The sequence below is a fragment of the Abramis brama genome, assembly GCF_963993115.1.
Source record: "Abramis brama genome assembly, chromosome: 16".
NCBI classification, from domain to species: domain Eukaryota; kingdom Metazoa; phylum Chordata; class Actinopteri; order Cypriniformes; family Leuciscidae; genus Abramis; species Abramis brama.
In genome coordinates this window covers 32663177-32807355 of record NC_139978.1, presented here as the reverse complement: position 1 = coordinate 32807355, position 144179 = coordinate 32663177, and the positions used below count along the sequence as shown (strand labels likewise).

Here is a 144179-nt window from a genome sequence, read left to right as displayed (position 1 = left end):
TGGACAAAAGGCCTGGGCTGTGTTTCCAAAAAAGCATTGTAAGCCCAAATTGATTGTAGAGACCATTGGTGGCTATTGTTCTACGATCAACTTAGGCTTACAACACTTTTGGGAAATGCAGTCCTAGTGTCAAGAAGGGCAGCAAAGAAGCCACTTCTCTCCAAGAAAAACACCAAGGGCTGACTAAAATTCTGCAGAAGACTGGTGCAAAGTTATTTTTTATATAGGCCTATATATATGAAGAGTTCAGATGCAAAAGCCTCTAAGTGCCATCTGAAAATTTCTTCTAGAATGATAATTTTTATCAACCTCGTATATTTAAGTTCAGTAATTTCACTTAAATGACAATTAATAGGTAATTTTCATTGCCATTTAAGTGAAATTACTGAACTTAAATATACAAGCTTGATAAAAATGATCATTCTAGAAGAAATTTTCAGATGGCACTTAGAGGCTTTTGCGTCTGAACTCTTCATTCATATATATATATATATATATATGCTGCTTTGCTTTCTTTATTCCGTTGTATGTAATTTGTAAATTTTTGCTATGTAAGTTATATTTTTGATACCTTGGCATTTATTAAAAAAAGAAAAGAAATTGAAGAGTACTTAGGCATGCGCGAACGCACGGGACACCGTCTAAGCACATACATGCTTACTTTAAGCGAAGACACGTTTTAAGTGCAGGCATATTCTCTGAGCGAGCCCAGGGAAAATTCTTACAAGAGCAACGTGTATTTGAGAGCGCGTGCCCAGTTCTGATAGCAGATAGATTCGCGCTCGCGCATTTATATTCCGCGCGCGAGCAGAGAGATTCGCGCTCGCGCATTATATTAATGTACTTTCGCGCTACAATAATGCGCTCTCGACATTTGACAGGAAAATAACGCCATATCAATTGATTTTGATTAATATGCGCGAGGGAGAGGGAGCAAGACAGCGCTTTGCCGGGGCTTTCTCTCTGCTCGTTCTTTACATGCGGGAAAAAAGAGATCCCGGCCGGTCTTGGAGCCCGAAACAGGAAAAGTGTAACATCTTAAATCAAAATGTTATAACCTATTTGGTCAGAAACTTCATCCAACGTCATTCATTTGATGAATGCTCAAGTCCGATTTTATATCCTCGAGTCCGAGTCCAAGCACGAGTCATTAGTCCGCGAGTCCGATGCTGCGTCCCAATTCGCCTACTTATACTACGCCCTAAAAGTATGTACTCTTTTTGTGAAGAAAAAGTACATACTTTTGAGTGTGTAGCAAAAGAGTAGGCAAGCTCTGGGACATACTACTTCGTTATCTTTAACGGACAGATCTGTCGCGTGCGTCCTGTCACCGTAAACTGCTGTCAATCATCTTGTCACAGTTAAAATCCTCCATTCAATCTAATTTAATTTCTTATCATTTCAGAGAGAAATGTAGTTGCACGTTGATCTGCCAGTCGTGGGTCTTTCATGCGGAGACTCCTCATGTGCTTGCAATTTGAATATAATGATGCATTTATAAGTTAATGGCTAAACGTATCTTTACAAAAGTTCACAATGCCGCTGCAGATGCTGTAATCAGAGTGAGGTGTGTTACGACCGCTAGGGGTCGGCCGTAACAGGAAAAGGAATGAGTCTCACTACCAGAGAGATACCAACAATAAATATGTTTATTTCCAAAAGGGCTTAGCGTCAGGGGCAGACAAGGCCAAAATAACAAACAAAAACAATATTTTGTTTAACTACAATTCCTAAAACAAAAGAAAACAAAATACAATTTAAACTTGCCTACCTCCCTAAACCAAAAACAATGTGAAAAGAGATACAAAATAAAATGGCGTCAACCCCCCTACCGCCCTTAATTTGGCACAAAAATATTTACAGGAGATTAATGTACAAGTCCGTAGCAAACAATGCAAAACAGAATCCAAAATCGTAGTCAAACAGGCGTGGGTCAGTTAACAAGGATAAACAGAGGTTCAGAGGCGAAAGCAGGGCTCAGGCAGCTCTTTCATTCACAGAGCGGACATTGACAGTTTAAAAGAAGGCATCAAGCCAAATTTCATAACTTTTCCGCAAGCGGTTCCCGCAAGCCATAGACTTCGAGAGCGGAACAATTACAATAGATGTCTACGCACCTTCTGTGCTTGGCCCCTAATAATACTAAACTGGTATACATCTGGAACAGAAGACTTGTGTACAGATTTGTGCATTAGGTACTGTATATATATATATATATATATATATATATATATATATATATATATATATATATATAGTATATACAGTGGCATAATGGTACAGGCTCATTTTTTTAATGTCAGATTTGCTGTTAATAATTTTGGTTATTAAAGTAAGAGCTGAGTTTTTCATCTGAACATGTTGCCTGTGTTTACTCATATTTTGCTACAGATCATCGTGAGGAAGGAATATCTTTATTCTACATCTGCTATTCCTCCTGCATTGCTGTTGGTCTCGTCATCATGACTGTGGCAGTGATCGTGACCACCATCAGGAGCAAAAAAGGTGTGCGTTTACCAGTTGCTCACAGTCAGATCAAATTCTATAAATAAAAATATTGAAAATGCATACACAAAGTGCTGAGAGCATATCTAAATGCTTTGTTATGCATTCAATTAATTTCATTATATCCTTACAAGAAACTCAAAGACTAACATGCAGCCATTGCTTTTCTGAGCTGAAGATGCAAGTCAATGAACAGAGTTTCTCTTCTGATGACTATAATGGCATCACGCTTTAAGCCTAAAGTCAGAGAGCTGTGTTCCCTGCATACGTTTCTATATTAAAATCTCACACCAGTTGTTTGTGTGAGGTGCATTTTGACATGCAATGCTATTGAAGACAAATCTGGAATTAAATGATATGAGGTTTGTTTTGGGGTGTCCTGACTGTGTTTCTGATGAGTTTGTGTTCAGGATTAGATTCTTCAGCTTTAGTAGTTTTCCAGCACACACAGACTAACCCAGCGAACTCTTTCTACACGTTTGTTAACACAGACTCCGTCAACCCCACCACAACTGTTACAGACAACGACTACATGGATGCATAAATAATCACAAGACTTTCTGAAGAGAGAACAAGACCTGAAAAGGAGAAACAAACTTCTACTGAAAAAATATAAATGAAAAATATATGAATTTAAGTAACCTTTTGTATTTTTATTTTATTTCAAATATATATATATATATATATATATATATATATATATATATATATATATATATATGCATTTATAATATATTATATACATTTTTTAAATACAATTTTAGAAAAAAAAATGATTTGTTGAGATTTTCTTTTATATTTTACGTGATACAATTTTAGAACTGTGTATTCCAGCAATTTATTTTCTCATTAGGTTGAATTGCTTATGCTGTAAAATTCCTTATTTGTATGTTTAGATAAAAATGTCTGCTAAATGAATAAATATAAAAATAAATTCTACACTTACTGCTGTAGCTTTAATTTCCATCTACATCAGAGGGCAGCAGCTGTATGTTATATTACACATGATATTATTACATTAAGATCATAACAATTACTTAAATGTGAATTGTAGATGTTAATTACAATTAATCATACATGCACTAATACATACATACAAAAAAAACAAGGTGGCAATGTTTTTAGGAAACTGATATGCAAATAGTCTATAATATACAGTCTGGTGAAAAAGAAAGTGCACCTTCTTTGAATTCTATGGCTTTACGTATGAAGACATAATAAAAATCATCTGATCTTTAGCAGGTCTTAAAATTAGGTAAATACAACCTCAGATGAACAACAACGCATGAAATGCTACATTGTGTCATCATTATTTATTTAAAAAAATAAAGCCAAAATGGAGAAGCCATGTTTGACAAACTAGTACACCCTTACTGCTTCCATAGGAATTATGAGAGGAAGTAGCATTCAGGGGCTGCTAATCAAATCCCCTTAATTAATTGATCGTCAGCAAGTGTGAACACCTCTATAAAAGCAGAAAATTTGGCAGTTTGCTGGTCTGGAGCATTCAGGTGTGTGTTAACGGAAGACATCAGCAATGATCTTAGAGAAGCAATTGTTGCTGCCATCAATCTGGTAAGGTTATAAGGCCATTTCCAAACAATCTGAAGTCCATCATTCTACAGTAAGGAAGATATACATATTATTAAATATTCATATTTGTCATATTAACCATAATTATCATACATGTCCTAGTTAGATCCAGTAGGGGGAAGCTGTGAGTAGCTGTGGCTATATGTTTTCTAGATAATATCAGAATATTCTAAAGGAGAATGCCAAAATGTCAGTCTGTGAAAATAAGTTCAAAAGAAAAAGTACAGTTAAAGAAATCCTTCAGAAATACAGAAAAATCTTGGGTATTTTTTTTTTTTAGCCTGACCACATTATACAGCCCAAAGCACACCAATCCCAAACTATATCTGCATGTGTACATTAAAAAATATAGGCTGTAAGAAGATTTGTTGGTATAAAATCTGTGGTGTTGCAACGTTAATGCAATGCCATTGGAAACAATGATAATGGCCACTTCCTGAGCTCAGCTTTTGTGCAATATGCTGTTTTACTTTATCAAAGTGTGAATCTATTTTCTAACAATAAAAGTAACAGTCATTTCTACAGTTCACGGACTAACTCTGTAAATATAGCTGTTAAAACTTTTAAAATATTTTTGTGACAAGAGAAAAACAAATCATGCATGTATATCTCTGTTCTTTCATGACAGTTTCCAACAATGACTTCATGGATTTCTAAATCATTTTGTTGATTCCTGAAGAGGAAAAAACATACATGGGAAAAGAGGGTCATCTGACAATTCACAAGTCATTCAGTAAAATATTGAATATGCTTCTTATCTATTAGTGTTCATTTTAAATGAGACAGCGTCCCTCACACTGTTTGGAGTAATTATGACTTTATCCGGTAGAGGGTAGTATTTAGTTCATTTTAATTCTATTGAGTGTTTAATTATACTGTATTCAGGAAGGTTTTTTATTTTTATTATTCTTACAATGATGGTTTCTAATACATAATTGTTTAACATTAAAAAAGGAGCACCTACTTAATTTATTTGAAAGCGAGAGCTGTGGTTATTAAAGTGCCCCTATTATGCTATTTTAAAGTTTCCTAATGTTGTTTTGGAGTCTCCTACAACAGGTTTACATGCATCAAAGGTGAAAAAAAAGGTTTAATTTTCTCATAATATACATTTGCACATCACCACATTTTCAAAGACTCTCAAACGACTCGTCAGGTGAATCAATCTCTAAATCCCTCCTTTCCGCGAGCTACTCTGCTCTGATTGGCCAGACAACTCAGTCTGTTGTGATTGGTCTACCGTGTACTGCACATGTCGAAAACAAAAACGCCCATTGCCATAACAACGTCAGTTCTGCGTGTCCTGAGGCTTCCTACACTGTAAACTAAACACAGTGACGAACAATGATGTCGATTTTACCATATCAATCCGAGCGCGAGTCCGATGATGAAACACTGGAAGAACTAGTTATTGAACCCGAGCCTCCATCTCAAGGAGAACTCGAGCAGGACGTTTCAGTGATTCACTCTTCAGTCTGAGGTTCATTGAGATGTTGCAACTGTAATTCCTCACCATCAGCATTAACAAGTGCATGTCCATCAACAAACTGTTTATTTTACTTGTACTTATTTTATTTAGTGAGTATTTTTCTAATTTATAAAGAAAACGGATGCGTATCATTATATTGGACCCGTGCATTCAGTGTTAAAGTGACAGCAGCCTGATATTCTTGGTGCTGTCTGTGTCATTAATGTTAATCAAACAACAAAATACAGGAAATCCCTTTTGTAACTTTAACAAAGATTAATTATATTTCATTTATACAGTGAAGAATGCAGTGCTATTTTACATTTGATTATTCAATTTTTGTATCTGAATACTGTTAGTCTTGCCTGAAAAACATAAAGCACTGTTTATTTCATTTGTATCTTTGTTCTATTGTATTTATCTATGGTTGTAATTTGTTTATTATTTCCTACGCAGATTCACTCCCTTACAAAATCACCCCAATCATTCTACAATGATTAATTCTTTACAAATAGAGCTATTCAAGTCATCTGGTGAAGTTGTTTTTGATATTGTAATATATATTGCAGAAAAACAAAATATCGCAATGTCATTTATTTCCAATATCGTGCAGACCTAGTTGCAAGAGCAGCACAAAGAATTTCAATATATTTCCCAAGTCCTTCCTGTTACGTAGAAGCACAACATATAAAATGTTTAGGTTCAGAAGACTCTATGCCTTTTTCTCTCCTTGCATTCTTCTTAATCCTTGGGCCCTTCTTTCTCTATACTCTTCACAAACTTCACCTGTTAGATACAGTACTATGGATATTATTACTTAGATTTATTTTTTGCTATTTTAATTTTCATATTTACTTGATTCATTAATTTGTCATTGTAATTTTACATTTTACATTTTTTTATTTGATCTCTGACATCATTTGGTCATCTGCCTGGACCATACTACATCAAGAATGAACCTGCTTTATGTCCTTTTATTGCTCTTTTGGTCAGCTTTCAGTAAGTAGATCACATTTCTTTGCCTCAGATTTTGTCTATCTACTATAAGGATATGAGTCCATAGAACTGTTGCTAAGTTTGAGATTTTTTACTTAAAATACCATACAATGGCAGATGCATCCTTTAATGACTTTCATCTATACATTTTTCTGTCAGTATTCATTTGAAAAATATTTTAAAGTGCAAAAATAGAAGTCAATATATATATATATTTTTTTTTTACAATGCCATCTAATACATGTGACCCTGATTACCTTTCAATGACAGCTGCATCGTCTAATGACTTTAATCTACATATTCAGTGTTCTTTTTTTAGCGCTATTTAAAACGAACTTTGAAATATCAGTTGCTCTATAACAGTGTTGAAACTTTAAAAAAAAAAAATGTATATTAAAAACTGAAAATAAATTAAATTAAAGCTGAAATAAAATAAAATATAAATATTAGATGAAAAATTTGTAAAGGAGAATTAGAAATGTCTTTGCAACTAACTGAAATAAATTGATGTTGAAGTACTAAAATTACTAACTGGAAAAAAAACTAATACTGAAAAAAACATGCAATTTCTAAAAAGTTATACTACGATTAAAATGAAAAACAAAGCATTTCAAAATATTAATAGCATAATACTACAGTGCTCTATAATACAGCAATGTCAGTTATTTTTAAGGTAAAAATAGATTAAATTGTCAGTGATATAAGCTGAACTAATGCTCATGGAGCACCTTATTTTATAATCATAAAACTATCTGAGCTGTATTTTGTGTCTCTTTGTATATTCAGGGGCAGCACTAATTCCCTACTGGTATAGTAACGCTTGTAATTGAGCACATTTAGGGATGAAAATTGGAGGTGGGGTCTGGAGAGTGAATTTGAAGGAGTGATGATGGCATTCCGATTCAAACTGTAAATTAATTTACAGACAATCTAAACAGTTATCTATCAGTACATACATGAAACTTTGTCAACTCAAAATATATGTTAATGTAAACACTGTCTAATAATGATGTCTATCCAGAGATATTTAGCTACAGTTGATGAGGACATACTGTATATTGAGTGAAAACATGATCATACCTCCCATAGATGCACACAGATCCACAAATGCACAGGGGAATCCAGAAATAGCTTATGTGCAATAGATTCATACATGCACCGGAAGAATGCACACACTGTTTTCTATGCTTACAATCCACAAATACACAAAGGCCATGATGTATGTGTAATTTAATGAACAAATAAATGCTAAAACATTTGTATTGAGATTGTATTGATATATAGCAATCAGCCTTAAAGGGTCAGTTCACCCAAAAATGAAAATTCTGTCAGCAATTACACACCCTCATGTTTTTCCAACCCCGTAAGACTTTCGTTCATCTTCAAAACACAAATTTTGATATTTTTGATGAAATCTGAGAGCTGTCTCACTCCTTCATAGGCTGCTAGGTAATCGATATCTATAATCGATATAAAAGTTAGTAAAGACATCGTTAAAATAGTCCAAGTGACTACAGTGTCTCAACCTTAAGTTTAACAAGCGACGAGAATACTTTGTGCGCAAAAACAAACAAAAATAACGACTTTATTCAACTATTCATTTTCTTCTGTGTGGGTCTCTGAGTGAGTTCACGTAGTGTAACAGCACAGCGCTTCTGGGTTGTATGTCAGAACGTAGACGTCACACGCATCACACACATGACCAGCGTCAGCCAATAGTGAGCCTACGTTCTGATGTACAACCCAGAAGCGTACAACTTGAACTTTTTTAACAATGTCTTTACTAACTTTTCTGGGATGGCAGATCGATTACCTAGCAGCCTATGAAGGAGTGAGCCAGCTCTCAGATTTCACTAGAAATATCTTAATTTGTGTTCTGAAGATGAACGAAAGTCTTACGGGGTTGGAACAACATGAGGATGAGTAATTACTGACAGAATTTTCATTTTTGGGTGAACTAACCCTTTAAATCGCAAGAGGTTTAAGAAAGTATTTTGCACCACAGACAAGTTCCAATTTTTTCCATGAAGCAGCGTCTACTCAGGAAACCACTTGTGTTACATTTAAATAAGTAGCCTAGACATTTTTCTCAACTTGAACTCGTAATGGCATGTGCTGCCTATTACAGTGTCTGATATAATGTTTCATATATCCAGACAGTACCAGCTCCTTCCTTATCTACAACGAGGACCACAACAAATGTGTGTATGCCGCGAGTGCTACTGTAGTGCTGACTGCACCATGCGACGCATCTTTCACAGCTCAGCATTTCCAATGGATTTCCTCTTCACGAATCATCAGCCTCGCTTTTAGTCTCTGCTTGGCGGCCGAGAAGATCGAAGACAGGTCCAAAGTTATCCTTCTGCCCTGCAATGAATCTAACCCCGGACAAACCTGGGAATGTAAAGATGAGAACTTGCTTGTATTGAAGGGACATCCACTGTACTTGAACTATGAAGATTGTGATGAGCCAAATATGATGCTGTTTACTGGAACAGGTGTTTGGAGTCGCTGGCTGATTTATGGGACTGACAAAGATTTGTGTTCTTGTGGATATCAAGGTATGACAACCAAACATCCACCTAACAGCCATTAAAACCTTTATAATAATGGCTGCAAAATGTAAAATTAATTTCCAATATGCCTATTATGAATTTCCCTGTTTCATTTCTTTATGTTCTGCAGAGATGGCTAGTAATCCAAATGGGAAGCCATGCTATTTCCCTTTTAAGTTTAATGGAGATGTGTACGCTGAGTGCACTGTGGATGGCAGGAGTGATGGTCTGCTGTGGTGCTCCACAGAAAATGATTTCAAAAAGGGACAGTGGGGCTTCTGCCACCCAATAAGTAAGACAACACAACTATTCACTACAGAAACATCTCTATTTATTACTTGCACCATAGGCACTTTCTATAGCAGTGGTTCTCAACCAACCTTAACCTCAAGATGACATAAAATTATTTCAAATAAGATAAAACAAGCGTTCATAATATGTATTTTAATAAAGTTAGCTGAATCAAAGTGGTGGATATTTTGTGGTGCTGTAAGGCTGTTTTGAATAATGCCTTAATTGTTTTGACAGTATTGAAATTAGTTTAGAGAAATGTGTTGCATTTGGGGAAAACTTTGTTCTACATAGCATGGAGTAAATAGGCATAATGGACTTTAAATAAGTGACATAATTAAGGGCCAAGCACTGAAGGTGTAAAGCACCTATTGTTTCCATTAGTGTTATTTTCCTCCATCAGATCCTGTCTATGGTATGGCAAACACTGCATGTGCGAGTTTAGTCATTAGAAAGTTTATCTCTATGGAATTTACTTGCACAAAAAAACACAATTGCGATTTCGGATGCAGCCTGTCTGTCTGTTCTACGCGTTGTTGTTTTTTCATCAAACCATATTATAGATGCGCCATCAGATTTGATATTAACTGTGGTGCAAATGCATGGCGAACCGTGGCTGGAAAACAGTCCAGGTTTGCTTTTTTACAGAGAACCGTTTATATATAACTTATATAATAGAATAACTCAATTCGGTACTCGCACTATGTGAACACACACTCTGACATGTGTTTGAATGGACAAAACCACAGAAAATTAAAATGATGTCAAAATGGTCATTTTGGCGAGTGCTTACGAGAATACATAATGTTGACAGGCTAAAAATAATGGCTAAAATTGGAAGAAAGAAAAAAACTGTTTAATATTCACATCAGTAGCCCCATAACCACTTTAGGATATATTATTTCTGAATCACCTGACTATCATTTCTGCAATTTCATTGGTTTAGATTGGGAAAACTGAATGTAGCAGTAGCAGTGATGATACTTGCCTTTAAATCATAGTACTTAGTAAAAAGATACCATTAAACACATATTTAAAATCAATAGCCTTTATGCTGTTTTTAACGTTAATTCATGTTGGTGTGCTTTATTTCAGATGCCCCAGTGCCCAACATCACAGTGTTTGGGCAGATGCAGGACAGAGAGCACGTGATAGTGATGTGTTCATTCGGCAGGAGGTTCACTAAGAGCTCTTTCCAGCTGTCAGTGGCGGGTGAACACAACTACACACTGAAGAACCCACTGTGTTATTCAAATGAAAAGTGTGTGTTTGAAGTGAACGTGAGTCCACCTGTTTCCTTCACCTGTGTGCATGAGATTAATTCTGCGGTGAACCGTCAGAGTGAGACTTACACAGATCATCATGAGGAAAGAGTATCTTTATTCTACATCTGCTATTCCTCCTCCATTGCTATTGTTCTCGTCATCATGACTGTGGCAGTGATCGTGACCACCATCAGGAGCAAATAAAGGTGGCGTGTTAACCAGTTAGTCACCATCAGATCAAAATCTATAAATGAAAATAATGAAAATGCATTCACAATGTACTGAGAGCATCTCTAAAATGCTTTGTTATGCAATTAATTTCATTTCCTTATTTCCTTAAAAGAAGCTCAAAGTCTAACATGCAGCCGTGGTTTTCTGAGCTGAAGATGCAAGTTTCTCTTCCTCAATCTTATTTCTGATTACAGTAATGGCATTACATATGCCTACAGATCCCAATATAGTTCCCTGCATGAGTTTCTATGTTCAAATCTCACACAGTTGGTGTGAGATTCATTTTGACATGCAATACTATTAAGGTGTTGTGACTGTGTTTCTGATGAGTTTGTGTTCAGGATTAGATTCTTCAGCTTCAGTGGTTTTCCAGCACACACAGACTAACCCAGTGAACTCTTTCTACACGTTTGTTAACACAGACTCCATCATCAACACCACCACAACTGTTACAGACGACGACTACATGAATAATTAAATAATCACAAGAATTTCTAAAGAGAGAAGAGCAGGCCTGAAGAGGAAAAACTAACTTTTACTGTAAAAGTATAAGTGAAAAATATGTGAATCATTCAATTAACCTTTCACATGTATATGTATATGTAAATGTATATGTAACCAGGGGTTCCCCAATTCTAGTCCTCACTCCTCTCCACAGTTTGTATGTCTCTCTTATCAAACACACCTGAATCAGATCATCAGATCATTAGAAGAGAACTCCATCATTTGCTATATCCGGCAAAGTAAACCATCAGATTGAAGGGTGATTCTCACAAAACTGTTTTTTACAAGGTAAATTTAGGTGTCTTTCCAAAAAAGGACACTTGGAGACTCCAAAAGGACACCAAATAGCCAAATTATATTAGTCTATATAATTTATAAATTTATGCACACCAAAATCACCCATGAAAGAAACATTACAGAATTATTTTTTCCAGAATGTGCAGTGTATATTTGTGCAGTCCAACAGCAAAGAACTTATTTACATTTTAGACAAGTCAAGTTGTGATACAGAACAGGAGGCGCATTACAGAAAGATCCTAAGTTTAGAATAAAGCAATAAGCCAGTGAAACCGTGATTTTACTGTGAATTTAGAACAGCTAAGGGGCGTTGTTAGGCATGCTTTTATAAAACGGTTAATCCATAAAAATATTAATTTTAATATTAATTTTATTTTTAAAAAACACCAGCAACAAAAAATATAAAGTTATAATACATTTACTCCTCCGCCAAGCAATGTAGTTCCAAAGAGATTGCCAAGCAACAAAGAATCACAAACGGCAGTTGTGCAGTAATACTAATGTAATGCAGTCACAGGTGTATGTTGAGTAATTTACAAGGGCTTTGAACGCCTCAACCATTCAGAATCTACCCCCCTCGTTGAAGTCAGTTCCTGATTGCCTAATCCTAACCCCACCCCTAATCCTAACCCCTCCCCCACAACTAATCCTAAACCTACCAGTGCTATGGGGGTAATAATTTGGCGGGGATCGAAATTCGGCACAACACCGGAACTATCCATTTTATAATCCTATATTATCTGTTTGGTAACCATGGAAATTTCAGTTTGGACCTCATTTAGGACAAAAGCTATAACAAAATTACATTTCTTAAGTGCATAATCTTATCTTAACTACAGATAGGAAAATGGTATTACAGAAGCATCCAAACTCCACAAAAAAAATCCTAAAAACTGTCTTAACAGTAGGACAACTCCAATGGTGTCCTAACTTCAAAATTATTTGAAAGCCAACTATAAAAATCACATAATAGTCCTGTCTGAGAATGACTTTTTAATGATACAAGATGAAGAACAGCGATGTTTGATAGTGGAAAGACTTTGTGAATTATCCAGCTAGATTTCTACTAGCTGTGACTTAATACTGCCATAGGAGACTCATTTGAATCCTCTCCTATGCTTCACTATATAGTTCTAGATAATATGAGAATATTCTAAAGAAGAATATTAAGATGTCAATCTGGAAATACAGAAAAGAAATTCTTGCAGAAATAGTTTCTAGTGTGAAGACATTAGACAGTTACACCAAGGTCAAACCATAGGCTATGTGTACAGAACAAATGACACGTGTTGAAGTGTTGCAAAGTTAATCAATGCAGTGCCACTGGAAACAATGATAATGGCCACTTCCTGAGCTCACAATGTGTGCAATAGGCCGTTTTACTTCTTCAAAATGTAATTATTTGTGTTAGTGGTTTCTTTCCTTTTACATTTTGATACAAGAATATTTGGTATATATGTAACTGTACTAATTAATTTCTTAATGATAACTTTTGCTACATTATAACATAGGCCTTGTTTCTGAAAATCTACTTTTTTGGAAATAAAGTGAAGTAAAACCCCAAACCCAGCTACTGCACAACATCCTTTGAAGCACAATAAAGTTCCTTCTTTTGCTGTTTAGCTGCTCAGCCTTACGTAAAACATGAGCATTTTGTAAATGCATTATAGAGAATAGCCTAAGTAAATAAATAATGTATACTTTCATTTGAATGAATTTCCAATGTTTCTTTTATCCAGAGAAATGTGCTATTTTGTATAAACCCTATTATGGTTTAACAGCAAATTCTGCCTGTGAGTATTAAATCATTTGATTCTTATTGATATTTAGATCTGTCACACACCTCAACGGCACTACACTTCCCAGCATTCCCAATGATTCCCAGCTGAATCAGCCATCACCTGATCACCTGCACATCATCATCACTGTGTATTAAGTTCCTCCTTGTGTTCACTTCTTTATCTGGTATTGATTGTGTTTAACACACTGTCTCGCATTGTTGGCTCTTTTGTTAGTACTTGTTTAATAAACCTTGGATTTATCTTTGTCTTCTGTGGATATCAGTGTTACAAGATCATTGTGAGATACAATTTAGGGATGGGCAAATGAAGCCTCATGAAGCACTGAGGCTTCCCCCTGAATGTTTCGGGTAATATATATTTTTTAATTGTACTATGTTCAGACTTTATTTAAAAAGCACATTGATTTAGATTTTTCTTTCACACAAAGGTGTGAAGGCCTCAAACTAAAATATCTTAGAAGTTGAGAAATGCAGACTTGATGGTGTCATATTTATACACTTTAGATTAGGGTCCAATTCTCATTATAAACTAACTATTGTAAGCCTGTCTATAGGTCCAATGGCAGTTTCCCATTACTATCTTTCCTTTCAATTCAACTCTTTACTTTACTCTTTACCAGTTCAGATTAGGAAACTATGGTCCTCACGCTGAGGACCCAACTATGGTCCTCAGGTCCTCACGCTGGCCGTTTATAACACGGGTCTCAAAATCAAAAACTCGCCAGTTTCGGGTCACTAAACAGAGGTAATTGACTAATACCTTAGACGGTAGAATTCACGCTTGGTTCCTATACACCCTTGGTTCCTATACACCCTTGGTTCCTATACATTTGAATTAAAGTAACGTTTTATTCAGACAGAGGTCATGGCCACTACTTCAGATATAAGCCGACCAATGTACTTATCTGATAGTAGCTTTGGCTTGGTCATGCCATGGTTTCCCACGTACACTTGACAAGTAACATTACATTAAACAGAGGTAAGACTCACCCTATTTAGGTTGGTAATCATAATTGTATATATATATATATATATATATATATATATACACTGCTCAAAAAAATTAAAGGAACACTTTGAAAACACATCAGATCTCAATGGGGAAAAATATCATGCTGGATATCTATACTAATATGGACTGGGTAATGTGTTATGAACGAAAGGATGCCACATCGTTTGATGGAAATGAAAATAATCAACCTACAGAGGATTGAATTCAAAGACACCCCGGAAATCTAAGTGAAAAAATGATGCAGCAGGCTTGTCAATTTTGCTGAAATTTCATTGCAGCAACTCAAAATGGTTCTCAGTAGTTTGTATGGCTCCCACGTGCTTGTATGCATGCCTGACAACGTCGGCACATGCTCCTACTGAGACGGCGGATGGTGTCCTGGGGTATTTCCTCCCAGATCTGGACCAGCGCATCACTGAGCTCCTGGACAGTCTGAGGTGCAACCAGGTGATGTCAGATGGACCGAAACACAATGTCCCAGAGGTGTTCTATTGGATGTAGGTCAGGTGAGCGTGGTGGCCCTTCAATGGTATCATTCCTTCATCCTCCAGGAACTGCTTGCATGCTCTCACCGCATGAGGCCGGGCATTGTTGTGCACCAGGAGGAACCCAGGACCCACTGCACCAGCATAGGGTCTGACAATGGATCCAAGGATTTCATTCCAATACCTAATGGCAGTCAGGGTGCCATTGTCTAGCCTGCAGAGGTCTGTGCGTCCCTCCATGGATATGCCTCCCCAGACCCTCACTGACCCACCACCAAACGGGTCATGCTGAACGATGTTACAGGCAGCATAACATTCTCCACGGCTTCTCCAGACCCTTTCCTGTCTGTCACGTGCTCAGGGTGAACCTGCTCTCATTTGTGAAAACCACAGGGCACCAGTGGCAGACCTGCCAATTCTGGTGTTCAATGGGAAATGCCAATCAAGCTCCCTGGTGCTGGGCAGTGAGCACAGGGCCCACTAGAAGACGTCGGGCCCTCAGGCCACCTTCATGAAGTCTGTTTCTGATTGTTTGGTCAGAGACATTCACACCAGTGGCCTGCTGGAGGTCATTTTGTAGGGTTCTGGCAGTGCTCATCATGTTCCTCCTCGCACAAAGGAGCAGATACCGGTCCTGCTAATGGGTTAAGGACCTTCTACGGCCCTGTCCAGCTCTCCTAGAGTAGCTGTCTGTCTTCCTGGAATCTCCTCCATGCTCTTGAGACTGTGCTGGGAGACACAGCAAACCTTCTGGCAATGGCACGTATTGATGAGCCATCCTGAAGGAGCTGGACTGCCTGCGCAACCTCTGTAGGGTCCAGGTATCGCCTCATGCTACCAGTAGTGACACTGACCCTAGCCAAATGCAAAACTGGTGAAAAACAGTCTGAAAAGATGAGTAGGGAAAAAATGTCAGTGGCCTCCACCTGTAAAACCATTCCTGTTTTGGGGGTTGTCTCACTGTTGCCCATCTAGTGCACCTGCTGTTAATTTCATTAACACTAAAGCAGTTGAAACTGATTACCAACCCCCTCTGTTACTTAACTGACCAGATCAATATCCCAGGAGTTTAACTGACTTGATGCTATTCTCTGATTAAAAAGTGTTCCCTTTATTTTTTTGAGCAGTGTATATATATACATATATACATACACACATTGAACAGCTGAATTTATAAACATGAAATACAAATTATACTGCATATTTTACACAGTGTATTTTATACTGTATAAAATATGCAGTTGCAGTATACATTTTATTTCATGTTTATAAATTCAGATGTTCAAAGTACTGTGTTTGTTTTATTGAAGATCAAACCTCCTACACTCTTAAAAATAAATGTTTTAAAGGGGGGTTTTCACAGCGATGCCATAGATAGAAGAAGTACAGTTCCCTTTCGAGAGTACTCTCGTGTTGCGTAAGCCTTAGCTTACGCTACGGGAAAACCCCTTTTCTCGAGAAGATTGAAGCCAAAAATTATTCTTTAATTTTTCTTTAATTTAATACGCACTTGCTGCAGCAAGCAGACCTAAGCGAGACGGCTCGCACGCTTATTGGCTGCTCTGCGGCAACTGCTGCAACCTATGGAGAGGCAGCTGTGACATGCGAACCAATGAGCTTTGCGCCCTCCGCACGTCACAGCCCGCCAAAATGGGCGTGGCTCATGGCTATATTAAGCCGTGGCACCCGATGTTGCCCCGAGGTTGATTTCATCTCCTTCAGCGAATGATCCTCTTCGCTGACTCTGGAAGAAGCCTCGCGCCGTCGAACAGCACTTCAGCGGGACAAGCTACTGCACTGCAGGACTGAGGAAGCCGGCTTAGCACACTCTCCCTACGCCGCCTTCAGCCGCCGTCTCCCACTGCGCCATCTGGCGCGCATATATCCTTTGAAAGCTTCCATGTGTGTCGCCGTTGCGTTCACACACGTTCTAAAAGAGCAAATTAACGGGCGTTGTTTCAAATGCCCCGCCTCACCTGCGGCTCGTGCCGAGCCCCCCTCACGGCTGGAGACTGCCACATCCTATGCGTTTCCTGCCTGGGGAAGGACCACGCTGACCTCACGCTCTCTAAAGGCGGCTGCCCGGAGTGTGATGAGATGGCTTTATCAACCCTGCAGGCTCGAGTAGCTGTTTTCGGCGAGGACACCACATTTCCGCCTCTCTCTCATGGGCAGCGCCGTAAGAAGCGCCGCTCTCAGAGAGCACCGGAGACTCCAACACGCGAGCTCACGCCGGTGGGATCCCCACGTGCCTCGCTCACTGACTCGCCCTCACCTGTCTTCTTCACTGATGGTCAGTGCCCGGGTGTTTCCGCTATCGCTCCCATCACTTTCGGTGGACCAGACGGTGACGATGCTAACGTGGACAGCTGTTTTCTCGCCGCCTCGGGAAGCGAGGAATGGTCGGGCTCCGTTCTGGACCCCGCCCCCTCAACCCAGGCTAGTACCAGCGGGGTGAGAGCCAGTGTGGACGCGGAGCTTATCCACCTGCTGACGAAGGCCGTGGAAGACCTCGGCCTCGAGTGGTCTCCACCCAACGAACCAGCACGCAACAGGCTCGATGAATGGTTTCTGCAGGGGCGCCGCCAGGCCCCTCAGCAAAGGCCCGCCCCATTTCTTTCGGAACTCCATGAAGAGCTAACAAAATCATGGAAGGCACCGTTTTCCGCCAGGCTGAAAACTTCAGTCTCCTCGACGCTCTCCATTGTTGACGGGTTGTTGCGGGTAGATCCCCTTCCACGCTCAAAGTATACGTGTCGGCCATAGCAGCGTTTCTAGTGCCTGTGTCTGGTCAGTCACTGGGGAAAAACGACCTAGTCGTCCGTTTCCTCAGAGGGGCTAGGAGGTTAAACGCTCCTCGACCTCCTTCGGTTCCCATCTGGGACCTTTCCACGGTCCTAGAGGCCATGAAGGGTGACCCATTTGAACCAAAGCAGTCTGTAGATTTGAAATATCTCTCACTCAAAACCGTCTTCCTGATGGCTCTCGCCTCAGTCAAGCGTGTGGGTGACCTGCATGCGCTCTCCGTGAGCGCTACCTGTCTTGAGTTTGGGCCTAATGATTCTAAAGTCATCCTCAAACCAAAACACGGGTATGTTCCTAAGGTACTTGCCACTCCGTTCAGAGCGCAAGTTATTTCTCTGTCTGCTCTCCCGATTACTGATACCGAGAGAGACACAAATTTTCTCTGTCCTGTCAGGGCTCTGAGGATTTATATGGAGCGTTCTGCTGCTTTCAGACAATCAGACCAGCTCTTTGTATCCTTTGGTGGCCGCACTAAAGGTCTGGCCACCACAAAACAGAGCCTTTCAAGTTGGATAGTCGATGCTATTTCTTTAGCTTATGCGTCCAAGGCGTCAGAGCTCACTCCACTAGAGGCATGGCCTCGTCCTGGGCTTGGTCCAGTGGGATTTCACTTCAGGATATTTGTACGGCGACAGGCTGGGCCTCTCCGTCTACATTTATCAGGTTCTATAACCTGGAAGTTCCCGCTTTACAGGCTAGACTGTTATTGGATTAGCAATGCCACTTACAGTTACCTTGCCTGACTTAGGTCTGCATTAACTGTACTATAATGTGTTAAGCATTCATTCATTATATGAGGTACTATAAGGGTTCGACCCCGTTCCCCCCCTCACATGCTTCCATTAGGCCCACCGTTACGTTCGGCCGGAATATTCTGACTTGCTCATCTTATGAGCCCGGGGCATATGCCCCGGGACGTTGGCTGAGAAAGTTGTGAGCACGCACTGCGTTTTACACGGGGTTCCCGTAGTGTAAGCTAAGGCTTACGCAACACGAGAGTACTCTCGAAAGGGAACGTCTCGGTTACTAACGTAACCTCGCTTCCCTGAGATGAGGGAATGAGTGTTGCGTAACCTTGCCGTGCTTTGATCTGGTATCGCTTCAGTCAATGAAACCAAAGGGCAACCTCGGGTGCCACGGCTTAATATAGCCATGAGCCACGCCCATTTTGGCGGGCTGTGGCGTGCGGAGGGTGCAAAGCGCCCTCATTGGTTCGCACGTCACAGCTGCCTCTCCATAGGTTGCAGCAGTTGCCGCAGAGCAGCCAATAAGCGCGCGAGCCGTCTCGCTTAGTTTCTGCTTGCTGCAGCAAGTGCGTTTTAAATTAAAGAAAAATTAAAGGATCATTTTTGGCTTCAATCTTCTCGAGAAAAGGGGTTTTCCCGTAGCGTAAGCTAAGGCTTACGCAACACTCGTTCCTTCATCTCAGGGAACCGAGGTTACGTTAGTAACCGAGGCATTTTCTACCATCTTGCTGAAAACGTTTCTTTATTCGGCAGACATGCAGCCTGAACCACTGTACCCTTACACAGTTCAGACTAACTGCTAACACACACAAAATACTGAAGTGATGAGAAAATCTAATCATACATGTATATCTATGTTCTTTCATGACAGTTACTTTCCAACAATGACTACGTGGATATTATTTAGACTATGTATAAATAACATGGCGATTTCTGAAGAGGTGGAAAAATGATCAAATGACAATTGATTTGTAATTCAAGAAAGTTATTTATGTTTCTTTTTGAATGATGTTCATTAATATGGTTATTATAATAAATAATCAGGTAACACTTTACAATAAGGTTTCATTAGTTAACATTAGATAACTACTTTAGTTAATATTAACTAACAATGAACAATACTAATACATTATTAAAATCAAAAGTTGTATTTGTTACCATGTTAACATGCACTGTGAACTAACATGAACAAACAATGAATGACTGTATTTCTATTAACTAACATTAACAAAGTTTAACCAATACTGTAATAAATGAATTGCTTATAGTTCGTGGTAGTTAATACATTAACTAATGTTAGCAAATGAGACCTTATTGTAAAGTGTTACCAATAATTGTATTAATATCCTTGCCACCGCATTTTGAGTAATTATGATCTCAGGGGACAGTGTTTAGCACTGATCTATAATAGCGAGTTTTTATATATTTATATTTATATAGATCAGGGGTGTTTAGTTAATTTGAATTAACTGTGTGGTGAATTGTAAAATTATTCAATTATTATTTTTTATTTTACAATGATGTTATCATATATACATAATTAACATTCAATCTTCTTCATCTTAAAAAAAAAAACGTCATATACACTGGGAAAAAAACGGGAACCCATTTTTACTCAGAAATGTATCAATTTAATAAATAGAAAGAAATAGCAAGTTTCTCCATCTCGGGAAAGCCCAGCTAATGTTTATTCTGGTCTTATTCCTCTTTTTGTTGAAAGCCTTTTCTGCAGAAGAGCAGAATATATGCAGGTTTCTTCTCATCATGTAAGCGCATGTTAACACTTTTAAAAAAAAACAGAGAAAAAATAGAAAAAAAAAGAAAATATTTAGAGATGACTGTATAATTTACCAAATATAATGTTGATAATAATGTTGTCTGAACCGCAAAATATGGTCTGAAAAATCTAGAGAGGTTTGAAAATTTGAGTCTGAAAAGGTATGAAATGGAAAATGTATAGGAACCCTGAAGATAGGGTACAGAGCAAATAGTTGTTTGCCACCCTTAACAGCAATAATTTGAGGGAATCGTTTTATATATGACTTCATCATCGTATCAGTCTCTCGCATCGTCGTGGAGGAATTTTGGCCCGCTCCTCTACAACGTTGCTTCAGTTCATTGAGATTTGCAGGCATTTGTTTATCTCTCTTAAGGTCCCAACACAACATTTCAGTCAGGTTGAAGACTGGACTTTGAGTGGGTCAGTACAACCTTACAGCTTGTTTCAAAGCAGTTTAACAGTGATTATAGAAAAATAATGCAACAAAGTTTGTTTCTGCTGTACAGCAGCTCTAGCAGAAATAGTGTCATTGTCCAGCTTAATTAATTTCAGTGTTGATTAATTTCCTTTGTAAAAATCATTAGTTATTAATTTAGTTCATTGATCTAGTCAGCAGCTCTGGAGAAAACAGTGATGTCATCGCCCAGCTCAGTTCAGTTCTTATACAATGTTGTCAATGCAGGCAGATCAATAATATTTTTGAATATTAAGTGTCCCCAACTAAGCAAGCCAAAAGCCAAAGGCGACGGTGGCAAGGAATCAAAACTCAGGTGACCAAATAGAGAAAAAAACCTTGGGAGAAACCAGGCTCAGTCTGAGGCCGGTTCTCCTCTGGCCAACGAACGAACAAGTGTATGATTATGATTCAGGCAGCTTAACAGGTCAGAAGTCAGATTGGATCGGAACATTCAGAATATTTATCTAGTTCCATCTGGTTGTAGATTGGAGTCATTACGCCGATATGGAGACAGGTTTGTTGAGGATCAGTGCCGATGGCTGTCGTGTTGTCTCAATCATCTCATTTAACGACATTTGTAATTCCCTGTGATTGGAACAATTGATAAATTCACCAATTCCCCTAACTGGAAAGGATATGAGCAAATCATATTTGATCGATGTTATTTTAACTAATATACCCCATGTTTTCTCTGCAATTTTTTGTAATGATATTAGCGACCATTGTGCAATATCCTGTGTGAGAAATTCTAAGATGCTTAAGAGTTCACCCAGATTTATATTTAAACAATTATTATTATTTTTTAATTTTGTTTCAATTATACCTGATGTCGTTGATACTTTTGACTATTTTAAATCTATTTTCCTGGAAATCTGTGATAAACATGCACCTTTACGTAGATTTCGGGTGAGTGGAAGAAAAAATACTTGGTTCAATGAATCCGTTTCTAACCTTATTAAGAAAAGAAATGTGGCTTGGTCCAAATCAAAGAAAACAAATAGTAATGAGGACTGGTCCCACTATAGATTATTAAGGAATAAGTGTACAAAATCGATAAAAAGGTCTAACAGTCAGTATTATCTTAATCTGATTAACTTTAACATGAATGATCCTTATAAATTTAGGAAATTAACGAAATCACTTGTAGGGTCAAATAAATGTACTAATCTTCCAAATGCTTTAAAAGTGAACCAAAGATTAATTACAGACAAGGTTAATATTGATGAAGGGTGTGGATTTTGGAATAAACTGCTGCTTCAATGTGTAATGAGTGATTATAATCAAGCAGTGATTCAGTGCTCGCTTATTTAGTCCGGCTTCCAGAAATGAAATAGGGACTTGTTTTGTGTTTGAGAAAGGTCTTCAACGTGTTAAAACATATAGGGGTCACTGAAGCCAATAGTTTAAGGGAGCATTTCTTTGTTAAAGCCTTACTTTCCAGTTAGACTAAAGTGTTGCTCTCCTTGAGAGAAAGAACGCGTTATCTTGATGTTTTGAGAGTACTGTTCTGTTTATAGTTAGAGCCTGGCCAAATCCAACCTTGGAAAAGCTGTGCGTCAGTGTGTGCGTTTGTCTTCTTGGTTACAGGTTAAGGAACCACTGGCATTATTGGAGATTGACTGAGTGATTGTTCTGGACATGATGGCGCCCAGCAACCCAAATCTGAGACCTGGAAGGTCACAACGTGCCTAACTTCAGGGTACGAGTGTCATGTATATGTGTGGAAAATTACTATGTTTATCTATTTCTTAGCCAATAAGAAACTGCAACCTGAAGCAAGGACGTAGCTTAGACCTTGGTGTAGGGTATAACTGCTGTGATCTTTGTAACTGTAAGCGGGGCAGCCTACGAACTCCTGTGTGAGTCTTGAAGCTGACTTCTGCTGATGAAACTGCAAACTATCTTCAGTAAAACTTTTCTTCAATTTATTATAATTCTGACTCCGGGTCTTCTTTCGAACATCTGGTCCTTGAGTCCTATACTGTTACCCCCTAACACTCCAAATTACATTTTGGGATTTTATGCTTACGTTGGAAGAACTATTGGAAGATGGCACCAGACCATCATATGGGACTAAATTAAAAGTACCTATATTTGAAGTTTTGCCGCAAAGCCTGCCTCAGGCTTCCTTTTGAGACTGTCTCTGGTTCACTGCAGTTTTAAGAAGAAAATACTCAGCAATGGTGTTGATTTATGAATTTACACATGGTCTGTCTTGAAAACACCACATAGACATATAAACAACATTAAAAACTTGATTTTCACTGAAGGGGGTCATTAAAACACACTGCTGGTGGTTCCCATATAAACACAGAGTGGTGTTAATTTAACAATGAAGATTTTGCTGTGTATAAAGTTAATGTTCGTCATAATAGCCACTTCTGCTTTTCACTCCTACTCTATTTTTCTTGGTAACACTTAATAGACTTCCTCTGTATTAAAACCCAGTCTCTGCCCCGCATGTGTCTCAGAAAGCTGTAGCTCTCTAATCTATGACAGTATGAACCTGCTTTATATCCTTTTATTGGTCCTTTGGTCAGCGTTCAGTAAGTGGATCACATTTCTCTGCCTCAGATTTTGTCTATCAACTATGTGTAAGGATAGGAGTCAATATAATTTTTTGCTGTGTTTTTGTACAGATGCGTCTGATGCATGGGACCCAGATTACCATACAACAACAGGTGCATTAACTTTAATCTATACACTTTTCAGTTATTTTTTTTATTCTACAAGGATAGCATCAATATAATTTTGCTGTATGTTTGTACAGCTTCTCCTGATGCATGGCATACTACTACTACTTCAGTGACAGATGCGTCATCCGATCTAATCACAGCTCCTCCTGATGCACGTCATACTACTACTACTTCAGTGACAGGTGCGTCATCCGATCTAATCACAGCTCCTCCTGATGCACGTCATACTACTACTACTTCAGTGACAGATGCGTCATCCGATCTAATCACAGCTCCTCCTGATGCACGTCATACTACTACTACTTCAGTGACAGATGCGTCATCCGATCTAATCACTTTAATTTGTCAGTCTTCATTTTCAAAATACTTTAAAGGATATGAGTCAATATAATTTGTGTTTTTGTACCCATTCACCGGTCAATGGTACAACAGTTTACCCTTCAATGGCATTGTCTACTGACTTTAATCCATACAATATACTGTCAGTGTTCTTTTTTAAGAAAAATATTTTAAAGTGCAATTTAAAACTTGAGACGAACCATGACTGAAATATTTGCCTGCACTCTTAAAAAAAGGTACCAAAGCTGTTACTGGGGCGGTATCTTTTAGGAACTAACACGCACCCTTTAGGAACAAATGTATACTTTTTGAAAAAGGACTGCCCCAGTGACAGCTTTTGTACCTTTTTCTGGGTGGCAATGGCATACACTAAGCTGAGCTCATAATGTTCATGAAGCACCTTTTTTTTAATCATAAGATTATCTGAGCTGTAAAAAAAAAATATTTCAGGGCAGCAATAATACCTATATGCAATTTTGGAGGGAACATATGGAGAGAATTAAAAATAATAAACTATAAATATAAGAATAATAATTTATTACGTTTGCATTTTTACAAGTATACAGAGTTTATGATAGTTAACAAGTGTTTAATTGTTACTTATTGAATACTGTTTCCAATTCCAAGTCTCTATTTGGTTTAATCTCAACAGCCGTTTATGAGCACTATTCATGTTTAGCACACCTTTAAAGGGGTTGTGTACTGAATTATGTTTTTATTTTATAAATTATTTTAACAAATTACATAAATGTTAGTAAGATTTTTACAATAAAAATATATTATTATTAATATAGTCATAATTTAAAAATAAAAGCTTATTTTCTACTCTGATTTTAGCCCTTAGGTTCAGGGTGTACTCACACTAGGCGATCTGAACCGTGCCCGAGCGCGTTTGACCCCCAAAGTCTGATTCGTTTGACTAGTGTGATCGCTCCGTACCGTACCCGGGCGCGGTTAGAAGGTGGAAGCTTGGAAGAGGTGGGCCAGAGCACGGTTCAGTTGGGTTCGGGCGCGGTACGCATGTAGTGTGATCGCTAACCGTGCCGGAGCACGGAACAGAAACTACTTTTGTGTGCAGCAGCTGTGTGCTCCTGTCATCATTACAACAGCAACATCTTCTATTACTATTTGGATAGTACACTTTTCAATTGATTCGAGTATATTTAGGTTTTTAACAGGTCTGGTTCTCACTTTCTTGATGAACAGGAATTCTAGTTTGCAAAGTAAGGCGGCGCTCACATATCGCGCATAAAAACGCGTCGAAAACGCTAGGCGCGCCGCGTTCTCCTTTTTCCAAAGCGCTCGAGGTGGTTGCGCTTCGGAGGCGTCTGTCGTTGCTAAGCTTGGTTCTTGTCACGTGACCTGCGGTGCGCTTGCGGCATTCTGAAAAGTTGAGATGTTTTTATCTCGATGCGGCGCGGACGCGCTTGGAAAAAACGAGCGCGCCGCACCGCGACCGCGTCGCTTCCATTATGAGCGCGCATACCGCGCGGCTACATTTGAAATAACGAACTTGCGTGCGCAAAAGACGCGATATGTGAGCAGGCCCTAAAGCTGCAAATTCCTCCATTAAAGTCAGCTGCCTCTGTAATAATCTTCTGATATGTGCAGCACAATCAAGTGAAAATCGCTGTGTGGCATAAATAATAAATCTATTAGGCAGTCTATTAGCGAAAGCACCACTGAGAGTTCTAGAGACCAAATCATATTATAGGTTTTGCAATGGTTGTAGCCTTAGTTGGTAGCTCCCATTGGTCATTTAGGATGAGCATTGAGTAGAACCTTCCCGTTTTTGGGCAAGGTCCACCGCTCCCTGTAATGGGCTTGTTCTGACTTCAGGATCATTCCGCTATAGGCAATAACATCAAGTGGTATGGCTCTCTGTGAACCTCCTTGGTGGAACTATCTTTTGGAGTGTTGTTAGGCCTCCTCTCGCTCTAGAGAGTAATCCTGCGGCCCCCGCTCCCCTTTTGCGAGCCTCCTTGGTAAGCAGTTCTTGGTGTAGATTGTAGCTAGGTCTCCTCTCACTTCAGAGAGTCGTCTTGCTGAGCTTGAAGAAGCCTCCATTCTTAGAGCTCAATTGGGGTGGTTTTGCTGGGTTGTTCCCAACATAACCTGAGAACCACCCTGGAACTACCCTTAGAGAGGCGTTGTTAGGTTTCCTCTCGATTTAGAGAGTCATCATGCTGAGACCTTCGCTCCCCAGAGCTCCACATTAGATAACCGGTACAAATTGTGTGGTTCTCTCTGAGCCTCCTTGGTGAGGTGGTCTTTGAGTCTTTTAAGCGTAGAGTGTAGCTATCCTTCCTCTGGCTATAAAGGGTCGTTATGCTGAAGCCTCTGCTCTGAGAACTCTGTGGAGACAGTGGACTGGGTTGTATGCTCTTATCTGAGCCTCCCTGATTAACTGTCTTCAAGGTGGCATTGCTAGGTCTCCTCTCGCTTTAGAGAGTCATCCTGCTGAGGCCTCCCCCCCAGAGCTCCGCCTGGATAGCAGTATCGAGTTGTCAGTCTCCTTTGAGGCTCTTTGGTAAGCAGTCCTTCGCGTAGAATGCAATTACGCCTTCTCTCGCTTCAGAGAGTCATCTTGCTGAGGTCTCTGCTCTTTGAGCTCCCCTAAGTGTTACTAGGTTTCCCCTAGGCTCCCCTAAGTGTTACTAGGAGACCTCCACTCGTCAGAGGTGTGTATTTAAATCCTTGGCAATATTCCCTTTTAGATATTCTTTGAATACCAGGCCCTGAGCTAAGCTATATGTAGCCAGGGTTTCTGGCCTTAGGGAATGGAGTCATGACGACGGCTGGTGAGTACTGCTAGGACGGGGAATTGTGAATCCGGATCAGGCCCGTTGAAGCCACTGACTTATGTCAGCCATTCGGCACTCATTCCTTCAGAATGGCGGAATGGGAATTTGTTTGTTCCCATTCGAAACGGAACATGCTGGGTTACGAATGTAACCATGGTTCCCTGAGAAGGTAAACGAGACACTGCGTCCCGTTGCCATGCTTCAGGCATGCCTGCCCACGTCTCACTCAGACAAGAAATGCATAACGTGTACTACAGGTGCCCTATTTATACTCTACTCACACCAGTAGTGACATCATAGGCTGTTGCTGGCCAATGTAATTGTAGTGTTTTGACACGTGCTTTAGACACTGGACATGCCAGAAGCATTCCCCATTAGCGTCCTAGACGCAGTGTCTCGTTCCCCTTCTCAGGGAACCCTGGTTACATTCATAACCTGTTTTTATAGCACAGTGACCTCTTTATATGTCAAAAGATCAAGGAAAATTCATCAAGGAAAGTTTTCATGACACTTAAGCTAAACTTCTAAAAAATATATATTTTTTATTTTTGCATCTTTATATCTATATATTATTTTTGCACTTTAAAGTATACTACTATGTTCCTATGTAGGCTATTCATTTTTGTACTTGAAATATACCTTTAAGTACAGTAGATTTGAAGTAAATTCCTATGCATACTACCAGTGGACTGCACAAAAATTCACATACCTGTGACTACATAACATATCTGTTTTCTTTATAAATAAATATTTTCATTTTTCAAACAATGTAAGTTTATAAGACAGTATATAAAACTATGTGAAAAACGTAATAGGCTACTCAATCAAAAGAGAAAACACAACTACAAGCCAAGTTTACTTAGAAAACTTAATTATACTTTGAAAACAGTTTGTAGCCCTGCAAGGAACGAAAACAAAACTGAGAAAGGAATGAAATTTTAACAGGAACATAAACAAAAATAAAATCAAGTTTAATCGTTCTGAACAGAAACAACTTTTTTGACCGGGCAATAATGTTAATTTATCGTTCTATTTAATATTTTAATTTAATATTATATAAATATATAAAAGAGTCTAGTTTTTTTTTAGTTTATTAAGTTTACAAAGTATGTAATGTGTTGCCTTTTACATTGTCTGATATAATTTTCCATACATTCAGAAACCAGCTCCTTCCTTATCTACAACGAGGACCACAACAAATGTCTGTCAGTTGTGAGTGCTAATGTAGAGGCTGCACCATGTGATGCATCATCTAAGGCACAGCATTTCCGATGGATTTCCTCTTCACGAATCATCAGCCTCTCTTATAGTCTCTGCTTGGGGGCCGAGAAGATCGAAAACTGGGCCAAAATTATCCTTCTGCCCTGCAAAGAATCTAACCCCAGACAAACCTGGGAATGTAAAGATGAGAACTTGTTTGGATTGAAGGGACATCCACTGCACCTGAACCATGGACATGATGATAAGAAAAATATGATGCTGTTTAATGGAACAGGTGTTTGGAGTCGCTGGCTGATTTATGAGACCGAAGAAAATTTGTGTTCTCGTGGATATCAAGGTACAACCAAAAGTCCACCTAACAGATATATGGACAACCATTATAATGATAAAATGTAACATTCATATTTAATGTCTATTGTGAATTTCCCTGTGTGATGTTAGCATTTGTTAAACTAGGTGACAGATTTCAGTGTCCTTATTGTCATTTTAGTTGTTTAGATCAAATTCTTAAACCATTCTAAATTAAAATTAAACCTTTAATTTCATTTATTTATGTTCCGCAGAGATATCTAGTATAGGTGGTAATTCATTTGGGAAACCATGCCATTTCCCTTTTAAGTTTGGTAACAAGTGGTACGCTGATTGCACTGCGGATGGCAGAGAAGATGGTCTGCTGTGGTGTTCCACAGAAAAAAATTTCAACATCGCTGAAAAGTGGGGCTTCTGCCCCCCAAAAAGTAAGACAACACACCTATATTCACTAAAGAAACATTGCCATTTTAATGACTACACTGTGAAAAATGTTATGTGCTATTTACTTAAAAATATCATGTGTAATTTTTTTTATTCTACATGGATAGCATCAATATAATTTTTCTGTATGTTTGTACAGCTTCTCCTGATGCATGGCATACTACTACTACTTCAGTGACAGGTGCGTCATCCGATCTAATCACTTTAATCTTACTTTAATCTTAGTCTTCATTTTCAAAATACTTTAAAGGATATGGGTCAATATAATTTGTGTTTTTGTACCCATTCACCGGTCAATGGTACAACAGTTTACCCTTCAATGGCATCGACTACTGACTTTAATCTATACCATTTACTGTCAGGGTTCTTTTTTAAGAATTTTTTTTTAAAGTGCATTTAAAAATTGAGACGAACCATGACTGAAATATTTGCCTGCATTCTCAAAAAAAGGTAATAAAGCTGACACTGGGGCAGTATCTTTTAGGATCTAATATGTACGGAGCCCCTAAAGGGACGTGGTGGTGGAAAAAATTTAGGATGGGATAATTATTTATTTTTTTCAAATCTTTTGCGTTCCCTCGTAAAACTTTTGTGTTCCCCCAACAAAAAAGATATGTGCGTTCCCATGCACAATTTTTGTGTTCCCTCACAAAGTTATTTGCACTCCCACGCAAAACCTGTTGTGACCTCGGACAGACACTTCTGGCAGTGTTTCAGAGCTCCGTACGTTAATGGAGTGTTTCATAGTGTTTGAACTTGGACTCAAATATAAAGAAATGCAGTCAGTGCTTAACTCAAGGAGTTCGGTGAAGTTGGCAATATTCACATAGGCTATTCGAACTTCCCTATTCTTGAGCTAAACGTTGTTAAAACACAAACGACACCTTTACAATCACAGTAACCTAGACAACGAGCTACAACCCAATTCTCCTCAAAACAAGCTTTTATAATATAGGCTAAATGGATCTCTATGAGCAGGTGGATGAGAGACAATTTCGAAGGGACCGTCTGCAAAGTGCAATATAGTTAAAAAAAAAGTTGGAATTGTTATTTTAGCCTTGTACTCTCTCACAGGTTTAGGAAACTGTCCTCCGTAAAACATTTTTTTTGGTTGTACTGTTCTGGAATATTGTTGCTTTTGCATAGAAACACAGCGTCTTACGGCATGGCGATGACAGCACTACTACAACAACTGAAGCCACACCTTCTTTCTTTGCATATACAAATATTTCCACATAGTGACGTATGTGTCACATGTCTGTGTATGTTTGGACTTTCGGTTTGTGTTTTGATTTGTTCCTGTTTTCCTTTGTTCTTTTCCCGCTACTCCTTCGTTTCCATGGTCACGGTCATTATCAGTTCAGTTGTATCACCTGTTTAGTCATCATCATCATCATCATATGCATCACCTGTTTTCTGTTAATCAGTGTAATCAGTGTTTGTATTTAAGTTCTGTCTGTTCTTTCAGTCTTTGTCTGATTGCTGTTATATTCAGTGTGTTGCTACCTGTCCTTCTGTCCGCAACCACCTGTGACAGAACCACCTTTGTGGTGAACTTTGTTTGTCGAGCCATCACTAGCCCCCTCAACAATGAAACCCTCAAGCTGCTTTTCTGGATTGGGGCCAATTTCCGCCAAGCCATCGACCTCCCAAACATCGATGGACTGAAATGGAGGGAAGCCATCAGCAGGTGTTTGGTAAGCGTCGCGTCTCGATCCAGAGAACAACCACCATCACCGGCAGCTGCCAAGACCACCCTTTCAGAGTCTCGTCCTGCCGAGACCACCCTTATAGAGCTTCTTCACGTCATGCCTGTCAAGCCCTCGGCAAAGATGGCCGCCACCTGAGCCTTCAGCCAGGATGTCTGCTGCCACGTCAAGACCTGTTCCTGTCCCTAGACCTGTTCCTGCCCCAAGAACTGTTCATGTTCCTAGACCTGTGTCTGTCCCAGATGTCAGTCTTCATCTGATCTCCGTTATATTTAGTGTTGCTACCTGTTCTGCTGTCCTGTGTTTAAAGGTGCTATAAGCGATGCCGGGAGACGTAACTTCTTGTTGACATTCGAATTGTTGTCAAACAAAACGGAGGCTACAGTGTAGCTAGACCCTCCCTCCTCCTCATCCCGTCTCCTCCCTCCTCCCCTCCCTTCCGGCATAAAGGAAAGCCAAAGTAGTCACTACAAACAAAGTTAAGTTTTACTGATACTTCATTCAATGTGTAATGTCACCAAGTTAGATAAATGATTTTATATATTGCAGAACAGAATGCAGAAAAAGAGAAACATTATCTTAAAATTGTTTCGCAACCTGAGGTTATAACTATAGCTCCCATACAAGGACGCAATAATAGCAAGATAACGTTAGCTTCGCGTTTCCCAGTGAGCATAAACAACGGCGGCGTTATAAACAAATTTAGTCAAAGTTGTCAATAGCTTATAAATGAACATTTAAATTCATAACAAACAGTGGATGAAAACATCATTCACACAAATTGTCACCCTACTGTGAATTTGCTTGATCATTTACAATAGAGATTGATCGCTAGCTGATAGAAACATATATGTTGTATTCACCAGTATTTTGTATTCAAAGTTAACGCTGACTGCATAGTTCTAGCTAATTACATCCTTGTGTTGGTTTGGCGAACATGAACGTCAGTTTAGAAAGAAAAATGGATTTACCTGTTCTGCAAAAACAAAGCAACTGAATGTCGGTGTAGTATGATGGACCATATGCAAATGATGGACCATATGCAATCAGGACAATGTTGGGATGGACTGTGAATGGCCCACTCTCTGGAGACAGTGAGAACAAAATGGATGGTGCTCCGCCAGAAGTCACTGTCAACAGAATTTCAGTTGTGAATTTGGAAGACATATGGCAACAGCAGTTTAAAATGGACTTCCCAGAATGTAGCCAAGATGAACAAACTGGCTATTCAAAAGAAGATCAAAAATTCATGGAAATGGTGATCCATTCTGCCAAACTTTTTGATGGCATTATGAGATTTACCTCTGAGAAAGAGAGTTCAAATGCCAAACAATCGAAGAATTGTGGAACAACGTGCTTTGCATCTAAAGAGGAAACTTCAAAAAGATTCAGGTTTTTTTGCTGACTATAAAGCCTTCATGAAGGATATGGTCTCCAAAGGTTATGCAGAGCAAGTACCAGCAGATGATATGACACGTAGTGATGGAAAGATCTGGTACATTCCACATCATGGTGTCTACCATCCTACAAAGAAAAAAATCTGTGCGGTACTCTTGCAAGGACCAGACCTTACCAGTTCACTCATTGGAGTGATAACAAGATTTAGGAAAGAACCAGTGGTGATCATGGCAGATGTAGAATCAATGTTCCATCAAGTAAGAGTACCAGCTGATGATGTTGATTTGTTAAGGTTTCTTTGGTGGACCAATGGGGACTGCCAGTAGTTTTCTCTGAGAACCTGGCCTCTTAGAATCTAACAAAAATCTACTGAATCCTTTCTGGTATTCTCAAATTTAGTGGTTAATTGACTCAAGTTGCATTTTATTTAAATTGCGTCTCAATATTGGGGACAATATTTCCACTATCCGCTGAGCTTGTGCTGTAGCCCAAGTTGATGGGCTTTTGGGCCTACGAGGACCTTGACAAACAGATCTGTCACCATCAACATTTGCAACTTTCATCAACTTCTGGTACATCCAGGTAAGACACATTATGCCTCCTAAAAATGTTAAAACATCTCCTTGTGAGGAGGATGCAGTTGTCACAATGAGTGTACTCTCCCGGTTGATGGAGCAGCAGAGAGGGATCTATAAAGATATGTTATTGCAGCAGCAAGATAACTTCAAATGTTTCATTCAGCTGATCATGGATGGAACTAACAAAAGATTGGATGGTGTTATCAGAGATGTACAGGAGCTGAAGACCAGCTTGGAATTTACCCAAACAAAGTTTGAAGAGGAGAAGATGGGATGCACTGAGATTGAGGCAAAGATAAGGGCATTTGAGACAAACATCACTACTTCCAAGCAGGAATTGGATGCAATGGTTAAAAGCTTTGCGCGTGCCCAGAGACTTGGTCAGTTTCAGGAGAGGGGAAGGCCAAGGAAAATTGTTGTCAAACTTCTTCGCATTAAAGATAGAGAGCTGATTCTTTCTTCTGCCAAGAAATTAAAGGGCACTAGGATCTACATTAATGAAGATTTCTCTGAAGCTGTGCAACTGAGGAGGAAAGAGTTGTGGCCGAAGGTGAAAGCTGCCAGAGAGAGAGGTGATAAAGTGAGTTTGAAGTATGATAAACTGATCATCACCCCAAGGGCTGGACAAAGTCAGTTATTGGCCTAATGAGCTTTAAAGCTCAATTTTATATATGTTTGTGTACATGCATGTGTGTCTGTGTGCAGGACTTGTACTGTATGTATGTAGCCTACTTGATGATGATAAAATAACTTAGGGTACAAGATATTCAACTAGATTATAATATAGGACTTATTTACCTTCAACTAAGATGACCAGTATAAATAAACTACCTAAAGGTTTAATCCTTGCACATATTAATATATGTAGTCTAAGGAACAAAATTCAAGACCTGTCTTTATTTTTGCAATTAAACAAAATAGACATACTTATGATTTCTGAAACTCATCTGGATCACTTCATAGACAATTCAGATGTTGATATAGGGGGGTTTTAAATTTATAGAAATGATCGAAACAGGTTTGGAGGTGGTGTGGCCATTTATATACGGGATCATTTCCCTGTTAAACTGAGACATGACTTAATGGTTGATGATGTTGAAGTGTTATGGTTACAGGTACAACTTCCACATTTAAAACCGATTATTCTTGGTTGTTGTTATAGGCCACCTAGTGCCAGGATAGAGTATGTAAATGGTTTATGTAATATGCTAGACAAGGCGACTGAGGAAAACAGAGAGCTATACTGGCTGGGTGATCTAAATATTGATTGGCTGTCTGATATTTGTCCTCTGAAGAATAAGCTTAAAACTATGACAGACACCTGTGGTTTATCTCAATTAATGGATCAACCAACAAGAATTTCTAGTAACAATACAGGATCTTTAACATCAAAATGTATTGATCATATTTACACTAATAATCCTGATATGTGCTCAACACCCGTTTCTGTAACAGTTGGCTTTAGTGATCACAACTGTATTGCTGTCTCCAGGAGAACTAAGCTACCTAGAGCCTGTCCTAAAATCATTATGAAAAGATCTTATAGGGTATTTAATGAGGAGAGTTTTCTAAATGAATTGGATAATATTAAATGGAATTTGATAAGTGACATTGATGATGTGGATGCATCCCTTAATTTATTTATGGATTGTTTTATGAGAGTTGTTAACAATCATGCCCCATTAAAGAAATTTACAGTTAAAGCCAAAAGTGCTCCTTGGGTTGATACTGAGTTAAGGAGCTTAATGGCTCAAAGGGAAGAGGCTAAAAAGGTTGCGGTTCTTTCTGACTCTCTTGAGGACAGAAAATTTTATTGCATTTTAAGGAATCAGGTGACCAAGGTGAACAGAGTGAAAAAGAAAAAATATTTTCAGAAGAGAATTGACGATAGTGGTACAGATAGTAAGAGAATGTGGAATGTTTGAAGTTTATTTGACTAAGCCAATACAGATTGCAAATTATTTTAATGATTATTTTGTTTATAAGGTTTCTAACTTTAGAGAGACAATGAAATACACTGTTGATTCCAACTCAAATGAGCTAATTGAAAGGTGTATTATGAAAGATAAACTGTGTAGTTTTGAATTTCATCAGGTTAATGTTGTGCAGGTGGAAATGTTGCTGAGATCTTTGACTGTTGGTGGGTCTGCTGGTACAGACAACTTGGATAGTCGGCTGTTGAAGTTATCAGCTGGACATATTTCTAAACCAATCTGTCACATTTTTAACAGATGTCTGATTAGTGGTGTGTGTCCAAAACTTTGGAAGGAGGGTAAGATAATTCCTTTACCCAAAGACACAAAATCAACTTTCTGTGGTCCAAATAGTAGGCCTATTAGCATTTTGCCTATTCTAAGTAAATTATTGGAAAAGATTGTATTTGAGCAAGTGCAAGATTACTTTTCTAACAATGATTTGACTACGATGTTTCAGCATGCTTATAGGTATGGTCATTCCACCTGCACTGCAATGACACAAATGTCGGATAGCTGGCTAACATCAATTGATAACTCAATGCTAGTGGGTACACTACTACTAGACTTCAGTGCTGCCTTCGATGTGATCGACCGACCATGAAATTTTGATTTCCAAACTTATTAGTTATGGTTTTACTTCCTCAGCAATCAAGTGGTTTAAGAGCTATTTGTCGGAGAGGTCGCAAAGAGTTTATTTTAATGGTGCATTATCTTGTAGCAAGTCCCTGGATTGTGGTGTTCCTCAAGGAAGTTGCCTCGGACCTTTGTTATTTTCAATTTTTACAAATGGTATGCCGTATATACTCAGTAAGGCTACATTGACTATGTTTGCTGATGATACTACTCTTTATTATGCAGCCCTTACATGTTCAGAGCTTAATCAGGTTCTGTCTTGTGAGATTACCAAATTGTATAACTGGATCAAAACAAATAAACTTGTTCTAAATATTTCAAAAACTATGAGTATAATATTTGGTTCTAAGTATAGATTATCTGATAATCCTAAAATGAATATACAAGTAAATGGTCAAAATGTACAGCAAGTAAAAAAGGTGAAGCTTCTTGGACTTTGGCTTGATTCCACATTGTCATGGTCTGATCACATTAACAAAGTTGCTGCTAAAATGGGTAGAGCTGTTGCAGAAATGCGTAAATGTGCACAGTTTCTAAATTCACAGCTGTTTAGTCGTGTTGTTTGTACATTGGTTTTGTGTCCTTTAGATTACTGTTCTGTTGTATGATTTGCTGCATCAAGCAGTCATTTAAAAAAATTACAAGTGGCTCAAAACAAGGCTGCAAGGCTGGTTCTTGGTTGTTCTTCGAGAACGAGTGTTGCAGAGATGCATGAACGTCTTGCTTGGCTGATGGTCAAGCATAGACTATCTGTTAATATGTTAGTATACTTTCATAGAATTATTAACACTCGGACTCCTAAATTTCTTTATGATAATATAATTTACTATTCAGATATGCATTCACATTACACAAGAGGGGCGAATAGTCGACAGATTTCTTTACCCCTACCTAAATCTGACTCTATGAAGAGGACCATGTTTTATAGGTCAATTGTGTTTTGGAACAATCTTCCAGTTGGGGTGCGTGAAATCAAGGGAAAAACTGGTTTTAAAAAAAGACTAAGACTGTATTTGTTTTCAACATCATAATATCGTCTGGATTGGTTGAGCGAGGTTGTATAATGTGCTATGTTGTTTTTCATTATTTTATTATTATTTTAATCAGTACTTTTTGTATTGTTATTTTTTCTTGTTCTCTTATGTGTATTTATATATGATATATTTGGGAGTAATTGTGATTGTAATTATTGGGTTTTGTATGTATTGTTTGGACCCCAGGAAGACTAGCTGTCGTCTTGGCGTCAGCTAATGGGGATCCTTTTAAATAAACAAATAAACAAATAAACAAATAAACTTAAGTCTAGATCCAGTTGACTTTAGGATGCGGGTACACCTCTTTGGAGCAACATCGTCTCCTAGCTGCACAAACTTTGCACTTAGGAAATGTGCACAAGATCATAAAGAGCAGTTCAACTGGGAAACAGTGGATAAAATCTTACATTCCTTTTATGTTGATGATTGTTTGGTTTCAGTCACTTCAGTTTAACAAGCGATAACCTTATACCAGGAGCTTGTATCCATGTGTGCCAAAGGTGGATTTAGGCTCACAAAAGGGATGAGCAACAGACGTCAAGTGTTAGACGTAATACCGGAGGATCAAAGAGTAAAGACAGTGAAAGACTTGAGCATGGATTGGGATTCTCCATCAGTTGGGAGTGCAGTGGTGCATTCAGTCTGATGTATTCAAGTTCAAGATTGTAATCAAAGACAGACCCCTGACCAGAAGAGGAATCCTATCCATGATATGTTCCATCTACGATCCATTGGGAATTGTGAGTCCTGTAGTGTTGTCTGCAAAACAAATCTTGCAAGATATCTGCAAAGGAGATTCAGGATGGGATGATGTCTTGCCTGAATTGGTTGTTAAAAAATGGACCACATGGCTGCAAGAACTTCACCATCTGGAAAGTTTTGTTCTTGCCAGATGTTTAAAACCTCCCAATTTTGGTGACATCACAAATGCACAGTTGCATCATTTTTCTGATGCGAGCCAGGATGGATATGGAACTGTGACGTACTTGCTTTTACACATGCATTCTCAAGTACATTGTGCTTTTATCATGGGAAAATCAAGAGTAGCACCAATTAAGTCTGTTACCATACCTTGTATGGAGCTCATTGCTGCTACCATGGCAAGCCGAATGGATGTGTTATGGAAGAAAGAACTGCATCTGAAGCTTCAAGATTCCATCTTTTGGATGGACAGTGCTTCTGTTCTCAAATACATCAAGAATGAGACCTCACGATTTCGAATATTTGTAGCCAATAGAGTGACAGAAATCCTCAAGGCCTCTCAAGCTTCACAGTGGAGATACTGTATGTAGACACAGCAAGCAATCCAGCTGATGTTGCTTCCAGAGGATCAACTGTCAGCGGGTTTCTTAAGAACATGACATGGACATCAGGTCCTGCCTTTCTTCTTCTTCATGAAAGTAGGTGGCCTACTAATCTCACTGAACTGGAGAAGCTTGAAGTGGATGACCCTGAGATCAAGAAAAGCATTGAGGTTAACTCCGTACAGCTCAAAGAAGAGGATGATGTGCTTTCACGTTTAATCCATCATTTTTCTTCTTGGTTCCGTTTAAAGAAAGCATTTGCTTGGATTTTGAGATTTAAGAATCTGCTCTTGTCTTTTAGTCAGAAGAGGAAACAACTGATACTAGCTTTTGCTCATTCTGATTTAAATGAACAACAAAGAATCTCTGTGGAAAGAGAAATGTTGATTTTCAAAGGTCAAATTGAACAATCTCACCTCTCAACAGAAGAACTTGAGACTGCTGAATTGGAGATTATTAGACTCTCACAAGAAAATATGTTTCCTGATGAGCTTGCTAGTCTAAAAAGAGGTGAAAGCGTAAAGCCAAGTAGCCACATTCATGGACTTTGCCCTGTTCTTGAAGATGTTTTGAGGGTTGGTGGACGATTGAGTAGGGCATCAATGCCTGAAGAATCCAAACATCAAGTCATTTTGGCCAAGAATTCTCACATCTCGGATATTCTCCTAAGACACATACACCAGGAGGTAGGACATGCTGGTCGTAATTATATGTTGTCCAAATTACGACAGAAGTATTGGATTACTGGTGTAAGTACAGCAATAAGAAGAGTCTTGTCCAAATGCATCATCTGTCGAAGACTGAATTAACTTCCAGGATGCCAAAAAATGTTAGATTTGTCATCAGAAAGAGTCACTCTGAATGAACCTCCATTTACCCGTGTTGGGGTAGATTATTTTGGACCTTTTGAGGTAAAGAGCAGAAGAAGCGTTGTGAAAAGGTATGGAGTAATTTTCACCTGTTTGGCCATACATATTGAAGTGGCATCCCCGTTGGACACGGATTCTTTCATAAATGCACTGAGACGTTTCACTGCAAGACGTGGACAAGCCAAGGAACTTCGATCTGATAATGGAAAGAACTTTGTTGGAGCAGAACATGAGCTAAGAGTTGCCATAAAGGAATGGAATCAGTGTAAAATCAGTGATGTACTTCTTCAGAAAGGAATTAAATGGACGTTTAACCCCCCAATTGGATCACATTATGGAGGGGCTTGGGAGAGGTTAATTAGGTCTGTGTGGAAAGTTCTGAATTCTACCTTAAAGGTGCAGAATCTAGATGTATAAGGTCTACACACCGTTCTTTGCGAAGTGGAAGCTATTGTTAATGGTCGTCCAATTACATACCTTAGCATCCACAGACTCCAGTGGCTTGGAAGCATTAACACCAAACCACCTGTTGCTTTTAAGGACTTCACCATCTTTACCACCAGGAGAATTCAAAAAGGATGATGTTTATGCTCGTAGACGGTGGAAACAAGTCCAGTATATGTCAAATTTGTTCTGGAAGAGATGGGTTCAGGAGTACTTACCGCAGCTTCAAGAACGTCAGAAATGGTCCAGAATCAAACACAACTTTAAATCAGGAGACATAGTGCTTATAGTGGATAACACAGCACCTCGAAACTCTTGGCTTATGGGACGCATAATTCAGACTTTTCCAGACAGAAGAGCGTTTGTGCGCCATGTGCAAATTAAGACTAAAAGCAGCTGTCTGGACAGGCCGATAACCAAGGTCTGTCTTCTACAAGAAGCAGATGTATAACTTCACTTGTTACCTGACATTTTTGGGGGTTTTTTGGACTTTGACATTTGCCTATGAGCTTGACAAAGATAAACTGGAAAGAATACTTTGAATATGAGTATGAGCACTTTTTTGGCTTGACTTTTTTCCAAGATTTTTCCAAACATTTTTTGAAGAAGAAATGGACATTTATATGATAAATGTTAATGCATTGTTAAAATTGAAAATTTCATGTCTCTAATAAAAATGTAATCATTATTTGATAATGATTAGGGGCTGGAATGTAGTAGACATGAAAGAGGTAATGTTTTTGATTGTCACGTGATCATGGTGGGGGGGTCACAGGATTTTGTAGGAATGTGAATATTAGTCACCTGTTCACTGATTGAGATGGGTGGAGGGGGTGAGCAGGGACGATGTATTCTTTGTTGACCACTAAACTTTGTAACATCAAGAGACATCGGTCTGTGCAATAAAAAAGTTTATTCTTCAACAATGTTTTACTTTATGCATCACAAGTGCATAAAGTCCCTGTCTTAGTCTCTCAGCGGTTTGATCATTGTATTGAGTAGCCGCTATAGTCGGATTGGAAGCCCTTCTGCCGGCGGAGTTCTCACCACCTTTCGAAGGTTTTTCCGATGTAAATTCGGTACTTCGCGCGTTCCTTAATATCCTCGTCCCTTATCCTTGTCCCTCTTCTTTGCAATTTGTTCATCGGAACGTCGTCTCTTTGGTTGTGTGTCAACCATAATTCATGCTTCTTCATGCTTCCCTCTTCATGCTTCTCTCTCCTCCACACCCCCTTCATGTGTACGCGCACTAAACCCCCAAACCCCACCCTCAAATACTTCTTGCCAGTTATTGGCTGGAACACTGTTTGTTGTGTTTCATGGTGTGGGTGAGCCCAGTTTGTTTTTGTTGCCGTTTGTGGAGCCTGTGGTGTCCAGAGAGACCGCGTTTTTTTTACAGTGTGTTCAGGGGACAGGCAGCTAGCGGATAGTGAGGGGATGTTTGCTGTATGTGACAAAAAATGTTTTGGCCTAAAAAGCGCATGACATCCCTTAGAGCACCTTTAATTATATTAAACCTTTGTTTTGGAAAATGCATCCTCGTCTCCGTCTGCCTTCCTGCAACCACCCGTGACCGTATGTGAGGGAGAATTCGATCAAAGCGTTTTAGCTCTGGATCTGCCTTCTCTTTTAGATAGAAAGTACATTTTTATGGGAGACTTTGAGCTTTGTAACTTTGCAAATCTTATACATGCACAAACAGCTAAAATGAAATTCAAAATATGTGACTAGCGATATACTCAGGGGTGCACATAACTGGTGAGCATGCGTGGTAAAAATAAACAATGCACAGCAGAAAATGTGGAGGGAAGTGCTTTGAGTACTAACTTTTTTGGGGACAGGAACACGTTTACTTGCTGAAGTAGAATTTTTCTCCATCTCTGGTAAGATAGCTATGGAAGCTTGTTTCCGCCACAGAATGAAACATTTTAAAAGATAATTGCGACTTTTTATCTCACAATTTCGAGTTTACATCTCGCAATTCTGACTTTATTTCTCAGAATTGCGAGATATAAAGTCAGAATTGCATGAAATAAAGTCGCAATTACATGTTATAAAGTCAGAATTGCGAGATATAAAGTAAAAATTGCGTGAAATAAAGTCGCAATTGCATCTTATTGCGTCAATGAATGTGCTTATTCATTGGCTGATGGTGCAAAAGCCAAGTTCATAAAAGGCTGCATCGCACCACCCTTATAGGCACTTGGGGCTATACATTTTTAATTTAAAAGTACTTTTTGGCATGATTGTGTTTATACTATACTATACACTAAACAATTAATGACAAGAAAATTAAATATAAAATATAACAACACATAATAAAAAAAATCTCACAAGAATTTCTTACTTCAGTGCACGATCAATCTCGGCCTGTTGTTCCCATTGTGTTGTGACACACCATCTAATTTTTTTAGCTTATTAAGTTTACACAGTATGTAATGTGCTGCCTTTTACATTGTCTGATATCATTTTCCATACATTCAGAAACCAGCTCCTTCCTTATCTACAACGAGAACCAAAACAAATGTGTGACAGTCGTGAGTGCTAATGTAGAGGCTGCACCATGTGATGAATCATCTAAGGCACAGCATTTCCGATGGATTTCCTCTTCACGAATCATCAGCCTCTCTTATAGTCTCTGCTTGGGGGCCGAGAAGATCGAAAACTGGACCAAAATTATCCTTCAGCCCTGCAATGAATCTAACCCCAGACAAGCCTGGGAATGTAAAGATGAGAACTTGTTTGGATTGAAGGGACATCCACTGCACCTGAACCATGGACATGATGATAAGAAAAATATGGTGCTGTTTAATGGAACAGGTGTTTGGAGTCACTGGCTGATTTATGGGACCGAAGAAAATTTGTGTTCTCGTGGATATCAAGGTACAACCAAAAGTCCACCTAACAGATATTTGGACAACCATTAAGCCCTTTATAATGATAAAATGTAACATTCATATTTAATGTCTATTGTGAATTTACCTGTGTGATGTTAGCATTTGTTAAACTAGGTGACAGATTTCAGTGTCCTTATTGTCATTTTAGTTGTTTAGATCAAATTCTTAAACCATTCTAAATTAAACTTAAACCCTTAATTTATTTTATTTATGTTTTGCAGAGATATCTAGTACAGGTGGTAATTCTTGTGGGAAACCATGCCATTTCCCTTTTAAGTTTGGTGACAAGTGGTACGCTGATTGCACTGCGGATGGCAGGAAAGATGGTCTGCTGTGGTGTTCCACAGAAAAAGATTACAACGTCGCTGGAAAGTGGGGCCTCTGCCCCCCAAAAAGTAAGACAACGCAGCTATATTCACTAAAGAAACATTGCCATTTTAATGACTACACTGTGAAAAATGTTATGTGCTATTTACTTAAAAATATCATGTGTAATACTTTTAATATGATTTTTTGGAGTAGTTTTTAGAAACAAACTTGTTAATGCGCTGGTATTAGCAAAGCTTACTTGACTACATTTAGCAAAAACATAGAATATGCTATATTAGTTTATTAGTTATATAATAAAAGGGCAGACTCTCCTACATTACTACCACATTCTAAATGTAACAACAACAACAACAAAAAACACTCCAGCCACCAGAACAAACATTTTGTTCTGGTGGCTGGCAGGAAGTCTGGCCCAGTGCAACCAGCCCAGTATAGCGACAGCTCACTTCTGATGAGCGGAAGAGGCGTTTAAAAAAGCTGGCAGGTGGCAGCACACTTGACAAATCAGCGGTGATCTGAAGCTCAAAAGGAAAACATTGAAAAGCATAGGCTACACAAATATAATTAAACAATGAAAAAGAAAGATAATAACACAACTATTTATATATATATACACTGCTCAAAAAAATTAAAGGAACACTTTGAAAACACATCAGATCTCAATGGGGAAAAATATCATGCTGGATATCTATACTAATATGGACTGGGTAATGTGTTATGAATGAAAGGATGCCACATCGTTTGATGGAAATGAAAATAATCAACCTACAGAGGATTGAATTCAAAGACACGGCACGGCGCGCGCGCGCACGGCAGAGAGAGGGAGCGAGAGACCTTGCGTGTCTGAAGGACCCAACCAATAAATTGTCAGTGCGGGCGGGCTTTTATCTATACTCCCGATCCAAATTAATAATTTCCAGAACGCCGCAGCTAGAGTGGTCTTTAACGAGCCGAAAAGGGCACACGTCACTCCTCTCCTCACAAAATTGCACTGGTTGCCAGTGTAATGTATTGTGTTGCCACTAGAGCGTGCTGTTACGTTGTCTGCGCCAGTGCTTTTTGTATACATATCAGCATTAGCTGCTCTTCCGTTCTGTTCAGTAAAATCAGCTATCGTGCAGTTTCACTCGCTGTCTTTATTGTCTCCAGTATCTTACATGGTGTCAGAAGTGTAACATGGCTTCCGCACAATTTGAGCACCCAAAGATTGACTGGGAGGCTGCAGATTTATACCAGGAATTCGACCGTTTTCGGAGCCATGTCACGTTTGTTTTTGATGGACCACTATCCGAACTAACTGCAAAGCAGCAAGCCGGCTGGCTGGGTACGTGGATAGGCGGTATTTATACCAGATTTATACCAGGAATTCGACCGTTTTCGGAGCCATGTCACGTTTGTTTTTGATGGACCACTATCCGAACTAACTGCAAAGCAGCAAGCCGGCTGGCTGGGTACGTGGATCAGCTATCGTGCAGTTTCACTCGCTGTCTTTATTGTCTCCAGTATCTTACATGGTGTCAGAAGTGTAACATGGCTTCCGCACAATTTGAGCACCCAAAGATTGACTGGGAGGCTGCAGATTTATACCAGGAATTCGACCGTTTTCGGAGCCATGTCACGTTTGTTTTTGATGGACCACTATCCGAACTAACTGCAAAGCAGCAAGCCGGCTGGCTGGGTACGTGGATAGGCGGTCAAGGCAGAGAAATTTACAAAACGCTCAACTGGGCTGAAGGTGAGAAAGAGGATCCCAAAAAGGTGTTAGACAAATTTGAGAAATATATCAGACCAAGGAAGAATAAGAGGATAGCTCGCCATCGTTTTAAACAGAGGAAACAAGACGTAAGTGAGAGTTTCGACCATTTCGTTAAAGATTTACGCCTACTGTTAATGGATTGCGCATATGCAGACCCTGACGACATGTTGATTGACGCAATTATCGCGGGTGTGTGTGAAAAACGAGTGCAAGAGAGACTATTAGACAAAGGAGAGGAATTGACACTAGCCAAGGCTATTGAAATCCCTCAGCAATATGAGATGTCTCAGAAACAATTGAAAATAGTCAGAGATGATGTCACATGCTCTCAAGTGTCCACTGTTGCAGAACGTGTTCAACCTAAACCTTCTGGCCAAAGCAGAAAAACACGCTATCCAGATCGCAAGTTCACTCAGTCAAAACCATCAGCTCTCTGTGCTAGCTGCGGTAAACATCCCGATCACAAATGGAACGAGGGCAAATGCCCAGCCAAGGGCTCAACGTGCTCTTACTGCCACAAGCCCAACCACTGGATGGCAGTGTGCCGTAAACGTGCTGTTCACACACTGAATGTTGAAGCGCTGGAGGAGTCTGATGATGAAATACTGAACATTAGCCTAACAGACGTTGTCCATCCAGCAGCTGCATTAACTGTGGACAAATGGTCCGTGCATTTGATGATACTTTCACAGAGAGTCCAGTTCAAGATAGATACTGGTGCCAAGTGTAACACTTTGACTCTTGACAGCTACCAGCAACTTGTGCACACGGGTGAATTAAAGCGTTCTAACAAGCTGTTGCGCTCCTACTCTAATCATAAGCTCAAACCAGTCGCTGCTGTAGATTTATCAGTGCACTATAAACAGTGTGTCACTGATGCAGAGTTTGAAATTGTGGATATTGCACAGGAAAGTGTGCTCAGTGGGGCCACGGCTGAAGCTTTGGGTTTGATAGCAAGGCTGAACTCTGTACAAAATGTTGCTGAAGCTGAGGCGGACTCGCCATTGGAGGGCATTCTCGAACAAGACATTGTTCCTCAAGGCCTTCGTGACTTTCCTGAGCTAATACGGACCACAGGGACTCTGCCAGGGAAGTACACAATCAAAATAGAGCCCAATGCTAAAGGTGTTGTCCACCCTGTGCGCAGACAGCCAGCTGCACTCAAGGGACAGATTGTCAAAAAACTGCATGAAATGGAGGAAAATGGCTATATAAAAAAGGTCGAGCAGCCCACTGAGTGGGTCAGTTCAATGGTGGCGGTCTCTCGGGGAGACAAGTTAAGAATTTGCATAGACCCCAGCGATTTAAATAAGGTAATTAAAAGAGAACATTACCCCATGCGCACCGTTGAAGAAGTTGTGTCATCTATGCCTGGAGCACGTATATTCTCAGTCCTCGATGCCAAGTCGGGTTTCCTCCAGATCGAGTTAGATGAGGAATCATCATTCCTAACAACCTTCAACACACCCATTGGTAGGTTTAGGTGGTTGAGGCTACCGTTTGGAATTAAATGTGCTCCTGAGATCTATCAGAGGATCATGGATGGCATGCTAGAGGGCATTATGGGAGCAGTAGCCATTATGGACGACATCTTGATTGCGGCCCCTACTGTGAAGATGCACGATGAAATCCTATGCAAAGTCATCGAGAGAGCAACAAGCTACAACCTGAAGCTTAATTTCAATAAGTGTCGCATTCGCCAGAGCCAAGTCCCATATATTGGCCATTTACTCACTGCAGAAGGTCTGAAGCCTGACCCAGCCAAGGTCCAAGCAGTTAGGGGCATGCCAGAACCTGTTGACAAGGAAGGGGTTCGCCGATTTTTGGGGTTTGTGACTTATTTGTCAAAATTCATACCAAATCTCAGCGAAGAAGATGCACCGCTGCGTCAGCTCCTGAAAAGTAATGTGGAGTTTGCGTGGCAACCTGCTCAGAAAAGAGCTTTTGCAAGGCTCAAAGAACTGTGTTCACACCCCCCCGTACTGAAGTACTTTGACCCATCAGAGCCAGTTGAAATTTTCTGTGATGCAAGCAGCAGTGGATTAGGTGCTGTGCTTTTGCAGGACAATCACCCTGTTGCGTTCTCTTCCAGGTCTCTGACCGACGCCGAGACCCGCTATGCACAAATAGAAAAGGAAATGCTTTCTATCGTCCATGCATGCACAAAATTTCATCACTACATCTTTGGAAAGTCAGTCACTGTGTATAATGACCACAAACCATTGGAGGACATTTTTAAGAAATCACTGCTTGCCACCCCCATGCGCATACAGAGGATGCGCCTGCGCATCCAATGGTATGATTTGACTGTCAGGTACAGGAAAGGAAAAGATATGGAGCTGCCCGACACACTTTCCAGGGCGCAACTGTCACACAGTACTCCAGAATTGGAACATTTGGAGTGTGTATCCATGCTGAACTATGTGGCTATAAGTGAAGAGAAGTATGCTGAGCTACAGGAATGCACAAAAAAAGAGCTGAGCACTTTACAACACATCATCCAGCAAGGTTGGCCAGAGCACAGGAGAGACGCCCCAACTACTGTTCAGCCATATTGGGACTCAAAAAGCCAACTGACCGTATGTGATGGAGTGGTGTACAAAGGGCTGCGTATAGTAATACCACCCACCATGAGACAGCACATGTTAAAACTCATACACCAGTCTCATTTAGGGATTGTGAAAAGCAAGCAGAGAGCGCGGGAAGTGCTCTACTGGCCGGGCATGAGCGCAGAGATAGAGGAGGTGGTGAAGAATTGCAGCAAATGTGCAGAGTTCCAAAACAAACTACCAAGATTGCCTCTAAAGCCAACTGAAACCCCAGAACTGCCATTTGAGCTAGTGGCCTCAGACATCTTTGAATTTGATGGCAAACATTTCATTCTTCTCGTGGATTATTTTTCAAAATACATTGAAGTGGACGAGCTTAAAGATCAGAGAAGTCGTACTGCCATTGAAATGTTGAAATCACAGTTCAGTCGTCATGGGATTCCTACTGTCCTACGAACAGACAATGGGCCCCAGTATGTGTCAGAGGAATTCAGAGATTTTTGTGAGAGCTATGGCATATCACATCTCACATCATCACCTCACACACCTCACTCAAATGGAGAGGCCGAGCGTGCAGTACAAACGGTGAAAAGGCTTTGGAACAAAGCACCAGACAGACATTTGGCATTGTTGGACTACAGAACAACCCCCCTAGAGACAGTAGAGTTGTCCCCAGCGCAGCTGCTCATGGGCAGAAGACCCAGAAACAAACTCCCTGCAGCTCAACAACTGCTTATCCCAAAGGCCTACAACTCTTTGAAAATCAGACACCTGCTCAATAGGTCCAAAGCTTCCCAGAAGTACTACTATGACAAAGGCAGGACGATGCACACTCGCCCTGCGCTGGTGCCAGGCGAAGAAGTCAGAATGCAGCCCTACCCCGGCCATGCCAAATGGTCTCCAGCTGTTGTCATCCAGCGTTACAGCAGCACACCCAGGTCTTACATCGTCAACTCTGGTGGTGTGGAGTTCCGCCGGAACTGTCAGCACCTTCGCAAAAGCACTGCAAGAGCGAATCAGTCCCGTCACCTCATGCAAAATGAGCCTTGGGAGGAGTTGCCTGATGCTCTTCCAGGACAAGAGGAACTGATTCCTCCCCTAGTGGGGACTTCAGCATCACCTGCTAAGGAACCCCTGAATGTGGATAAACCTCAGCCCTGTCTGCCCTACATCACTAAGCATGGCAGAGTGGTTAAGCCCCCTGAAAGACTGAATTTGTAGCCCATTAGTCCATGAGTGAAATAATCCAGTAGGCCTAACTGTTTTGTTGATAGCATTCAATTGTTGGTAATTAACAAGTTGCTCCTGAATAGTTAAAGAAGTATGTCAAGTGTGGTACCTTTGTTTAATGTCATTTATTTTACAATTTAAATTGGCTTAGAAACTTTCAGTTATTTAGTCTGCTATCTATCCATGGTGTCTCCCCAACTAAGCTGAAGAAGGGGAGATGTAATGTATTGTGTTGCCACTAGAGCGTGCTGTTACGTTGTCTGCGCCAGTGCTTTTTGTATACATATCAGCATTAGCTGCTCTTCCGTTCTGTTCAGTAAAATCAGCTATCGTGCAGTTTCACTCGCTGTCTTTATTGTCTCCAGTATCTTACAGCCAGTTGCCGCTCGCATCAAATTCAAGTCACTGACGTTTGCCTACAGAACAACCACTGGTTCTGCTCCCTTTTACTTTAACTCTTTACTTCAGACTTATGTGCCTTCCAGGAACTTGCGCTCTGCAAGTGAACGGCGTCTTGTGGTGCCATCTCAAAGAGGCACAAAATCTCTCTCTCGGACCTTTACCATGACTGTTCCCTGCTGGTGGAATGATTAGCCGAACTCAACCAGAGCAGCTGAGTCCATAGCCACTTTTAAGAAACGGCTGAAGACACTTCTTTTTCGACAGCACTTGATCCAGTAATACTAACACTTTCTCTCTACTACTACTAAAAAAAAAAAAAAAAAAAAAATTGCGTTGAATTAAACTGAGAAGGGTCATAGCACTTGCATTTTGTTGTCCTACTGCTAGTTTAACTGCTTCTATTGTTCTCATTTGTAAGTCGCTTTGGATAAAAGCGTCTGCTAAATGAATAAATGTAAATGTAAAATGTAAATGTAAAATTCTCCTGCAACCCGCACACACACGAGCACCTTTCCGCCTGCACTCGGCCATAGGGATGGGCGATACCACATGTTTTCGATGCGATACCGATACTTTCAAGGCCAGTATCGCCGATACCAATACGATACCTCTAAACTGAACTTTTACATTTAAATTTTTTTTAAATTATTGAATTACTCAGAGTAAAATGGCTAATGATACCCACTTAACATTATATTTAAAAGGCATTTTAACATACAATACACCTTAATTGGAACTTATTTAGAACTTTGGAACTTTTAACATTCAATTTAAAATGATTTAATTGCATAAACTATGTAAGCTACAATTTCAATTTGTTTATTGTGAAATAACTCAAACATATGACGTTTTTCTGTGTTCTGTTAAGCACTGTTCTGTGCGTTTCCCAAAAGCATTAATGGTTTCTTATGATACTTTTGGGAAACGCAGCCCTGTCTGAATGCATTGTCGGCAGTGTGTGAATGCTCTCTGTGATTGATTGGTTCTGACTTGCAGCTTTTGCATGTGTTCAGATGAGCAGGAAAATAGTTCTACTACACAATTATTCACTAACATAGGTTATTCATTCAATTCAATGCAAATTGTACACATTCAATTTCTTGTCAAATAAACAAAATCACTGGTAAAAAAACACTGTAATATTGATATTTTTATTTGAGTATCGATACATTTGATACTCGATGTGAGTATCGGTATATCGATGGGCTACTTCATATCGATATGCCCATCCCTACTCGGCCATTAAATCTAGTCCCACGCTGCACTGTTGCGTTGGGTCCCGCGGTCAGTGTTGGGGGTAACGAGTTACAAAGTAACGGATTACAGTAACGATATTACTTTTTTGGGTAATGAAATAAAGTAACGCATTACACTAAAAATATCGGTAACTACACTACTTTACTAGACTATAGGAACGCGCTTTCCTGCGTTACCCAAGCCGTGTTTGCCTGCGTGTAAGCTTTGATCTGTTTGTGGTGCGTGCATGTCTGTCTGTGTGTGTGTGTCTTGCACTGTTGTCATAGAGATCGATTTGAGTGACGTAGCTGCTGGTGCGAAGGGGAGCGGGAAATGGAGATGGAGACAGGGGGTTTCGGCCAAAATTACTTTCAGTTTATTGCTCGAAAGGACAAAAATATTCACGTGAAATGCACTCTATGCCCAGGCAGCAAGTACTGGCCATCGGGACTACCGGGAGATTCCCAGTGGGCTGACGTGCCTTTTGGGCCGACATCTCATACTTTTTTTTCTTTTTCTTTTTCTTTTTCTGTTTTTTTTTTTTTGTCTTAACGGACCATAAAACTCGTACATCGGCGGCCCATTCGTTTTGCTTAATTGGCGGCGCTGGGTTAAAAGTGCGTGCCGGTGTAATGCATTAGTTAAAAAAGTCTTTTTTCCTGATAGCTGACCGGCCCATGAAACACCTTGGCCCATTGGATTTCTTGATTGACACTGGGCTGGTCCAATCACATCTTTAAACACCTCCCCCTTTGGGCTTTAAACGAGCGTGCAGTGTGTCAGTGTGTATCTGTCAAAATAGTCTGAGAGATGGAGAAGAAACGCAAGGAATGTGCAGAGAAATAGCGTGAAAAATAGACACAGGCCCTTCAAGCAGACGCTGTAAAATGTGTCAAAAATGTTTTCTGCAGCAGCAGGACCTTCATCAGCTCCTGTGGCTGATGATGAGGATAGTGAGGAGGATCAGGACAGAGATGAGAAAGTGTAGAGCCTGCGGTAAGCAGAACTAACAGTTACTTTCAAAACACTTAGGCTATATGTCATGAGTGTAGGAACCCATTACCCAGTAACGCATTATTTCCACATCTGCATAGTTGACGATTACCGTAATTTACTATAAATTTAATGAGACGCGTTTGTAAACCATGTTTTCTGTCAAAATAAAAGATAATGTGCTTATATCTCTTTCAAGTATAGAAATTAGTACAAAACTAATTATGAAAGTTTCCTTTATTTTTCAGTGCATTTGTTTTACAATATATGTCTATTAGTGTGCTATTATTATTATGGCCAAAATGCCAGGGCTGAATTTTTTTTTTTTGTCCCAGTCCAGCCCTGATTATGTGTCTACCACCGCGGACATTTGTCCTTTATCCAGTTGTTTGTGGATTTTACAGTGAGGCATATTTCTTTGTGCAGACATGGATATTGTTCTTTCATATGGTTTTACATGCCATTTTGTATAGGCTACATTTATAAACGCTATGCGGACAGGCTTAGTGATGATAGGGCTATGATGTTTGTCCGTATCTACAGGGTAAATTAAGAAATGGGAAAGTAAAGTAATAAGTAGTGAAGTTACTTTTCAAATGCAGTAACTAGTAAAGTAATCTCATTACAATTTACAGAAGTAACTAGTAACTAGTAACTAATTACTTTTTTTGAGTAACTACCCCAACACTGCCCGCGGTATTCCTGCGGGAGTACAGGTCTCTAGTTTTTGCGAAGTGGCTTTATGCGTGGGCCATTTATATCGAACGATGGGTGAGTGCGAAACCTCTGGGAATGAGTAAAATTATGCCCAATACTCGCAACCCAGTGCCGAAATTTAGAACCTAACACCAACACTATTCAACTGGAGTGAATGAGACGAGTGAATGAGAAGATATTATATATAATGATATATATATATATATATATATATATATATATATATATATATATATATATATATATATATAATGATATATATATATATATATATATATATATATATATATACAGTGAGGAAAATAAGTATTTGAACACCCTGCTATTTTGCAAGTTCTCCCACTTAGAAATCATGGAGGGGTCTGAAATTGTCATCGTAGGTGCATGTCCACTGTGAGAGACATAATCTAAAAAAAAAATCCAAAAAAACATAATGTATGATTTTTTAACTATTTATTTGTATGATACAGCTGCAAATAAGTATTTGAACACCTGAGAAAATCAATGTTAATATTTGGTACAGTAGCCTTTGTTTGCAATTACAGAGGTCAAACGTTTCCTGTAGTTTTTCACCAGGTTTGCACACACTGCAGGAGGGATTTTGGCCCACTCCTCCACACAGATCTTCTCCAGATCAGTCAGGTTTCTGGGCTGTCGCTGAGAAACACGGAGTTTGAGCTCCCTCCAAAGATTCTCTATTGGGTTTAGGTCTGGAGACTGGCTAGGCCACGCCAGAACCTTGATATGCTTCTTACAGAGCCACTCCTTGGTTATCCTGGCTGTGTGCTTCGGGTCATTGTCATGTTGGAAGACCCAGCCTCGACCCATCTTCAATGCTCTAACTGAGGGAAGGAGGTTGTTCCCCAAAATCTCGCAATACATGGCCCCGGTCATCCTCTCCTTAATACAGTGCAGTCACCCTGTCCCATGTGCAGAAAAACACCCCCAAAGCATGATGCTATCACCCCCATGCTTCACAGTAGGGATGGTGTTCTTGGGATGGTACTCATCATTCTTCTTCCTCCAAACACGTTTAGTGGAATTATGACTAAAAAGTTCTATTTTGGTCTCATCTGACCACATGACTTTCTCCCAAGACTTCTCTGGATCATCCAAATGGTCATTGGCAAACTTAAGACGGGCCTTGACATGTGCTGGTTTAAGCAGGGGAACCTTCCGTGCCATGCATGATTTCAAACCATGACGTCTTAGTGTATTACCAACAGTAACCTTGGAAACGGTGGTCCCAGCTCTTTTCAGGTCATTGACCAGCTCCTCCCGTGTAGTTCTGTGTTGATTTCTCACTTTTCTTAGGATCATTGAGACCCCACGAGGTGAGATCTTGCATGGAGCCCCAGTCCGAGGGAGATTGACAGTCATGTTTAGCTTCTTCCATTTTCTAATGATTGCTCCAACAGTGGACCTTTTTTCACCAAGCTGCTTGGCAATTTCCCCGTAGCCCTTTCCAGCCTTGTGGAGGTGTACAATTTTGTCTCTAGTGTCTTTGGACAGCTCTTTGGTCTTGGCCATGTTAGTAGTGGGATTCTTACTGATTGTATGGGGTGGACAGGTGTCTTTATGCAGCTAACGACCTCAAACAGGTGCATCTAATTTAGGATAATAAATGGAGTGGAGGTGGACATTTTAAAGGCAGACTAACAGGTCTTTGAGGGTCAGAATTCTAGCTGATAGACAGGTGTTCAAATACTTATTTGCAGCTGTATCATACAAATAAATAGTTATAAAAATCATATATTGTGATTTCTGGATTTTTTTTTTTTAGATTATGTCTCTCACAGTGGACATGCACCTACGATGACAATTTCAGACCCCTCCATGATTTCCAAGTGGGAGAACTTGCAAAATAGCAGGGTGTTCAAATACTTATTTTCCTCACTGTATATATATATATATATATATATATATATATATATAATATTTTTAGTTTCATCTCTCAGTTTGATGAACAAAAAATTCATAAGCATGATGTGTGTTTTATTTCAGATGCCCCAGTGCCCAGCATCGCAGTGTATGGGCACATGCAGGACAGAGAGCAAGTGATAGTGATGTGTTCATTTGGCTGGAGGTTCACTAAGAGCTCTTTCCAGCTGTCAGTGGCGGGTGAACACAACTACACACTGAAGAACCCACTGTGTTATTCAGATGAAGAGTGTGTGTTTGATGTGAAAGTGAGTCCACCTGTTTCCTTCACCTGTGTGCATGAGATTAATTCTGCGGTGAACCATCAGAGTGAGACGTACACCTACAGCCCATCTGGTAAAACATACTATAACATTAATGTATTCTAATTCCAATGCTCTGTTTTGCTGACATGTTGAATTTTGATCTCAATGTCAATGTAATCGAAACACTTTAAAATATATATTTTTTGTCCTGTTGAGTATAATGTGGTTTCCCTGTAATCATTTAATGGCAGTAATACAGTGGTGTACAAGTACTGGCTCATTATTTCATGTTCTGTAATGTATTAATATTATTAAATTTATTTATTAATTTAAGGTTCATGTTTCGTTAATTGTAAAAAGTAAATAAAAATTGCTGTGTTTCTCTGTTTTACTGAAGCTCAAGCCACCAACATGAACACAACATATAACCAGACACAGAGTAAGTAAGCAGATTTGTTGTTTGATGCTTCTTGATTTTGATTACTGATTTATTTATTTAAATGAATGAAGGTATGGATCATTTCTTTCTTATTAGTTATCGTTTAGATAAGCAGTTACATTTTTCTAATGGTTTAGTGGTTATAAATACAGCTTTTCAAAATTGTAAAAAGTAAAAAATACAACTTTGTATGTGTATCTTATAAATCTTATAGAAAAACTCAAACCCCCAACATGACATGAGCGTTTGAGCTTCTATTGGATATATGAAAATAAATATGTATTACAAGACACAGAGAGTAATTAAGGCTCATTCACACCAAGGACGATAACTATGAAGATAACGATAAAGATATAGTTCTAAAAATCGTGTGTGTGTGTGTATTAATTTATAGGGGATAGTGCTAGGAAGAAGTGGATCAACATTCGAGATGCCTATCATCCAGTTTCGCTACTTTGAAACCGCAACGCGCACGAATAGAATAAAAAGACTGTTATCGTTCGTTGGTGTGAATGCTAATATAGTTATTATAGCTATCGTTCTTGGTGTGAACGGGCCTTAAGTCAGCTGATTTACAGTGTTTTATTAATGTATTATTTTGGTTATTAAAGTAACAGCTTATTTATTAATTTATTGCAATTTAAAATGAACATTACCAGCACCATGTTTCAAAGACATGCCTCACATATTGTTTATTAGCATTCTTAAATTACAGTGAGACCTACAGTTGTAATCATAATTATTCAACCCCCATTGCAAATTAGGTTTATAGGCAAAATGTACAGACTTTCAGCTGTTTGCAATGAACAAATCAAACAAAAAAAATTTGAAATAGCCAAGTTGTTTCCCTAAATTCAACTGAAAATGCAACTTTTAATGACTTTTTGAAGGAACACTTCGACTTTTTGAGACTTTAGCTTATTCACCGTATCCCCCAGAGTTAGATAAGTCCATATGTGATACAAGCAATGTAGCCCGACTACGCCACCCAATTAAAGAGCTGGGACTCTATCAAAGTAACCTTATCTTTTACTTGCAAGTTCTTTTAGTTTGGTGGGAGCAACACAACAGAATTACCCAAACAACAGTTTCAATATAAAAATATATTTATTACAATCTCTGATTACAATGATAAAGGGAAAAGAGCGCTCCGTGCACTCACGCACTCTCTCGCTCAAATTTAAAAGCTGGACATCGGAAAAAAAAACACATTCAAAAATCCACTGGAAGTCCGTAGTTATAGGCACCCACAGTCCATAAGCGTTTCCTCTAACGCAAGTCCGTCTCGAACCAGGTAGCGGCGTCTACACAGCAGGCCACCTGTCAATCACTCGTGCGCATCAACACAACACTCACACAAACAGAAAAGAAAGAGCCGCCAGTATCTCCACAATAGATAAATAGCATAAACACAACACCACACTAGAAAAGCTATCAATCGTACAATACTCAATTAAATCACTGCAATTCGTGAATAGATAGTTATGAGAGTGGTATGACTACAGTAGACAGACTGGAACTCTTCAATTTAGGTGAGACAGATCTTAACTTCAGACGAGGCAAGGCACACAACTTAAATTCAAGGCGTCACTCACCAATAAACTGGGAACAGACGAATCTAATTCCCAGTATTGTTAGACAGTGCTCCACAACACCACCAGCCAAGACAGACGAAGCAAAGCTCCGGGCAGCGGAGAACAACAGCGATCTGTATCGCAGCAGAGGCGGCAGCAGTCCAGCGCAGATGAGAACGGCAGCAATCACGGCGCAGCAGAGGAAAGACGAAGATACTAGCAGCCAACGGATTATCAGCAGGACCGTCAGTCAACAGAACTTCAGCTTCAACACAAGCAGACAATAATCCATGCAACAGTCGGGGCAGGGAAATAAAAACAATCACGGCTACCGTCCAGCAATAAAAATGTGGAGAACAGAGCTGCACAACAGAGTTCACGGGATCACAGACACACTGTTTTCAGTTCCTTCGCCTTTTTGAACCGTCTGTGATTTGACATGGCAATTACCAACAGCTGTCCATCTGCTAATCAGCTGTGATCCGGACTCCCCGGAAAATACGGGGGCGTTACCCCACATTCTAAATCATGGTCAACAGTCACAAAATAATAACATGAATAATAAAATAACACCACAACAAAAACACCAAATCAAATAAGAAAAGAAAAACAAACAGTGCCAAATCCACACGAAACACATAAAATAAAATGGACCATAATCTCTCCATATGACACATACATACATTTTTCATCTCCGTAAGTCTAATCACTAATCACTCCGCCCAAGTAGCAGTGCTTCGCCTTCTGAGAAAATAGTTCCCAGTATTTAAACGTTTAAAAAATGGCTGTCTCATATGACCTTGTTATTTGTACACACTGTGACTATACAAATCACAACATGTAAATAGGAAAATGTTGGCGTTATTTTGTCACTTATTGGGATTAGTATGCTAGCTGTAGCCATTTACATCCAGTCTTTGTGCTAAGCTAGGCTAGCGGTGGGTGCGTCAAACAGACTTACAAACATGGTATGTAGGTATGAAAAGGTATGTATGGACTTAACTAACTCTGGGGGATACGGTGAATAAGCTAAAGTCCCAAAAAGTCGATGTGTTCCTTTAATGAGAGCCACTGGGGCAGATTTCAGACTGCCACACTTATTTATTTATTTATTTACCTCACATAAACCTTCCTCCAGACCAAGATGATATTAATCCACTTCAGCTGTGTGTATTTTAGTCTGCATCAGGTTAGTAACTAGTTGGCATGTCTGTAGTAGCGCATCAAATAAATGAACGTATAAATCCTTTAGTTTAAACATGCTGTAAATAGCCTTTATATAGTACAGTTGTATTTTTTTTATGTTTGTTCTGAGAATAAACATGACTTTATAACACAAGGACATTAGACCTCTGCCAAAAGTGCTTTTTGTTCAGCGATCAGAATATAAAACTTCCAGAATGTTTATTATAAACTAGCACTAAGACCCAGAATCTGCCCTACCAAACTTAATGGTCAGGAGCCACTATTGATATTCAGTCAATCTGGAAAAACATCTCATGTATGTCTCAAAACCTGTGAGTGTAACTGTATTTTTTTTCTGTACATACATGTTGCTTGTGTTTGCTTTCAGATTTTGCTGAAGATCAGCATGAGAAAGGAGTATCTTTATTCTACATGGGCTTTTTCTCCTGCATTGCTGTTGGTCTCGTCATCATGACTGTGGCAATGATCATCAGGAGCAAAGCTAAAAGTATGTGTGTTCCATCCAATTCACTCATCTTCATGTCTAATATTCATAGCTTTGTGTTTTGCCACATTGTTTTGCATTTGTTTCAACAGGTTCAGTGATTACTGGGAATGATAATACTATCTAGATGTACAAGAAGACGTCAGAGTCTCAGAAGAGGAAAGAAGAGGCAACCAATCAATTAATCGATTCAGATTAATCAAATCATTTTCTGCATGCTGAACTGTAATACTCTTTCAAAATAAAAGTAAAATACCTATCATTATTAATTTGATCTACATCTTATTTGAAACACAATTTTTAAAATTGAACGTTTCTTTTACTGAATTCATAACCATGAATTAAATCTCTATTCTCTACTGTTCTGCAATTACACTTTATCACTGGCTTTTTATTATTCTGGTTCACTTTTGAAGTTCTGTATTGAAAATATTTGTGGCTTTGGCATTTAACTTTTTTATCATTTGTAAGTAATTTAGAAGTGTGTGCAAAATGAATAAATACGTTTTGCATACTATGCATTTTACATAAATATATATTTTATGTTCTTATGTGTTTCTTTACATATTTACATTTTACATGCTTTTTACTACAGTATGTCTTGTAATAATAATTATTATTATAATAATATTACTACTACTACTAGGCTACTACTTATACTACTATAAAATTCTGAAAAAAACTTTGTCACTTGCATTTTTGATTATACTGCACAATAAAAAAAAGGTACTGCCAAATACCGAAATTGTGAATTGTCATTATTTTGTACAGCCAGACATTATTTACCCATTGATCTGATTTTTCAGATTGCAGTATAAAATTTTCACCATCTTTACTGTGCAAAATCATAAGCACACACTCTTTCTTTCTTTCTCTCTCTCTCTCTCTCTCTCTCTCTCTCTCTCTCTCTCTAGTGAAGCTCCTCCCCCTCCCTCCCTCCCTGTCTATCTCTGCTGGTGTTCAGTAGCAGCGTATCTCTTCACTGCAGAGGCAGCTACATTCTCTCCTTCAGGATGTCGGGCCTTCTGACCAACTCTGTTCTGCTTTTCCTCTCTCTGACGCTGTTCCAGATCCTCACACCAGAGGCAAAGGTAAAGCAAACACCACACCAGACCCTCATCATGTGTGTTCGGTGAGACCGATTCCTCTATAGCTACATTTTAACCTGCATGTTTTCTTCCTTTTTGCCTCTATGCAGTTAGAATAAAGGTTTCAATTGGCTGATAAATGCTGATTTCATTCTGTTTCATTACTATTTCATTTTGAATATTTGTATATGAATCATCGCACATGGATTATTGTGAATATGGGAAAGTACACTGTGTACTATTTATTTATTTATTTCTGCCAAGCAACACATGCAGCAACAAAGAATCACAAAAGTTGTGTAGTAATACTAATGTAATGCGGTCACAGGTGTATGTTGGTTGACTAATTTACAAGGACTTTAATGATACAAGATGAAGAACAGCGATGTTTGATGGTGGAAAGACTTTGTGAACACCCAAATGATGTGCTGCACTTTGACAACAAAACTCTGACAAATAACTACAGACTCCTATGAAATAAACAGATCATGCTTTGCCTTTTCTACCAACCTTATCAAAACTACACTTAATGAAAACCACCACCTATTTTGTTTCAACATTTTAGTCTCAGTTATTTATATTATCTGAGTTTTTCCGTTTTACTTCACAGAAGCTGTTTGCGTTGGTTGCTTGGTAACAGACCTGAGAGTTGATTACCGAACCGATTACCGGTTTAAGATCTCCTGACTACAGATAAGATGAGATTTTGTTAGATAGGATAAGAATCCTAAATCAACATAAGATTTGCTCCTGTAATACAAATTTGTGAAAAATCCTAAATTAACTTGTCAGATCTTGACTTAAAATTTCTAGGACCACATGTCTGTGCTTCAATATAATGGACTCAAACATTATTACTGATAGCCCTAATTATATTACATGATTACTTTTTTTTTTTTTTTTGGAAAAATTTGTAATTTTCTTTTAGATTTTCTATTATATTTTACGGTAACACTTTATAATAACTGCATGCTATTAATCATTAGTTAATCATTAGTAAACAGTTAATAAGCAGTTTATGAATACAGCTATAAATGCTTTTTTCTTGATTTAAAAGCATATCTATAATGTGTTTAATAATTGTATTTTCATACTTTATTAATAATCAATTTATCATTTCTAAATGAAGTATTGCATTATTTACAAACCGGTTATTTAGGAGTTGTCAGTGGGTCATAAGATCACTTAGAAAGTGTAAGTAAATGATTAATAAACTGTTTAAATACATATTATTATTCAGACATATAGTAATAGTTAACTAGTGTGTTAATAAATGGTTTATTAACATGCATTTCTACTGTAATTCAGGGTTAATTCAGGTAGTTATAAAGCATTTAGTAGTGGTCAGTTCACTATTTTTTGTGAGCTCATCTAAAGTGAGGACTAGTTATGCCTTGTAAAGCATTTATAAAGGAGATTTAAAGATGTTAAATATTTCTATGTTCTGTATCAGTGTGTTGTGTTTGTTTACTTTTTCTGTTTAGAAGATAATTGAGCCTTTAAATCTCCTTTATAAATGCTTTACAAAGCATAACTAGTCCTCACTTTAGATGAGCTCACAAAAATAGTTAACTGACCACTACTAAATGCTTTATAACTGTCTGAATCTACTACATTTACTCTCACTTTCTAAGTGATCTTATGAATCAATGACAACACCTAGTTTGTAAATAATGTAACTGGTTTGTAAATAATGCAATACTTTATTTAGAAATGATAAATTGATCATTAATAAAGTATGAAAATACAATTATTAAACACATTATAGGTCAAGAATAAAACATTTATAGCTGTATTCATAAACTGCTTATTAATGTCTATTAATGCTTTATAAATGATGAATTAACTGTTTAGTAATGCTTAACTAATGATTAATAGCGTGCAGTTATTATAAAGTGTTACCTATTATACGTGATGTAATTTTATAACCGTGTATTGCAGCAACTTTATTTTCACATTAGGATGAATTGCGTAACATTCCTTATTTGTATGTTTAGATAAAAATGTCTTCTAAATGAATTAATATAAAAATAAATGCTTCACTTACTGCTGTAGCTTTAATTTCTTTCTACATCAGAGGGCAGCAGCTGTACATTATATTACACAAATGTTTTTTACATGAAGATCATAACGATAACTTGCATGAATTACTAGAGAATGTGAATTGCAGGTTAATTACAATTGATGATACATGAACTAATACATACATACAAAACACGTCGCAAAAAAAATGGATGTTGTATTTCAGGAACTGGGAAATGAATATGACAAATAGTCCATTTATATATAATTATCTGTAAATTGTCAAAAGTACTATTTATATATACTTATTTGTCCCAATTTCCCATAATTATCATATATATGTCCCAGTTCTGATTTCTAACTATATCCAGCTAGATCTACTAGCTGTGGCTGCCATAGGAGACTCATTTGAATCCTCTACTACGCTTCACTATATAGTTCTAGATAATATCAGAATATTCTAAAGAAGAATATCAAGATGTCAATCTGGAAGTACAGAACAAAAAAAGTGTGACGACATCATACCACAACAGTTACACCAAGCCCAAACCATAGGCTGTGTGTACATAAAGAACAAATGACACATGTTGAAGTGTTGCAAAGTTAATCAATGCAGTGCCACTGGAAACCATGATAATGGCCACTTCCTGAGCTCACGATTTGTGCAATAGGCCGTTTTACTTCTTCAAAATGTAAATACTTGAGTGAGTGGTTTCTTTCCTTCTTTACATTTTGATACAAGAATATTTAGTATATATTTAACTGTACTATTTAATTTATTTATGATAACTTTTGCTACATTATAACATAGGCAGAGACTTTTTTGGAAATAAAGTGAAGTAAAAACCCAAACCCAGCTACTGCACAACATCCTTGGAAGCACAAAGTTCTTTCTGTTGCTGTTTAGCTGCTCAGCCTTACATAAAACATGAGAATTTTGTGAATGCATTATACAGAATAAGTAAATAAATAATGTATACTTTCACAAGTTGAAAGAATTTCCAAGGTTTCCTTTATCCAGAGAAATGTGCTATTTTGTATAAACCCTATTATGGTTTAACAGCAAATTCTGCCTGTGAGTATTAAATCATTTGATTCGTAATTTATATTTTTGATATTGAATGAGAATTATACATGTGAACAGAAATGTAACTTTTGCTCTTTGTTTCTCTCTAAGCCCCAAATCTTCTAAACTAAAGAGCCATCGTCCATACGTATGCAAATACAATCTGACTTTTTTTTCCTCCTCGTTAATGTACTTCAAAAGTTTTTAAAAGGACCTTGACGTAAAATAACTTAAACATTTATTTATTTTTGTTCCTAAAAACTTCTTGATTCACTGAATGTGATTTGAAAGCAATATTATAGTTTACTGACCTACAGACAAATCGAGACATTAAAAGATTGTTTAAATTGTGTCTGGATCAAGATGTTCAGTTGTTCACCAGCATCTTGCTGTGTGTTATTTTCAGATGTCCCAGTGTCCACCATTACAGTTTACCAACAGATGGAGGACAGAAGGACCGTGATGGTTATGCATGTGTCTGGAATGATGTGTATGCCGTTACTTCCTGGTTGTCAGTGGAAAGTGATCATAACCATACACTGAATAAAAAAAGCATGTATTTTCAATGAATTGTGTGTGTTTGTGGTAAAAGTGATCGTGCAGTGATCATGACCACCATCAGGAGCATAGCTAAAGGTGTGTGTTTCACAGTAACTTTACAGTCTACAGAATTCCTCATTATGAATACAGCAAATATCAAATTCTCATATTTTTTACAACAAAACTATAGAAGACAACTCACGGTCCTATAGGATGACCTGTATATGTTCAAGATTGACAAGAACTGCAAGAATTGACAGTATACACACTAAGAGACTAACCCTGAATATGTTTCAGTTAAAACAGGTCATACCATGGGCCAGAGCCATAGAGAGAAACTCTATGGCTCTGCCATGGGCATAGATTATGCGGGGGACGTGCCCACTTTTTATAAAATGTAAATTCGTCCCCCTCACTTTTTCATAGGGCAAGTGTGTTCACGACAAGTTGAGGTTTTCGCGGGCCAATGTATATACATCCAGATTTAAAATTCAAAGAGTCAAGATAGTCTATATACACACGTGACTTTAACGTTTCCATGGTAATCGACTCGTGCATCACGACACGCCCATGCTCGCACCCGCGCTGTATCCATCATTTTCAGAGGTCGCAATGAGTTCAAAACGGCAAAAAACTCTTCACTCCTTTTTAACGAAAAAGCCAAGCACTGTAAGTTGTCATGTGGTATCCGAATTGTGTTGCACAATGATGAATAACTCTGCCTAACCTATTTCTATATTTGTTGAATAATTAACAAGTTTAGTTGGAAATTGAAAATATTCACTACGGTCCGCACAAACGTGCACTTATTTTCAGTTCTTTTTATTCGTAATGTCTTTTATTTATTACACAGATATACTATCAAAGCCCTTCAAATTAGAACTAGATGTACCGCATGGCAGTACAAAATATGACCGCCGCTCAGGCCTGCACTGGCTTTCCACAAAAATAAATGACGTGGAGCAATTTGGCTGTATTGCGTGTTTATGTATATACCTAAAAAAAAGTAGTAGTATGTGCATGTCTGTCTGTGTGTGTGTGTATGTGTGTGTGTTTGTGTATGTGTGTGTCTGTGTGTGTGTGTGTCTGTGCGTGTATGTATGCGTGCGTACATGTGTGTGCGCGTGTGTGTTTGTGTGTGTGTGTCTGTGCGTGTGGATGTCAGTGTGTGTGCATGCTTGCGTTTGTTTGTATTCCTGCATGTGTGTGTGTATGTGACAGTATCATCCTAAACCAGCAACCCTTCGCTCAACACCACCATCTACAGGCCGATGAGTGTACAGTCACTAAATGTGCACATAAATGAATTTATTTTATACCCCCCCATGGATGAAATTCTACGAAACTTAGCATACCCCCAGAGGATGTCAAGTTAATCATACACATGAAATATGGTGCAGTTCTGAACATCTCAACTGAAGATAGGGGCGATTAAAGCAGAATAATATTGCATTTTCATTTTTTATGGGAAGGGGCGCAAATCACAAATGAGTGATTATGGGCTAGGTTGATGTGGGCCCTTAAGACCAACATACCATAAAAATTTCTTCATCCTCGGTGCCACGGTTCAGGTAGTTATTTAGGAAAAACTGCATTTTTTGGGTTTGGGGGGGCCCAGCGCGGGGGGGGAGTGGCCCCCGGGGACCAAACGAAATTTTTCCGTAAAAGTCTAGTGGGGCTACATGCCCACCAAATTTCACGTTCCCCGGTGTTTCGGTGTCCCTGGTATCGTTGACGAAAAATTCAGTAGATGACGAAAAAAAAAAAAAAAAAAAACTTTGACAATCCCTATATGACCGCTTTCGCTAGCTATGCTAGCGGCGGTCATAATAAAGATGGTGATTGTTAATACTGAATTTGGATTTCCATGCATTAACAGGCACTATCTGCTTGAATCAGGCAGCGTTGTAAGATAATGTGTACATGATGTTTTTACCATATATAATTCAGTATATATATGAATTATATTTTGCAACTTATATATTTTGCTATTTTGCAACTTTAAGTTTGTCTACAAAAAAAGCCTAACCAGAAAGTTTGAAGTAGTTTTAAAAGCTTGAAGTTTGAAGGTTTTCAATTTGAAAGTTTTAGTTTAGTAAGACAGACAGACAGACAGACAGACAGATAGACAGATAGACAGATAGACAGATAGATAGATAGATAGATAGATAGATAGATAGATAGATAGATAGATAGACAGATAGATAGATAGATACCGGTAGATAGATAGATAGATAGATAGATAGATACCGGTAGATAGATAGATAGATAGATAGATATAGAACTAAAGTAGCTAACTAATGAAACCTTATTGTAAAGTGTTACCTAAAATTCTATATAAATGCAGTATGCAGTTGTATGCATTAATGTTCTGATGTAGGTCTTGATTTATAGGGTTCGTTAGTATTATTGCACTAATTTTAAAAATGTTCTGTGTTGTCAAAATAGATGAAGAAACAGGCAGCCTAGGGTTGTCAGGTCAGAAATTGGATGACACACAAACAAAAGAAACTTCACAGGTGAAAAGTGATAGAGTGGCTTATTAAAACACCTGATTTTTTTATTATTTTTTTTTATTACACATTCATTATGAGTTTTATGTCTACACTGCCTTATAGGCAAAACAAAATAACTACACATTTTGTGAAAAGTTATGACTACAGTTATAGGGTGCAAGAGTGTGAATGTGCAAGTATCCACTGTGTGCCATTCACATACAAAACAACGTACACAAAAAACTATTTGAAATATGTAAACAATATAGTAGGTCTACAATGTACAATACCATGTGCAATATAAAGTACAGAACATCTGCATTTCTTTCTTTCTGTTTTATTGCTTTAAACATAAATAGCATATTAAGCCAATTATGCAAAAACCTGTCAACAAAGGTCTGAAAAAAACAACAATTGGTATAACGCTTGACTCTTTCCCCCTCACTTTTGAAATGATGGCTACGTCCCTCGGTCCTACCATGACATTTACCAAAGACTATGAGAAGGCAAAAGAAACAAACCAAGAATATAAATTTAAATCAATATTATGCTACATTATGAGGACTGTTACATTAAGACTTTACATCATTTAAAATATATTTTAAAATCTACTTTCCTCATTTGTAGATCATTTAAAGGGACAATGTGTAGTTTTTTAGGTATTTTATTATCTAAAATCAATATTTTTATTCATAAATATGTCCTCGATGTACAAATACCTCTGCCAATGATCTGACTTATCCTCGTAAACGAAGACTTTATTATCTTTATATACATGGGACAGGTACCTATTCTGGTCATCTTTACCGCCAACAGAAGTGAATTATGTAAGTAAACAGTGTGATAAGTGCGTGCCATCACATTTACAGTGAGGAAAATAAGTATTTGAACACCCTGCTATTTTGCAAGTTCTCCCACTTGGAAATCATGGAGGGGTCTGAAATTGTCATCATAGGTGCATGTCCACTGTGAGAGATATAATCTTAAAAAAAAAATCCAGAAATCACAATGTATGATTTTTTAACTATTTATTTGTATGATACAGCTGCAAATAAGTATTTGAACACCTGTCTATCAGCTAGAATTCTGACCCTCAAAGACCTGTTAGTCTGCCTTTAAAATGTCCACCTCCACTCCATTTATTATCCTAAATTAGATGCACCTGTTTGAGGTCGTTAGCTGCATAAAGACACCTGTCCACCCCATACAATCAGTAAGAATCCAACTACTAACATGGCCAAGACCAAAGAGCTGTCCAAAGACACTAGAGACAAAATTGTACACCTCCACAAGGCTGGAAAGGGCTACGGGGAAATTGCCAAGCAGCTTGGTGAAAAAAGGTCCACTGTTGGAGCAATCATTAGAAAATGGAAGAAGCTAAACATGACTGTCAATCTCCCTCGGACTGGGGCTCCATGCAAGATCTCACCTCGTGGGGTCTCAATGATCCTAAGAAAGGTGAGAAATCAGCCCAGAACTACATGGGATGAGCTGGTCAATGACCTGAAAAGAGCTGGGACCACCGTTTCCAAGGTTACTGTTGGTAATACACTAAGACGTCATGGTTTGAAATCATGCATGGCACGGAAGGTTCCCCTGCTTAAACCAGCACATGTCAAGGCCCGTCTTAAGTTTGCCAATGACCATTTGGAAGATCCAGAGGAGTCATGGGAGAAAGTCATGTGGTCAGATGAGACCAAAATATAACTTTTTGGTCATAATTCCACTAAACGTGTTTGGAGGAAGAAGAATGATGAGTACCATCCCAAACAGAAAAAAAAGTTATTGTGCTGCAGGTCCTTGTACTACAGGTGCGTAGAGCCAATGGCATATAGAATAAACAAGAGGAGTGGCTAGCCGCACACTGATCCACTCAAGACTAGAAGTCTACAAAAACATATTTTATTTTTCAAATTGCATCGTGCAAAAAAGTGCAAAGTGCATGTGGGTTAAAAACAGAATAGACACCAGCAAATGTTTCAGCACATTGCTATCTTCAGTGCTCAGAGTTCAGAGCACTGAAGATAGCAATGTGCTGAAACGTTTGCTGGTGTCTATTCTGTTTTTAACCCACATGCACTTTGCACTTTTTTGCACGATGCAATTTGAAAAATAAAATATGTTTTTGTAGACTTCTAGTCTTGAGTGGATCAGTGTGCGGCTAGCCACTCCTCTTGTTTATACCATCCCAAGAACACCCATCCCTACTGTGAAGCATGGGGGTGGTAGCATCATGCTTTGGGGGTGTTTTTCTGCACATGGGACAGGGCGACTGCACTGTATTAAGGAGAGGATGACCGGGGCCATGTATTGCGAGATTTTGGGGAACAACCTCCTTCCCTGAGTTAGAGCATTGAAGATGGGTCGAGGCTGGGTCTTCCAACATGACAATGACCCGAAGCACACAGCCAGGATAACCAAGGAGTGGCTCTGTAAGAAGCATATCAAGGTTCTGGCGTGGCCTAGCCAGTCTCCAGACCTAAACCCAATAGAGAATCTTTGGAGGGAGCTCAAACTCCGTGTTTCTCAGCGACAGCCCAGAAACCTGACTGATCTAGAGAAGATCTGTGTGGAGGAGTGGGCCAAAATCCCTCCTGCAGTGTGTGCAAACCTGGTGAAAAACTACAGGAAACGTTTGACCTCTGTAATTGCAAACAAAGGCTACTGTACCAAATATCAACATTGATTTTCTCAGGTGTTCAAATACTTATTTGCAGCTGTATCATACAAATAAATAGTTAAAAAATCATACATTGTGATTTCTGGATTTTTTTTTTAGATTATGTCTCTCACAGTGGACATGCACCTACGATGACAATTTCAGACCCCTCCATGATTTCTAAGTGGGAGAACTTGCAAAATAGCAGGGTGTTCAAATACTTATTTTCCTCACTGTATATTCCAAGTTCACATTTTCATAGCGTTTAGATCGTGTTTAGATTATTCCTAGCAGTTTGGGGTTACCCTCATAGTGCTTGCCTCACCTAGATACACCATCTCTCTCTCTCACACACACACACACACGCACACCTCTGCACCACCCACCACCACCACTACCACCTCTCTCTCACTATCTCTCATCACAAAACTCGCTCAAACATCTAGGACTAATCTAAACACGATCTAAACAGGCTATGAAAAATGTGAACTTGGAATATAAATCTGACCGCACGCACTTATCACACTGTTGGATTGACTTTGTTTACTTAGTTTACTTCTGTTGGCGGTAAAGAAGATCAAAACAGACTAGCGCGCGAGCCGACAGCATCACCACCATTACCATCTCTCTCTCTCTCATCACAAAACTACCCCAAACTGCTAGGGCTAATATAAACACGATCTAAACATGCTATGAAAATGTGAACATGGAATATAAATGTGATGGCACGCACTTATCACACTGTAAGTAGGCTGGTCAGATTTGTACTCCCAAGTTCACATGTTCGTCACAAATTTCCCCCAAACAGCTAAGACTAATCTAAACACGATCTAAACAGGCTATGAAATTGTGAACATGGAATATAAATCTGAAGACACGCACATATAGCGCTTTTCTTAGTAGGCTATGTTGGATTGACTTCGTTTACTTCTGTTGTAAAGACGATCAAAACATACTAGCCGACAGTCTGCCATGAACATGAGATGACGTTTCACGGCCAAATAACCAATCGGAGGAGAGCCCTTCTAGCCAATCAGAGGCGAAAAAGGCGGTACCCCGGACCGCATCGTGCAGTGTGAAAGCTCTAACCTTAACATGGGTGCGGAAAAAAATACGCACCGCATACGGAGTATGTGTGAAACGTCCGCTTTAACTATCAGTGAAGATTCAAGATAGACTTTGCTGTAAAAAACACATCATAAGATTTCAATTGGATCACTAATCATTCACATGGGCCACTGGTGCTTGGACCCCGATGATTGACGCTTGCAGCTATACTTATATTGTATATAGGCCTACCTTATATACAAACATTACTTTTACATGCATTTGATGATACGTAGACTTGGATATCACCTAAAATTAGGGAGCATTCCTGTGAGTGTGGGACAGCTTTCTTAAGGGTGAAGTCTTCGTCTATCCACTGGGCAGTGAGGCTCAACATGCTAACAGGACTCACGCTTGATGTCCAAATGTCCGTGGTGAAGCTAATGTGACTAGTGCCGGCGAGGAGCTTTTCAATGTGACTGGCGACAACACTATGAAAAGTAGCGCCGGCTAGGCATAGCATACCGCGGCTCTAGGTACATCATTAGCCTGCTGAAGCCAACGTCTTCCACCACACTGAACGGCTGGTTATCAAGAGCAATAAATTCAATTATTTTGTCGTTAAGCTCTTTTACCTTTGGGTGGTTGCTGCTGTATTTTCCTAGTAGGGATAAATGCAGGCTGGAGCAATGGGCGTGCCAAAAGGGATGGGGCGTGCCATAAGGTCTTTACAATTGATGCGAAAGCTTCCTGTTCCGCATAAGCGAACCATAAACTTAATCACCACTGGTCAACAAATAATTATATAAGACCAAATACTTTTCCTTCACTGCCAAAATTGCGATAACGATATTGAGAATATTACATTCGAAAGAAAGTTACTTTCGGAACTCATGTGCTTTATAAAATCGGACTTATTTATTATTGTTTTTGAGCAGTGGCAGCAGTGAAAGTGCTTGCTTTTTCTGCATTCCAAGTGGCAGTCAAATATGATACAATCTATGAGAATCATAAATAACAAACAAAATGTAAAATAGGAAAATTCATATATAAAGCAAAACAAGTTTGATATAAGTTTCCAATTATGATACGTAACATTAAATAATTACCAAAGGAACGCAAAGCAATTAAATAATTAACAAATAACGCAAAGGAAACAACTAATTATGATATCGGATATATATCATTGGCTATTAGCATGTAGCTATTCACTGCTAGCATGTTGGTAGTGCTATTTGCTAGCATGATTTAAAGGAAATTCCTTTTTTTTTTTTAGCTAAAGGAAATGACGTAGAAGTATGGTTACTGCTGATTGGCCAAAGTAGTTGACAGGAGGACACTCCTTCCACCAATGATAAACCTTTTGACACGCCCCCTGCCTTTTGACACGCCCTTACCTTTCGACACGCCCATTACTCCAAGCTGCAGCTACCCCTGTCTCATATTTTCTAGATTTGTCAAAGGACTGAACTAGAGGCTGCTGCTGGGTTTTTGATGGCATTTTTCCCTTCTTTTCAAAAAGTCTTGGTGCTGCTCAGGATGACGGCTCTTAAGATGCGTAATCATATTTGTAGTGTTGAAAGAGTGTTGTTTTACGCCTCCTCGCATCACTTGTGCTTATACTGCAAATAGCAAGTTTGTTATCTGTTTTACAGATCTCGAAATGCCTCCACACAGCTGACATGCTGGAAGTTTAAGTTGCAGGCGCTCATGCTCACGGTCGTCACATGGGCATAGGAAACAATTTTGTGTGGTATATGTGATACCAGGGCAAATGTCACTGTCTAAAAACCGGCTTTACTGACAAGATGCGCCTAACAATGTCATGCGATATATCGCCCAGCCCTACATGCAAGCATCTATAAACTGTGTAAAAATTAAGAGCTATATCCAGATATTGTGTACAAATATTTCAATGATAAAATATGATACTGTTTGCTGCCTTAATACATCTTAAAATTAGCCTGATTTTGGAAACCCAGCAGCAATGGAAATAGAAAATTAATGTTTGTCTTGACAGGCACTTCTGCTTTGCCTCATACTCTGCCTTTCTCTTGTTAAGACAGAGGAAGTCAGTGTCAGTCTCAGTTACTGTCACACATGTGTCTCAGAAAGCTGTAGATCTCTAATCTATGACAACATGAACCTGCTTTATCTCCTTTTATTGGTGCTTTGGTCTGCTTTCAGTAAGTGCATCACATTTCTTTGCTTCAGATTTTGTCTCTATCTACTGTAAGGTTTAGAGTTAATAAAAATTTTGCTGTGTTTTTGCACCAAAATAACCGTATGACAGGTGCATCATATAATGACTTATATATATAATCTATATAATATATATATAATCTATATATGTTTCTGTCAGTAAAATATATCAAAATATTTTAAAATACAAGGATAGCAGTCAATATGTTATTATTATTAAAAAAAACCTGCATGTGTCTCAGAAAGCTGTAGCTCTCTAATCTATGACAGCATGAACTTGCTTTATATCCTTTTATTGGTCCTTTGGTCAGCGTTCAGTAAGTGGATCACATTTCTCTGCCTCAGATTTTGTGTCCATCAACTATGTGTAAGGATAGGAGTCAATATAATTTTTGCTGTGTTCTTGTACAGATGTGTCTGATGCATGGCACCCAGATTACCATACAATAACAGGTGCATTAACTTTAATCTATACACTTTTCAGTTATTTTTTTTTATTCTACAAGGATAGCATCAATATAATTTTGCTGTATGTTTGTACAGCTTCTCCTGATGCATGGCATACTACTACTACTTCAGTGACAGGTGCGTCATCCGATCTAATCACTTTAATCTGGCAGTCTTCATTTCAAAACACTTTAAAGTCAATATAATTTGTGTTTTTGAACCCTTTCACCGGTCAATGGTACAGCAGTTTACCCTCCAATGGCATCGTCTACTGACTTTAATCCATACAATTTACTGTTAGTGTTCTTTTTTAAGAAAAATATTTTAAAGTGCAATTTAAAACTTGAGACGAACCATGACTGAAATATTTGCCTGCACTCTTAAAAAAAGGTACCAAAGCTGTTACTGGGGCGGTATCTTTTAGGAACTAATATGCAACCTTTAGGTACTGTTGTGGCAAAAATTTCTTGAACATCATCATCACTGCGTAAGAGACACTCTGAATCCAATTGTCTTTTTAAAGTATTTATTCTTGCAAGAATAGGCCCAGTTGCCCACACAGAAGTGACAGAGTTACACTGTGGAGCAAGTGAAACAAGCAGAGGAGGGAGCAGGGCAGTTTTATACGGTTTTCAAGGTCTCTGCCTCAAGACTTTTTTTATCCATAGATGGGAAGGTTTCTTAGCTAGTAATCTGATTTTATGATGAGTTTATGCTGATCTTATGCTTCCAAGCTCCCAGATCCTAAATCGGACCATCTCTGACCTTAGGGGTCAGAGGTCCTCTGTGAAGCTGTCCCTTGGATGTCTCACTTACTCCCTTCAAGTGTAGGATAAAGTTCCCTGCTTCTACACAGACCATGAATAGTTCAAACAGATATAATTTCAATGTCTTACTGCAAATGAATGAAAATCAAAATTTTCCATTACAGTACAAATGTATACTTTTTGAAAAAGGACTGCCCCAGTGACAGCTTTTGTACCTTTTCTGGGTGGCAATGAAATACACTAAGCTGAGCTCATAATGTTCATGAATGTTCTTTTTTTTTTAATCATAAAATTATCTGAGCTGTAAAATATTTTATTTCAGGGCAGTTCTAATACCTATATGCAATTTCGGAGGAAACATATGGAGAGCATTTCAAATAATAAAATATTATTAATCTTATCAAATCAAATCTTAATCAAAAACTTTTTTTGTGCAAAAACGTTTGCATTTTTACGAGTATACAGAGTTTATGATAGTAAACAAATGTTTAATTGTGACTAATTGAATACCGTTTCCAGTTCGAAGTCTCTAGTTGGTTTAATCTCAACAGCCGTTTAAAAGCACTATTCACGTTTAGCACACCTTTAAAGGGGTCATGTACTGAATTATCTTTTTATTTTATAAATTATTTTAACAAACTACATAAATGTTAGTAAGATTTTTACAATAACTGCCATAATTTAAAAATAAAAGCAAATTTTCTACTCTGATTTTAGCCCTTAGATTTAGGGTGTACTCACACTACCCACACTACTGCCTGAGCGCGTCTGACCCCCAAAGTCTGATTCGTTTGACTAGTGTGATCGCTCCGTACCGTACCCGGGCGCGGTTAGAAGGTGGAAGCTTGGAAGAGGTGGGCCAGAGCACGGTTCAGTTGGGTTCGGGCGCGGTACGCATGTAGTGTGATCGCTAACCGTGCCGGAGCACGGAACAGAAACTACTTTTGTGTGCAGCAGCTGTGTGCTCCTGTCATCATTACAACAGCAACATCTTCTATTACTATTTGGATAGTACACTTTTCAATTGATTCGAGTATATTTAGGTTTTTAACAGGTCTGGTTCTCACCTTCTTGATGAACAGGAATTGTAGTTTGCGAGTAAAGCTGCAAATTCCTCCATTAAAGTCAGCTGCCTCTGTAATAATCTTCTGATATGTGCAGCACGATCAAGTGAAAATCGCTGCGTGGCATAAATAATAAATCTATCAGGCAGTCTATTAGCGAAAGCACCTGTAAGGCTGGTGCCAGTATGTCTGGTCGACCCCTCGATGAAACAAAAGGCCCTCCTGAAAATTAACACTTGAACTATCTCCTGCATATGTAACAGGGATTTCCGAGATGCAGCACACAGTGCAGTTCACACTTCACACACACTATCAGGGATTTCCGAGATGCAGCACACAGTGCAGTTCACACTTCACACACACTATCTCCCCTTCATCCCCCCCTCCTCCTCACCTGAAATACACTGAAAACCTATGCAATGTAAACTATGTACAAGTAGTATCTATGCATGTTTGATATCATTTAAAGTGTCTCAGTGCGCCAGGTAAAATGGTCTCATTCTCCCAACCATAATGAAAAGCTAAAAGAAGTTATAAAATATGAGAAAAGTGATGTGTCCCTTAAAGGTGTTTCCCTCCCCCAGATCCTCCATTCAGACTATACCTCCTGTATGTAAAACAAGAACCTATTCAAATACAAATTCTGATCTCACAATGTGAATCCCTGAATAGGGAACCAAAATCTAATTACAATGACAGACGCCACCATTTGGTAAGAATATTGAATTATCTGGGTATATAAGGAAAAGGTGTAGAAAAGTTTGAGGAGTCTGTAGGTTGACTGCCCACACAACGCTGTGTGTAATTTTGTTGACAGGTAATTTCTACAAATTCCGTGATTTCTTAATTATTATTATTGTTATGCTTCACTGATGATTTTATTCTTTTGAATTAGATTTTGAATTATTACTTCATTACCTTGTCAATAAATTGGAAACGTTTGATCTTATTCTGACTGACTCTGAGATTGTTTTATCCCTTTTAGATTATAGGATCCGTATATTTCCACAAGCCTGCGCTAGACATTAGTGACGACTAATACTGATATCAGATTCAAGTGTACTTGAATGAGGGGGGCGAGTTATTTCCGTCTATAATCAGTAAATGCTGTTTGATCAACCTGGATTCGGGTGCGTCCATAACCTCTGTTCTAATTTAATGTTCCTTTAGATAAGTGTACGTGGATATACCACAGGCTTGACTAAACTAAAGCCATTTTAAGAAAAGTAAGTTGATCGACTAACGTCTTTTTATGGTGGTCATGACCTCTACTAAAGTGAAACGATTTAATTAAGTTCCTGAGGTGGCATTCAAGGGGGCTATGTAAGTGTCTTGTTATTTTGTACGTGTGAATACGGCAAATCTCAGATATTTAGCCAATTACCTCTGTTTTGATAAATCAGACTGACGAGATTGTGATCGTGCAACCTCGAGAGAAGGACTGCAAAGCGATATAGTTTCCTGATCTAAACGGGTAAAATATAATCAGAGTTTAAAAGAATAATCAAATATTCGTTCACGTTTAATGATGCACAGATATCATTAAAACCTTTTCATTTATGGAGTCAGATGAAATAACGATAAAATACAGAATTGAGAATTGTGTTCCATTTAAACTTGTTGTGTTGCGTAAAAGGAAAGACAGTAACGCGCAGAGATACCTTCCCCGTAATATTGGACCAATAGCCGGGTTTACACACCACTGAGAGTGCTGGAGCCTAGAGACCAAGTCATATTATAGGTTTTGCAATGGTTGTTGCCTTAGCTGGCAGCTCCCATTGGTCATTTAGGATGAGCATTAAGTAGAACCTTCCCGTTTTTTGGGCAAGGTCCTCCGCTCCCTGTAATGGGCTTGTTCTGACTTCAGGATCATTCCGCTATAGGCAATAACATCGAGTGGTATGGCTCTCTGTGAGCCTCCTTGGTGGAACGGTCTTTAAGATGGAGTGTTGTTAGGCCTCCTCTTGCTCTAGAAAGTAATCCTGCAGCCCCCGCTCCCCTTTTGTGAGCCTCCTTGGTAAGCAGTTCTTGGTGTAGATTGTAGCTAGGTCTCCTCTCACTTCAGAGAGACATCTTGCTGAGCTTGAAGAAGCTTCCATTCTTAGAGCTCAATTGGGGTGGTTTTCCTGCGTTGTTCCCAGCATAACCTGAGAACCACCCTGGAACCACCCTTAGTCTAGTTTTTTTTAGTTTATTAAGTTTACAATGTAAACTTTGTTGTAATGTGTTGCCTTTTACATTGTCTGATATAATTTTCCATACATTCAGAAACCAGCTCCTTCCTTATCTACAGTGAGGACCACAACAAATGTGTGACAGTCATCAGTGCTAATGTAGAGGCTGCACCATGTGATGAATCATCTAAGGCACAGCATTTCCGATGGATTTCCTCTTCACGAATCATCAGCCTCTCTTATAGTCTCTGCTTGGGGGCCGAGAAGATCGAAAACTGGGCCAAAATTATCCTTCTGCCCTGCAATGAATCTAACCCCAGACAAACCTGGGAATGTAAAGATGAGAACTTGTTTGGATTGAAGGGACATCCACTGCACCTGAACTATGGACATGATGTTAATAAAAATATGATGCTGTATAATGGAACAGGTGTTTGGAGTCACTGGCTGATTTATGGGACCGAAGAAAATTTGTGTTCTCGTGGATATCAAGGTACGACCAAAAGTCCACCTAACAGATATTTGGACAACCATTAAGCCCTTTATAATGATAAAATGTAACATTCATATTTAATGTTTATTGTGAATTTCCCTGTGTGATGTTAGCATTTGTTAAATTAGGTGACAGACTTCAGTGTCCTTATTGTCATTTAAATTCTTAAACCATTCTAAATTAAACTTAAACCCTTAATTTCATTTATTTATGTTCCGCAGAGATATCTAGTACAGGTGGTAATTCATTTGGGAAACCATGCTATTTCCCTTTTAAGTTTGGTAACAAGTGGTACGCTGATTGCACTGTGGATGGCAGGAAAGATGGTCAGCTGTGGTGTTCCACAGAAAAAGATTACAACATCACTGGAAAGTGGGGCTTCTGCCCCAAAAAAAGTAAGACAACACACCTATATTCACTAAAGAAACAAACACTGCGAAAACATTTTGTTGTGGTGGCTAGCAGGAAGTCTGGCCCAGTGTGAAACCGGCATGAGCATGCCGAATTCACTCAGGCCGTACGCTCTGTAGACGGGTGTTGTTCTGTGTAGCACGCGGCTCGTGTTTACATCGGCCACATGCTTTCATGTCATGTTTTGTCTTGTACTTTAGTACAAGTAAAGAATCCTGGTTATCAGTATCGGCCAAAATGTTCATATCGGTGCATCCCTACAATTAGGGCTGGGCGATAAAACGATAACGATAATTATCGCGATATAATTTTTCTCGATAAAATGATATCAAGAGTTCGATAAATGTTCGATAATGTTTATGCGCCAAAAGCGTTCCGCTTTTGAAAAAAGCGAAACTCATTTGAACAGCGCGCCACACGGACCATTTATCCGCTCGGCTCAAAGTCCAAACGGCAGCGCAGCGCGAGCTCACTAGAGCAGATGCGTTTACTCTGATCGGTCTCGGTCACGAGATCCAGTGAGAAGCGCTTGAATTCAGCGAAGAACACAAATGTCTCAGTGATTTAAACCAGTTTAAAGGCAGATGAAACAGCGCTGACAAACAGGAAAAACACTGTGCACAACGATACTGTCAGAAGGCTTTTCCGTCTACAAATTCCCATCATTTACCATGGATTTACTGTAACGTTAGCCTAGTAATATCAACTGCACCATGAAATGTGGGATATACATATTGAATTGTATTATATTATTAATGTAGACAATGTATTAGAGGACTAATGGAATATAATTACAGTATTTAATAATGTATTTAGGCTACTGTTTTTCATACAAATACCATAGAAACCATAAAGTTACATTTTGCCATGATAGTGAGGTGCTGTAGGCTATGCCTGGTTTTATCTGTGGTTATCATGATCTAAATGCATGATACTGGATGACCAATGATTAAGTTTAATAAAACTCAAACAGTCAGAATATTACATTTTACCAAATAAAAATTAGCACATGCAGAAACTAAGGAATTAATTATCCAATAAAGATATTTATTTTGTTAAGGAAAAATGACAAATGTTTGAATGTTCTACCTCTGATTTGTGAAATGTTCACCTGTTTGGTAGTGTTTGTCATGATATGTTCTGACAATAAAGAGTAGTTTAAAACCACAATTAACGCTCTTGTTTCTACATATTTCACTTAGGAGCAAAAATCTGCCTTTAAACTTGAAAGAAATAAAGATTTGACTTTTATCGTGATAATTATCGATATCGACTGATATAAAAAAAATGTATCTTTATTATTTATTTTTTTGGCCATATCGCCCAGCCCCTACAATACGCCCATCCTTACTTGGCCATCAAATCTAATCCCGCGCCGCACTCTGTTGCGTTGGGTCCAGCGGTATATTAGGGACTTTAAGCAACAGCTGCGAATGAAACTGCTACGGCGACCGGAAGTATGCTGTCACACCGCCGTAGCCAAAAACGTAAAAATCACTAAGCAACCGTAAACAGGACAGCGCAACGCGGCATTAATTCATTTATTGAGATACAAAAAAATGTAATTTAAAAAAGCAAGAGAAGTATAATATAATAGTATGATATAGTCATATTATATAAAAGAATAGTGGTACAATCATAAACTGATGCAATTACAATGTCATATGCCATAAAACATAACATTTATTTACCTAATCTCTCACGTTGTAGCGACTCCAGCAAAGCAGCTGTTCTCCCGTAGTAGACCGTTACAGTAGAACGTCGCAAAGTTCGCGCATGCGCAATACAACGCCAGAATGCCGTTGCGTTCCACCAGAGGCTGTTGCTTAAAGTCCCTAATATACCAGGGGAGTAGGGGGGAGCGGGGCACAAAGTAACGCTTTTTGACTTTCTCAGTTTGTGTAAATCTACTTATGGTTCAGAGTATTTATTTTTTCCCACATTAATTTCCCATATGTCTAGTACAATTATGTGTTTTTGTTTTATTAATACAGTAGGCTATATACGTTTTTCTTGATATACCCCGAAAGAATGGAAGTGAAATGTGACATGCCCCATAGGTGGGGTACATTGTAACATGTGTGGGGCACATTGTAACATAACATATGACAGCTTAAAATGTTATCTGATCTAATAAAAAAAATATACAAAACAAACTAAAATATTTTCTAAATAAAATACAATTAAAAAACTTTTTCATATAAAATAATGCCAATTTTTAATAATTAAATATAAACTCATTTTTGAGTTTTGACTGAACACATGAAAACACAGCTATACAACATAGTTCAAAACAAATAAATAATTAGTAATTTCTGAACATTGACTCTCAGTCTTTATTCACCTTTTTCTCACGTTTTCTCAATAAAATTAATAAAAGTATAGAATATAATAGCATATTTCTAATAGGGGCACATTGTAACGCAGTGTTACAACATGCCCGGGATTTAAACCCTGCTAGTGTCTTCTGCTAGTTAGCGAAGCATTAAATAACTATCTCAACTGTTAAATAACATCTTGGAGATTAAAATAATATCAGATTTGTCTTATTTTAAATAAACACAAAAAAATAGAGATGAAAAATTAACTTAAGTAAGAAATTTACTTTTGCTATGGTTTAATAAATGTCTATGGATATCTTTCAAAAAAAAAAAATTTTGCCGGAATTTTTTTTTCTATATAGTGTTGATATGGCAACTAGTAAATACACAAAGTTTCGTCATCCAAGCATGTGCGGAAGTATTTAAAACAAGCGTGTTACAACTAGCCCCGTGTTACGTTGTGCCCCGCGCTCCCCTACAGGTCTCTAGTTTGAGAGGTGGCTTTATGTGTGCGCCATTTATATAGAATGGGTGAGCGCGAAACCTGTGGGAATGAGTAAAATTATGCCCAATATTTGCAACCCAGTGCTGAAATTTAGAACCTAACACCAACACTATTCAGCTGGAGTGAATGAGACAAGTGAATGAGAGGATACTATATATATATTTAATATTTTTTGTTTCATCTTGACTCTCAGTTTGATGAAAAAAAAGTTAATAAGCATGATGTGTTTTATTTCAGATGCCCCAGTGCCCAGCATCGCAGTGTTTGGGCAGATGCAGGACAGAGAGCACGTGATAGTGATGTGTTCATTTGGCAGGAGGTTCACTGAGAGCTCTTTCCAGCTGTCAGTGGCGGGTGAACACAACTACACACTGAAGAACCCACTGTGTTATTCAGATGAAGAGTGTGTGTTTGAAGTGAACGTGAGCCCACCTGTTTCCTTCACCTGTGTGCATGAGATTAATTCTGTGGTGAACTGTCAGAGTGAGACGTACACCTACAGCCCATCTGGTAAAACATACTGTGAATACACTACAAATTACATTTTCAAAAGTATTGTAATCTTAATGCTGTTATGATGGCATGTTAGATTTTGACACCTCAACATATGTCAATGTACCTAAACACTTTAAAATTATAGATTTTTCCTGTAGAGTGTTTAATGAGGTTTCCAACGAATTAATGGCAGTAAAACCAGGGTTCGAATTATGATTTCATCTTTGTGGGGGTCTCTTTAAAAAAAATTTTTTTTTTAAGTAGCCTATGAGCAGGCTAATAGTAGCTTAATAATGTAATATAAAAATGTGTAAATATAATACAAATTTAATTTTAAAAAAGCGTTGGTAACACAATTCAATTTAAATAGTACATTTGGTTTAATTTGTCGTTTCAGTGGTAGAACTTTTGCCAAGCGTGTCAGAGGTTCTGGGTTCGAATCCGTACTCATATAGTTTTTTTTTTTTTTTTTATCAAATCCGATTATGTGTATCATTCAGGCCCGGCGCCACGAGGGGGCAAAAGGGGGCATTGCCCCCTCAGATCTGATTTGTGCCCCCTCAGTTTCATTTTTGTATTCATGGTTACAAATGAAATGTTTAACCTTTTGAGCGGTCCAGTCCCATATATGGGATTTTTATTTCAGTGCCCCTGAGAGTACGGTGACGGTCCCACATATGGGATTTAGAATGTTCAATGACGACATAACTGCCAGATTCAAACTGTGCGTTCGCGCGTTGTTTGGCGCTGAGCTGAGCCAGAGACGGATGTTTTCAACCTCACAATGTTTGTTTTAGGTTTCAGACATTTAAATACGCATAAGCACTAGTAAAACAATACATTTGGAGTTTATAAAATACACACCGATGCCTGTGGAAGCAGCAATAACAATCTATTCAAATATAATTTGCCGACGTGGGTTATATATCAGACAAACACATTGGAAGTAACGTTAACTATAAAGTTTACTCTATTCTTCTCACAGTTCACCGGCCACTTTCTTGCATGTATTTCGGGAGAAACTGATGACTCACAGGATTCTCTGAACTGCGGCGCAATTGAAACAGCCATTTCAAGATTAGATTAAATCAAGATTATTTATAAAGGTTTTTAAATGACCAAACACACTCACATACACATTTTTGAGAATCGGAATATCAGATAGTTGATGACATGGTAAGCAAGTTTGTGAATATTTTGAATAAAAAGTGAAAAGGAAATAAAAGCAATACATCTGTCAACAGTGTTATTGTGGCTGCGGTGTGTCACGTGACAAATATGACGCGTCGCCATGGAAACATTAAGGGGGAACGTTCTAAAATAACAGTCGCCTTGAAAAAACACTATGGGGAGCCAAAATATTAAAATTAAGCGTGAAAGGGTTAATATATGCATAATAAATGACGCTGGCTTATCTTTTTTACTAAGCAAGTTATCAGTGTGTATTGTTCATTGATGGTACAGTGAGGAAAATAAGTATTTGAACACCCTGCTATTTTGCAAGTTCTCCCACTTAGAAATCATGGAGGGATCTGAAATTGTCATCGTAGGTACATGTCCACTGTGAGAGACATAATCTAAAAAAAAAATCCAGAAATCACAATGTATGATTTTTTAACTATTTATTTGTATGATACAGCTGCAAATAAGTATTTGAACACCTGAGAAAATCAATGTTAATATTTGGTACAGTAGCTTTTGTTTGCAATTACAGAGGTCAAACGTTTCCTGTAGTTTTTCACCAGGTTTGCACACACTGCAGGAGGGATTTTGGCCCACTCCTCCACACAGATCTTCTCTAGATCAGTCAGGTTTCTGGGCTGTCGCTGAGAAACACGGAGTTTGAGCTCCCTCCAAAGATTCTCTATTGGGTTTAGGTCTGGAGACTGGCTAGGCCACGCCAGAACCTTGATATGCTTCTTACAGAGCCACTCCTTGGTTATCCTGGCTGTGTGCTTCGGGTCATTGTCATGTTGGAAGACCCAGCCTCGACCCATCTTCAATGCTCTAACTGAGGGAAGGAGGTTGTTCCCCAAAATCTCGCAATACATGGCCCCGGTCATCCTCTCCTTAATACAGTGCAGTCGCCCTGTCCCATGTGCAGAAAAACACCCCCAAAGCATGATGCTACCACCCCCATGCTTCACAGTAGGGATGGTGTTCTTGGCATGGTACTCATCATTCTTCTTCCTCCAAACACGTTTAGTGGAATTATGACCAAAAAGTTCTATTTTGGTCTCATCTGACCACATGACTTTCTCCCATGATCATCCAAATGGTCATTGGCAAACTTAAGACGGGCCTTGACATGTGCTGGTTTAAGCAGGGGAACCTTCCGTGCCATGCATGATTTCAAACCATGACGTCTTAGTGTATTACCAACAGTAAACTTGGAAACGGTGGTCCCAGCTCTTTTCAGGTCATTGACCAGCTCCTCCCGTGTATTTCTGGGCTGATTTCTCACCTTTCTTAGGATCATTGAGACCCCACGAGGTGAGATCTTGCATGGAGCCCCAGTCCAAGGGAGATTGACAGTCATCTTTAGCTTCTTCCATTTTCTAATGATTGCTCCAACAGTGGACCTTTTTTCACCAAGCTGCTTGGCAATTTCCCCGTAGCCCTTTCCAGCCTTGTGGAGGTGTACAATTTTGTCTCTAGTGTCTTTGGACAGCTCTTTGGTCTTGGCCATGTTAGTAGTTGGATTCTTACTGATTGTATGGGGTGGACAGGTGTCTTTATGCAGCTAACGACCTCAAACAGGTGCATCTAATTTAGGATAATAAATGGAGTGGAGGTGGACATTTTAAAGGCAGACTAACAGGTCTTTGAGGGTCAGAATTCTAGCTGATAGACAGGTGTTCAAATACTTATTTGCAGCTGTATCATACAAATAAATAGTTAAAAAATCATATATTGTGATTTCTGGATTATTTTTTTTCGATTATGTCTCTCACAGTGGACATGCACCTACGATGACAATTTCAGACCCCTCCATGATTTCCAAGTGGGAGAACTTGCAAAATAGCAGGGTGTTCAAATACTTATTTTCCTCACTGTATAAAGTTAAGCCCCCTTAACAATTTCACATGCCCCCTCAGTCATTTCATCCTGCAGCCGGGCCTGGTATCATTGGTTGTATATCAGGCAGATACACGTTTGTGAGCATTTTGTTTTGTAATTTCACTGGAACGAATAGAGAGTCTACACAACGGATTGAAGCGCGCGTCCGAGTGAAGACTGTGCGCGAGCCACAAGAGAACACAGTATCCGCGCCACTGATCCCAGCGGCAACGAGCACTTTGATCACTTGATTTAAGAATAAGGATGTAGTGTGATGACGATCCGAGATCCATGTGTTTGGCATCTTGTCCTATCTTCAAGTCATGCTACAGTAGTCTGAAGGAAAAAGTGCTTTATTTGTAATTTAAAATAATGGTGCTGATGATTTTTAGAGACCCCCACAGGTGTATGATTTTACTGCTTTCATAGGAGCTCATCCTCTCTCTATGGGAGCTCAGCTCCCACTGGCTCCCACGTAATTCGAACCATGAGTAAAACAGTGGCATATTAGTACTGTTGCATTATGTCATGTTCAGTAATTGTAAAAAGTACATTTAAGCTCAGCCCAGTGACACGAGCACAACGCATTACCACTGCAAAGCAAGTCATCATTATTAATTTTTATTTTTTTATTTTTTTATTTCTATTTAAAATTAATCAACTTTACTAGCCATATGGTCGCATCGAAGATATGTGTAATTTAATTTAATAGCATTTAGTTAACCCTAAAGAAAAATAAATATACTAAAATGTATTTGAAACTTTATACTAAGTATACTACAAATACATTTATATTTATGTATTTATATATTTATCCTGCAATTGCACTTTTAGTATACTAAATTGATATGCTAAAAGTCTGCTTAATTGGAACAACTAATTTTGTACTAATGCACTTTAGTTATCCGGAAATAGTGCTGAGGTCCAACTAAAGCTATACTTAAGTTTATTTGATTTTGCTAAAGTGGAACTATTGCAAGTATACTTTAGGTACACTTTAAATATCTTGCATTTAAAGAATTATATTATACAGTGATCATACTATCCTTAATAACAGTGATATTAAAACACATTTTAGGCTTAATTTTAAGAAATGTGCATTGTGCAATAAAGAGGTACTCCAAATAAAGTTTAATTATATTTATATCAGTAAGTGTCAAGCGAATGAAGTGATATGTCAGTAAAAATGTTAATGGATTTGTAGTATACTTAGTATGAAATAAATGTATTTTAAATACATTTTCGTATAGGTTTTTTTCACTAGGGAAGTCACTTAAATTTTTCTTGTAACAGTTTAATGGCTATAAATAAAGCTTTTCAAAATTGTTAAAAGTAATAAATAAAAACACCCCCATCATGAGCAGGTTGTATTACAACATGCAGAGCAAGTCAGCAGATTTGCTGTTGTACTAATATATAATTTTTGGTTAAAAGTAAGAACTGATTGTATTTATTTCTAAATGAAATTAATCAACATTACTAATCACCATATATGGGCACATCAATTACAGCGAGATCTATACAGTCTATCTGGTAAAACATAAATATGCTACAAATGGCAGTTTCATTAAAGATAAAAGAAGTATTGTAATCCTAATGCCTAATACTTGCATGTTGGATCCAGGCTCTTTGAAATAAATCTCATACTGTATGTGCCCTGTGTGTCTCAAGACCTGGGAGTGTAAATGTATATTTTTTCTATTACAGAAAAATCAGATGAATTTCTCATGTTTTCCACATGTGATCACATAGATTACACATGGGAACTGTTCCAAAACCACAGGTTTCCCATATGCAAAGTATGTGTTTCACATGTGACCACATATGTTTTTGCACATGTGAAATTCATGTGGTTTTGCTGGTCCATGTATTTGCTTTCAGATTTTCCTGCAGTTTTGGATGATCATGAGGAAGGAGTATCTTCATTCTATATTGGCTTTTTCTCCTTCATTGTTGTTGGTCTCGTCATCATGACTGCAGCCGTGATCATGGCCAGCTTTAAGAGCAATGCTAAAGGTGTGCATTTCACCCAAACAACTCATATTTCTGATATTCATTTGCACATATAAAACTACTGTATACATCATTTATGTTGTAGCATTTGGTTTTAGAAAAGCTCAAAAGAACAAGAAAACACATCTCAAAAGAGGTCTTTTTGTCACAAGAAAAAGATATTAAACCTGTTATAGTACGACAAATTATTTTTTTGCAACTTATTTCAATATCGTGATAATACTGAATACCGTGATAAAAGCTTTAGCAATTATCGCAACATGAAAATTTGATAGTCACATGCCTACCCTGGAGTTGGTTCTCCCTCCACACACGTTTATTTAGCTGTGTGTTTTGCCACATTTATGCTGCTGTACACAACACAATCTTAAACTGTTGCATCAAATCAGAAACAAAATCAGCAGAATACATTTGTTTTTCAACAGGTTCAAAGATTACTGTGGCAGCTAACGACTATACGGATGTATAAGGCGGCATCAGAGTTTCTGAAGAGGAAAGAATGAACAACTAATCAATGAATCAGTCAATTCAGATTAATCAAATAATTTTCTGCATGCTGAACTGTAATACTAGAACTCAATACACTTTCAACATTCAAGTAAAATCCTCATTTCATATACACACTGTAATCCCAATGTTCAAAAAAATGACAGAAGGCACCTCTTCTGCGAGCAATTCATAACAATGAATTAGATCTCTATTCTCTGCTGTTCCGCAATTACACCTTTTCACTGGATTTTTATGCTGGTTTACTCCTGAAATTCAGCATTGCAAATATTTTTTTCCCCTCATTTGCTTACAATTTAGATAGAAGTGTGTGAAAAATGAAAACATTTTATGGATAATATGCGTTTGACATAAATTCATATTTTATGTTCTAGATTTGTTTATTATTATTATTATTATTATTATTATTATTATTATTCCTACTAAAGTCTTATAAATGTCTTGCTTTTTTTTTTATTGCACAATAAATAAATAACAAGTACAATATTGCCAAATACCAATATTGTGAATTATTATTATTTTGTACAGCCAGGCATTAGTTACCCATTTACATACAAGTTCATTACTAAACTCAGTACTGCAGTAGAAATCTTTCACCATCTGTAACATGCCATATCACGAGCACAGTGTCTCTCTCGCATCTCTCTCCAGAGTAACAGTGAAGCTCCTCCCCCTCCCTCCGTCTCTCTCTGTCTATCTCTGCTGGTGTTCAGTGGCAGTGTTACGAACCCCTGTTGTTAAAATGCTCGTTTCGAAAGGGTTCAGCAACATAAAAGGAGACGCAAGGCAAAGAGCAGTTTAAAACATTTATTAAGACTAATAAATGACTGCACAAACTCACGTCTCTCAATTTTTCTCTCTCCACAGGTAACACACATTTACTCTACACTAAAGTCAACATAGACATAACAAACGCTAACAAATAGAACAAAATAGTAGCACAGTACAAAGAACACAGCTTGAGTTGATCAGCGGCTAGGCATCATGACGCGCACGGAGTTCACCATTGCGTGTCTCACCCTCCTTCACACTCCACTTATATGCTCAGCACGAGCCATCAGAGCAACGGGCCACAGATGCGCAAGGGCGGAGCCTACTAGTGTTGCACGATGTATCGGTACTAGGAAGGTATCGCGATACCCTGCTATTAAAAACGATACGATATTAACTTTTATTAGTACCGGTACTTTAAGAGTGACAGTAAATAATAAGAGCAGTATTTCTTAATTTGCGTAGCTGTGTGACAGCAGGAGTCAGGACGTGTACATTCACTACTAAACAACGGAAGCAGAACAGTAAAATATATACGCGCAGCACTTGACAAAGAAACGTGCATGCATGAGAAAATAAAGCGCGGGACGTGCTCGCGCTGCCGGGCTCAGACCTGAAGCGCGCGCACACGCCGTTCAGACAGCATACGATCGCTACTTCAGTTCTCTTTCGCGGACTATTAGGTTTGAATAGTCAAAATGATATGTAAAAATGCACGTCCTGGCGAGTATTCACGTAAACACAGTCGGGTATGTCTTTAGTGAACGTAAACCGTTTGTAAAAATAAATCGTATATGTTCCATGTATTGGATACGTGCAGGTCTTAAAGGGCCGGACCGGCAGCATAATATTCTGTGTGATTAATGTTCAGTCTATAGTTAATTTATAGAGTGAAGACCTTATTGTTTCAGCTACAGAGGTCTATAGCTTTCAAAAAAGAAATTAAGCACTGTTTATTTTATTTGTCTCTTATAGTATTTGTCATATTGTTTGTAATTTGCTTTTTTGCTTATTTTTAATTACAAAGATACAATTAAATTAAATATCTATATTATAATTATAAAATTACATTTAAAAAATATTAAATGACTCGTATCATGAAATAAGATTTTGGTCATCCCAACCTGTTCAGAGTTGTGAAAGGTTTGTAAATGTTAGCATGATTGATAATAATGTGAATGTTGCAAACATCTTGGTAAGGACGTTCACACTGACATGTAATTATTATTATTATTATTATTATTTTTAATAAAGGGGAGGGAATGGTCATAAAGCAGGGCAGGATCATACTGTTCATGTGAGTTTTTAGCTTTTTAAAATTAATTTATAAAACAATGATTAAGTTCTGTCATATTTTTCAATTACTTTTACTGTTTTAGTTTTTTTGCCGTGGTATCGATTCAGTATCGGTATCGAGGTATTTTGGTCTGGTATCGTATCGAAGTCAAAATTTTGGTATCGTGACAACACTAGAGCCTACACTCAGAAAGAAACCCCAATTAGAAGACGAAACAAACACACACAAAAATACACAGGCAACACCCATAAGGCTGAGGCCGTAACACTTCTCCCCCTAAAGGAAGAATCAGATTTTTTATTTTTATTTTTTCCTTCCTTAGAAGGGAAAAGAAAACTGATTCTGCATGAAATCACACAGAAAACTTAAACTAATCCGCGAGACAACGCATCTGCTACCACGTTGTCAGATCCTCTTTTATGATGGATCTCTAAATTATATGGTTGAACCATTAAAGCCCAACGCATCAATCGTTGATTATGGTTGTACATTTTGCTCAGAAAAACCAGCGGATTATGATCCGTGTAAACAACGACAGGAGAAGAACTAGACCCCACATAAACATTAAAATGTTGTAATGCTAACAACATAGCTAAAGTTTGTTTTTTGATCGTTGAGTAATTCAACTGATGACGGTTAAACTTACGAAAAAAGTACGATACTGGGTGGCCTATTTCGTCAGCACCCTCCTGCAGCAGGACAGCTCCCACTCCAACCGCACTAGCGTCCACCTCAAGCTGGAATGGACGAGTCACATCTGGAGCAGACAGTTAGGTGCACTGCAAAGGAGAGATTTTGCAGAGAGAAATGCCTGCTGGCACTCATTAGTCCAATTGAAACAAACTTTAGGACTACACAATTTCGTTAAAGAGGCAACAACACTCAAGAAATTTTTACAAAAGCACCGGTAGTACCCAACCATCCCCAGGAATCTACGTAGTTCTCTCCTCGCAGTAGGTACTGGGTAGCTGAGGACAGCAGCCAGTTTTCCGTCCAATGGCCGTACCTGACCGTTTCCCACCTGCTTCCCTAAATAGGTGACAGAAGCCTTAACAAATTCACTTTTTTTTTATTTAACGTTAAGGAAGCAGCTTCTAATCGGCGAAACACGTCATGTAAGGTCAACATGTGTTCAGCCCATGTAGACGAATAAATGACTACATCGTCTAAGTAGATACCCAGCAAACACAGAACGTTGGCACAACGTAGCCAACCTTCTAACAACGTTTTAACAACATGGCCAAAAGGTTGCTATAACTACGTTGTGTGGTGAAGGTTGTTACAGCGTTGTCACAATGTTGGTATTAAACCACCGTTCAGGGCCATTGCTTAAGGTTGTACCAACGCTGTCTTGACAACCACTGGACTACATAATGTACTCGTCACTGCCCTGAAGCGCGAAAATCAGCCTTTTAAATTCCAACCACCTGTTGTTGGGCTCATTGTGTTCTCATTCATCATCGAGCAAGGATACGTGAGTATTGCGTTTAGCCTACCTCAGCTATCAAACACAACCTACAACTTTAATTATAATGTGATTAATGTAGCATCGCTCGCACTGTTTAGTTTTTCGTTTGATTGTTCCGCTATTTAGTCTCATTCGTTTCTTTGCTCCTCTGAATTTGTGGATGTTTCCCCGGTGACACCTGCTTTCGGCTACTGTCCGCCATACAGACCCGGTTTTGTTCTTTAAATGTTCTGATCTGCCTTTTCTTTTTATGTTTTATTTATTATACTTAAAATAAATTTGTATATTCCTTTATTTCTTTTTTTTTTTTTTCACAAATGTATGACTTTTGGAAGTGCAATTTGATTATATGCAGTTTTAATAAAGTTGAATTAACGAAACCTTCTGTCATTTTTACTCTTCAAAGTGTAGGCTACACTTGCAGGTGTTGATAGCCCCATTAAATAATAATATAGATAAACAATAAACGATAAAAAGTATAATTATCTAACAAAATACACCATATAAAAATATTGTCAGAATGTCGTCTCTCAGTTGCTGAATGTCGCGCAGCAACGTTGCTACAGCCCTGTCACGTCTTACAATTCTACGTTGTTACAATGTTGCGAGCACGTAGACAGCGACGTTGCCATAGCAGAAATACAACGTGCCAGAGACGTTGCCACAACGTAAATGTGTTTGCTGGGTATTGCAGTTAGGAACCTCGCCTAAAACTATAGACATTAAACGTTGAAACTTTGCTGGTGTGTTCCGCAAACCGAATGCCATACGCGTGTACTGCCGAAAAGCATCAGGGGTTACGAACGCGAAGATCTTAGAAGCGCGCTCGGTTAAAGGCACCTGCCAATAACCTTTCAAAAGGTCTAACTTAGTGATGTATTTCGCACACCCAAGGCTGTCAATGCAATCGTCCATTCGCGGTAACGGAAAAGCATCAGCCACGGTGACGGAATTTACCTTTCTAAAGTCAGTACAAAAACGTAAAGACCCATCAGCCTTTGGTACCAGAACGCACGGCGAGCTCCATGGACTATTACTAGGAACAGCGAAACCATTCTGCAATAAATACTTAACCTCACTTTTCATTGCTTCTCTCTTACTTATTGGGCAACAATAAGCATGTTGCTTGATTGGTAATGCACTACCGACCTCGATGTCATGCTGGATGATATTAGTACTGGGAGGAACGTCGTTGAACAAACTCGGGAAACTGTCTATCAGCTTCATTACATCTTCTCGCTGTTCAGGCGATAGATAGGATAGTTGATAGGGAAGCGAAGATAAAACTTCAGAGTTTTCAAAACATCCTCCTTTTAAAGCTTCCATAGATACATTCAACCCGTCATCCTCAGTGTCGGTAGGCAAAGTATAAGTTAGCAGTGAAACATGCTCAGTGGTTAACTCAGTCACCGGTTCACAGACCAAATTCTCAGTGTTCTCTTTTGGTTCAACACAACATAAATATGGTTTCAACATATTCACGTGACATAAACGAGTTTTTCGCCTCCGTTCTGGAGTGTGTAAGATATAGTCAGTTTCACTCAACTTACTTTTTATCACGTAAGGACTGGAGAAACACGCAGAGAGAGAGGATCCAGGAATGGGAAACAGCACTAGAACTTTCTCTCCTGGCAGAAAATTATCGAAATGTTTCTTCATTTTCTTTTGTGACAGAGAAAGTGCTTCCTTCGCCACAGTACAAGCATTGTGCAAACGTTCACGAGTACGTGATACGAAATCAAGGACATTGGGCTTCGCAGATGAACCGTTACAGAGAAATTCCTCCTTTAACATTTTCAAAGGACCACGGACATTATGTCCGAACACAAGCTCTGACGGGCTAAACCCAAGCGAGTCCTGTCGCGCCTCACGCACCTCAAATAAAACCAATGGAACTCTATCATCTATCAGACACCCCAAGAGCCTTTAACGATGTACGAAAAACGCGCGACACGAAATTTGAACCCTTATCCGTTTGGACAGTTTTCGGTAGCCCAAAAGTTGTAAAGAATTTCGTTAAAGCTTTAGCTACCGTCTTAGCCGTTATGTTCCGTAACGGAATGGCCTCTGGAAAACGTGTAGCTACGCACATGATTGTCAACAAATATTGACAACCAGACTTAGCCCGAGGAAGTGGACCCACACAGTCAACTAGAACGCGCTCGAATGGTTCGCCGACAGCAGGAATAGGACAGAGGAGCAGGCGGTACCACCTGATTAGGTTTTCCACTGACCTGACAAATATGACATGTTGTACAGTACCGATACTTGGTTACTCACGTAACCTCGGTTCTCTCTAGAGAGGGAACGAGTATTGCGTAAGCTCTGCTTACGCAGCGGGAAAGCCTTCTTTTCTCGAGATACTGAAACCAAAAATTATCCTTAATTTCATATATTGTCAACGCAGTGCGGCTGCAGGCAGCTGAGCTAGAGCGGCATACTGCGCGCTCATTGGCTGCCGCGCGGCAACTGCTTAAGCCTACCAGTGAGCCTGGCGTGACGTCACGCCCAATGAGGGCGCGCGCGACCTCGCGCGTCACAGCCCGCCAGAATGGGCGGCGTCAGAGCGTATATAAGGAAGGCTCGTAGGCTATATTCTCTGTTTTCTGTCGACTGAAGCGACGCGAGCGATAGGCTCAGCACGGTCAGGGAACGCAATACTCGTTCCCTCTCTAGAGAGAACCGAGGTTACGTGAGTAACCAAGTATCGTTCTCTTACGAGAGGTTCTCTCGTATTGCGTAAGCTCTGCTTACGCAGCGGGAACCCTTTGTCCACGCCGTGCGAGCCTAACAATCACATATGACTCATAGAAAAACATAGAGGTGATTAAACAGGTGGCCAGCGGTGCGGGCCAACACATGTTCATAAGCACACATAGGGAAAAAACACAGAACGGCACTGCCGGTTCATGTTAACTGATACCCTGAGCGTGCAGCTCAACAGACAAGCTAATCGGAAATACAGCCTGACCCTTGGGCAGGACACGAATCACGACTAGACTGACAGAAGTTTAGCCTGCATAGCGGGAACTTCCAGGTTATAAAACCTAACAAATGTGGAGGGGGACGCCCAGCCCGCCGCCTTACAAATGTCATCAATGGAAATCCCACTGGACCATGCCCACGATGAGGCCATGCCTCTGGTGGAATGAGCCCGTATGCCTAACGGACATTGCAGGTCTTTTGACGCATAAGCTGCTGCAATAGCGTCTACTATCCATCTGGACAGTGTCTGTTTCGAAGCGGCGCGACCCTTGGTGCGCCCGCCAAACGAAACGAAAAGCTGCTCTGAGAACCTGAAGGCTGCAGAGCGCGTCACATAACACCTTAACGCCCTGACCGGGCAAAGGCAGTTAACCCCTTCCTCACTGCTGGAGGACGGCAGAGCCGATAGGGTAACGACCTGAGTCCTGAAGGGAGTGCCTAACACTTTGGGGACATAGCCGTGCTTCGGTTTGAGAATGGCTAACGAGTCGTTAGGTCCAAACTCGAGGCACGACGCGCTGATGGACAGCGCGTGTAAATCTCCCACACGTTTAACTGAAGCCAGAGCTAGCAGAAAAACGGTCTTAAGCGTCAAGTATTTCAACTCCACTGAGTCCAAAGGCTCAAAGGGATGCGCTTTTAAGGACTCCAGGACCAGGGACAGGTCCCAAATAGGAACCGTCGGGGGCCGTGGAGGGTTCATTCTCCTGGCCCCGCGTAGAAAGCGGGTAATGAGTTCATTTCTGCCCAGTGCACGGCCGCGCGCCGACTCAGCGAACGCTGCTATGGCCGCGACATAAACCTTGAGCGTGGAGGGGGACCTGCCCGCGTCCAACATCTCTTGGAGAAATTTCAGTACCTGTGGAACTCCACAGGTTCGAGCATTAGAACCCGTATTCACACACCACTTGTTAAACACTGACCATTTAGACGCATAGAGCCGCCTCGTCGAGGGGGCTCTGGACTGCGTGATCGTGTTAATTACCCCTTCTGGCAAGCCAACGAGTAATCGTTGATTATCCACGCATGCAGAGACCAGTGCTCTGGATGGGGATGCAGAATCGAGCCTCGGGCTTGAGAGAGGAGATCTCTCCTCACCGGAATCGGCCATGGGGCTGTGTCTGCCAGTCTCATTAGCTCGGGGAACCATGGTTGGTTTTCCCAACGCGGGGCTATGAGGAGCACTGCGCAGTTCAAACTCCTGATCCTCGCTAGCACTTGAGGTAGCATCGAGATCGGTGGGAACGCGTACAGCGGGGCGCTGGGCCAGGTCTGGGCCAGCGCGTCTTCCCTTTTCGAGAAGAACCTCTGGCACTGAGCATTCTCGCTCGTGGCGAAGAGGTCGATCTTCGCTTCGCCGAAACGACGCCAAAGCGTCTGTATCGTCTGGCGGTGTAGAGACCATTCCCCTGGGGGAACGTTGTCCCTGGACAGTCTGTCCGGGCCGTCGTTCAAACGACCGGGTACATGAGCTGCCCTTAGGGAGCGCAACGGGCCTTGAGCCCAGGATAGGAGGCGCTCTGCGAGCGCGCACAGGGTTCTGGATTTGATTCCACCCTGGCGGTTCACGTACGACACCACTGACATGTTGTCCGAGCGAACTAGCACATGGTGTCCCCGTATAAGCGGTAGAAAGTGCTTCAACGCTTTCTCGACCGCCAGCATCTCTAGACAGTTTATGTGAAGGTCTTTCTCCGTATTCGACCACGGGCCGCAAATTGGACTGCCTTCGTGAGTCGCTCCCCAACCCATGTTGGACGCGTCTGTCGAGATCACTTTGCGGTGTGCGATGGTTCCCATCGACACTCCCCGCTGATACCATTCGGCCGTCAGCCAGGGCTGCAGGGCTGTAACACAGCGCTGAGTCACTCTGATTGGAGTACGGCCTGAAATCCATGCTTTGCGGGGCGTCTCCGTTTTTAGCCAGCGTTGAAGCGGACGCATTCGGAGTAAACCCAGCTGCAGGACAGCTGCTGCTGATGCCATGTGGCCCAGCAACCTCTGAAAAGTTTTCAATGGAAAAACTTTTCCCTCCTGAAAGGAGGCGGCGAGGTGTCGAACACAGCGCGCGCGCTGTGCGGACAGTCTGGCTGTCATTGCCGCCGAGTCCAGATCTATACCCAGAAAAGTGATAGACTGGCTGGGGGCTAAAGAGCTCTTGTCCCAGTTCACGGAAAGACCCAAGCTTTGCAGGTGACCGAGAAGCGCTTCTCTGTGGGAAACTAGTTCCTCCGCCGAGTGCGCTATAATGAGCCAATCGTCCAGATAGTTCAGGATTCGCATTCCCCTCGATCTCAGGGGTGCGAGAGCCGCATCCATGCACTTCGTAAATGTACGGGGTGCCAGGGATAGGCCGAACGGCAGGACGGTGTACTGATATACCTGGCCGTCGAAGGCGAATCTCAAGAATGGCCTGTGACGGGGTATAATCTGAATCTGAAAGTACGCGTCTTTCAGGTCGAGAGATATGAACCAGTCCCCCGGGCGAATCTGCGCGAGGATTTGACTGGTTGTGAGCATTTTGAACGGCCGTTTCATAAGCGTTTTGTTCAAATATCTCAGATCCAATATAGGTCTGAGTGCTCCGCCCTTCTTGGGTACGAGGAAATAGCGGCTGTATACGCCTGCCTCGGAACCCGGAGGGAGAACCCGTTCTATCGCCCCTTTGCGCAGCAAATTCGCTATTTCTGTGTGAAGCAGATGCGCTGCATCCGCTTTCACTGTAGTCTCGGCCCGAGCGCGATAGCGCGGAGGGCGGCGAGCGAATTGAAGCGAATAGCCCTTTATCACTGTGTTCAGTACCCACTTCGACACACCCTGGATAGCTTTCCATGCATTCGCACTCATAGCTAGGGGTCGAATCGCCTCTGACTCTCGCCCGTCGCACAGCGCGGGACGGGGAATCTGTGGCGGTGTAAGCGCGAATCGCGCAGTGGCAGTGAGGGGGAACGGGGGTTCGCAGATGGCGGCAGCCGGCTGAACAGCGCTGTGAGAGAGCGTTTTGTGAGACGGCTCGCGGCGCAGAAGCGGGGCGGGCTCGTGCATGTTTATCGGAGAGTGTGCGTGCTGTAAAGCGGGCACAGAGCTCTTTATTATCACACAGCCGGTGGCTGACTTGTGCGTGTGTACATGAGGGTGCGCGCGCTGTGTAGCGGGCACAGGGCTCTTTATTAACACACCGCCGGTGGCTGGCTCGTGCATGTTTAGCTGAGAGTGTGCGTGCTGTGTAGCGGGCACAGGGCTCTTTATTAACACACAGCCGGTGGCTGGCTCGTACATGTTTAGCTGAGAGTGTGCGTGCTGTGTAGCGGGCACAGGGCTCTGTATTAACACGCGGCCAGTGGCAGAATGTTCCGTTACCCAAGCGTGTGAGACAGAGCGAGCACTGTGTAGGTGTGAGCACTGAAGTGTGGGCACGTGACCTACAGTTATCACTCGAGCGGCCGTAGCGCGCTTTATGTGAGTGCACTCTGTGGGGTACACAGGGGAATTTGTGCTTGTGTGTAGTGATGAGCACTGGGAAGTGGGCATGTTTACTACACTCATAACACTGACGGCGTGAGCCGTCTGACCAGACATTACACTCTTTATTCGATTTATCTGGGTCGCCGTAAAAACGGCGTTTGTGTGCAGGCGAGAGAGTTGCGAAACTGGCTCGTTGGCTGCTGTGGGCACTACTGCAGTAGCCTTTGACAAGGGGACTGGCAGAGGGATACATCTTAGTTTTGACGGTGGTCCGGCCGCGGCGGGAGCCGCCCGTCTTTTCCTCCCGACGGGTGCTAGGAGGACTTAGCAGGCTCGGGCTTCAGCGTTACCTTAGGCCGAGGCCCACGCGGGGGCGGCGGCCTGTGCTGGCTGGTGGAGCGGGACCTGGGGCGGCCGCGCTGGCGCTGCTTAGAGTCTGGGGGTCGAGACGGCCGCTGTGCGGAGCTGCGTGCAGGAGGCTGGCTAGAGCGGCCTGCAGCGGAGCTCGAGCGGCGGGGCAGGAAGAGGTTCATGGCCTGTGACGCTTTCTGTACCTCAGAAAAACGGTCCACGAGGCCGCTCACTGCCGGGCCGAAGAGACCAGTAGGCGAGAGCGGGGCGTTCAGGAAGACGGATCGCTCTTGTTCCCCCATATCGGCGAGAGTTAACCAAAGGTGGCGCTCGATGACGGTCAGCGAAGCCATGGATCGTCCGATCGCTTGGGCTGCTGTCTTAGTCGTGCGAAGGGAAAGGTCCGTCGCACTGCGCAGGTTGGTTAGGGCCGATCTGTCCAGTTCTCCCTCGTCAAGCTGGCGGAGGAGGTCCGCCTGGAGAACTTGAAGGACCGCCATTGTGTGCAGAGCTGAGGCGGCTTGCCCAGCGGCGGAGAAAGCGCGGCTGGCGAACGCCGAAGTAGTCCTGCAGGCTTTGGACGGGAGGGCAACCTTTGAGCGCCATCTCGCGGATGGGGGGCAAAGATGCGCTGCAACCGCCTGTTCGACCGGTGGAATCCGGTCATACCCCTTCTCCGTGGCTCCGTCCACGCGGGAGAGAGTCGATGAGGCCGGAGAGCGGAGTCTGGCCGAAACTGGAGCGTTCCAGGATTTAGAAAGCTCGTCGTGGAGCTCAGGCAGAAACGGCGCCGGTCTAGACGCTGGAGCCTGGCGACTGGTGGTCAGGAAGCATCCATCAAGTCTGTTAGGCGGGGGTACCTCCGGCGCAGACCACTCGAGGCCCAAACGCTCGACCGCCATAGTGAGGAGGTGGAGAAGCTCGGCCTCCACTCCGGCGGGAGCCCTGCTGGAAGCTCTGGTGGAGGAGGTGGATCGGGCGGAGCCGGACCACGCCTCGCTGTCCGACGCTAACAATGAGCATGTGTCCAGCCGATCGTTGTCGTCCGCTTCATCCGCTGTGTCGACGGCATCGAGGGCGAGAGCCGTCGGCTGCGCGTCGGGGAGCGGGGGCGGAGAGGGAGAGAGCGAGGCTCGCGGGAGAGGCTCCGGCGAGGCCTTGGCTCGTGTCTCAGGCTCCGGTGGGCGTTGTGAGCGGCGTTTTTTCTTTCGCGGCCCAGCAACGGCAGGAGCGGCGTCTGAAAAGAGGGCGAGTCGAGCCCGCAGGGTCGACATCTGCAGCTCTTCACAGCATTCGCAGCCGCCCGAGGAAAACGCGACGACTGCATGATCCCGTCCCAGGCAGAGAGCGCAGAGAAGATGGCGGTCTCCGTCGCTGAGCGGTGAGCGGCATGAGCCGCACGTGGTGCGAGGCATTTGAAACAACGCCTCGTGCTCTTTTAGAGTGCTGCGGAGAAAAGCAATACACACAAGAGCTTAACACGGAAGGATATGTATCGCCGGATAGCTGAGCTGGCACGGCAGGCTGAAGGCGGCGAAGAGATCGTCCGGCTTCCTCAGGCTGTCCTAAGCTGGCTCGTTAGCTTGATCCAAGAAGGCCACGGCGACGGTTTCCTCTCAGAGACCAGCGATGCGAGTGCTTCGCTGAAAAGACAGAAATCAGAGAATATAGCCTACGAGCCTTCCTTATATACGCTCTGACGCCGCCCATTCTGGCGGGCTGTGACGCGCGAGGTCGCGCGCGCCCTCATTGGGCGTGACGTCACGCCAGGCTCACTGGTAGGCTTAAGCAGTTGCCGCGCGGCAGCCAATGAGCGCGCAGTATGCCGCTCTAGCTCAGCTGCCTGCAGCCGCACTGCGTTGACAATATATGAAATTAAGGATAATTTTTGGTTTCAGTATCTCGAGAAAAGAAGGCTTTCCCGCTGCGTAAGCAGAGCTTACGCAATACGAGAGAACCTCTCGTAAGAGAACTCACGACATCAGATTTTAACCCTGGCCAGAAAAAATGCTGGAGCACCCGGTTATAGGTCTTAGTTATCCCTAGGTGTCCAGACCAAGGATGGTCATGAGCCAAACTTAAAACATGAATCCGAAATGTCAAAGGAACCACAATTTGATGCACCGCATTCCAATCTTCCCGTTGCTCAGGATTTAACGATCTACTCCATTTACGCATGAGCACATTATCGTTCCAGTAAAACTGGTGGTTACGCAGCCACATTTTGTCATTTGCAGCACTCGCACGACATTTGTCTAATGATAGATCATTTCGCTGAGCTTCGATCAGAGTCTCACACGAGACGGACAAGTCAGCGGTAAGATCAAAGCAAACAGATGACCTTAAAGTCGTTTTAGATGAGTCTGGAGAGTCAGGAAGAACATCAGTTTTCAAAATCTTTGAAAAGACAGAATCGCAGAGAGTATCACTTTCCTGAATGTCACGATTCGCTTGTGCTCGCGTCACAACAGCACTAAACACATTTGGCAAATTTTTACCAAGTGCATCAGCCTGCGAATCATTACACAGGACATCAACCACTTGCACTACCGGCATTACCTTACCTCCAGCTATGTCATTTCCCATGATAAAATCAACACCTTTCACAGGTAAAGATGGACGAACTGCAACCTCAAAACACCCAGATGCTAAATCAGAAGAGACGTATACGCGATGAAGCGGAATAGGCACAAAACCCATTTCAATACCCTGCACAATCGCGCTTGTATTACACGCCAAGTCAGCACAAAAATCCAGAATATCTGATAATATAAAGGACTGAGACCCTCCAGTATCACGGAGAATTCTTACAGGTTTTCGGCTTTCGACCTTCTCATTTAACGACACAAATCCATCGAACACGAAAGGCTGAAAACAGCTATCAGGGGTCACAGGAGAAACTGAAATCGACGGAGACAAAGTTTTCACTAACACAGAACCTCGAGGGTGAAAAGATGAGGAATCTTGTCGCTCTTGTTTACGTTTTAAAATACGACACTCAGCCATAATATGTCCCATTTTATGACAGTAACCGCACTCTCTATTAGCCTTCGGACTGGTAGGAACCCATTTAATTCTCGAATCAGAAAGTTTTTCATTCTCTTTTAATGAGGAACCCCCAGACTCAGACGAACGCTTAAAAAACACAGTTTTGTGCATTAATGCATACTCGTCAGCTAACACAGCAGATTGTTGTACCGTGCTGACTTTTTGTTTAAGTACAACGCAGTACGTTCTGGAACACAGTTTTTAAACTCTTCGATTAGCAACTCTTCTAGCAACACTTAAACGTAAAAACCTCGGTGGGGCGGCAGTGGCTCAGTGGTTCATGTAGATTGTCTACAAACCGAAAGGTTGGTGGTTCAATCCCCGGTTCCACCTGACCAAGTGTCGAGGTGTCCATGAGCAATGAGGTCACCATGAGGTGTCCCCAGCTGCTTACGATGAGCTGGATGGCGCCTTGCATGGCTGACACCGCCGTCGGTGTATGAATGAGTGAGTGAATGGGTGAATGTGAGGCTATGTAAAGCGCTTTGGTGGCCATAGGTCTGTGAAAGTGCTATATAAATGCAGTCCATTAACCATTTATTTACAAAGCGAAAGAGGTTCGAACCTAGGTTACCTCCGCGCCAGCCCCAGTCACTGGAACACCACTCGACACACGTAAGGGCGAACTTCCTGCAGCTGGTGCCGCCAACTCCGCTGCTAGAACAGTGTCAGAAGGAAATACCCCCTTAGTAATCAAACTAGCCACTAAACAAGCTTTTAACTCTGCTTTACATAGTGTTCTAGAGATAGAAATCTCATAATGTTGAGCAACAAGAAACAAATCATTTTTTTGACATGTCTCTAATACCTCAACATTAGGTTGATCAATAAATTGGTTTAACTCAAACTTTGCCATCTTTAAAGAAAAGAAAACGCAAAAGCAATCAGGATAATCCAACACTCTCTGGACCTACCTACCTAGCCATTAATCTAACTATACCCTACATAATCTTCAGAGGGTACCGATTAAGAGATCGCTCTTTCCCCCGGAATACCTCCAAAAACAACAAACTAAAATAATAAAGAAAAACATGTAAACCGTAAACCGTCGTCAGGACTGGCGCTAAGCACAGCCCCGCTGGCTTACTCTTTCTAACCAGAGAATATGGATCACCTGAATCAAATTAGATCAATCAAATTACTACTACTTGGACACAAATCCTGGACCACAAATCCTGGACGACAAATCCCGGACGACAAATCCCGGACGAGCCCCCATTTATGTTACGAACCCCTGTTGTTAAAATGCTCGTTTCGAAAGGGTTCAGCAACATAAAAGGAGACGCAAGGCAAAGAGCAGTTTAAAACATTTATTAAGACTAATAAATGACTGCACAAACTCACGTCTCTCAATTTTTCTCTCTTCACAGGTAACACACATTTACTCTACACTAAAGTCAACATAGACATAACAAACACTAACAAATAGAACAAAATAGTAGCACAGTACAAAGAACACAGCTTGAGTTGATCAGCGGCTAGGCATCATGACGTGCACGGAGTTCACCATTGTGTGTCTCACCCTCCTTCACATTCCACTTATATGCTCAGCACGAGCCATCAGAGCAACATGCCACAGGTGCGCAAGGGCGGAGCCTACACTCAGAAAGAAACCCCAATTAGAAGATGAAACAAACACACACAAAAATACACAGGCAACACCCATAAGGCTGAGGCCGTAACAGCAGCGTATCTCTTCACTGCAGAGGCAGCTACATTCTCTCCTTCAGGATGTCGGGCCTTCTGACCAACTCTGTTCTGCTTTTCTGTTCCAGATCCTCACACCAGAGGCAAAGGTAAAGCAAACACCACACCAGACCCTCATCATGTGTGTTCGGTGAGACCGATTCCTCTATAGCTACATTTTAACCTGCATGTTTTCTTCCTTTTTGCCTCTATGCAGTTAGAATAAAGGTTTGAATTGGCTGATAAATGCTGATTTCTTTCTGTTTCATTACTATTTCATTTAGAATATTTGTATATGAATCATTGCACATGGATTATTGTGAATATGGGAAAGTACACTGTGTACTATTTATTTATTTCTGCCAAGCAACACATGCAGCAACAAAGAATCACAAACGGCAGTTGTGTAGTAATACTAATGTAATGCGGTCACAGGTGTATGTTTGTTGACTAATTTACAAGGACTTTAATGATACAAGATGAAGAACAGCGATGTTTGATGGTGGAAAGACTTTGTGAACACTCAAACGATGTGCTGCACTTTGACAACAAAACTCTGACAAATAACTACAGACTCCTATGAAATAAACAGATCATGCTTTGCCTTTTCTACCAAGCTTATCAAAACTCCACTTAATGAAAACCACCACCTATTTTGTTTCAACATTTTAGTCTCAGTTATTTATATTATCTGAGTTTTTCCGTTTTACTTCACAGAAGCTGTTTGCGTTGTTTTTTCTGTCGTTGGTTGCTTGGTAACAGACCTGAGAGTTGATTACCGAACTCGATGGAGGGGTTTAAGATCTCCTGACTACAGATAAGATGAGATTTTGTTAGATAGAATAAGAATCCTAAATCAATATAAGATTTGCTCCTGTAATACAAATTTGTGAAAAATCCTAAATTAACTTGTCAGATCTTGACTTAAGATAGAAAGTTTCTAGGACCACATGTCTGTGCTTCAATATGATTTGTGCAATAGGCGTTTTACTTCTTTAAAATGTAAATAATTTTGTGAGTGTGTAGGGCTGAGGAAATATGGGCAGAACTCTTTACTGCCCTAGTACTTCAAAAAGCCTTTAAAAGGTATACATGTGAATTAAACATGGCACAATGGCCTTCATGATCACAGTATGCTAATGCCTATCTAGTGCAGGGATTTCATCAATATGCTGATTGAGGACTGTTGGGACACTTCAGGCACAGGATGGTTCTGTCGGGAGAGACAGAGTCGTTCGCACCTCAATGACACGTCTGTACCATTTGCTTCACAGGACATATGCTTTCAACTACATACTGTTTATTTACTAGTGTGTTCTAATATGTAACTATGCCATGTTTGGTCTCATCTGACAGCCTATAAACTGAAATGAATGGTGGTGAACTTAATAGAGATATTAAAGTATCCTAATGTACAATCTAGGTACTATTGATTAAACATGCATTGAGGAGAATATGTTAATGTTCTTCTCCCCCTCTTGATCTCTACCCATTTGCCTCATCTTTTGGTTTCCTGTCAGTTGGGTTTGGTGTTGGTATTCCACTCATGTTTAAAGGTGCTCTAGGTAACTTTTTAACCTTAACTGAACAGCTTTGGAGTCAGTGGAATGGTTATATTACTTATTTCGAGTTGAATGGTGGTTGTTTCGCACCCCCCTGGTGCCCGAGAGCGGAAAAAACTCACTTGCAACTTTGGGCCGGCGGGTCGGCGTCAGGAAGTATCGCGTGATATCAGGTCTCGCGATGTAATGAATTGCTTGACGGCACTGCACACGTACACGCCCCCATTCAAGCACCGGCTAGCTATAAGCAAAGGGCAACGATAGATTGAGTTATGGCTGAGGCTGTAAAAAAGATGCAGAAAGCTAGGAAATCTTTGTCGGAGGACCAATGAAAGAGGAAACGGGAGACTAACCGAGCAAGAAGTCAGACTCGAGTAAATATCGGACCGGCTTTTTCAGAATGGGGAGAACTGAGAGAAACAGAAGCCTGCAAAACGGATGCTGATCCTGCTGTTGCACTTGTAAGTATCTTTGGAATAAACTGTTTAATATTTAAATTTCAAGTAATTGCGACCTCAGGATGTTTGCTATTGTCTGTAAAGGTTTTTATTATGATCGCTGTCTGTTACGGGCTTACTAGTACGCTAGATACTATAACTTTGATGTTAGCATTGTCATTAGCAAACACGTTTGATTTCTGTAGTTGTTTGGCCGTTCCTCTGTCGGTTTTATTTGTGTAACTTACACTTTTATTTTATGTCACTAAGTCAACGCGTCTGATAATAGGCAATAAACATATGAAACACATATCATGATCGAGCTAGAAAAAACGTTCTGATGTTTTCTTAGACAAGCAAAGGTAAACCGTCATTCTACCAGATTAACTTATAGACCTTACTAATATAACTTTAGACAAATATTAGCCTCCGATATATACAGTGAGGAAAATAAGTATTTGAACACCCTGCTATTTTGCAAGTTCTCCCACTTGGAAATCATGGAGGGGTCTGAAATTGTAATCGTAGGTGCATGTCCACTGTGAGAGACATAATCTAAAAAAATAATAATCCAGAAATCACAATATATGATTTTTTAACTATTTATTTGTATGATACAGCTGCAAATAAGTATTTGAACACCTGTCTATCAGCTAGAATTCTGACCCTCAAAGACCTGTTAGTCTGCCTTTAAAATGTCCACCTCCACTCCATTTATTATCCTAAATTAGATGCACCTGTTTGAGGTCGTTAGCTGCATAAAGACACCTGTCCACCCCATACAATCAGTAAGAATCCAACTACTAACATGGCCGAGACCAAAGAGCTGTCCAAAGACACTAGAGACAAAATTGTACACCTCCACAAGGCTGGAAAGGGCTACGGGGAAATTGCCAAGCAGCTTGGTGAAAAAAGGTCCACTGTTGGAGCAATCATTAGAAAATGGAAGAAGCTAAACATGACTGTCAATCTCCCTCGGACTGGGGCTCCATGCAAGATCTCACCTCGTGAGGTCTCAATGATCCTAAGAAAGGTGAGAAATCAGCCCAGAACTACACGGGAGGAGCTGGTCAATGACCTGAAAAGAGCTGGGACCACCGTTTCCAAGGTTACTGTTGGTAACACACTAAGACGTCATGGTTTGAAATCATGCATGGCACCAAAATAGAACTTTTTGGTCATAATTCTACTAAACGTGTTTGGAGGAAGAAGAATGATGAGTACCATCCCAAGAACACCATCCCTACTGTGAAGCATGGGGGTGGTAGTATCATGCTTTGGGGGTGTTTTTCTGCACATGGGACAGTGCGACTGCACTGTATTAAGGAGAGGATGACCGGGGCCATGTATTGCGAGATTTTGGGGAACAACCTCCTTCCCTCAATTAGAGCATTGAAGATGGGTCGAGGCTGGGTCTTCCAACATGACAATGACCCGAAGCACACAGCCAGGATAACCAAGGAGTGGCTCTGTAAGAAGCATATCAAGGTTCTGGCGTGGCCTAGCCAGTCTCCAGACCTAAACCCAATAGAGAATCTTTGGAGGGAGCTCAAACTCCGTGTTTCTCAGCGACAGCCCAGAAACCTGACTGATCTAGAGAAGATCTGTGTGGAGGAGTGGGCCAAAATCCCTCCTGCAGTGTGTGCAAACCTGGTGAAAAACTACAGGAAACGTTTGACCTCTGTAATTGCAAACAAAGGCTACTGTACCAAATATTAACATCGATTTTCTCAGGTGTTCAAATACTTATTTGCAGCTGTATCATACAAATAAATAGTTAAAAAATCATACATTGTGATTTCTGGATTTTTTTTTTTTTAGATTGTCTCTCACAGTGGACATGCACCTACAATGACAATTTCAGACCCCTCCATGATTTCTAAGTGGGAGAACTTGCAAAATAGCAGGGTGTTCAAATACTTATTTTCCTCACTGTATTTAGGAAATGGGAAAATGATATGCAAATAGTCTATATATACAGTCTGGTGAAAAAGAAAGTGCACATTCTTTGGATTCTATGGCTTTACGTATGAAGACATAATAAAAATCATCTAATCTTTAGCAGGTCTTAAAATTAGGTAAATACAGCCTCAGATGAACAACAACGCATGACATGCTACATTGTGTCATCATTATTTATTTTAAAAAATAAAGCCAAAATGGGGAAGCCATGTTTGACAAACTAGTACACCCTTACTACTTCCATAGGAATTATGAGAGTAACAGGGGCTGCTAATCAAATCCCCTTAATTAATTGATCATCAGCAAGTGTGAACACCTCTATAAAAGCAGAAGATTTGGCAGTTTGCTGGTCTGGAGCATTCAGGTGTGTGTTAACACAATGCTGAGGAGGGAAGACATCAGCAATGATCTCAGAGAAGCAATTGTTGCTGCCATCCAGGGTGGGAATTATGTAATTTTAGGGGCAAGGCCATTTGGCCTCCACCTTTTCTTTTTTTTTAGGGGCACCAAGGCCATATGACAGGGCACAAAGGCCATTGAGTACAATTCGATGGTTTTCCCATTCAGATTGATACCATAACATCCTAATTTGGAATAAGACATGGATTATGACTTTTTTTATGTTTCAAAAACATGTTTTAATGAGAGAGAGAGAGAGAGCGCCATTACATCCAGAAAGTATACACCCTCACACAACAATAGAAACAACATAAATGCCAATAAAAGCATTCAGAAACACCACAAATGCCAATAAAAGCATTCAGAAACAACACAAATGCCAATAAAAGCATTCAAAATATTCATTTAGTCCTCTATATCATGTGAGTGTGAGAGAGAGAACCATTTCATCCAGAAGGTATACACCCTCACAATCATTATCGCTCAGCGCTCAACGCAGTTTGCTTCGCGCTCCACTCAAATCGCCCCCGCTCGCTCCAAAAAAGGAAAAAAATCTACATGTATATCACTTGTAGCGGTCCCCAAGTTTTTTTGCGCCACAGATCGGTTTAATATCAGACAATATTTTCACGGACCGGCCTTCAAGGTGTGGCGGATAAATACAACAAAATAAAATGATACGAACGGCATAAAAACTGGGGTATTTTTTTAGCCTATAATAATAAACGTGAATCCAATGTGTAGGCCTACTAGCAACTTTATTAGCAGCGTCCTCTAACATCGCGCCTAAAAACATATGGCGGCAAATCAATGCCAATATTCACGGAGCGCACAACTGATGCTGGCGCGCGCACTAAATGACATTCGCGAGAGGATTACAGATCTACACGCGAGGAAATGGGAACTCGCGAGCTCATTCAAACCCTGCGCGCGCGCATGACATCTCCTCTGCACGCAATACAAGCCCTCGCGCGCGCGCATGATCATTCCCCACGCTCTCGCGCTTGATTTCCTCTCGCCTGCTGATTTTGCTCGCTCGAACACTTTTATTTTTGGCAGTCGAGGGGCGGGACTTACTGTTTAATAACCTCAAATGTCATTGGTTTCTCCCCCTTTTCCGGAAGTCAGTTGTGATTTGACGCCTGTCCAATGACCCGTAATTCACTTGACTTCAGACATGAGATTTGTTTTATTTATTTATATTAATGTTTAAGTAAGGAATAATTGACGACAGGCCGTTGAATTATTAGAAAAATAATGCACACCCGAGGTGGTAATGCGGTCACGACGCGAAGCGGAGTGCATTATTACCTCGGTGTGCATTATTTTTCTAATAATTCAATGGCCTGAAGTCTATTATTCCGCTTATACTACAGTTACCACACCTCGAAACATTGTTCAGATTATGTATTTCAAGACGTTTGTAAAGTTGTTGTCATTAAAACGCTCTTGTATGTAGGACTAATTTCTTATGCATCTAATCCCATGCCTCCGTTGCTAATTCCAAAACGTAATTTTAGAGTTAGTAACGGAGGTTTGAGCCTCTGATAGCAGACTAATGCTGGGGACACACGACTAGCTGACACATTCTCTGACTGTTTTCATCGACTGCAGCAGATTTTGAACACAGACTGAACGCGCTGAACACGTTTGGGCATGATCAGTCATAAGTATCAAATTACATTCATAACTGGCCTTAAAGTGTGTCCCCGGCTTTATGCAGTTATTAATACAGTTATTAGAGAGAGAGATGTTGCAATAATGAGACAGAAAAGCATGTGCGTCAATATTATTATTTATTTATTTATTTATTTATTCAATTCGTTTTAATTCATTCATTCGTTAATTCTTTCTTTTTTTTCATTATTGACAGATGACAGTAGACTAGCCAAATAAATGAAACACAAAGCCCTTTTAACAAGTAGGTCTATCAATGATTATTTATTTGTTATATTATCTGCAATAAAAATCCGTGCTGCAGGACTATCCATTTATTTAGCCTATATTCAGTTTAATTTTCTATTGATTATAGATGGGACTTTATACTTTATTTATTAAAATTAAACTGCATGTTTCCATTGATTGTGAAGCTAGACATTGAAAATTGCAGATCAAGCGCACGGGGCTAAATGCTTTTTCTTGTTATGAATTGTATCCTATTTTCCGTTATTACAGTTAACTACGCGAAGTGATATGGAACTGTAATGCGGTCAAGAACTGCCTGGAACTACTTTAGCTGTGCGTTTCCCTGAAAATAATGCACACCTTAGAACGTTCGTCAACCAATCAGATTCAAGCATTCAACTGCCCTGTAGTATAATGTGATTTAATGCATTGGTAATATAGAATAGATTCTTACCAGATACTTTATTAACAGAAAGTCGTTCTAGTGATTGCATTGTGTGGTTTAGAGATATTTACAGACTGTAATGACACATTTCCATTAGCATTGTAAATCTACCAAAATTCTTATACATTTTTACATTTTATTTTTATAACACTATTATTTGTGTTATTGGCATTAAGTATCTAAAAGAAATTGGAGAAAAATGGGAATGCAAAGTCATATTTGCTGTAGTTTACCACTACATTACCACTATACCCCCATTAAACACTATTAACGTTTACCCAACCAAAATTATATTGGATTTGAGAACCTCAGAAATGTAAAAAGTGTCCATTAAATAGTTGTAAATATAACAAGGGCTTTGGATGAAAGATAAATTACTTGTTTATATCAATAAGCAAGAGTTTTTGTGAAAGCTTTTTGTTATCATCCTGTGTGATTATATTATATTGTAATTATATTTGTAATTATATTATGTCAATTTTGAGTGGTTCATTATATTTTCTATTAAATGTAAAAGGGGTTCTGGCAGCATGAATTTATTTTTATTTTTTTTTGTAGATATTTTATGTTCAGATGGGGTGTAATCATTTATGCTGTGTACTGTACTTGCCTCACTTTATCTTATTTGGTTATTCGCTTACAAAAAGTAAGATATTAATATCACTATATAATGTTGTAATATATACTTTGCTGGGTTTAATAATTTGCTGGGTTCAATTTTGTTCTCTGTATTCTGTAGCAAATTCTGAAAAGGCATTTGTAAGCTATAATTAATGCTGTGTACTGTATCTTAACTTGAGAAGGCAGAACCCCTTTTACATTTAATAGAAAATAGGCTAATGAACCATTTATATTACGTAAAAAAATGTATAATAATTTTGGTAGATTTACAATGCTAATAACCATGGAAATGTGTCATTACAGTCTAAATATCTCTTAACAACACAATGCAATCACTTTTAAGACTTCCTGTTAATAAAGTATCTGGTAAGAATCTATTATATATTAACAATGCATTAAATCACATCACACATTATTATAAATAAATAAATAAAACAAATTAAGTGATGTCTCATGTCTGAAGTCAAGGACAGATGTCCAATGACATTGTAACCAACATTAAAACAGTAAGTCCCGCCCCTCGACTGCCAAAAATAAAAGTGTTCGAGCGAGCAAAATCAGCAGGCGAGAAGAGATCAAGCGCAAGAGCGTGGGGAATGATCATGCGCGCGCGCGAGGGCTTGTATTGCGTGCAGAGGAGATGTCATGCGCGCGCGCAGGGTTTGAATGAGCTCGCGAGTTCCCGTTTCCTCGCGTGTAGATCTGTAATCCTCTCGCGAATGTCATTTAGTGCGCGCGCCAGCATCAGTTGTGCGCTCCGTGAATATTGGCATTGATTTTCCGCCATAAAAACAACTGAGAAAGTCTGAACACAAACAAAATGCCCACAAAAGAAAAAAAATCTCTATGTTTTCGGTGCTGATGCGATATAAGGGTGGCGCTGCTGCCAATAAAGCACCTAAAAGCTGTCACAACGAACCGGCAAAATTAATGATTATGAATATGTAAAATATAGCAGAAGACATTTTAATTGTTTACTAATAAACCAGTTTTTTTTTTTTTATGTCTGTGTCGGCTGGAAAGATGCTGACTCGCAATCTTCGCAGTAGTGAACGCGCCAGAGAGAAATGCACATTTCATACGGATTACATAAGAGAGAAGTCTGTTTTCTTTCGTTTTGAATTGTTCTGTTTAAAGTAGACATTTCAAGCTTTATATATATGTCTCAGGTCTGTGAGGCAAGTAGGCTATACGCTGAGTTTCGGTTCATTTATGAGACAAGCTCCAGTTTCGCCGGCGCCTTCGTGTCGTGATTATCTATTTTCTAATATATTCACTTCTAATTTATTAAATCCAGACAATTGGTTTATGAAACATTGATTAAAATTAAGATACAATTAATACAAAACGAAATTAAATTTAAAGACAGGCTTTGTGCTTTCTGCTTGAGGTCTCTGTGAAAGTTTTATAAAGCAGTCTTTTAGTGCCGCTTTCAGAGCGCTCACGTCCGTAACGGAGAACTGTCCAGTCTGTAACATTGTTTTTTTTTTTTTTTGTGAAATAAATTTCTAAATAAATGCGACTTAAAGTCCAGTGCGACTTAGGCTAGGCATATGTGTTTTTTCTTCTTCATGGCGCATTTTTTGACTGTTGCGATTTATACTCCGGAGCGACTTATTAATAGTAGGCTACACCTGTATGACTTCTCATTTTCCTTTTTGAAGTACTTTTTGAACTCCATTATTGAGCTGAGTTTTGACTGAAAATAGTCTACTGTTGATGACTGTGCAAGACAGATGGATTCAGGGTCAGGCTTGACTGAGCATGCTTCAGACTTGTGGTGTGAGCGGAGCGAAACTGGAGCGGGAAATAGGGCGACGCTCCGTCCTTTTGAAATTGCCGCTCTGCGCTCTGTCCAAGATCCGCCCGCTCGCGCTCCCCGCTCGCTCCCGCTCCACTCCGCTCACATGCTCTGCTTTATACATGGAACTTGGACAGGGCACACAGGCCACTGTGGCCGTACGATGATTTTTTTTTTCACGGGGCATGGAGGCCAAAGTGTAGGGCAACGGCGGCCATGGCCGCATGGCCGCGGTCTAATTCCCACCCTGCTGCCATCAATCTGGTAAGGTTATAAGGCCATTTCCAAACAATCTGAAGTCCATCATTCTACAATAAGGAAGATATACATATTATTAAATATTCATATTTGTCATATTAACCATAATTATCATACATGTCCCAGTTAGATCCAGTAGGGGGAAGCTGTGAGTAGCTGTGGCTATATGTTTTCTGGATAATATCAGAATATTCTAAAGGAGAATGCCAAAATGTCAGTCTGTGAAAATAAGTTCAAAAGAAAGAATAAGTACAGTTAAAGAAATCCTTCAGAAATACAGAAAAATCTTGGGTATTTTTTTTTTTAGCCTGACCACATTATACAGCCCAAAGCACACCAATCCCAAACTATATCTGCATGTGTACATTAAAAAATATAGGCTGTAAGAAGATTTGTTGGTATAAAATCTGTGGTGTTGCAACGTTATTGCAATGCCATTGGAAACAATGATAATGGCCACTTCCTGAGCTCAGCTTTTGTGCAATATGCTGTTTTACTTTATCAAAGTGTGATAATCTATTTTCTAATAATAAAAGTAACAGTCATTTCAGGGACTAACTGTAAATATAGCTGTTAAAACTTTTAAAATATTTTTGTGACAAGAGAAAAACAAATCATTCATGTATATCTCTGTTCTTTCATGACAGTTTCCAACAATGACTGCATGGATTTCTAAATCATTTTGTTGATTCCTGAAGAGGAAAAAACATACATGGGAAAAGAGGATCATCTGACAATTTATTAGTCATTCAATAAAATATTGAATATGCTTCTTATCTATTAGTGTTCATTTTATATGAGACGGCGTCCCTGACACTGTTTGGAGTAATTATGACTTGAGGGTAGTATTTAGTTCATTTTAATTCTATTGAGTGTTTAATTGTATTGTATTCAGGAAGGGTTTTTATTTATTTATTATTATTATTCTTACAATGATGGTTTCTAATACATAATTATTTAACATTAAAAAAGGAGCTCCTGCTTAATTTATTTGAAAGCGAGAGCTGTGGTTATTAAAGTGCCCCTATTATGCTATTTTAAAGTTTCCTAATGTTGTTTTGGAGTCTCCTACAATAGGTTTACATGCATCAAAGGTCAAAAAACAGTTTCATTTTCTCATAATACACATTTGCACATCACCACATTTTCAATGATCTTCAAATGACTCGTCAGGTGAATCAATCTCTCTAAATCCCTCCTTTCCGCGAGCTACTCTGCTCTGATTGGCCAGACAATTCAGTCTGTTGTGATTGGTCTACCGTGTACAGCACTTTGGCAACAGGGGAGTCAATAAGGTTCCTGGGCACTACCGTCTCTCAGGACCTGAAATGGGACACTCACATAGGCTCCATTGTGAAAAAGGTTCAACCTGCCACAGGAGCTACTTCTGCAGTTCTACTCTGCATTCATTTTGTCACTTATTTTACTTTTATTATCTGCCTTGCCACTGTCATTCTGCACTGGAAGCGTCTGTCACCAAGACAAATTCCTTGTATGTGTAAGCATACTTGGCAATAAATCTCATTCTGATTTTGATTCTAGATTTTTTCTATTGCGGGTCCCACTCTTGTTACACTAATCCCATCCTATAAATAGTCCTTAAAGAGATAGTTCACTTCAAAATGAAAATTCTCATATACTCACCCTCAAGTTGTTTCAAACCTGTATGAATTTCTTTCTTCTGCTGAACACAAAGGAAGATATTTTGAAGAATGTCAGTAACCAAACAGTTAACTGGATCCATTGACGTCCATAGTAGGAAAAAAATACTATGGAAGTCAATGGGTCCAGAAGTTTTTAAAGCATTTTTTATACACGTTTACATTGTCGGATTAATTCCGCTTTCCGAACAGTCATGTCCATAAAAGTGTTTTTTCCTCCGAAATGCGAAAACGAAAATTTAAATAAAATGGATATTTTTTGTTCTGTGGAGAGCCAGCCCTTCTCCATTCGGTGGATATTGTTGCTTCTGTTTTGTGCACTGTAATTCACAAATGTCTTCAAAATATGTTGTCTCCCTAAAACTTGAGTCTTTTTTGTCATGTTCGTAATGCACCTGTATTTATCATATAAACCATGATGGTTCAATATATTGGTAATGAATGCATTGTATGAGAACTCATATTACATTTTTTGACTAAAACCATTCAAAATGACAAAAAATTAAAACATGCTATGGTAAATTATCTAACTGGCCAAATTCCTGTTGCCACCCAAATGTGCAGTTTTTTATATATATATTATATTATCTAATATTTGATATCCTACAGGCAATATGTGGAGCACAGGCTACCTTTATAAAGACTTCTGAAAGTTCATACATATTAAAATAGCGATTAGGTGTTTGTTTTTTTGACAGAACTTGTGTGCTAAATGTGATACACAGACGTGTCACAGCGTCTAAAAATGTGCAGCTGTAAGTTTGTGGTTGTGTGTTCAGAGCTGATGGTTCAGAACTGCATGTCCAGAAAGCCACAAAGAACAAACATGCAAGTTTAAACTGTAAAGAGCTATATACATATTGAGCCTGCATATTTAAATTATAAGGTCTCTTTTGAATGTAATAATAATACTGCCTTATTTGGCCTTTGTTGGTATAGGTATAATATATCTTACAATTAGCCTGCTTTTACAAACCCAGCAGCAATGTTTAAAAAGTAGAAAGTTAATGTTTGTCTTGAGAGGCGCTTCTGCTTTGCCACATCAACTCTACAATATTTTGTTTTTAAGACAAGACATCACTATATCAGACTCAGTCACTGTCACACGTGTCTCAGAAAGCTGTAGATCTCGAATCTATGACAGCATGACCTGCTTTATGTCCTTTTAATGGTCCTTTGGTCAGCTTTCAGTAAGTAAAGCACATTTCAGGACAGGAGTCAGTAGAACTTTTCTGTTTTTGTACAGTTCATCCTTGCAGGTGCATTGTCTAATAATAATGACAACCTTAAACTATTTAATCTATACACTTTTCTGTAAGTTTTCAGTCAATATCATTTTATATATTCAGTCAATATATTATTTTTAGAATTTAAATATCTGTTAGTCAGATATTTTTGCTATGTTTTTGTAGTGCAATTTACCATTTTGCACTAGTGTTCTATTTAAAAAAAAATAGTGTAAGGACAGGAGTCGATATAATTCTTGCTCTGTTTTTGTACAGATTGGTCTGATGCATGTCACCCAGATTTCCAAAAAATTACAGGTGAATAAAGTAATGACTTTTATCTATACACCTTTCTGTCAGTATTCATATAATATTCCAAAATATGTTAAAATACAAGGATAGCAGTCAATCTAATTTTTGTCCTTTTTCGGTTATCTCTAGCTTAAGTTACAAGTGCTCTTCTGTATCTTCCGTATCATCATCATCATCCATGTTCATTGAAGACTTTGTTATTTCTGCGTCAGCATAATTCCTGTCTTGTGTTCCCCTTGTCTTGTGTGAACTTGTCCTGTCCTGTGCCATGTTTTGTAGTCCTTTGTAGTTTTTCTTGTTTATTAGTCTTCCCAGGTGTTTCTGTTTAACCACACCCCCTTGTTATCTTGTTCAGCTTGTTTGCCTGTGCATTTATGCCGTGTCTAGTTCAGTCTTTGTGAGTTCTTGATGTTGTATGTTCCCTAGTCCTGTTTCCCTAGTCCTGTTTCCCTAGTCCTGTTCCCTAGTCCTAGTCTGATTTTGTCAAGTTTTGAGTATATTTAATAAAGTGTGTTGCATGTGGATCCTGCTTCCTCCTATGTTTCAACCGCATCGTTACAGAAGAACTCACCAAAGATGGATCCAGCAGTCACCCTGGTCCGACTACGCCAAGGGACTCACTCACTCGAGGACCACATCCAAGACTTTTTGATCATTGCAAACATCATTGACCTCCCTGACTTTACTTTGATGGTTGTTGTTTTTTTCTACGGACTCAACAACCAGGTACAATCCAAACTCATCCGTGATGGTCCTCGAGGGTCACTGAGTAAGTTCCTGGATTATGCCCTTCGGGTAAGCGCCTCAACTTTTACTGCGGGTTTGGTGGACGAGGAGTCCCGCAACCCCACAGTACCCGCCAAGTCTGAGTCTCTCCACGTCAGGCCTGCCAAGTCTGAGTCTCTTCACGTCATGCCTGCCAAGTCTGAGTCTCTTCACGTCAGGCCTGCCCAGCCAGGGACTCTTCACGTGATGCCTGCTCAGTCAGAGACTGTTCACGCCATGTCTACGGTGCCTGTGTCTTCGGACAAGATGGCTGCCGTGCCAGAGTCAGCTCTGGAAGATGCAGCACTGATGTTAGTGGCCACAGCTATTTTGTGTGTGTGGGCAACATACACATCAGCTACAACCCGTGAGCCCCCGGTCGAGTTGGCCGCCGCCACGCCAAAGTCTCGTTCCAAGATGGCCGCCGCCACGCCAGAGTCTTTTCCCAAGATGGCTGCCGCACGCCTGAGCCCTCAGCAGAGATGGCCGCCGCCACGCCTGAACCCGAGCCATCAGCAGAGATGGTCGCCGCCACGCCTGAACCTGAGCCCTCAGCAGAGATGGTCGCCGCCACGCCTGAACCCGAGCCATCAGCAGAGATGGTCGCCGCCACGCCTGAACCTGAGCCCTCAGCAGAGATGGTCGCCGCCACGCCTGAACCCGAGCCATCAGCAGAGATGGTCGCCGCCACGCCTGAACCTGAGCCCTCAGCAGAGATGGCCGCCGCCACCACACTTGAACCTGAGCCCTCAGCAGAGATGGCCGCCGCCACGCCTGAACCTGAGCCCTCAGCAAAGATGGCCGCTGCCACGCCTGAACCTGAGCCCTCAGCAGAGATGGTTGCCGCCACGCCTGAACCCGAGCCATCAGCAGAGATGGTCGCCGCCACGCCTGAACCTGAGCCCTCAGCAGAGATGGCCGCCGCCACCACACTTGAACCTGAGCCCTCAGCAGAGATGGCTGCCGCTATGCCTGAGCCCTCAGTGACTACAACACTGGCCATTATGGCCACAGCCGCACATATCGGTGCCAGTGTCTATTCCTGAGACGGTGTCTGTTCCAGCCCATAACCCCATAGCTGCCCCCAAGAATTTTTTTTGGGGCGGCAGTGGGTCCCTTGATAGGGCCATGGAGGCCGCGCTTCAATGGCCCCCTGAACTGTCTGATCCGCCATGGCCACTTGAACTGTCAGGTCCGCCCTGGCCCCCTGCACAGCCTGCTCCGCCATGGTCGCCTGCACAGCCTGCTCTGCCCATGCTCCTCAGCCCATTGCCAGGTCCTGTTCCATTCCCCTGCACGGGCCTGGCCCTCCATCCCTCCCCCCGGACCGCCTCTGCTTCACCACCCTCCTGGACTGTTTCCTGAGGAGCGTCTGGAAGTTCAGTCTTTGTGAGTTCTTGATGTTGTATGTTGGTTGTCCTGTTCCCTAGTCTGATTTTGTCAAGTTTTGAGTTTATTTAATAAAGTGTGTTGCACGTGGATCCTGCTTCCTCCTATGTTTCAACTGCATCGTTACAGGATCACTTCATTCATGCATGTGACAGATAGCAGTCAATATAATTCTGCTGTGTATTTGTACAGATTCTCCTGATGCTACAGCTGTTGCCAAATGTTTGGGACGAGACATAAATTGTGTTTCACAAAGTTTTCTGCTTCAGTTTTTCTGGTGTCGATTTACATTGTTTCTAGATTATTGTGCAGAGTGATCAGATGCATTTAAAATTCTGCAGAAGACTGGTGCAAAGTTATTTTCTCTGAGGAAGCCCCTTTCAGACTGTTTGAGACATCTGGAAAAATTAATTGTCCAAAGAAGAAAAGGGTGATACGAAGCTGATGATCAATTTGGAAATACAACAGAAATGTTAATGTTATAAAAAGCGTGTCATAAAAGAGCTACTTACACTTTTCAGATCTACTGCATTTAATTTTTTTTTCTTTCACAGAGGAAACCTGTTAAGTGTTAAGATGCATTCACTGGTATGCATGTGTCTCAGAAAGCTGTAGCTCTCTAATCTATGACAGAATGATGAACCTGCTTTATATCCTTTTATTGGTCCTTTGGTCAGCTTTCAGTAAGTGGATCACAAATGTATTGCCTTTTAATGATAAGTGCATAATCTAATGACTTTAATCTTAAATCTATTTATTTTAATTGCTTTTTTATTGCCAATGTGTGTACAGCTTGTAACATACTTAAAAAAAACTTAAACGAGACTTTCCCAGACTTCCTAGGTTGTTTATGAAAGCCTGTAAAATGATTTTTATTTACGTTTTTACTGGGAAAATCAAATAGATGTGACGTTAATGCATTCTCCCGAGAGCCTCTCTTCTATTCTATGACACATGAAATGAATGCTTATACAATGTTCAGGATAATGCAGAAAGAGCTATTCTGTACTGTAATGTCAATGTGTCATGCAAAGAAAAGGGATTAATTTAAACTATTGTCTCACATTGCTAGATCTATGGTCTATAGTCTCACATTTATAATCAAACTATCATAACAGAGTAATTTTAATGACCTCGTCTGTCGACATGATGCCGGTGAACTGCAGAGCTTTTGCAAACACATCCACATAGCTACAATCAAATGCTTTCTTAACTGCTGTTTTCTCACCGCTGTCATTTTTGTTTCGTTTATTTTGTTATTGAGAGGAAAGCACGCAACACATACAGTATTTGAATATTCATCTAAATGTGACTCTCAGCAGCGTGGACGGCGTTGAGATGTTCTTTAACAGTATACCGCTGCAAAGTTATTTGCAACTTCTTTTTACTTCTATGCAAAGAAGTCACATTCAGTCTTTTGTACATAACGAATGCACGAGTCGAGTGTGAGAACGAGCAATATGTTGCAGATGCAGTTCACTTAACGGCCACTGGTATAGATAACAAAGGGTTCTGAATTCTACATATATCCCCTTTAAAACTGGGACAAACCTTGAAATATAACTTGCTCTATAAGTTTTTTTTTTAATTTAACTAAAGCTGAAATAAAATAAAAAATAAGCTGCATACATACATTTACATTTATGCATTTGGCAGACGCTTTTATCCAAAGCAACTTACATTGCATTTCAAGGTACACATTTACATTCTTATCAGTTCTTGCTTTCTCTGGGAATTGAACCCATGATCTTGGCGTTGCAAGCGCCAACGCTCTACTGTTTGAGCTACAGGAAAGTGCCTAAACAGTGTCTAATAATGATGTCTGGACCGAGACATTTAGCTACAGTTGATGAGCACATATATTGAGTGAAGACATTATCATGCCTTATCATAGATAAACACAGATCCACAAATGCACAGGGGAATCCAGAAATATGTGCAATCATTTAACACATGCACCGGATGAATGCACAGGGTTTTTTTCTTCTTACTATACAATCAACAAATATGCAAAAGTCATGAAGTAATTTAATACACAAATAAATGCTGAGCCAGTTATATTCAGATGTCTGTCTTAAGTCTCATAAAAAAGAAAATCACAAGAGGTTTAGGAAAGTTTTTTGCACCACAGACATGTTCCAATGGATTTCATTATGAAGCACACAGTAAACTATGACATTTTTCTTGATTTGAACCCTTGAGTGCTGCCTTTTACTGTGTCTGATTGTGACTGTCATTTTTCATATATTCAGACAGTACCAGCTCCTTCCTTATCTACAACAAGTCCCACAACAAATGTGTGTATGCCGCGAGTGCTACTGTAGTGCTGACTGAGGCATGCGACGCATCTTTCACAGCTCAGCGTTTCCAATGGATTTCCTCTTCACAAATCATCAGCCTCGCTTTTAGTCTCTGCTTGGGGGCCGAGAAGATCGAAGACAGGTCCAAAGTTATCCTTCTGCCCTGCAATGAATCTAACCCCGGACAAACCTGGGAATGTAAAGATGAGACCTTGTTTGGATTGAAGGGACATCCACTGCACTTGAACTATAGAAATGATGAACAAACTGTGGTGCTGTTTACTGGAACAGGTGTTTGGAGTCGCTGGCGGATTTTTGGGACCGACGGAAATTTGTGTTCTCGTGGATATCAAGGTATGACCAAAACAACCAATTATAATGGCTGCTAAAATTTTAAATTAATATCCAATATGCCATGAATTGACCTTTATAATGTTGTTAGCATTTGTTTAACTAGGTGAAATACTTCTGCTTAGGGTCAGTTTTGGTACGGTTCCATATGTGCCAGGACTGGTGAAAACGGATGCGTATCATTATATTGGACCCGTGCATTCAGTGTTAAAGTGACAGCAGCCTAATATTCTTGGTGCTGTCTGTGTCATTAATGTTAATCAAACAACAAAATACAGGAAATCCCTTTTGTAGCTTTAACAAAGATTAATTATATTTAATTTATACAGTAAATGCAGTGTTATTTTACATTTGATTATTCAATTTTTGTACCTGAATACTGTTAGTCTTGCCTGAAAAACATAAAGCACTGTTTATTTAATTTGTATCTTTGTTCTATTGTATTTATCTATGGTTGTAATTTGTTTATTATTTTCTACGCAGATTCACTCCCTTACAAAATCACCCCAATCATTCTACAATGATTAATTCTTTACAAATGGAGCTATTCAAGTCATCTGGTGAAGTTGTTTTTGATATTGCAATATATATTGCAGAAAACGAAATATCGCAATGTCATTTATTTCCAATATCGTGCAGACCTAGTTGCAAGAGCAGCACAAAGAATTTCAATATATTTCCCAATTCCTTCCTGTTACGTAGAAGCACAGCATATAAAATGTTTAGGTTCAGAAGACTCTATGCCTTTTTCTCTCCTTGCGTTCTTCTTAATCCTTGGGCCCTTCTTTCTCTATACTCTTCACAAACCTCACCTGTTAGATACAGTACTATGGATATTATTACTTAGATTTATTTTTTGCTATTTTAATTTTCATATTTACTTGATTCATTAATTTGTCATTGTAATTTTACATTTACATTTTTTTAATTTGATCTCTGATATCATTTGGTCATCTGCCTGGACCATACTACATCAAGAATGAACCTGCTTTATGTCCTTTTATTGCTCTTTTGGTCAGCTTTCAGTAAGTAGATCACATTTCTTTGCCTCAGATTTTGTATCTACTATAAGGATATGAGTCCATAGAACTGTTGCTAAGTTTGAGATTTTTTACTTAAAATACCACAATGGCAGATGCATCCTTTAATGACTTTCATCTATACATTTTTCTGTCAGTATTCATTTGAAAAATATTTTAAAGTGCAAAAATAGAAGTCAATATATATATATATATATATATATATATATATATATATATATATATATATATATATTTTGTTTTACAATGCCATCTAATACATGTGACCCTGATTACCTTTCAATGACAGCTGCATCGTCTAATGACTTTAATCTACATATTCAGTGTTCTTTTTTTAGCGCTATTTAAAATGAAGACGAACTTTGAAATATCAGTTGCTCTATAACAGTGTTGAAACTTAAAAAAAAAAGAAGTATATTAAAAACTGAAAATAAATTAAATTAAAGCTGAAATAAAATAAAATATAAATATTAGATGAAAAAATTGTAAAAGGAGAATTAGAAATGTCTTCGCAACTAACTGAAATAAATTGATGTTGAAGTACTAAAATTACTAACTGGAAAAAAAACTAATACTGAATAAAACATGCAATTTCTAAAAAGTTATACTATGATTAAAATGAAAACAAATAATTTCAAAATATTAATAGCATAATACTACAACGCTCTATAATACAGCAATGTCAGTTATTTTTAAGGTAAAAATGGATTAAATTTGGACTGTCAGTGATATAAGCTGAACTAATGCTCATGGAGCACCTTATTTTATAATCATAAAACTATCTGAGCTGTATTTTGTGTCTCTTTGTATATTCAGGGGCAGCACTAATTCCCTACTGGTATAGTAACGCTTGTAATTGAGCACATTTAGGGATGAAAATTGGAGGTGGGGTCTGGAGAGTGAATTTGAAGGAGTGATGATGGCTTAATTTACAGACAATATGAAAAGTTATCTATCAGTAGGCTACATACATGAAACTTTGTCAACTCAAAATATCTGTAAATATAAACACTGTCTAATAATGATGTCTATCCAGAGATATTAAGCTACAGTTGATGAGGACATACTGTATATTGAGTGAAAACATGATCATACCTCCCATAGATGCACACAGATCCACAAATGCACAGGGGAATCCAGAAATAGCTTATGTGCAATTGATTCACACATGCACCGGAAGAATGTACACACTGTTTTCTATGCTTACAATCCAAAAATACACAAAGGCCATGATGTATGTGTAATTTAATGAACAAATAAATGCTAAAACATTTGTATTGAGATTGTATTGATATATAGCAATCAGCCTTAAAGTCTTAGTTCACCCAAAAATGAAAATTCTGTCAGTAATTACTCACCCTCATGTTGTTCCAACCCCGTAAGACTTTCATCTTCGGAACACAAATTTAGATATTTTTGATGAAATCTGAGAGCTGGCTCACTCCTTCATAGGCTTCAAGATAATCGATATCTATAATCGATATAAAAGTTAGTAAAGACATCGTTAAAATAGTCCAAGTGGCTACAGTGTCTCAACCTTAAGTTTATCAAGTGACGAGAATACTTTTTGTGCGCAAAAACAAACAAAAATAACAATATATTCAACTCATTTTCTTCTGTGTGGGCCTCTGAGTGAGTTCACGAAGTGTAACAGCGCAGCGCTTCTTGGTTGTACGTCAGAACGTAGACGTCACACACATCACACACATGACCAGCGTCGGCCAATAATGAGCCTACGTTCTGACGTACAACCCATAAGCGTACAACTTGGACTATTTTAACGATGTCTTTACTAACTTTTCTGGGATGGCAGATATCGATTACCTAGCAGCCTATAAAGAAGTGAGCCAGCGCTCAGATTTCACTAGAAATATCTTAATTTGTGTTCTGAAGATGAACGAGTTGGAACAACATGAGGGTGAGTAATTACTGACAGAATTTTAATTTTTGGGTGAACTAACCCTTTAAATCGCAAGAGGTTTAAGAAAGTATTTTGCACCACAGACATGTTCCAATTTTTTCCATTATGAAGCAGCGTCTACTCAGGAAACCACCTGTGTTACATTTTAATAAGTAGCCTAGACATTTTTCTCAACTTGAACTCGTAATGGCATGTGCTGCCTATTACAGTGTCTGATATAATGTTTCATATATCCAGACAGTACCAGCTCCTTCCTTATCTACAACGAGGACCACAACAAATGTGTGTATGCCGCGAGTGCTACTGTAGTGCTGACTGCACCATGCGACGCATCTTTCACAGCTCAGCATTTCCAATGGATTTCCTCTTCACGAATCATCAGCCTCGCTTTTAGTCTCTGCTTGGCGGCCGAGAAGATCGAAGACAGGTCCAAGGTTATCCTTCTGCCCTGCAATGAATCTAACCCCGGACAAACCTGGGAATGTAATGATGAGAACTTGCTTGTATTGAAGGGACATCCACTGCACTTGAACTATGAAGATCGTGATGAGCCAAATATGATGCTGTTTACTGGAACAGGTGTTTGGAGTCGCTGGCTGATTTATGGGACTGACAAAGATTTGTGTTCTCGTGGATATCAAGGTATGACCAAAACAGCCATTAAGACCTTTATAATAATGGTTGCAAAATGTTAAATTAATTTCCAATATGCCTATTATGAATGTCCCTGTTTCATTTCTTTATGTTCTGCAGAGATGGCTAGTGATCCAAATGGGAAACCATGCTATTTCCCTTTTAAGTTTAATGGAGATGTGTACGCTGAGTGCACTGTGGATGGCAGGAGTGATGGTCTGCTGTGGTGTTCCACAGAAAATCAGTTCAAATACGGAACGGGGGTCTTCTGCCACCCAATAAGTAAGACAACACACCTATTCACTACAGAAACATCTCTATTTATTACTTAAGCACCAGGCACTTTCTATAGCAGTGGTTCTCAACCAACCTCAACGTCAAGATTACATAAAATTATTTCAAGTAAGATAAAACAAGCGTTCATAATATTTATTATAATAAAGTTAGCTGAATCAAAGTGGTGGATATTTTTTTGCACCACAAAGGCTGTTTTGAATAATGCCTTAATTGTTTTGACAGTATTGAATTTAGTTTAGAGAAATGTGTTGCATTTGAGGAAAAACTTTTTCTACATAGCAGGGAATAAATAGGCATAATGAATTCAAATTAGTGATATAATTAAGGGCCAAGCACTAAAGGTGTGAAGCACCTATTGTTTTCATTAGTGTTATTTTCCCCCATCAGATCCTGTCAATGGTGTGGCAAACACTGCATGTGCGAGTTTAGTCATTAGCAAATGCATGCCGAACTGTGGCTGGAAAACAGTACGTTTGCTTTTTTACAGAGAACCGTTTTATATATATATATATATATATATATATATATATATAATATATAATATATACACACACACACAAAAGAGGCCAAAGAGAACTCAATTCGGTACTCGCACTATGTGAACACACACTCTGACACGTGCTTGAATGGACAAAACCAGAGAAAATTTAAATTATGTCAAAATGGTCGTTTTGGCGAGTGCTTACGAGAATACAGAATGTTGACTAGCTAAAATTAATAGCTAAAATTGGAAGAAAAAAAAAATCTGTTTAATATTCACATCAGTAGCCCCATCAGCACTTTAGGATACACGTATTATTTCTGAATCACCTGACTATCATTTCTGCAATTTCATTGGTTTAGATTGGGAAAACTGAATGTAGCAGTAGCAGTGATGATACTTGCCTTTAATCATAGTACTTAGTAAAAAGATACCATTAAACACATATTTAAATTCAATAGCCTTTATGCTGTTTTTAACGTTAATTCATGCTGGTGTGTTTTATTTCAGATGCCCCAGTGCCCAGCATCGCAGTGTATGGGCAGATGCAGGACAAAGAGCACGTGATAGTGATGTGTTCATTTGGCAGGAGGTTCACTAAGAGCTCTTTCCAGCTGTCAGTGGCGGGTGAACACAACTACACACTGAAGAACCCACTGTATTATTCAGATGAAAAGTGTGTGTTTGATGTGAAAGTGAGTCCACCTGTTTCCTGCACCTGTGTGCATGAGATTAATTCTGCGGTGAACCGTCAGAGTGAGACTTACACAGATCATCATGAGGAAGGAATATCTTTATTCTACATCTGCTATTCCTCCTCCATTGCTATTGGTCTCGTCATCATGACTGTGGCAGTGATCGTGACCACCATCAGGAGCAAATAAAGGTGGTGTCAACAAATAAAGGTGGTGTTAACCAGTCAGTCACAGTCAGATCAAAATCTATAAATGAAAATAATGAAAATGCATACATGCATAAATGCATGTGCTGAGAGCATATCTAAATGCTTTATGCAATAAATTTTATTTCCTTATTTCCTTAAAAGAAGCTCAAAGACTAACATGCAGGCTTTGGTTTTCTGAGCTGAAGATGCAAGTTTCTCTTCCTCAATCTTATTTCTGATGACAATAATGGCATTACATATGCCTACAGATCTCAATATAGTTCCCTGCATGCGTTTCTATGTTAAAATCTCACACAGTTGGTGTGAGATTCATGTTGACATGCAATGCTATTAAGGTGTTTGGGAAGAAGTACTTTAAACCAGCCTTTATTAATTATTATTGCAGAGATGGGGTTTGGGGCTGGGTCTGTGAGACTGTCCCACAGACCCAGCCCCAAACCCAATCTCTTAAAAATTAATAAAGGCTGGTTTAAAGTACTTCTTCCAGTCTCTATGTATTAATGCTCATGGGTAGCCTAAATTGGTTCCATTCAGACCTTAACATTAAGTATTTTACTGTTATGTGTCAACAAGATTCAACAAGACATTTTCACCTGGCTAGACCCAATGTTTAGATCTGTTGTGGTATTTATGCAAATTAGCACATACGTAATTAGATTATGCACCGTTTGTCCATGTTAACAAACAATTAAAAAAAACTTGTAATACAATTTTTGTTTGTCTTGATGTAAGTAATCAACTCAGTAATTTTCATGGTGATATCTAAAGGTTAAAATTTTTACCCTATTCACGTAAGAAAAAGAATGAATAGGCGTATGAATGGGCTATTTTTCGAAACTTTCCCCTAATTGGATTCTTCGGGACTTTTTTTTCCTTACTCAGGACATATTGAGGATACAAAATCAGTTGAGTTTGCTTCTGTTGCAATTTGTTCTAGGTTGACCCCCATTTTGGCTTAAAATGACTGGACTAAATCCTATATTATCTGTTTGGTAACCATGGAAATTTCAGTTTGGACCTCATTTAGGACAAAAGCTATAACAAAATTACATTTCTTAAGTGCATAATCTTATCTTAACTACAGACAGGAAAATTGTAATACAGAAGCATCCAAACTCCACAAAAAAAAAAATCCTAAAAACTGTCTTAACAGTAGGACAACTCCAATGGTGTCCTAACTTCAAAATTATTTGAAAGCCAACTATAAAAATCACATAATAATAGCCCTGTCTGAGAATGACATCACATTTTTTAATGATACAAGATGAAGAACAGCGATGTTTGATGGTGGAAAGACATTGTGAATTATCCAGCTAGATTTCTACTAGCTGTGACTTAATACTGCCATAGGAGACTCATTTGAATCCTCTACTACGCTTCACTATATAGTTCTAGATAATATCAGAATATTCTAAAGAAGAATATCAAGATGTCAATCTGGAAATACAGAAAAAAAAAGTCTTGCAGAAATAGTTTCTAGTGTGAAGACATCATACCAGAACAGTTACACCAAGGCCAAACCAAATGACACATGTTGAAGTGTTGCAAAGTTAATCAATGCAGTGCCACTGGAAACAATGATAATGGCCACTTCCTGAGCTCACAATTTGTGCAATAGGCCGTTTTACTTCTTCAAAATGTAATTATTTGAGTGAGTGGTTTCTTTCCTTTTACATTTTGATACAAGAATATTTGGTATATATGTAACTGATAACTTTTGCTACATTATAACATAGGCTTTGTTTCTGAAAAACTACTTTTTTGAAAATAAAGTGAAGTAAAACCCCAAACCCAGCTACTGCACAACATCCTTTGAAGCACAATAAAGTTCCTTCTTTTGCTGTTTAGCTGCTCAGCCTTACGTAAAACATGAGCATTTTGTAAATACATTATATAGAATAGCCTAAGTAAATAAATAATGTATACTTTAATTTGAATGAATTTCCAATGTTTCTTTTATCCAGAAAAATGTGCTATTTTGTATAAACCCTATTATGGTTTAACAGCAAATTCTGCCCGTGAGAATAAAATCATTTGATTCTTACTGATATTTAGATCTGTCACACATCTCAACAGCACTACACTTCCCAGCATTCCCAATGATTCTGCACTCAATCAGCCATCACCTGATCACCTGCACGTCATCATCATCACTGTGTATTAAGTTCCTCCTTGTGTTCACTTCTTTATCTGGTATTGATTGTGTTTAACGCACTGTCTCGCATTGTTGGCTCTTTTGTTAGTACTTGTTTAAAAACCTTGGATTTATCTTTGTCTTCTGTGGATATCAGTGTTACAAGATCATTGTGAGATACAAATTAGGGATGGGCAAATGAAGCCTCATGAAGCACTGAATGTTTTGGGTAATATATATTTTTTAATTGTACTATGTTCAGACTTTATTTAAAAAGCACATTGATTTAGATTTTTCTTTCAGACAAAGGTGTGAAGGCCTCAAACTAAAATATCTTAGAAGTTGAGAAATGCAGACTTGATGGTGTCATAATACACTTTAGATTAGGGTCCAATTTTCAATATAAACTAACTATTATAAGCCTGTCTATAGGTCCAATGGCGGTTTCCAATAGGATGGGTGAAGGTTACTGTCTTTCCTTTCACGCAGCACAACAAGATTAAATGAAATACATTTTCTCATATGTATTACCTCGTTATTTCATCTGACTCCATGAAAAAGGTTTTAATAATATCTGAGTATCATTAAATGTGGCTGAATATTTAATTATTCAATTCAACTCTTTCCTTTATATTTTACCTGTTCAGATTAGGAAACGATGTCGCTTTGAGGTCCTCACGCTGGCCGTTTATAACACGGGTCTTACGATCAAAAACTCGCCAGTTTCGGGTCACTAAACAGAGGTAATTGTCTAATACCTAGATGGTACAATTCACGCTTGGTTCCTATACACCCTTGGTTTCTCCATCTCGGGAAAGCCCAACTAATGTTTATTCTCGTCTTATTCCTCTTTTTGTCAAAAGCATTTTCTGCAGAAGAGCGTTTTTTTTTTTTTGTGGAAGTTCACCTTTTAGGGGAAAGCTCTGTAATGCGCTCTGCCATCTTCTTTTTATGCAGTGTAAGCAAAAACTAGCAGTGTCCTTATAAAGTGCAACAGTTTCAAAGGGGCAGGGTTTATGCAGTCTGGAAGAGTATGGGATTTGATTAGAGTAATTTCCAGGTCTGGAAAAGTACGGAAACATTTTTGTTTCCAGACTATGGAACTACTTCCCCTATTTAGTTTTATATACGTATATGCAGGTTTTATTTGTATATGCAGGTTTTAAAGCATTTTGGGCTTCTTCTCATCATGTAAGCGCATGTTAACACTTTAAGAAAAAAAAAAGAAAAATATTATTATTTTTTTAGAGATGACTGTATTATTTACTAAATATAATGTTGAAAATAATGTTGTATGTACTGCGAAATATGGTCAGAAAAATCTTGAGAGGTTTGAAAATTTGAGTCTGAAAAGGTATGAAATGGATGGGAACCCTGAAGAGAGGGTACAGAGCAAATAGTTGTTTGCTGATTCTATAAAGTACATATGAAGAGTTCAGATGCAAAAGCCTCTAAATGCCATCTGAAATTTTCTTCTAGAATGATCATTTTCTTCAAGCTCGTATATTTAAGTTCAGTAATTTCACTTAAATGACAATTAATAGGTAATTTTCATTGCAATTTAAGTGAAATTACTGAACTTAAATATACGAGCTTGATAAAAATGATCATTCTAGAAGAAAATTTCAGATGGCATTTAGAGGCTTTTGCATCTGAACTCTTCATATACAGTCATGTGAAAAAGAAAGGACACCCTTTAGAATTTGATGGTTTTACGTATCAGAACATGATAAAAATCATCTGGTCGTTAGCAGGTCTTAAAATGAAGTAAATACAACCTCAGACATATTACACCGTTATGTAACAAAAACTAGGCCAAAATGGAGAAGCCATGGATGACAAACTAAGTACACCCTATGTTTCAATTAGAGCCACCCTTAACAGCAATAATTTGAGGGAATCGTTTTACATATGACTTTATCAGTCTCTTGCATCATTGTGGAGGAATTTTGGCCCACTCTTCTTTACAACATTGCTTCAGTTCATTGAGATTTGCAGGCATTTGTTTATCTCTCTTAAGGTCCCAACGCAACATTTCAGTCAGGTTGAAGACTGGACTTTGAGTGGGTCAGTACAACCTTACAGCTTGTTTCAAATAAGTTTTACAGTGATTATAGAAAAATAATGAAACAAAGTTTGTTTCTGCTGTACAGCAGCTCTAGAAGAAAATAAGTGTCATTGTCCAGTTTAATTAATTTCAGTGTTGATTAATTTCCTTTGTAAAAATCATTAATTATTAATTTAGTTCATTGATCTAGTCAGCAGCTCTGGAGAAAACAGTGATGTCATTGCCCAGCTCAGTTCAGTACTTATACAATGTTGTCAATGCAGGCAGATCAATAATATTGTTGAATATTAAGTGTCCCCAACTAAGCAAGCCAAAAGCCAAAGGCGATGGTGGCAAGGAACCAAAACTCAGGTGACCAAATAGAGAAAAAAAACCTTGGGACAGCAGACAGAAGACAGTACTGTGCGGCCTTTTTTGTTGATTTGACAAAAGCATTTGAATAAGTGGATCATACCATACTGTTACAGAGGCTTAAAAGTATAGGTTTCGGTAGCCTAATTCGGCCTTGAGTTAGTTTAAAAACTATTTATCTGATAGAACAACTCAATGTGTTGCTGTAGTAGATAATTACTCCTCATCCGTGTTAACAGTCAAGAAGGGTGTTACAAGGTTCTTAACTGGCACCACTTCTTTTTTCTATTTATATTAATGAATTATGAATAAAATCTGCAAAGTTACATTTTTATGCTGACGATACAATTATTTATTCAGCTGCATCCTCTGTCTCAAGTTATTGAAATGCTTCAGGGGCCGGTTGCATAAACTGCTTAGACTAGTCTTAAAGGTTAGTCCTCACTTTTCTTTATTAAAACTGTTCATAACTGTTTTAAGTGAATTACATAAAAACGTGCACTGGTCTAATTTGATACTAAAAAGTAAGACTGATTGCCCCTTGACTAACTGCTAGTTGGTCATACTAGCATTTAAGTCTTAACATAATGGCTAATGTTTATGCAACCGGCCCCAGGATCCTTTCTATACTTTTCAGCTTTAATACTTTACTAAAACTGAAATTAGTTTTAAATCTAAACAAAACTAAGTATATTATTTTTACGCACAGCTGTTTTATGATCACTGCTCTGTCTTTTTGATGATCTTACTATTGATGATCTGCATATAGAAAGAGTAACAACTTACAAGTATTTAGGAATATGGCTTGATGAGAAGTTGGCCTTTGATTCTCATACTGATTACTTGGTAAAAAAGACTTCAACCAAGATTGGGTTTTCTTTTTTGGCAAAAAAATTATGCAGAGTACTTTTTTTTAAACTCATTTTAGACTATGGTGATGTTATTTATATGCATGCTTATTTATATTTATATATTAAAGGCTGGATGGTGTTTATCATGCTGCACTGCGTTTTATAACAAATGCTTGCTCACGTACTCATCATTGTTTGCTGTACAACTATGTAGGTTGGTCCTCTTTATATCAAAGAAGGAAATTACATGTTAGTATATACTGTAAAGGCATTGCTGGGTATGCTTCCAAATTACATTTTGGGATTTTATGCTTACGTCGGAAGAACTATAGCACCAGACCATCAAATGGGACTAAATTAGAAGTACCTGTTTTAAGTTAAATTTTGCCGCAAAATCTGCCTCAAACTTCAAACTTCAGCCATGAGAGAGACTCCGTATTCATCCGCCAACACACCAGAACATGATTGGCGAGTCAACGAACCTGGGAAACCCTTTCCAGCCAAAAACACCAACGAAGGACTGGTGCTTTGATATACAATTTAATAACCCTGCCTAAGAAACAATAGAAGGGTAAATTAATGATTGATGGTTTGTTCAGGTCAGGTCCTATAAAGTGCATATATTGCTAGAAACTGGGATTTCATAATTTCACTCTCTTAAAACTCATTCTTTCCTTTAACTTTCTTTCTTTCTGCAACTCATGTGAATGTGTGTTAGATATTAGTTTTATATGTTAGAATAATCAAAGTCTCGTTAATATTTAAAGAGAAGTGTCTTGGGTAAGTGCTTATGAATTCAATGTCTTAAACTGCTGATCTTGTTACCGTGCTAATAAATAGAAAAATTATATGATATAAAATTATTTAATAATTCCCTTTGAGCTAAATTAACCTGATTCCCTTACATAATAAACATAATTCACCCGATATATTGCTAAAAGTACCTGATTTTTCATATCATCAGAAAAATATACCAGGATAACCTGGCTTCTCTTGAGACTCCCCTGCTTCGCAGCATATAATGATATGCTAAAGCCTGCACTCACGTAGACGTGATTGGTTAAAATATTTGTGACGTAGAGAACAGGGACGATTTCAAACCGCGTTTTTGAGACCGTCTCTGGTTAAACTGCAGTTTTAAGGAGAAAATACTCAGCAATGGTGTTGATTTATGAATTTACACATGGTCTGTCTTAAAGGGATAGTTCGCCCAAAAATGATATTTAAGCCATGATTTACTCACCCTAAAGCCGTTCGAGATGCATACGTCAATCTTTTTTCAGACGAACACATTTTCAGTTATTTTAGAAAATGTCTTAGATCTTTCAGTGGTTATAATGTGAAGCAATGGGGTCCAGCTGATTCAAGTCGGAAAATGTACATGCATCCTTCTCAAAAATAATCCATCCGTCTCCAGGGGGATAAACGAAGGCCTTCTGAGGGTAATCCGTGCGGTTTTGTCGTAAAAATATACATATTTAAAACTTTATAAACTAAAATAACTGGCTTCCGGTGGCGGTCGGTGCGCGTTCACAGAGATGAATGCGTCGTGACGTAGAACGAACGTTGAGTTTTGTTTTGCTCTGCTCTCTGGCTCCGCTGTCACGTTCGTTCTACGTCACGACGCATTCATCTCTGTGAACGCGCACCGACCGCCACCGGAAGCCAGTTATTTTAGTTTATAAAGTTTTAAATATGTATATTTTTACGACAAAACCTGGAGACGGATGGATTATTTTTGAGAAGGATGCATGTACATTTTCCGACTTGAATCAGCTGGACCCCATTGCTTCACATTATAACCACTGAAAGATCTAAGACATTTTCTAAAATAACTGAAAATGTGTTCGTCTGAAAAAAGATTGACGTATGCATCTCGAGCGGCTTTAGGGTGAGTAAATCATGGCTTAAATATCATTTTTGGGCGAACTATCCCTTTAAAGCATATTGAAAACACCACATAGACATATAAACAACATTAAAAACTTGATTTTAAAAACAGCAGGACACACTGCTGGTGGTTCCCATATAAACACAGAGTGGTGTTAATTTAACAACGAAGATTTTGCTGTGTATAAAGTTAATGTTCGTCATAATAGCCACTTCTGCTTTTCACTCCTACTCTATTTTTCTTGGTAACACTTAATAGACTTCCTCTGTATTAAAACCCAGTCTCTGCCCCACATGTGTCTCAGAAATCTGTAGATCTCTAATCTATGACAGTATGAACCTGCTTTATATCCTTTTATTGGTCCTTTGGTCAGCGTTCAGTAAGTGGATCACATTTCTCTGCCTCAGATTTTGTCTATCAACTATGTGTAAGGATAGGAGTCAATATAATTTTTTGCTGTGTTTTTGTACAGATGCGTCTGATGCATGGGACCCAGATTACCATACAACAACAGGTGCATTAACTTTAATCTATACACTTTTCAGTTATTTTTTTTTTATTCTACAAGGATAGCATCAATATAATTTTGCTGTATGTTTGTACAGCTTCTCCTGATGCACGTCATACTACTACTACTACTTCAGTGGCAGGTGCGTCATCCAATCTAATCACTTTAATCTGTCAGTCTTCATTTTCAAAATACTTCAAAGTATACGAGTAAAAAAAAAAAAAAAAAAAAACTCTCTGGTTCTACACGATTCACGTAAGGGGATTGTCGCCGAAAAGCGACAAGTTTGCAGGTCTAATATATATATATATATCAGGGCGAGGCTAGCCCCTTTTTAGGGGTGCTTCAGCACCCCTAAAAAGAAGCTCAGCACCCCTAAAACTTGGAGTAAGAAATGTTGTTATTCTAAAATTTTTGTTCGTCTTTGACAAGGTTAAATAATGTTCTTCATCTTCAATCCGCAACAGCGCCAAGCAGAGCGCAGGTCAGAAACAGAGTGTGTGTGTGTGTGTGTGTGTGTGTGTGTGTTTGTTCATCTGAGCCTCATTGGTCTTTCACTTCTCGTCAATGTCAGAATATTTGAGATGACCAATCAAATCAAAGTAGGCGGGCTTTATGTTCACAGAAGCTGCTGAGCGCGAATTTTACATGGAATTTTAGCAGCACGACTGACGATTCAGTTTATAGTGCGAGTTAAGATGTAAGTAGCTAAACTAAACATTTTATATTTGACAGTTTTTTAGGTCATAAATGTTAAACGAATGACAAAAATAATTAGAAAACTAATAAACTTTTGTCTATTTTCGCCATTTTGAGCTGAAAATAGGCCTATATAACGTGTAATTATGTCATTGTGAGGGGACAAGAAACATTAACAAAGCCGTTTTCATAGGCACAAGATTAATAATGCATGTGTACATGTTGAGAATTAATATAATACGATTTGTAGCCTTCAGTAAATTAAAAAAGTTCAGCTTTAGGAGGGGAATTAGAGACAGGGCAAGATCAGGATACTGAAAAAGACAGAGTGATGGAGATGAGGAGAGAGCGGGTTTTAAATATATTTCTTATCCTTTTTTGGCCTTCAAACGTCTTGAAATGCACATATCAGAGAAATAAAAATGTTTAACCCCATAACAACCTCAAATTTTTGACCTCTTTGATTATAAAGCCCTGTCTACGGCCATGTATTAGGCCTAGATCAATAATGAATGTGTACATATTGTGAATGAATTTAATAAACTTACCTAGCTTTCCTGGTAGCTTTGTCTGAGAAAATGATTCATAAATCAACCTATCTGTTGACCCTATGTTTACTTTCTTCACTGACAGACAAAAATGAAAAGCCTATATCAGTCAAAGCTCAGCTTTAGGAGGGGAAAAGACAGAGCAAGATAAAAACAAAGAGAAAAAGAGTGTGATGCTGATGAGGTGTGAAAAATAAACAGCTGCCCGCACATGGTTTTAAAGCTATTGTTATCCAATTTTTTTGGCCTTCAAAACATCTTAAAATGCACCTATGTAGATCAGAGAAACCAAAATTTTCTCCAATTTTCTCAATTTTCTATATATATATATATATATATATATATATATAATTTTTTTTTTTGCATCTATATATTATTTTTGCACTTTAAAGTATACAGCAGAAAATGCAGACAGAATCCAGTAATAAAAACAGAATTTACTGTATAATGTGGAATTTCACAGAATTTATCAAATTGTTGATGAATAAATAAAATAATAAAAAGCTTTGAGATATCTATCTGCAAGGGACATAGGTTATGCTCATCTTTGGTAGCTCCTTTGAAGGTATCTTGAGTAAAACGGCTCTATATTTAATGAAGCACATACAAAAGACCTGAACCAAGCAATCTGTTTTGCAGAATACAGAAGTTAAGATGTGCTTAACCCCTATTCATTGGCTGATGGTGCAAAAGCCAAGTTCATAAAAGGCTGCATCGCACCACACTTATAGGCACTTGGATCTATACATTTTTTATTTAAAGTACTTTTTGGCATGATTGTGTTTATACTATACTATACACTAAACAATTAATGACAAGAAAATTAAATATAAAATATAACAATAACAGATAATAAAAAAATCTCACCAGAATTTCTTACTTCAGTGCACGATCAGTCTCGGCCTGTTGTTCCCATTGTGTTGTGACACAGCGTCTAATTTTTTTAGTTTATTAAGTTTACACAGTATGTAATGTGTTGCCTTTTACAGTGTCTGATATAATTTTCCATACATTCAGAAACCAGCTCCTTCCTTATCTACAACGAGGACCACAACAAATGTGTGACAGTCGTGAGTGCTAATGTAGAGGCTGCACCATGTGATGCATCATCTAAGGCACAGCATTTCCGATGGATTTCCTCTTCACGAATCATCAGCCTCTCTTATAGTCTCTGCTTGGGGGCCGAGAAGATCGAAAACTGGGCCTATGTTATCCTTCTGCCCTGCAATGAATCTAACCCCAGACAAACCTGGGAATGTAAAGATGAGAACTTGTTTGGATTGAAGGGACATCCACTGCACCTGAACCATGGAAATAATGATAAGAAAAATATGGTGCTGTTTACAGGAACAGGTGTTTGGAGTCACTGGCTGATTTATGGGACCGAAGAAAACTTGTGTTCTCGTGGATATCAAGGTACAACCAAAAGTCCACCTAACAGATATTTGGACAACCATTAAGCCCTTTATAATGATAAAATGTAACATTCATATTAATGTCTATTGTGAATTTCCCTGTGTGATGTTAGCATTTGTTAAACTAGGTGACAGATTTCAGTGTCCTTATTGTCATTTTAGTTGTTTAGATAAAATTCTTAAACCGTTCTAAATTAAACTTAAACCCTTAATTTAATTTATTTATGTTCTGCAGAGATGTCTAGTATAGGTGGTAATTCATTTGGAAAACCATGCTATTTCCCTTTTAAGTTTGATGGCAAGTGGTACGCTGATTGCACTGTGGATGGCAGCAAAGATGGTCAGCTGTGGTGTTCCACAGAAAAAGATTACAACATCAGTGGAAAGTGGGGCTTCTGCCCAAAAAAAAGTAAGACAACACACCTATATTCACTAAAGAAACAAACTTGTTACTGCACTGGCATTAGCAAAGCTTACTTGACTACACTTAGCAAAAACATACAATATGCTATATTAGTTATATAATAAAAGGGCAGGCTCTCCTACATTACTACCACATTCTAAATGAAACAAACAATAAAAAAATAAAATAAAACAAACATATATATATATATATTATATATATTTTGTTTCATCTTGACTCTCAGTTTGATGAACAAAAAGTTAATAAGCATGATGTGTGTTTTATTTCAGATGCCCCAGTGCCCAGCATCACAGTATATGGGCAGATGCAGGACAGAGAGCATGTGATAGTGATGTGTTCATTCGGCAGGAGGTTCACTAAGAGCTCTTTCCAGCTGTCAGTGGCGGGTGAACACAACTACACACTGAAGAACCCACTGTATTATTCAAAAGAAAAGTGTGTGTTTGATGTGAAAGTGAGCCCACCTGTTTCCTTCACCTGTGTGCATGAGATTAATTCTGCGGTGAACTGTCAGAGTGAGACGTACACCTACAGCCCATCTGGTAAAACATACTTTAACAATAATGTTGTCACAGTTGTGTTTCTGTCTGAGTCCTTTCCTCGTTAGTCTTGTCAGCTGTGTCTCGTTTCCCTGATCCGTTTCCCTATGTATTTAAGCCCTGTGTGTTGCCTTGTTCATTGTCTGATCTTGTCTGTCTGGTGAGTAAAAGTTTGCATTGGAACTATTGATTCTTCTGCCTGCACCACACCGTGACAAATATATTCTAATGCTCTATTTTGCTGACTGAATTTTGACACCTCAATGTAATCTAAACACTTTAAAATATATATATTTTTTGTCCTGTCGAATATAATGTGGTTTCCCTGTAATCATTTAATGGCAGTAATACAGTGGTGTACAAGTACAGGCTCATTATTTCATGTTCTGTAATTTTATTAATACTAGTGCAGTGCCTGTGCAAAATCAGTGTTTGAGTGCTCATTGTTACAATTACACAGCAAAAGTTCAGTGACATTCTTATTTGTGCATGGTAGAAAGCAAATACTGATACTGACATAATGACAGACAATAAATATGGAAAACTACACGATTGAGGGAGCAGGTGTTACGGTCTCGGACCTGTTAGCTCCTCCTCCTCTGCGGTTTGCCTGTTTGTTGCGTCTCCCCTAATAGGTGAGCGGAGCACAGGTGTGGCGTGTTGCGGGTGATTGCTCCAGGACCGCGTGTGCTTGTTTCCAGTATCCTGGGTGTTAAAAGCTCTCCAGACCTGGTTGAAAGGGGCCGCCGCTTTCTTCTCTCCTGCACCGTTTTGCTGATTTTGTTTCCTTTTGCAGGACACTTCATATACCCTGATTGCATACGTTTTCATTTCTTAAGTTTAACACTTACACTGACTTTATTTACTTTACGTTGCTCATTCTTTATCTTTAATAAATATATTTTTGAAATCAACTAATCCACGTGGTCTCCCCTCTCTGTTGCATAGCCCGGCACAGGCTGTATGTAACACAGGCTACACAGTGAACTCCGAGAAAACACTACGCTTGAGCAAACAGTTTGTGAATAGGCTACTACAAATGATGGCCGTGAAAGAGACTGTGAACGCACTGAATAGGATATGTTTAGTTGATGAATAGCATAGGCTACTATTACACAGTAGCGATAACGTTAGGCGCACCAGAATAAAATATAATATTCATAAGTAAACAGTGTAGCTGACTTACAGATTCAGCTAACATCCACAAATGAATAAGCGTGACAATTCAGGGAGCAGGCTACACAGTGAACTCAGAGAAAACGCTACTTAAGCTCCGCTGCTTTCTTCGACCCTCTCTGTCTCTGGTCCTGCGCTGTGCTCACTCAGTGTCAGTGTGAGAGGGGGAGTGGCCTCTGGTCCTGCGCTGTGCTCACTCAGTGTCAGTGTGAGAGGGGGAGTGGCCTCTGGTCCTGCGCTGTGCTCACTCAGTGTCAGTGTGAGAGGGGGAGTGGCCTCTGGTCCTGCGCTGTGCTCACTCAGTGTCAGTGTGAGAGGGGGAGTGGCCTCTGGTCCTGCGCTGTGCTCACTCAGTGTCAGTGTGAGAGGGGGAGTGGCCTCTGGTCCTGCGCTGTGCTCACTCACGCCGTTTCACACATACTCCGTTTGCGGTGCGTATTTTTTTCCGTACCCATGTTAACAGGTTAGAGCTTTCACACTGCACGCGGTTGCGGTCCGTCGATCCGTTCCAGTTGCGGTGCGTATACAGCAGTGCAGCGATCGTTTCCGCACCGAGTCTATTTCTGCTGTGCTGCAAACGCTGAATTAAAGTGACAACGCATGTTTTGTGGTCAAAATGAACACAGATTGACCTGAAAAATGTAGTAATTTCACCATAAATGCGTTTAATTAAATAAAATGTAGTAGCCTAATCTCACCATAAATGTATTTAATTAAATACTACTTTTTTCCACAGTCATCTTTTTACTTTAAGACCGGGGTAAAGCAAGGAAAACTACAATTTACCTCAACAAGGCGACATAATGAACAACAGTTGTCTCATTCGTGGAGGTGGAAAGACAAGTTCTTTGTGACATGCAAGATTTATTGTATTAAAATTTAAATGCAAAAGACAAGGCATGAGAGTCGGCTGTTTTTGTCAATTTTAAGTTTTAATTTAAAATGTTTGCGATTTTGCTTGAGCAACTTAATATAAGTAGAAGTAATGCATGGAATAATAGGCCTACGTTGTTTAAATTGTGTTTAAACGTGCATACGTCCATTAAAGAGTGTATATGTGTACAAAGAGAATCGTGATGCTGACAAAACTTTTTTTTTTAATAAAAGTTGCTGCATAACTTCTGGATTTGAAATAAAAATAGTAATAGTACACAATAGTATGTGTTTGTGGTACAGCCGCGGATCAGTTAGGCACTGCAAACGCAGCATATGTGAAAGCGCATGCTGCTCCTGCACCGCACACGGAGTATGTATGAAACGGGCATCAGTGTGAGTGGGGGGTGGCCTGTGCTGTGCTCACTCAGTGTTAGTGTGAGAGGGGGAGTGGCCAGCTGTGCTCACTCAGTGTGTGTGTGAGAGGGGGAGTGGCCAGCGGCAAAAGCCAATGTGTGCTTCTTTTATCGATACATCTAACGATATCTTTTGCATTTCTAATCCAAACAACGTCAAACTTGGCACTGCACTTACTCGTGCCTGTAGCAAGACACCTGTCAAGTTTGAAATCCATCGGACTAATGGTTCGAGAGATATGCGAATAACAGACAGACAGAAAGACGTTCCTGTAATTTATAGATAGATTATTAAATAATTTATTGATTAATTTAATTTTCATGTCTCGTTAATTGTAAAAAGTGAATAAAAATTACTGTTTCTCTGTTTTACTGAAGCTCAAGCCACCAACATGAGCACAACATATTACCAGACACAGAGCAAGTAAGCAGATTTGTTGTTTGATGCTTTTTGATTTCAGACTGCCCCGCTTATTTATTTTTTATGTTACCTTACGTAAACCTCGCTCCAGACCAAGATGATATTAGTCCGCTTCAGCTGTGTGTATTTTAGTCTACATCAGGTTAGTAACTAGTTGGCATGTCTGTAGTAGCGTATCAAATTAATTAAAGTATAAATCCTTTAGTTTAAACATGCTGTAAATAGCCTTTATATAGTAGGCCTACTGTTGTGTTTTTTTTTATGTTTGTTCTGAGAATAAACATGACTTTATAACACAAGGATGTTAGACCTCTGCCAAAAGTGCTTTTTGTTCAGCGATCAGAATATAAAACTTCCAAAATGTTTATCACAAACTAGTGTTAAGACCCAGAATCTGCCCTACCAAACTTAACGGTCAGGAGCCACTACTGATATTTAGTCAATCTGGAAAAACATCTCATGTGCCCTGTATGTCTCAAAGCCTGTGAGTGTAACTCTATTTTTTTCTGTACATACATGTTGCTTGTGTTTGCTTTCAGATTTTGCTGAAGATCAGCATGGGAAAGGAGTATCTTTATTCTACATGGGCTTTTTCTCCTGCGTTGCTGTTGGTCTCGTCATCATGACTGTGGCAATGATCATCAGGACCAAAGCTAAAAGTATGTGTGTTCCATCCAATTCACTCATCTTCATGTCTAATATTCATAGCTTTGTGTTTTGCCACATTGTTTTGCATTTGTTTCAACAGGTTCAATGATTACTGGGAATGATAATACTACATGGATGTATAAGAAGACGTCAGAGTCTCAGAAGAGGAAAGAAGAGGCAACCAATCAATTAATCGATTCAGATTAATCAAATCATTTTCTGCATGCTGAACTGTAATACTCTTTCAAAATAAAAGTAAAATACCTATCATATTAATTTTATCTACATCTACATTTTAAACACAATTTTTAAAATTGAACATTGCTTTTACTGAATTTATAACCATGAATTAAATCTCTATTCTCTACTGTTCTGCAATTACACTTTATCACTGGCTTTTTATTATTCTGGTTCACTTTTGAAGTTCTGTATAGAAAATATTTGTGGCTTTGGCATTTAACTTTTTTCTTATTTGTAAGTAATTTAGAAGTGTGTGCAAAATTAATAAATATGTTTTGCATACTATGCATTTTACATAAATATATATTTTATGTTCTTATGTGTCTTTACATATTTACATTTTACATGCTTTTTACTATGTCTTGTAATAATAATTATTATAATAATATTACTACTACTACTTATCACTCACTTGCATTTTTTGATTATACCCATGGCTGGACTGGCCATTGGGCATACCGGGCATTTTCCCGGTGGGCCGACGTGCTTTTCGGGCCGATACATCTCATACTCATAATATACATATATATATATATATATTTTAACGGCCCATACAATTTGTACATCGGCGGCCCATTCGTTTGGTTTTGTTTTGCTTAATTGGCGGCGCTGGGTTTGTGCCGGTGTAATGCATTGGTCCAAAAAAGTCAGTGTTAGTTTTTTTTTTCTGACAGACCAGCACACGAAACACGTAGATCAGCGGCCCATTGGCTCTTTTCTTGATTGACACTGGGCTGGCCCAATCACAACTTTAAACGAGTGAGCGAGCGCGCAGCAGTGTCAGTGTGTATCTGTCAAAATAGTCAGCGAGATGGAGAAGAAACGCAAGGAATGTGCAGAGAAATAGGGTGAAAAAATAGAACCAGGCCCTTAAAGCAGACGCTTTATGTGTCAAAATATATGTTTTCTGACCTTCATCAGCTCCTTCATCAGCTCCAGTGGCAGATTATGATAGTGAGGAGGATCAGGAGAGAGATGAGAAAGTGTAGAGCCTGCGGTAAGCAGAACTACTTTCAAAACACTTAGGCTATGTCATGAGTGTAGGAAGGAACCCATAACCCAGTTACAGATTATTTCCACATCTGCATAGTTGACGATTACCGCAATTCACTAGAAATCTAATGAGAGGCGTTTGTAAACCATGTTTTCCGCCAAAATAAAAGCTTGATGCAGTTTCCGTCAAAATAAAAGATCATGTGCCTATCTCTTTCAAGTATAGAAATTGGTACAAAACTAATTATGAAAGTTTCCTTTATTTTTTAGTGCATTTGTTTTACAAAATATGGCAATTACTGTCATTGGATTAATATTATAACTATTATTATGTAGTAGGTGTAATGTAAATAGACACTGTAAAAGAGGTTTGAATTTTTCTGTTTAATTTGCACACTGAATATGGGTTGGAGCTTTTAATTTTGAACTCTCAAAGTGCACCAGATTGATGAATTTAACATGCCCCCGAACACCCCTAGAAGGACCGAGGTCCACCCACCACAGTTTGAACAAAAGTCCTGTAAGAAACACTTGTATTGCTATGCCAATGCAGGTTATAGCTTGTTTTAGGATTCACCACTGTGAAGTATAGTTCAACTGTATTAATAAATGTCAAATTTTTACTTATTTCATCCGTTAACTCTCACTCGTTCCTATACTCACTCATTACATGGCATTAGTGGTTTTAATGAATAGGAGTTGGTATGCATATAATTAAGGGCTTGCAAAGATGGGTGGTGTTTATGATCATAGTGGGCCGGTCTGGGCCAAAATGCCCGGGACGATTTTTTGTCCCAGTCCAGCCCTGATTATACCGCACAATAAAAAAAGGTACTGCCAAATACCGAAATTGTGAATTGTCATTATTTTGTACAGTCATACATTATTTACCCATTGATCTGATTTTTCAGATTGCAGTAGAACATTTTCACCATCTTTACCGTGCAAAAATCACAAGCACACTCACACTCTCTCTCTCTCTCCAGAGTAACAGTGAAGCTCCTCTCCCTCCCTCCGTCTGTCTCTCTCTGTCTATCTCTGCTGGTGTTCAGTGGCAGCGTATCTCTTCACTGCAGACGCAGCTACATTCTCTCCTTCAGGATGTCGGGCCTTCTGACCAACTCTGTTCTGCTTTTCCTCTCTCTGACGCTGTTCCAGATCCTCACACCAGAGGCAAAGGTAAAGCAAACACCACACCAGACCCTCATCATGTGTGTTCGGTGAGACCGATTCCTCTATAGCTACATTTTAACCTGCATGTTTTCTTCCTTTTTGCCTCTATGCAGTTAGAATAAAGGTTTCAATTGGCTGATAAATGCTGATTTCATTCTGTTTCATTACTATTTAATTTTGAATATTTGTATATGAATCATCGCACATGGATTATTGTGAATATGTATATGTGTACTATTTATTTATTTCTGCCAAGCAACACATGCAGCAACAAAGAATCACAAACGGCAGTTGTGCAGTAATACTAATGTAATGCGGTCACAGGTGTATGTTTGTTGAGTAATTTACAAGGACTTTTATGATACAAGATGAAGAACAGCGATGTTTGATGGTGGAAAGACTTTGTGAACACCCAAACGATGTGCTGCACTTTGACAACAAAACTCTGACAAATAACTACAGACTCCTATGAAATAAACAGATCATGCTTTGCCTTTTCTACCAAGCTTATCAAAACTCCACTTAATGAAAACCACCACCTATTTTGTTTCAACATTTTAGTCTCAGTTATTTATATTATCTGAGTTTTTCCGTTTTACTTCACAGAAGCTGTTTGCGTGTCGTTGGTTGCTTGGTAACAGACCTGAGAGTTGATTACCGAACTCGATGGAGGGGTTTAAGATCTCCTGACTACAGATGAGATTTTGTTAGATAGGATAAGAATCCAAAATCAACATAAGATTTGCTCCTGTAATACAAATTTGTGAAAAATCCTAAATTAACTGGTCAGATCTTGACTTAAGAAAGTTTCTAGAACCACATGTCTGTGCTTCAATATAACGGACTCAAGCTTTCTTACTGATAGCCCTAATTATATTACATGATTACTTTTTTTTTTTTTTTTGGAAAAAAGTTAATTTGTTGAGATTTTCTATTATATTTTACATGATGCAATTTTATAACCGTGTATTGCAGCAACTTTATTTTCACATTAGGATGAATTGCGTAACATTCCTTATTTGTATGTTTAGATAAAAATGTCTTCTAAATGAATTAATCTAAAAATAAATGCTTCACTTACTGCTGTAGCTTTAATTTCTTTCTACATCAGAGGGCAGTAGCTGTATATATTTTATTACACAAATGTTTTTTACATGAAGATCATAACGATAACTTGCATGAATTAATAGAGAATGTGAATTGCAGGTTAATTACAATTGATGATACATGAACTAATACATACATACAAAACACGTCACAAAATTTTTTTTTTGTTGTATTTCAGGAACTGGGAAATTAATATGACAAATAGTCCATTTATATATAATTATCTGTAAATTTATATATACTATTTGTCCCAATTTCCCATAATTATCATATATATGTCCCAGTTCTGATTTCTAACTATATCCAGCTAGATCTACTAGCTGTGGCTGCCATAGGAGACTCATTTGAATCCTCTACTACGCTTCACTATATAGTTCTAGATAATATCAGAATATTCTAAAGAAGAATATCAAGGTGTCAATCTGGAAGTACAGAAAAAAAAAGTCTTGTAGAAATAGTTTCTAGTGTGACGACATCATACCACAACAGTTTCACCAAGCCCAAACCATAGGCTATGTGTACAGAACAAATGACACGTGTTGAAGTGTTGCAAAGTTAATCAATGCAGTGCCACTGGAAACAATGATAATGGCCACTTCCTGAGCTCACAATGTGTGCAATAGGTGTTTTACTTCTTCAAAATGTAAATACTTGAGTGAGTGGTTTCTTTCCTTCTTTACATTTTGATACAAGAATATTTGGTATATATTTAACTGTACTATTTAATTTCTTTACGATAACTTTTGCTACACTATAACATAGGCCTTGTTTCTGAAAAACTACTTTTTTGGAAATAAAGTGAAGTAAAAACCCAAACCCAGCTACTGCACAACATCCTTGGAAGCACAAAGTTATTTCTTTTGCTGTTTTTGCTGCTCAGCCTTATGTAAAACATGAGAATTTTGAATAAAACATGAGAATGAGAATACTCACCCTCATGTCGTTCCAAACCTGCAAGACTTCCGTTCATCTTCGGAACACAAATGAAGATCTTTTTGATGAAATCTGTCCCTCCATTGACAGTCTATGCAACTGACACTTTGACTCTGTTTGATCTGTCTTTACTGAAAGAAACTTGCTCTGACATATCTTAAAATATGTCAGTGCCATTGTTTTGTCTCAAGATGCACACCTGTAATGTTTTTTTTCTAAGGCACGTTTTTATAAAAGATATTTAAATGTCCTAATTAAACCAAAGCCTAATCCTGGCTTAATCTAAGCATTGTCTGTGAAACCAGGCCTAGGCCTATATGATTTAATTTAGGCTTTTATTTACATTTAACCATTGATCAGTGGACATAAACAGAAGCTGAGTAATTAATGACAGAATTTAAATTTGTGGGTGAACTATCCCTTTAAGGCACCACTCAGCAGTAGTAAACCACAGTAAACCACTTCTGCCCTCTACTGGATCTAGTCAGAAGCTACAGCTGTAAGAAAACAGCAGAAAAACACTAATTAATTTCGCAGACGTTTTTATGTAAATGATCTACAAATGAGAAAAGTAGATTTTAAAATATATTTTAAATGATGTAAAGTCTTAATGTAACAGTCATAATGTAGCATAATATTAATTTAAATTTATATTCTTGGTTTGTTTCTTTTGCCTTCTCGACTGTTCTTCTTTCAGAAAGTTGCAAGGTTCTTTATGCATTCTCATAATCTTTGGTAAATGTCATGGTAGGACCTGTTTTAACTAAAACATATTCAGGTTAGTCACTTAGTGTGTATACTGTCAATTCTTGCAGTTCTTGTCAATCTTGAACATATACAGGTCATCCTATAGGACCGTGAGTTGTCTTCTATAGTTTTGTTGTAAAAAAAATATGAGAATTTGATATTTGCTGTATTCATAATGAGGAATTCTGTAGACTGTAAAGTTACTGTGAAACACACACCTTTAGCTTTGCTCCTGATGGTGGTCATGATCACTGCACGATCACTTTTACCACAAACACACACAATTCATTGAAAATACATGCTTTTTTATTCAGTGTATGGTTATGATCACTTTCCACTGACAGCCAGGAGGTAATGGCATACACATCATTCCAGACACACACATAACCATCACGGCCCTTCTGTCCTCCATCTGTTGGTAAACTGTAATGGTGGACACTGGGACATCTGAAAATAACACAGCAAGATGCTGGTGAACAACTGAACATCTTGATCCAGACACACTTTAAACACTCTTTTATTGTCTCGATTTGTCTGTAGGTCAGTAAACTATAATATTGCTTTTAAATAAAATTCAGTGAATCAAGAACAGTTCTTAGGAACAAAAAAAAAAAGTTTAGGTTATTTTACATCAAGGTCCTTTTAAAAACTTTTGAAGTATATTAACGAGAAGAAAGAAAAAAAAAGTCAGATTCAGAAAAGCCACGAAAGATGTTTCGTGGGCCTGGAACAAGGAGCAGGAAGAAGCTTTCCAGAACTCAAAACAGTTGCTGAAATCAGCTAAAGTCCTGGGTCACTATTCAGCGGACAAAGACTTAGTGCTTGCATGTGATGCCTCTCCATACGGAGTAGGTGCCGTACTGTCACATGTCATGGAAGACGGTAGTGAAAAACCTTTAGGCTTCATGTCACACACGCTAACACCAGCAGAGAAGCGCTACTCACAGCTCGATAAGGAGGGGTTAGCCATCATTCTAGGAAAAATGTTCCTTGTCATTGTAGACGCACACTCCAAATGGATTGAGCAAGTACAGCAACAAGTCAAGTAACCATTGAAAAGCTCAGACAGTGCTTTAGCATACATGGCCTGCCCCAGACCTTAGTATCAGATAATGGAACTTGCTTCACAAGCCAAGAGTTTCAAGCATTCCTAAAACAGAATGGCATACAGCACATAACATCCGCTCCATTCCACCCGGCGTCGAACGGCCTAGCGGAAAGAGCTGTACAGTCGTTCAAACAAGGAATAAAGAAAATAAAAGGAGACACTCTGGACACAAGAATAGCTAGATTTCTGTTTAATTACAGAATTAACGCCTATGCCCGAGAGAACAGAGGAGCCTACCAGTCTTCAGGTCTCTGATACAGTATTGGAGGCCCTGCCTGCAGACCCTGCCGTCACCACTGTGGTCAGAGAGAGAATGACTGCTTCTGAGACAGCCCAAGCACACCCCTCAGTTGTTGAACAGACAGAAACAGAGGTAGATCCACTACCTGTGCTGCGCCGCTCCGAGCACACAAGACAGACTCCTACTTACCTGAAAGACTTTGTGAAATAGTAGTGAGATCCCTCAAGTCAGAGCAAGAATGCGCTCTGGGACTCACTGGAAGGATGGCAGTCTACCCACCTTCCTAGTTTGTTTATTTGTTTAACTCTGTTCAAAGAGTTAAAAAAAAAAAAAAAAAGTATGTTAATTGCAACAGTGTGATCAGACTATCTAGAAGTGTTTACTGTTGATTTGGGTTGTTTCTGTGGGTTAACAGGATAAAGTATAATGCCACCCTTACAGTACTTTTGGGAGTAGTTTTTTCTCTTAAGGGGGGAGGGATGTAGTATCCTGATATTTATGTTATACTTACCTGCAGTTCCACTCCACACCACAGATGGTGCAGTTGACCTCCAGGACCATGTGGGTTTTGGGAGTGGTTGTAAACAGATAGAGGAAGTGATAACTTGTGGTATGAATGCTGTGTTATGTGATGAGCCAAGCAATAAAATAATCAGTACGGTCATCTTGAGTGATTTAGTCTTTATAATACTTAAGTTACAACAGACCTCATGCTTACACATAGTACAATCCACTTTCCATATTAAGAAACTATCACTCGGTGTATACATTCGTGATACATTTGCATCAGTTGAAACATTCCTTTCCTTGTAAAGAAAATGCCAACTGTACACATTTGAAGTATCATCATCAGTGGAACATCTCTGCTCAGTGAACATGTTGCATTGCTGACATACACAAAATATAGCTCATCCCAGATCACAACATGATGTACAACTTACTATGAAATTATGAAAATGAAAAAAGAAAACTAATACAAATAATAGCATTAAACAATAAAATTTTGTCTT

General features: G+C 39.3%; 5 protein-coding genes across 6 annotated transcripts; all 5 read left to right on the top strand.

Annotated features, from left to right (window-relative positions):
• The first annotated feature begins 6309 nt into the window (after nt 1–6309).
• Nucleotides 6310–13763, top strand: LOC311066614 (macrophage mannose receptor 1-like). Its single transcript, XM_084087893.1, has 4 exons — nt 6310–6565; nt 8719–9123; nt 9248–9409; nt 10504–13763. Exons 1-4 carry the CDS (start codon nt 6520–6522, stop codon nt 10875–10877), a joined length of 987 nt encoding a protein of 328 aa, XP_083944019.1. The 5' UTR covers nt 6310–6519; the 3' UTR covers nt 10878–13763.
• A 9468-nt stretch (nt 13764–23231) lies between these two features.
• On the top strand, nt 23232–57290 carry LOC311066609 (uncharacterized protein). Its single transcript, XM_084087888.1, has 12 exons — nt 23232–23337; nt 23431–23472; nt 23562–23669; nt 27790–28188; nt 28415–28588; nt 28744–28785; nt 41034–41432; nt 41668–41841; nt 52664–52936; nt 53243–53284; nt 56432–56551; nt 56641–57290. Exons 1-12 carry the CDS (start codon nt 23292–23294, stop codon nt 56673–56675), a joined length of 1854 nt encoding a protein of 617 aa, XP_083944014.1. The 5' UTR covers nt 23232–23291; the 3' UTR covers nt 56676–57290.
• A 235-nt stretch (nt 57291–57525) lies between these two features.
• Nucleotides 57526–88440, top strand: LOC311066617 (uncharacterized protein). The gene is made up of 6 exons (XM_084087898.1): nt 57526–57639; nt 74214–74612; nt 74834–75007; nt 78087–78359; nt 83286–83420; nt 83843–88440. Exons 2-6 carry the CDS (start codon nt 74528–74530, stop codon nt 83884–83886), a joined length of 711 nt encoding a protein of 236 aa, XP_083944024.1. The 5' UTR covers nt 57526–57639; nt 74214–74527; the 3' UTR covers nt 83887–88440.
• A 28691-nt stretch (nt 88441–117131) lies between these two features.
• Nucleotides 117132–124001, top strand: LOC311065843 (macrophage mannose receptor 1-like). Its single transcript, XM_084086642.1, has 4 exons — nt 117132–117414; nt 119588–119992; nt 120104–120265; nt 121272–124001. The coding sequence occupies exons 1-4, from the start codon at nt 117369–117371 to the stop codon at nt 121643–121645; spliced, it is 987 nt and encodes a 328-aa protein (XP_083942768.1). The 5' UTR covers nt 117132–117368; the 3' UTR covers nt 121646–124001.
• A 5236-nt stretch (nt 124002–129237) lies between these two features.
• Nucleotides 129238–136981, top strand: LOC311066611 (uncharacterized protein). 2 transcript variants are annotated; one of them, XR_014603111.1, is made up of 9 exons: nt 129238–129339; nt 129433–129474; nt 129566–129610; nt 131733–132131; nt 132366–132539; nt 132824–133096; nt 135937–135982; nt 136519–136638; nt 136728–136744. XR_014603111.1 is itself a non-coding variant. In XM_084087891.1 (8 exons), the coding sequence occupies exons 1-8, from the start codon at nt 129294–129296 to the stop codon at nt 136832–136834; spliced, it is 1206 nt and encodes a 401-aa protein (XP_083944017.1). In that variant the 5' UTR covers nt 129238–129293; the 3' UTR covers nt 136835–136981. The 2 variants fall into 2 exon arrangements, 1 of the variants encoding a protein (XP_083944017.1); XM_084087891.1 differs by lacking the exon at nt 135937–135982 and having other exon boundaries at nt 136728–136981.
• The last annotated feature ends 7198 nt before the right edge of the window (nt 136982–144179 follow it).

Excerpts from the sequence above, each read along its gene's own strand:
- LOC311066614 (XM_084087893.1), top strand. The coding sequence starts at position 6,520 with ATGAACCTGCTTTATGTCCTTTTATTGCTCTTTTGGTCAGCTTTCA. Across the intron at positions 6,566-8,718 it reads GCTCTTTTGGTCAGCTTTCA|ACAGTACCAGCTCCTTCCTT; the intron begins GTAAGTAGATCA and ends TCATATATCCAG. Across the intron at positions 9,124-9,247 it reads GTGTTCTTGTGGATATCAAG|AGATGGCTAGTAATCCAAAT; the intron begins GTATGACAACCA and ends TATGTTCTGCAG.
- LOC311066609 (XM_084087888.1), top strand. The coding sequence starts at position 23,292 with ATGAACCTGCTTTATATCCTTTTATTGGTCCTTTGGTCAGCGTTCA. Across the intron at positions 28,589-28,743 it reads GGGCTTCTGCCCCCCAAAAA|CTTCTCCTGATGCATGGCAT; the intron begins GTAAGACAACAC and ends ATGTTTGTACAG. Across the intron at positions 53,285-56,431 it reads AACATATAACCAGACACAGA|ATTTTGCTGAAGATCAGCAT; the intron begins GTAAGTAAGCAG and ends GTTTGCTTTCAG.
- LOC311066617 (XM_084087898.1), top strand. The coding sequence starts at position 74,528 with ATGATGCTGTATAATGGAACAGGTGTTTGGAGTCACTGGCTGATTTAT. Across the intron at positions 78,360-83,285 it reads GTACACCTACAGCCCATCTG|ATTTTCCTGCAGTTTTGGAT; the intron begins GTAAAACATACT and ends ATTTGCTTTCAG. Across the intron at positions 83,421-83,842 it reads CTTTAAGAGCAATGCTAAAG|GTTCAAAGATTACTGTGGCA; the intron begins GTGTGCATTTCA and ends GTTTTTCAACAG.
- LOC311065843 (XM_084086642.1), top strand. The coding sequence starts at position 117,369 with ATGAACCTGCTTTATGTCCTTTTATTGCTCTTTTGGTCAGCTTTCA. Across the intron at positions 119,993-120,103 it reads GTGTTCTCGTGGATATCAAG|AGATGGCTAGTGATCCAAAT; the intron begins GTATGACCAAAA and ends TATGTTCTGCAG. Across the intron at positions 120,266-121,271 it reads GGTCTTCTGCCACCCAATAA|ATGCCCCAGTGCCCAGCATC; the intron begins GTAAGACAACAC and ends GTTTTATTTCAG.
- LOC311066611 (XM_084087891.1), top strand. The coding sequence starts at position 129,294 with ATGAACCTGCTTTATATCCTTTTATTGGTCCTTTGGTCAGCGTTCA. Across the intron at positions 129,611-131,732 it reads TACTACTACTTCAGTGGCAG|AAACCAGCTCCTTCCTTATC; the intron begins GTGCGTCATCCA and ends CCATACATTCAG. Across the intron at positions 132,132-132,365 it reads GTGTTCTCGTGGATATCAAG|AGATGTCTAGTATAGGTGGT; the intron begins GTACAACCAAAA and ends TATGTTCTGCAG.